Source organism: Ceratosolen solmsi, unplaced genomic scaffold (genome assembly GCF_000503995.2).
Source record: "Ceratosolen solmsi marchali unplaced genomic scaffold, CerSol_1.0 scaffold10, whole genome shotgun sequence".
In the NCBI taxonomy this organism is placed as follows: domain Eukaryota; kingdom Metazoa; phylum Arthropoda; class Insecta; order Hymenoptera; family Agaonidae; genus Ceratosolen; species Ceratosolen solmsi.
The window spans coordinates 26,945,386-27,070,470 of NW_011948412.1; the positions used below are offsets into that span (position 1 = coordinate 26,945,386).

Below are 125,085 nucleotides of genomic sequence, written 5' to 3' on the forward strand. Positions count from 1 at the left end.
AAAATTTGTTTTAATTTAAAAATGTAAAAATTTCTGAAAATAACTTATAAAAGTAATATTTTTTTAAATATTATATAAAAATGGACACTTCAACTCTTTGCATTTTTATTAAGTTTTATGTTGATTTGTATTTGTATTATAACTTGATTAATGTCTATTTAAATTAAAATCTTTTAATTGTATATTATTTTTATAATTTAAAAGAAAACTACTAACTTCCCAAGGTTTTTTTAGTGAAAGTAACATAGCACATTGTCTGCTAAATAAGTAGCTTCTAAGATCCAGTAGCGAAGCTTTGCAGTCAGCTATCAAAATTCTTATACGATAATCTATACTATTATTGAGATTAATACCTGTCCAATTATTCAAAGGATTTTGGAATGAACTCAGCCACATTGGAGTATCTATTGATGTTGATAAAAATGTCAAACCATAGCAGCTCTTACAATTTTTATTAAATTCATTAAAAATAACTATGCATCTTACCTCCTACATTTGTATTTAATACAAATTGTGTAAAAAGAGCATCGAGTTCATCATATTGCACTAAAGCTTCATCATATAAGCCTAACATTTCTAAAATGAATGCTAGCTCTTCCTAAAATATTAATTGTTTATAAATTATTATTTTTAAATTGTACTGATACCTTTTTTAAATAAAATATAATGTTTCATTTTTCTAACATTATTTTAATAAAAATATTTTATTTTATGGTAAGAAATAGTACCTGCAATAAAAAATAATAACAAAAATTCCAGCCTGTTTGATTTCTGTTTTCTCTATGTTCTCTGATTATTATTTCAAACTTCAATAATGTTCTATCATAAGCTGTTAACATTAAATGTCGAATGCGTCCTATTAAACCCCTCCATGACTCAGTTGAGCGAGATGCAGATTTAATTGGATTAATTATAGATAGGCATCTATTGAGTATAATATTAAATATAATACAGTTACATAACTGTAAATAAACAAAATTAATCTTACCTATCACCATGTTTAGATGCAAAATCATTACGAATTTTATCTAATACAGTTGTTCTTGGTAATAACTTGTTGCTCTTTTTGATATCATAAGTTTCTACTAAAACTATCATCCAATCTTGTATTCTAGCTGCTGTTAATGTCTTTAACCAAGAATCTATATCATCTCTAAGAGATGACTTATATATATCAACATCCTGTAACAAATATTAAGTATTAAGTAATCAATCAAATTATTGTTAAAAACAATTTACTTACTGTACATTCACTCCAGTATGTATGAAATATAGGTCTTTTGATAAGATGGCAATCTTTTTCTGATGGTAAAACATTTTGAAAAAATGGAACAAATGTTGCACCAAGTTTCACTAACTTAATAGGTCTGTCATATGATCTTCTCCATTCAACAGAATCAATAGGCACAGATTTCATTAAGTTATTTTTCAAAGTTTTAAATAATTCTTTATCTCCAGCATCTAAAGTAAATTAAATTAATTTGATGTTTACATTATTAAAATAATAAATATATAAAAGTATAGCTTACAATACAAATACAAACGAGAGGGGGAGAAGAGACAGAACAGAAATAAAAATAAGGACATTATGCAAAAAATACTACAGATATTTTTAGCAACGATATAATGTTCATGAATGTCAGAAAATATTTACATGTAACGATGGGCATGCAGTCCATGGAGATATTGTTAAATGTTATTTTAGTTGGTTCATCGATTGTAATTGTTGGTAGCATTGCATTGTAATTCATCTTTGTACTCGAACATGTCACGATTGTATTTTGTAATTTATTTTTTTTATCAATTACTTTTTCCTTTATGCAAAAATTTATGCAACTTTATTTTTACATTTTAGGTTATGTTTTTATAAAAATATGAGATATGGTTTATGGAAATAAAAACAACTAAATTAAATTAAATCATAAACATAGCATTTAAGTCCAATAACACTATACTAATTACTTCAAATAATAAAAATGCTAAATATAGGCGATACAGTTATATTCCCGTATACCTGTTAACACATTGAACATAAATCCATTTCACATTTATTTTATATACATGCACTTAAATACATTTCACATAGAGCACATCATTGCAATTGTTAAATTTTATCGAATTACTTTGAATTCAAAGAATATATTTAAAATTTGTCTGAAAAAAGTTATCGTTGCATATGTGCGTATCTCCACTACGCGTATATGAACATGCACATAAATTCAGATGTAATATTGTTTTAAAGTAAAAAATTCAAAATTTAATAGATAATAAAATTAATTAAAACACAATTTAAATTTTGAATTGGTAACAAATCCAGAGTAGTTTAATTTCATCAAGACTGTATATTGTATTTGACATTTAATTTCATACAATATAAATTTTAATTATATAAAAGTAGGATTGAAATATAGAAACTAAAGTATCATGTAATACCAATATGATTTTAATTTTTATTTCTTTTTAATTATAACAACCAAAAAGAGCTCATTACATCAAATTACATAAATAATTCGAAACATTTTTTTTACATACAAATTTTTATAGGATTTTTTGTTTATAGAATATTATTCGGAAGATTTCACACTGCAAATGTAGGAAACAAGCAATATAATATCTATTTACATGACTTTAATTTCTTTAAAGAGAGCTTTAATTATAATAATGGGATTTAAATGAAACGTGCATAAAAAAATAAAGATACGAATAAAAGTACTATCTTTATATAAAGTAATAAGTATATCAAATTTTTAAGTTACAGTACTCTGAAAACTAATTAGTTGCAATTCAATATAATATAATATAACTTTAATAATAATCGTATAGTAAAAAAATGAACTATTGGTTTCTACGTAATTAATTGTTTTTTTAATTCAATGGTAATTGAAGCTAAATTAATAATATAATTGTAATAATTAAAATAAAGTATAGGTAAGTAACTATCGTAAATATTATATGTCCATTGTAAATTTATAGTAAATATAAATAGTACATGTTGAATTTACAAATGATTTACTGAAAAAAAAGTAATAAATTCATTTGAAAAATTAATTTATCTGGTTGTACATCTGCATTTAAATATTTGTCATTACATATTTATGTGGTGGTGGGGTGGGGTGAACAATTTAATAAATAAATTTTATAATAAACTTAATTAAATTATAATTAAATACAATATTATATATAATTAATGAAATGTAATTAATTTATAACGTGGATTTAAAATTCTTCATTCATTAAAAATATCATTAATACTTTAAAAACTTAATAAATAAGAAATTATATTAAAATATTAATATTAAATATACTTAAAAATTAAAATTTTGGTTTATTTTATTTAAATTAATTTTAAATGATGACATTCGTCTCATTTATGAAAAAAATATTTATTGAATTGTTAAAAAATAAAAAATCATTTAATATCGTTTGGCTGAACAATTATATTTACAATTTGCTTATTCACAAAATTATATTCACAAAATTGCTATTTACAATTATTTAATTATTTACAAAAGTTACTTACACATAATCACAAAATGAAGTATATGAAATTAACATTGTATACAAAAAATATTTTTATGTAAAAGAAGACATTTTAACTTATAAGAATATGTTTAACCTTTGTATTTTTTAAAGTTTAAAAATATATTCCATTGAGTTATATTATAACCATTTTATTTGTTCCAAAGAAACCTAACGAATATAAGCAAAAATTGACACTAAACTGTATTTGTTCTTCGTATCAATAAAATACTATATAAATTTTATTTTATAACTTCGAATAAATATGCTCATTAGTAACAGTGTACAGCATATGCGGTTACCTGTAACAAAAATCAATAAAGAAAAATACTGCTTCGGGATATATCTTTTATAATTGTTAATCAATGAAGAAATTTATAATGAAACTCTACTAAAATTATTTGTTTATAGATAGTCTTTGCAATAACAGTATAAGTTTTTAAGTAATGTTCTAATTTATGAAACTGTATGCAATTATATAACAACAAAATCAGTTTTTTTTTCAAATATATGATTTATAAAATATTTTATCTTAAATCGGATTTTGAAATATTTTTACACATAATATAATTAAATTTTAATATAATTACAGTTTATTTTAAATTGAAACGGTTAGTAATAGAGGATACTATTAATAGAAAAAGAACTTTGAAAAATACAAAAAACGAAAGAATGCAAGAATATTTAGCGTATTTGTTTATGTACGCTATAGCAATGTTTTGCATCAATATTGTACCAGTTATAAAGGGAATCATTGCTATTGAAAATTTGATCTAAAAGCGTTTTTTATACCCAAGTGATTTTTCATTCTGTTAGCAAGATAACATTGTTTACCATATAAAAAATTTCTTCCGTTAATGTTATGTTAATTTAAGATAGTTAAATTTAAAAGTTAATTATCAACTTTTGAACAAGATTATTAATTAGAAATTTAATTATTACAGTCTTTATATTCTACTATAAATTATTATTCATATTTTAAATAAAGAAGGAAACAAACGAATGATTAGAATGTTTGTAAAATATGATACAAACGAAATAATAATTATTAGAATTATGCACTACATAATACTTCAGCAAAGAGAATTTATTTGTTTGGATCTAAATGTAATTCTAAAATAATATTTTATAATTAAATTAGAAGAATAATAAAGTGTTCTTAGTTATTAAAATATTTCAATAAAAAAACTTTAACCAATTGTTAATATCTACAAACTCAAGATACATATATTACTTTATTTGAAATATGATATATGGTTTATTTGTTCTTATATGCAGAGTGATTTATTGGTAAACTATAGCAAATCTAAATAGTAACAAATTTATTGTTGCCTATAATCCAATTATTTATTTTAAATAGTATATCAAATATTTTTTTATTATAACTTTTTCGCATATTCAAACGTAATTATATTAGTCGACTAAATCTTAAACATAAATTAATCCTGACCATATAAAACAATTAATTAAAAAGTAAATAAGTTTTAAATAATATTACTCCTAATTTGTTTTAAGCTGATATTGGATTTCATTTAAATAGAAGTTGGTAAAGGTAAATGTTACAGATGTTAAACATTGAAATATACTACTAAAGATTTTATATAATAGTATTTAACAAAAAATTATTTTAAAATACAAAAATAAATCTTAAACTTCTATTTACTATATAATTACTTTTAAATTTTAGAATAGTAAATAAGTAATAAATAAGCCTTATTCTATTAAAGTTGCATCAATAAGAAATATTGTGTAGATTTTTTATAGTGAATAATACAATTGGAATTTTAATACATCATATCAATAATTGTTTAATTAGTTTCCATAGATAATGGAGCAGCAGGCAATACATGAACTTGTTGAGCTTTACTAGCATTATAAACTTGTCCTGGACTAAATGGTTCAAGTCTTGGTCCAACTGCAGTGCCCAAATCATTTTTTCTTGTGTTATCTATAGAATAAAAAATTAAATTTTATGTTAAATAATTTTTAACATATTTTATTAATTAAAATAAAAAAACTAGTTTATCAATTTTAAGCAACAACTTAAGCAACTTTTAAATATGAAATTTTAAATAAGTTTCAAATTTCATCTTGCTTATAAGTCTAGGATAAATTTTATGTAACTTTATATTTAGTTAAATAACTACAAGAAATTAAAAACAACACCGATTAATGCTAATAAATATTTTGAGGAAACCTAAAATAGAATTATAAAAAATAGTATAGACATATATCATAATATTGTCTATTAGAACAGATGAAATAGATGTAATCATATATAAGTAAAAATATTTTGAAAATTAAAATTTTAAAATAATTCTTTGCAAAACAAACTACGCTCTATCATAATATATGGATAATTGGTAATGTTTGGGATTCAAGCAAGTTCCAAGACCGCTGATTGTCGGCATCGTCGGCCTTTTAGATCTTGGATTTCTGTAAACACTTTGGACGAGAATTTTCGAATACTTGTTATCTTTTGGCTTTAAATGGCCCGCAATGTTTATATGGTCTTCGGGTAATAGCATCGCCCGGAATTGTCTAAAGTTATTACGCTTTATTTTTTCTTTCGTCGAATTCTCGAAACTTCTAGATTTTTCTTTCTGCGCCTCGTGTAATATTCCAGTGCAGCGACGACGATGCCTTGTTGCCAGCTAAGTAAGTCGCTGCGTGAATATATAAGGCAAGTACGCGGCGTGCCTCGTTCGCTTACTGAAGCTCTCTCTTACTCAACTGCGCTGCGCTTGCTGCAAACTTCTTGCCGTGAACCGATTTAACCCTCTACCAGTAGAAGCCATGGCACGGGTCTCTGTCTGCCCTCAGCAGGACCGCCATGGAACGTTCGGTATTTTCAGCAGAACCACCACGGAACGATCAAGCCTTTGGTTTTCGTGCGCGTATTCAAAAGGTTTATACGCTCATTGTAATTCTACCTTGCGTTCACTCTTCTGTTATTATTACTCAGTGTGCCTTAGTATATACTGCGACTACTACACGTGGCCACATGTTCGACAGCCAACCTAAAAACCACATGTGCATTATTAAAAAGAGTCATCAAGAACAGGTAGTGATTTAACAGTGAAGCCATTGAAATCGTAATGAAATAGGGGCACGCCAGCCACGCAGCAAGTCAACATACCTTGTTGGTAGTTTACAAGGTACATCTCTTTATATTATTTAAACAAACTAGTCACCAACGCGCAAATCAAGTTTCATAAAACTTCCCTCAAACAGTCGATGGGTGATAGAGTACGCTCTCTCAAACTAACACTTCGAAGATCGTGCAATCCCTAAAACAGTCGACACAAGTGACGCAATACGTCAATTACATTGTCAAGGCCAGACAACAGTTCATCGAATAATCAACTATAAATACAATTTCATCAAGTCCTTCAGAGTTCGAAGGCTTATCATTTATAATTCTTGCGTGTGATTAGTTTTTAACTACTCCCGTCCTAACTAGAGACATAATTGATTACGTACCAATTTCCATCAAGACTTTTTTACACTCTACTGAGAATGATCATTCTTTCTACCAAGCATACTTGATTTCAACCACCATCTTCTCATGCTAATGAATAAGCATGATCGACTACACGTGCTGATCCTTACGACATCAGCACGAAACCGACATTCAAGATCCACAGTAATCTCCATAGCATTAACGACATCACCATCACCCTGAAGTAATAACCTCACCACAGCAATAGAATATTTTCCCTTCTCTCACCTGAAGCAATAAAAACTGCAATATTATAATAATTGATAACAAGAATAAACAATATATTAGCACAATAATAATATACTGTACTTAATTTCAACCCTTACATTTGTTATTTCCTCATGAGTCATCATGACGAGAGACTAATCCACTGAACTATTGAATTGGCAGTTCGAGCCATAAAAAAAAACCGTTAATTAATCGAACAAAATCATAAAGTTGTTTTTTTTTAATACAAACCTTGTCTTGAGTTTTGAGTAAGCATAAGTGTACTTTTTGAACTTTCAAATGAAAGTGACATTTGGTGAATATAGCAATATGCAAAAAAAGCAAAAACTGTAAGTTTGTAAAAAAAATGTATAGTTTATTATTCTTTTTTCATGTATCCATTTTTTCTAGAAATCATGTTGCTGCACTTACTCCTAATAAACTAATCAAATGATTACTTAAAAATGTTACCAATGTAAATATTACGAAAATACATCTATCTACTTTCTATTCTATGTAATATTTTATTTTAAATGAATTTCCTATTCATAAATTAACTTGCATATTTATCTTTCTATTACTATAAAGATTCTTATATTAACACTATAAAGCAAATATGTGGAATAATGTTTTAAAATCATTATTTAAAAAATAATAAATTAAAATATTATCTCTGTAGTTTTTTACTCACAGTTTTATAATTATGCTAATTTAGACTAATAAATATTTGCTATGTCTATCAAGTGAAAAATATTACATTTACTGTTTTTTATTTAATGTTTTAATAATTGATGACTGAATTTATTTGAATCAATTTTTAAGTTGAATATAATAAAATAGAAAATTTTTTTTAATTATAAAAGTAACTGTAAATTAGAAAAATATGCTTTTATAAAAATTTGAAAACAGAAAATAAAAACCGTAATAAAAAAAAACTGATCTGTAAAATCATTTTGGAATTACTGATTGTAAATAATATTTTACATTAATACTTTTAAATATTTAATGTAAATTAAAGTAAAATTAATATAAATAATGAAATAAAGTATTTTAATGGACAATTTATAATAATTATAAAATTATAAAATTATAAAATTTATAAAATTATGAAATATAATAATTAAAATTTTGTAATTTTTAAAATTCTTTAGTTTGGTCAGTATCTGTAATATGTTTATATAAAGAAATACAATCCCTTGAATGCATAAATGTACATAGGTGTATTAGATGAATTTATCAGATATTACTTCATCCAAGAAAATAGATCGTCATCAATAGATTCAAAATCCTGGTTGATCAGTGATTTTTCATGTTTGTTAAGAAAATTGTACAATTTAAAAATTTTAATAATGCTTTATCCACTCTCTTCTTATTATAATTTTTTAACTATAATACAGGTAATTCTTTTTATGAGATATTTAATAGAATATTATATCATTATAGTTCTTACATATAGCAGTTTTTCTCATATATGTAAAGAATTGTATTATAGAAAATTTAAATGAATTTGAATATGGTTCATACGATTATTTGAAATTAAATAGAAATTTTTATTGCTATATTATTATTGTTTATATAATAAAATAATATTGTACAATATAATTATAAAAGTAGTTATTCTAAATTGTATGATAAATAGTTGAACATTATGTATCAAGATATTCATTATTAAATAAATAAATAGTGTGAAATAAATATATATTAATAAACAACTAAAAGCATTATATTTTAATATTTTATTTAAAATTAAAAAACTTAAAATATTTTTTTTCCAAAAAATTTATATTTAATTATATAATATAATATAAATTATAGTTAGTTAATAATAAATTTTTCTAGTTATATTTCTATAGTTTTCAATAAGAACTACAGTAAATTACATTAATGGGTAATCTTTATTACTTTTCTATATAACATTTTATCTTGGAAAATGCAATTAATTAATCTAACAGGCAAAGTAATTAAGAAAAATTTGAAGAATTAAGAAAGAATTCTGTCTTAATATCTACTTAATCTAAATTTTTTCTTTATCCATTTAATGATAAAATTTGAAGTATTTCTTAAATTAAATAAGGTATTAATATTTAAAGAGTAGGACATTTTTAATTTTATATATTTAAAAAAATAAAATAGACCTTAAATTTCAAAGGATTTAATTATGTTTAAAATTTATGTTCTATTATAGTAATTTCATTATAATATAAATTTATTTACTAAATATTATTATAGTTACTAAAAAGGATAATTAAACGGTGTAAAATTTATAATTTTCATATCATTCATTAATATTATTTAAAATATTTAATGCATAATAAATGATTTAAAATAGTATTTCGATTATAAGTATTGATAGGAAGTAAAATTTATATTATTAAAAGTATTTTTCAATCATATTTTCTTATAGATTTAACTTATTTATAATTTAGTTTGTACATTATTTATATAGTATTAATAAAAAATTTAAATGTATAAAAAATTATCTGGTAACCTATGTTTATGTTTTATTTTATTTTCAATTGAAGAAATTATTTGTATTTTTTAATTATATGTTTATGTTTGAAGATATGAGTCCAATATTTAAATTAATATGTTCTATGGAACTCATTTTAAAAAAGTAATTTATTAAATAAAAATATTAAATGTAATAATTGCCAAATTAACTTCATTTTGAAAAAAATTATTTAATGCATAATGAAATCATTGTATGCAAATATAAGATACTCTATATTTTTATTTAATACATGTATGAAACATGAATTTTATAAGATACGAAAGAACTTATAGAACGATCGATGATAATTCATTGAGACTTTTCTTGACCCTTCTGATATAATCACCCTCACTTTGCATTTTTAAACAGTAAAAATCGAGATATCTAATGTACGTTTGATATTATTCAATGTGCAATCATAACGAATATCTTTTATGTAATCAAAAAGTAAAATTGTGTTCAAATATTTAAAAAGTGTATTTTATGTTTTAATACATACTATTTAAGTTGAATTTTTGTTCCAAATATTCTTAAAACATAACTATTTTAATAATTATAACGATGTATGTAGAACTAAATACCGAAAAATCGTATAATAATAGTATAAAGAAATAATAAATGCTATATTTAAATTTTTAACATTTTTATTAAATTATCAGAAATGTATAAAACAAGAGTCAACATAGGTTCAATAGAATTAGATAATTTAAGAAATATTAAAGATTTCCGGTATAACTTGCAAATAACAAGGTGGTTACTTCAACTCTTGGGAATCTGGCCAATAAAGTCGTTATTTTATGAAAATATTCAATGTCTGTTGTTTATTATAATTTGTATATTTCTATTTATGTTTCTTTTGATTCCATCATGTCTGCAGGCATATTTTGAAAAGGATGCCATGGTAAAGTTGCAAAATTTTAAACCATATCACGTACTACTACGTTTAAAATATTTTTATAGTAATAGATAAAAGTATTTCAATTTTTTTTAAATATAGAAAATTATTTATTACGTATTACAAAATTTACACATTTAAAATTTTACATAATTAGTATAAACAAATTTTAATAAAAATTTAAGTTTCAATTATCAATGTAAATAAAATATATTCACATATTTTTTCTTATTAAAACATAAATACTCATATATTGTTAATATATTACATTATGTAAGTAAACTAATTGAAGGAAAATATTTAAAAATTGATTAATATTATGGCCTTTACAATTTTTTTTTAATTATGAAGGCCGAATTAGATTTCAAAAAGGTGAATAAACTTTGCCGTAATATGTTCAACGAGCAATTTCTAATTTGTCTCGAATGATGCAGAAGACTAAAATATATAAGAAAATTTTATTGTTATTTTAAAAATAATTTATATACAGTTTTAATATTTAATTATAATTATTAATCGCACATTTTAATTTTATTTATACTAATAAAAGTATTTACAGAATTCGACCGACCGTATATATATATATATATATATACAAATTCTATTCTTTTAAAAATAAGATTTTATTTCCATAAAAAAAAATCTGATATAAAATCATTTTAAAAAGTTTAGTAAATATTAAGAAATTAAACAAATTGTATTCGATGAATGAAAATCGCACAAGTTCTCAAAATTTTTCTAATTAATTATTTGTAGTGATATTAAGTAATATTTCCTATATTGTATCTATTGATGATTCTTTTTATTGAAATTGAAATATGCTTATTAAAAATTACTTTACTTTAATAATGTATTTATATAATTAATTATACTTGATATGTTTTATAAACTAAATATATAATCTATGACAATCTTTGATAAAATATAAATTCACGAATATAATTACAGCAATTTTTTCCTTTAATCAGTATTAAATTTAACACGTATTTATGAAAAGAAATATTTATTACATTTTTATTTATATAAATAATTTTGACAAAATGGTTCCATTAAGAATTTAAATTGTAAATCTATTTTGAAATTTATAACTTATAAATATATTGGTTTTGTTTTCATAATTATAAATGTCTAAAAATTAAAAATTTTGTGTTATAAGTTTAAAGTGTAACAATAGAAAAAAAACTCGTGAATTTGTTGAATAAAATATAATTGCGTAAATATTTTTATTAATTTAAAATAAAATAAGTGAACATAAACATATTTCATAAAAGCATATATTTCGTAAACATGACATTTTCTTTAATATGTGGAATATTATAAAATTGGAAGATTTAAAAATTATTCTATATTTAAACTTTTTGAGATTATTGAATACTTGTATAAGTAATTTATAAATTCGATCTTAGGAACGTGTCATGATGATCGGCCCTATAATATTTTTCACAATGAATACTCTCAATTATGGCATAATACTTGTAAAAAAACATGATATTCACGCTTGTATTATACAAATAGCAATTGATTGGCATAAAATAAAAAGAATTGAAAATAAACGTATAATGCTAAAGAATGCAAAAGTAGCTAGGTTTTTCATTACATTATGCATATATTTTACATTTGGCGGTGGGATGATCTACATAAGTGTTTTACCCATAGTAAAAAATATTATCGATTCTTCTAGTAAAAATAATCTGGCTTTTCCAAGCTATTTTTTTTTTTTCAATCCACAGGTAAGTAAATTAATTGTAATTTATTAAATGTTTTTAAATATTGCATATTACTCTATTGAAACTGTATAAATTTCTATTGTATAATTAATAATGTACTCATTAAATTATTTATCACTTTATATGCATTTATATAATTTATAAAACAATTTATAAAATTAATATCAATTTAATGGTAAAAAAGTGAGTTTAATAATGAAATCAAATATTAAATCATCGAAAAATTCCTTTTTTTAAAAATATTAGTTAAATATATAACTTAAATATAACTTAAATTTTTGTTACATGTAAGTAGTAAAAATTCTAAAATAATCGTTCGATTAAAAATGGCATATATTCATGTCTTTTACAACAAAAAAATGAAATAAAACTAAATCGCTTATAATAAAGTTAAATGTTTTACGTGTATATATTTTAGACTATATTTTGTCACGAATATTATTATTTCTTCTTTTTCTTCTTTTTTTCTTCATTTTTCTCTTTTTTCTTCATTTTTTTTCTTCGTTTTCTTTTTATTATTATTATTGTTATTATTATAAACTATATAATAAAATATAATTGCAGAAACTTGTGTTTATATCTTGATACAAAATAGAAAGCAAATTAATTATGCTTCTAATTTAAGAAATTTACTATTTATCGAAATTCAAAATATTGTTTTATTATTATTTTATATATATTAGTACTTATACAATTTTTAATTTGATCGAGTGTTAAGTATTTTAAGATTGTTTCTAACACATATCAAATTTTTATAGTAGTTTTTAAAATATTTTTTCAGGTTAGACCAATGTATGATATAGTTCTTGGATTGCAGATCTTATCAACTTTTCTAATGTTTGCAGTTGTTACGAGTATTTTTAGTATTATTATCAATTCTATCATGCATGCTAGCAGTCAGTGCACAATAATCACTGCTGCGCTTAAAAAATTCGGCACTAGTGGAGAAGAAAAACCAATTAAAATCATTGTTAAACACCATTTACGAGTCTTAAAGTATTGAATTATTCCGTATAAGTCTTGCACATATTTATTAGGTTGATATTGTTCATGTATTGCATATAAAATATATTATCTATTTATAAAATTTTTATATCTATAAATTTTTTATTATTAAATAAATATAATTATATTTTTATTTTATTTTATTTATTTATTCGTAATATAGTTTTTATAATAAAATTACATTAATTATATGGTATTTGTTATTTAACATTGATTTCTTTCTTTATCCAATTATAGAAAATAATATATTTTAGATTCATAACAAAGTTAGAAAACACATTGAATTATGCATGTTTCATCGAGTTGCTAGGATGTACTTTCAATCTTATAATGCTTGGTTATTACTTGATCATTGTAAGGTTTACATTTTTAAATAAATAAATATACATATAATTACTTTTATCTTAATGCCAAATAAATTTATTTATAAACATTTTAGCATTTTCAAAACAAGAATATATGGGGTATTATATCAATTACTTTGCTTTTAATATCGCATGGATTCAATCTGTTAATCTTTTGTTTTGCAGGTGAACATTTAACACAAAAAGTAAGATATTCTTCAAGTATCTTTTATAATAATAAGTTTATTTATATATATAATAATCTTTTGTGCTAGAATTATATAAATAAATATTAATATTTTACTATGTAAATTTAGTAAATATATTTTATTTATATTTTACATTACGATGAAAATATAAATATCTAGTATTTTGAAAAACAATTTGTTATAATTATCTAAGAGCGTTAAATGTAAACTAATAGCTTTTATCTTAAGAGTAATTAATTTCTATGCGATTTATTTTTTAGTGTGAAAATATAGGAAAAGTTGCATACAGTATTAATTGGTATGAATTATGCAATTCAGATAAACAAAATATTACTTTTATTATGGTTATATCAGGACGCTCAATTGTGCTCACTGCAGGAAAAATGACAATTCTATCCATATATACATTTTGTAATGTAAGAAAATCTTTAATTTTATGTATTTATTTGAAATGTATCTTTAATGTTACAAATGTTTTGAAATTTAGTATAAATATAATTTCTGTATTATAATTGGTAGATTACTAAAATAATGATTATGACATAAATATTGAATTGTTATAAGATCAAAACTTTTACAATTAGTGGTAATGTTTATTCATATAAATAAAACTTAAATATTTATATTTTAGGTTATGAAAGCATTTGTCACTTACTTGAATGTACTTCGAACACATATTATGAATTCTAGTTGATTTATTTCTTAATAATAATCGTTATGAAACTAAAAAACAATTTAGAAGTGTTCTTATAGTAATTTAATAAATGTATGATAATAATTATTTTTTATTAAGTTTTACAATTACTGTTTTTGGCAAGTGTACTATCCACGATGAGTACCTAAAGATTATTTTAAATAATACTTTAACACATTAATAATTTTAAAATTACTCATTACTAAAGTATGATAATAATAATTCTAAAATTCAAAATTTAATTTGATATATTTGAATAAATTATAAATATAATTATTGATTGTTCGATATATTTACTTAATTTTATATCTTCTTTTATTTGGTTTTATATAAGTAATTTGAATTTAGAATTTAAAAAATTGTGAATTATTATTTATTTAAACGATAGACATATCGGTAATAGAGACTCGTTCGTATTAATGGATTTATAATTTAAACTTTATATATATTATAAATAAACTAATATAAAATACTAAAAAAAAAAACTAGTATAAATAAAAGTAAAGTAATAAAAAAAGTGATGGATTTGTTTTATATGTGGCAGATAATAAATTTTATCAATACTATATATAGAATATATAAGTCTATAATTACCAATATATATACTAATATAGTGAATATATGAGTAAGTTATACTAAATGTATAAATAAATATGTACCTAATTTAAATTTAATCGTGCATTTCATGGCCCGTTCTTTTATCTTTATTTAAATATTCCGCGTGACTTTTATTTTCATGTACATTGTTTATATTTAAATATTCATATCAATATTCAATTTCTATAATACATTTATAAGTAATCTCTAACATAATATATTAATGACTTATGATCAGTTTTCGCATTTTTGTTTTTATTTTATGTGACGTTTTGTTCTAGTTCTTCATATACTATCGTTACAAATATATTCTATAAATTATAATCTCTATTCATTAAAGTCCAAACATTTTTATAATTCTTAACACAAACATTTTATGACTATTTTACTGAAAATTATATGCATCATATTTTTACATTGACTTTTTAAAATATCATTTCTAAATCTATATCTAAATCTGAATTTAAGTATATTATCATAACATTTTGAATTCGAACTAATTATAAAAAGGATAAACCAATATTATTACATTGAGATATAAAAATTGAATATAAATTTTAGAAGCTACACTAAAATGTCTAATGTAAAATATATAATCTACATTAAATAGTTGATTTTTCCGAATTAATATATTCTAATTTATACATTAATTAGATACTTTTTGGAATTTCAGGGTTTTAATTATATTATTCAAACTAAGAACTTATTATTTATTAATATATATCAATCTTGTTTTATATACTGAATGACTGTATAAATAAAATTTAGTAATAAACTAATCAAGCATTATTTTCTTTGATTGAAGATTATTAAACAATAGAAATAAAAACAATTTGATAAAATTTGATAATTAATTTAAAAATAACTTTAACAAATAAAAATATTGTACTGTAATGTAAATTTTGTAAATTAATAACAAAATTTTATCAAATTGTTTTTATTTTTATTGTTATTAAATTTTTAAATACAATTATATACGATATAATAAAATTAAAGTCATTAATGAAAATAATTGTACAGCATTTATTTTATTCTAGCATTAAAAGTATTACATTATCATTCACATAATCTTATTATTACCATTATTAAAACAAACAAAGAAATTCGCGATGTTAGGATTGTAGCGATTTTATAAAATTTCCTATTATTAGTATCAACGAGGATTAATATCTTTATACGCTTTACTTGAAATAAGTTATTTTCTGATACAACAGCAAATAAATTACTTATAAATAAGGTAATTAACAAACCTAAAATTTTTAAACCATTAACATTCGAGTATCGAACATTATTCAACGTACTACACATTTTAAGTTAATGTAATTTATCATCAAATATGTAAAACACAACAAAAAAATGTAAAATACAATCATCAAATATGTAAAACACAAATATAATACCAAATATATTTAATAATTTAACTTTATATTCGTAAGTACTTCATAGAATTATTAGATTCTATACAAATTAATTTGAATGATGATAATTGGTCAAACGCAATATAAAAAGTATAAAAATATAAAAATTCGTAAAAAAATTTACCTATATTATAAATTTTTATTAAACATTGACATTAATAAATTGTTTTATCAACATAGTTATCATTAGCATTGCAGCTCTTTGAATTATTTATTATCATTTATGAAACAACAATAATTATCGGAACATAAGTAAATCAATATATGTTTATATAAATTTGTATATATATCTATATTTGCATGTATTCGTTTATTATCTTATATGTGTCAACATTTTATTCGATAAAATAATATTATAAATTAAAATTTAACCTCGCACGATTTTATCTTTTTTTTACTTGGTAGGCAATTCATGCAATTGATCTCGTCGTTGCTCTTCTTTGGTTATGTTGGTTATAATGAATTATTTTTTATATCGTTTCTATTAGTTGCAATCTTTATATCTTTATGGATGTTTAAATTATTTTTTAATCCCTTGCAAATTTCTATCTTATCGTTTAAATAATTTCGTAACTGGATGTTTTTCAGTTCTCAAATGACTAAATCATCTTGATCCTAAATTTTGACTAAGTTTGATAAACAACCACAAAAATGTCTATTACAGTTATATAGAAAGACGATGCTCATTCGGATATATTCAAATATGTATTTCAAATTTTGAATTTATATGTCCACTAATTAAATATATCTGAACGACACACGTAATAAACTGACAAATATTACTTTGTATTATTTTTTTTAATTAAAAAAAATTAATTTAATTCAATTTTAAAGATTATACATTTAATTTATTGATCATTTTTATCTTTTAATACATTTGTCATAAATTAAATATATATTAAAACCTAAAGTATTTTGTTGTTAGTAAACGAATTCAATTACTTAATTTCTGATCTCGCATTATTTTATATTTAATTAAAAAAAAATTTCTATATATAAATTATAAATAATTTAAAGTTCTATGAATATATTTAGATTTTATATAATATTACTGATTCCATTTGGATACCATTTTATTAAAAGTCTAAATTAAAAAATTATGAAATTATTTTATTTACATAATTGACACAGTAATAATAACGATAATAATATTGGATTTAATTAAATATGTGTAAATATACACCTTCTAAATCAGTCGATTATAACGGACATGGGATAAATATTTTTGAACTATTAAAATTATATCAATAAAAATGGTGTATGGAAATTTCAAGTTAAGTTTAAAAATTACTTTTCGTAAAATATATTTTTTTACTAATTTAATCATTTTTTCTTAACCAAAAGTATAAGTATTGTCTTCGTTATTTATTAGGTACGTTCGGTATTTATTCAATATAACTTGATTTTATTATTAAGGAACTTTAAATAACTTTTATACAACTATTATTTAATCATTTAAAATATTCATTAATTGTTTTATTTTTCATATGTTATACGATTCATAGAATTGAATATTTTAAAAGTAATATACACTCAATTTATTAATATTTATTATAATATATTATTGCATTTAGAAAAATTTTTCACAATTACAATGACACAAATTTTATAGGAAACAGTTATTTAAAATAATATTTAATTTTTCATGTCATATTTATGTCACTTAAAGCCTATAATTATTTCTTTAATTTATAAATCAAATGTTAATATATAATATAATTAAATATTTGAAGTCGGAAAATTTTACCAAAGATGCAATAACTTTATCGAGTTAACTCTTACTTTTACTTGATGTACTAATTAATTATTTTCTTTTCTTATTATTTTTTGGTCTAAATTTGATAAGACTTATTGTATACTGATCGAAATTGAATAGCAAATTATGGCTAATTTTTTTTATTGATCTTTTCAATATAGTTATAAATTATGATTTGATACTTTTTTGTCATAATTATAAAATAATATAATGTAAATTGTAATTTTTAAGAATTGTACCTTTTAAATATAATGTTTAGTTACACCTTGCAAAAATAAATTAATTAACAACTCCAAATTGTGTTTATATAAATCAAAAAAATAAGCATGTCATTAGTTTCTTTTATTTTGAAGTGCATTTTATTTTTAATATAATTTCTTTGTACCATTTCTTTATAGTTTGTGAAATTCAGTATTAACATGAAAAATAATTTATTAATTTCTAATTTTTTATCATTATAATATTAATAAAAATATATTATTACAGAATTCTTGAATTGAAGAACACATTCTACAAAATAATTCTTAAGTTTATATTTTTAATCTGCTATCTTAAAAATATGCAATATAATAACTAACTATAAACAGTATTTCTTGGTCAATTTGTTTGTAGTAAGGAGAAAAAACAATAGAAATTTAAAGTAATTTTTAAAACAAAAATATCTCAATTCACTTTTTACTTCTAAATATATTACGTTAATAAAAATACACTATGTTATCAACTATTTTGTTATATAAAATATATATAATATTTTTCCTTCTTATATTGAAATAAGAGCATGCATATATATATTGGATTTGTAAGTGATTATAAATAAAAATAATATTTATATTTTAAGATTAATGAATTATATCTAATTAATGTTTTATTTATATAGACATCTAAACAAATTTGTAACTTTTAATATCTGAGTATTATATAAAATAATAATAAAATCATTTTTAATTAAGTATGAATAAAAAAAATTAATTCCAAACATACAACTTTTTTTAAACGCGTATAAAATAATAAAATATAAAATTTATATATTTCACAATTTATGCGAATATTTTATTCATGTGCTATTTTCGAATGTCCTTTAAGGTTTTAAAATAAATTATAAAAATTTTAATATAAAAATTACTTAATTATAAAAGCCAATAAAATAAACAATATGAATTATTAATTATGTTCTAGAGAATTTAAAAATTATTGTAAATTTATAAACTCCAGAGATGTTTTTGTATTTTATATGTAAGAGAGGTTAGTAATACCCGTTTTTCACATATGGGTGATATTAAAACATTGGAATTAAATTATTTTGCCCTCTAAAAAATAACAATAACCTTGTCATTATTTTTGTGAAAACTTCACCTCTATTGCTTTTTAATTTTATTTTATGACTATTATAAGAAATAAAATCATACTATCGTATATTCATTTGTTCGTTTCAGATAAAAGATAATTTCTAATTTCTAATCGTAGGAAATTTTTTTTGTTTTTATTAAGAGCATAGTTAATGTTTTTATTTGATATTGTTACGGATTACAGCAGTTTTAAGCGGTATACAAAGTTGGAGAGGTAAAGACATCTGTGCTTAGTTAGAAACATTTGCGCGCCGAGTCATAAACACAATTCTGTGAAATCGGGAAACTTCACTACGCAAAATATTCGAATATTACATTATAATTCCGATTAACAAGGCTGACGAACGCCCCAAGGCTAGACTCTAGTGACGTCACTCTAACAATCGGAATGGCAAGAGTGATCCGGTAGTCACTGGATCCGCAAGCTTGTACTAGGATATTTAAGGAGCTGAGCTCGCTCTCGCTCTCTTGCTAGTACCAATTACGCGATCTCCACATCGTGCTCGCTATCCAACCTGCATTCGCCATTATGAAGCCATAGCAAGCATCAAGCAACCTAAAGAACTAATGGCGATGCCACAACTATACCGGCACCCACGCCTCCATCGGCTCCAGCCCGCAAGTAAGCTACGCTCCTACGGCTTACTACTACTACAGAGATCGACTCCAGCCCGCGCGTAAGCTACGTTCTTACGTCTTACTACACTACAGAGTCGACTCCAGCCTGCAAGTAAGCTACGCTCTTACGTCTTACCAATGCTACAGACATCGGCTCCAGCCCGCACGTAAGCTACGCTCTTACGTCTTACCAATACTACAGAGATCGACTCCAGCTCGCACGTAAGCTATGCTATTACACAGGTTATTACGTCTTACTAATACTACAGAGATCGGCTTCAGCCCGCACATAAGCACGTCATCACCATCTTACGTCTTACTAAACACAGCTCCTGTCAACTACGTAAGCAGCAACACACTACGGCATGCATCAATACCGCACACTATCTATATCACGTTACACCGATACGATACGAGTGAATCTCCTACTCCGTCAAGCAGTGACGTCACACGGACATCCTCCCACCACTACAGCGCTCACCCTACGCCACAGCTAAGGCGGCCCCAACTCGCTGCCCCTACCAGCACGAGTCTCCCACTACTGCTACGAAACTCATAAGGAGAAGGAGAATCAAGCTTCAATATAAATGAATGCATGACCTAATTTATTTTAAATGATTACCACTCATTTAATAGAAAATGAACACTCAATATAAATTTGTTTCGTGTTTAGTTTAAAAGTAATCAATATTTGAATTTTATAGAAACAAATAAAAAATGGACATCTTTTATTATTTAGCGATATTTTACAATTTCAGAATTATAAGATGATTTCTATTAATATTTTCGATGTTATTAATAATATTTTTATCTTCTTCGTTGCGGGGCTTCATATGAATTCATTTTTTATTATAAAATATTTTTGTATTGTTTTCTTTTATTATTATCTTTGCTATGTATTGCAGGTCCAGTACCAAAATAATGTAAATATTTAAAAGAAGAATTCTTAGCAATTTTTTTATTGTAATTTTACAAACATACAAATTATGTTAGAGACATTACATGCTATTAAATACACTTCGTTAAAATTATTTTTTTATTTTTTATAGAGCTTATTTATATTGATAAAATATCCCATAAAGTAAAAAAATATATGCTGTACTTCAAATAATGAAGAATATCATTAGCCAATAAAGGCTATTATTTTATGATTAATTTTATTGTTTTTTTTTTAAATATAAAATTAGTATCGAATAATATATAGCAGTGGATTTTTCGAAAATATTTTCATATAAGCATATATAAAAGTAAATCTGTATATATAAATATATACATATACGTCGTGCCTACAAATTTATTAATAGAAACTACTGCTTGTACATTGTTAAATTATTTTACAGAATCTTATTAATATTATTGATAATTTAAATAATATTTTGTTGTATTCAGTATAAATTTGAACAATTCTTAAATTTAAAAATATATTTTTCTAATATAATCGTTGTGGTAATGAAGAGATAAATTCAAAATATACCTTTTTTCCTATAGCACGTACCTTAAATAGAAATAAAAATTAAATTTAATTGCTTAATACAATATCTTTTGCAATTAATAAAATTGAGTGTATAAGATAACATTCGAAATCACCGAAGACGGATATGCAAATTTATGTGTTCATTTTAATTTTTTTTTAGTCATCATTACATTATGTTGATGTTTGATTATTAAATAAACAACTATGCGAAGCTATAAGTCTAAAAAAGACTTTTGAAAATTATACTTTTAAAGGTAATTTATAAATGGAATTTGAAATTAAATCGGATGTCAATTCTCTACTATTCCCTACTGCCAATTTTTTATTTATAAATATTTGTTTGAAAGATAATCATTGTGATTAATTTTTCCCATCTATCGATATTGAGCAATTATTTTTATTTGTTTATTTTCATATCTGTAAAAATATTTTTTTTTAATTTACAAATAAAAGTTTATTAATGGATTAAGTTATTAATTAGATTAATAAATATTTAATTTATTTATAATTTTGACAATTCAACAACATGCAACCATTATTCAAATGAATTTGTTCGAAGTTTTAATTATTTTAATAAAAATTATATAATTATGTAATATAACTACAATCACGTAAAATACTGTACAATTAAATATTTTTAAAAATATCCAACTTTTTATGGATTGTAATACTTATTTAAAAGTTAAAATGTTTAAAGTAAAAATTAAAAAAAAATAATCCAAAATAAATCAGATCTTCGCAAATTCTCAAAAATAACATAAAATTGTAAAAATATTTTACAAATGATTACCATACAAAATGCTTACATGTATAAGTAGATAAGGCAGATAATAAAAAGTGTCTAATTGCAATTGGATAAGAAATTGAAAGCATGATATTTAATAATAGGATTCTGATTATATAAACTGATGATTTTTCTCAAGAAACGAGAACATTTAATACATTTGCAAGATGGACATCATTACACTTATTTATTTTAGTTATTTCATTAGTTATTTTTATATTTTTATTAATTTTATTAGTAATTTTGATTAGTTATTTTAGTTATTTTATTTATTCTAAATAAGTATTCTCTCCAAAATAATCGTTAATCCTCGTCGAAACATTGGTACCTAACTTCTTTAAATATTTCTGACATTTAACACCAGCTCTAGTAGTAGCATTTCACAATAAAATATTTTTAATCAAATTGTTATCGAAATAAAAATGATTATTTTAATACATCGAGTTTAATGATTTTCCTCACAATAACATGATATAATTAGTTTTAAAATTCCTGTTCGTACAGATAATATTTCTATAATATTCATATTTTTCAATATATCTATTCAGCAATATTTTAATCTTATATGGTTTTTGTAAATTTTATATTATCACAATGAAAGAATATTTAAAGAAATAATAATAAAATAATGGTTTTTTATTTTCTATTACTTTTTTAAATAAAAATTTATATTAATGTAGATAACTCAGTAATACAATGTACTTCGTTTTTGTTTAAATTTCTATTGTGACATTAATTAACCTAAATAACTCATATATTAGTTAAAAATTAAATAGCATATAAAGTCACAAGCGATTGCATTGTTTATAATATTACAATATGGAAAAATTTGCAATACAATAATTTTATAAAATTATTATCTTCATATTTTACCAAATTCCGAATGTTTTTATATTTTATTTCACGTATGGATATAAGAGTAATATTATTAAAATTGTTTTTTAATATTTTTATTTATACCATACTTGAAACATTTTCTTGCATTTATAATTTATAATTGGAAAATTTCTGATATATAAACTAACGCCTATTTATTAAAATATGAGCTGCTAAAGAAAAATCTGTATTTATCATGCATTAGAACTCAATAACAAAATGAATTTATTAAATAATCTTCCAAAATGATTAAAACCTTATCGATGCTCTTAAATATTCGAGGCATTCGTAGCAAGCAATTAATATTTGTTCACAATTTTGTTTAATTTCACACATAACTGTATATATATATATATATATATATATATATATATCTTTATACGCGATGATCTAATTATAGCGATAAATAAAAGCACAAGCAATGCTCTACTATATGTAAATAAAAAAGTTCTATTAAAATATGATAGTACTCTATAGGCACTATTCGTTCAGATATCAATTTAGCTTTATTATCTCTACACAATGTGCATAAGTATGCGCCTGTGCGCGCACTGCATATATACATATGTATGTATATATATTCATCATAACCTTATACAGAATAGTTTATATGATTTTGAATGTACAAATATATAGTTTGTTTTTTATGCTTATTAAATATACCACTGCAATTTTCGTAATTATAAATCATTTACTTATAATTTTACATAATTCTTACGAATGGCAAGTATATCTTTCATAATGCGAACTTCTACATTGCTTTTAATTAAGTCAAAATTTATCCTATTGAGTAAAAATGCTTCTCAACAATCATTGAAGGGAAAACTTGTCGAGACTATTCAAAATAATAATGGTATGTAGATTTTTTCCAATATTTTAAATCTAAAGATATGAACAATTATTTTTCTGAAAATAAAATATTGAAGTATTATTTAAAAAATTAATCATAAATAGATAATAAAAAAATTTGACTTTTAAAATATTTTCTTAATTTATAATTAAGTGTAAAATGTGTAATTTTCTTACTATTTTTTAAATGTATATTTTACATGGATAAAAATTAATTTTTAATATTTGGTATGAAATTTATTTATAGATGTAAAAAATACTATAGATTATACTTGATGATGATGATAGATGATAAATTTATCAAAGTTCAATTTTATCATGTATTACATAATAATAGTAATTATATAAATCACTATTAGCTTTAGATTTTATGTTTCAATTTATATTTAAAAATATTTCAAAGCTATTAAATTATATATTTTACTAAATCTAAAATATTTTAGGAATTACAACAATATCCATGGCAAGACCTCCAGTTAATAGTTTGAGTTTAGAAATGGCAGTAGAATTACGAAAAGCTATAGAAAATTCCATTGATAATAACACTAAAGGAATTATTCTTACATCATCATTAGCGAGTGTATTTTCAGGTGGTTTGGATATTTTAGAAATGTACAAACCAGATTTAAAGCGATGTACCGATTTCTGGCATTCCTTACAAGATTTATGGTTGACATTATATTCTTTAGGTATCCCAACAGCAGCAGCCATTAATGTAAAAATTTAGCTGAATATTTCTTTATTTCTCTGTATTATTCAAAATATATTTTAAATTCAAAAATAAACTATGACTTTTATAAATAAAATTAAATCAGTTTTATAATTTAAATTTTGTTTTAAATTAACTTTTGTAATAATAATGTTCATTCGTTCATTATTTATATTAAATATTTATGTTTATTACTAGTACTACTAAACATATAGATGAATAAGAAATAATTATTTAGGGTGCTAGCCCAGCTGGAGGATGCTTACTTGCATTATCATGTGAATACAGAGTAATGGTAGATGGTTTACACACCATTGGTCTTAATGAAACCAAATTGGGTATAGTTGCTCCAAAATGGTTTCAAGATCCTTTAATAGCAACAATTGGTTATCGACAAGCTGAACTAGCTCTTTTAAGGTAAGTTTAAAAATTGCAGTATAAAATTTACATAAGTTTTATGTAAATTTATATTTTCAATATAAATTTGTAAATTATAAAGAACGATTTCATAATATATGTAAAGGACAAATATACATGTGATTATTGATAAATAATGTAAAAACAAAATTTAATATTTAATTTGGTAAATATATATATAGTACATATAGTACATATAGTTCATAAATACATTTTATTATATTATTTAAATATAAAGTTTATATTTCTACAGTACTTTTTAAAAACATTTTTAGAATTTTTGACAATTGATTGATTGAATTAATAACTGGATATTAAATTAATACAGTTATATTAACAATGCAAATTTTTAATTTATGTCATCAACTAATAACATACTTTTCATATTTTTAAATTATAGAGGAACTCTTTTTAAACCACAAGAAGCTTTAAAAGTCGGACTAGTTGATGAACTAGCTTCGAATAAGACTGATGCACTTACCAAATGTATCAGCTATATTACTGATTATGCAAAAATTTCTAGTAAGTAAAATTAATTGTAAATAAAATAAAAATAAATTGTAAATAGATACAAATTTTACCAGTTGTAATTTGTTTATTATGTATATTAAAATAAAAATATTTATTTACTCACCCATTTAAACTTCTAAATTATATCACATTTGAAATATTTTGAATTAATTTTGTATAATATGTATCCAATAAAGAATTTTTTTTAAGTAGAAATAGAAATACTTCTGTATTTGTGATAATTTATAAAGTAATATTTGTATTATACTTAATATTATCTTTTGATATTGTAATTGTTATTTCATACAAAATAAAAATTATAAATATACTAATTTTTAGAATTAATCAATTATAATATAATTTTATATATTTATTTTTATATATATTAATATAAATTAATTTTTAGCTGAGGCACGAACAGCAACAAAATTAAGTTTGAGAAAAGAAACACTTACTTGGTTAGAAGGAAATCGAGAATGGGATACAACAATATTTTTGAACTACGTGCAACTACCTCAAGTTCAGACTAATCTTGATTTATACATACAATCTTTGAAAAAGAAATCTAAGTAAAAATGAAAATGAGGAATGAAATGTATTTTAATATAAAATGGATGCTTAAAATTTAATAGTTATACTTTTTTATAATACCAATTATCTTTGCATAGTGTGTTAAATAGTTTACAGTAAATATTTCATGTACGTTAGATTATATATATAAAAATACATATATAACTTGTTCGTAGAAAAAATACAAAATTTAATATTAAAAAATTGATTATACTTAGTTATTTTCTTAATTTTCTGCTTCAATATCGCTATTAACTTTATATTCATTTTCATTTTCATTTTCTTCTATATTTAACTGTTGACCAATTAACATTGATACAGACGTATTTTGACGATGATGATCAAGAAAGTAGGTTATTTCTAAAATTTGGTTTCTATGTCTTGTAATCTCATTCCTAAAATAAAGTAATTTTCAAATATTGACAATAATATATAAATCATAAAAATTAATCATAATCTTTAATTTTTTACATAAAGCTGAAAAGAAAAATATTACTTATTATTACTTATTACTTATATTACTTATTTTTTTAAAAATTCATAATTTTCTTACTTAATAGGTTAATTTTAAATGAACAACTATAAATCCGTTATACTAAATGACACTTAACAAACCAAATAATACATTGTCCGATTACATAAATGTAATATTAATATAATTCTTAAAATTTAATTTACTTTAGATGATACTATATCTATAAGATTTTATATTATTTTCTAAAGAATATTATACAATTACTATTACGAAAAAAATCTAACATAATTACATACCAATTAGGTTGTTTGAACAAAAAATATAAGATTGGATCCAGCATGGAACATTTTATTACTAGGTTAAACATATTTGTTCATTACGTAAGAAGCAAATATTACACTTTCTTTAAAGTTAAACAGATTATTGTAATAATTTTTTTACATAATTTGTAAATAGTTTTGTTCAACATATTTTAACTAGGTTTCATCTTTAAATAATAATTTTATATTAACATTAAAATTTCTATATATTTATATAAAACAAATTTAATCTGTATTTAAATATAAATTTAACAATTTTATATTGAATAATATAATCTAAATAATCAAATTATAAAGTAATTTAAATTTAGCCGAGGTTCAAATTCATTCATATTTAAAAATAAATGAAATAAAATTTATTTTTATGATTCAATTTATTTAGAATAATTTATTAGTTATATACATAAAATAAAAATTTAAATCACAATAAATGTAATGTTTATAAATTGTATGATTTTTCAAATTTGTATTAAATTTTATAAATAACACTTTAAAAGAAATTTTATAAAAAGAAATTTTAAACATTAAAATATTCGATTTATTTGTTTTATACTCACTCAATTAATTTTTTAAGAAAGTTTGATTGCCAATCTTTAAGTCGTCTTAACATTGTATCTTGACGATCGTCGATTATCTAATAGTAACGTGTATAAAACAAATATAAAATGGTTAGCAATGGTGATACAAATTTTTTTAATGTCAAAAAAATAATTAAATATTTAAGTATCCGTCTAAAACACGAATTTATTAATTACTTTTGGAAGGTAAAACTGAACTTTACAGCATAGCGTTCTGTATACATAAAAATTTTTTGAATTCAAAGACTTTCGATTTTTAAAAAACGAGAATTTATTTGTTTTTAGTTTAAATTATTTTAAATGGATGCATTTATAAAGAAAAAAACTTCATTTTGATACAGAGATTGGCTAAACAAATTTGTTATCTAATATTATATAATAAAAACATAATAGAATAAATATAGAGCTAATTTTAAATTTTATCAAATTTATGATGTAATTAATTTAAAATTCATTCATAATTATTATACATAAACATATTTATTTATTTATAAAAATAAGCGTTTAGATTTTTTGATTAATCAATACTTAAATAAGATACAAATATTTCCAATTGTTATTAATTATTTTATAAAAACACTCCTAAGTAATATATGCACGTTAATATTTTTACTAGAAAAATAAATACAAACTGAAGTTTGGATATTTCAGTTGTCAAATGAAACAATTTGCCTTTTTTTCAAATTTTCCAGTATTTTGTGTGGCTTATACATGTAACGCAATTTATTTTTATTTTTTTTAACTCTTATCAAAAACTAATATTAAACCAACAATACTTTACTTTCTCTATAATTATATAGTATAATCTAATCTAAACTATAATCTAATATTAATTCATTATATTTTTAATATTATGTATTGACTTCGTTACACTAAGTTTAACTGTAAATAGTAAAATTAATTTACAATTTATACAAAAATATTTATGCAATCAATATAAAATATTGTTTTAGTAAAATTGAAATAATGAATATTTCCTACTTATTCAAAAATAATTTCCTAAAAATAATGATTATATTAAATAAATAATTTAATATTTACCCTAAAAGAAATATAAATCTATATACCTGAATGTGTAGAAAATGTGAAGTAGTCAAACGATTACTTAGAGTGTCTTTTTCTTCTGTGAGATCTGCAATAAAAGAGGTCTTGTTTTCTTCATCAATATTACTCAAAAAATATGAAAGTAATGGTAATAGAGTTTCAAAGTATTCCGTTTCAAGACTTCGTAGTTGCGAAAAATAATCTTGTGCACATTCCAAAAACGAAGTTACCATATCACTGATATTAATTTCAAATATTTTACTCATTTCCTGTAATAATTTTACTTTGATCTTTCGTGTGTAATGTAAACTATAACTTATGCATTATTAATTTTCAAATTAAAGTTTTATAATAAATATATATCTGAATAAATAAATCTTGGTTCTATTATAAATCTATATCAGTAATTTGATTATTTAAAAAAATAGAATTTGTATAAGTATGTAATATATTTAAAAGGATTTATTAAAATGATACTAAAATTTTATATATAATAATATTAAAAATAAATATAATTGAAAAATCGAAATCGATATAATGTCTAAAATGAAGTTATTCATAAAATAAGTATAATTTTAGAAAGTAGCTAAAATATATTCATTTACTTATTGATATTTTTCAGCTATATAAAATATAATTACATCGATTTGATCGTGGATTAATGTTTCATCGTACATTAATTTTGCCCATATAGTATTGGTATAATCATGAAATTCTTGTGATAATTGTCTAGCAACTTTATCAATTTCATCGATAGCATCATCATCAAGATCAGCATCAGCTATTGCAGCTTCACGTAGGAGTTGTGTAATACGAACACTAATCTCGACTCTTTTACCTTGTACGCTGTCCATTATTCTTTGTCATGAAATTATTTAAATAAAATAAAAATTGGAATAGTGCTAAATTGCAAATATAATGAAAAAAAAATTTTTAATCCATGATTTAATACATATAGCATTGAGTATATAATTAAGTATATATTTTTTACAAGATTTTGAAAATAATTTTTGTTTGTTTTTATTTAAAATTCAATAACTATAACAAAAAATAATTTTTTAATATTTGATTTCGTTTACTTACTGACGTGCTTTGTTTATAGCATTTATAAGCTTATCATGCATGATACTATACAGAGCTTCTACTTCACTGCGTCTTCGATTTTCTTCTGTTATGCCAATATTATATAATTGATGACATATATCTGAAAAATTCTGTTTATATTGCTCAAAAAGAGATATGAACTCCTCGTTAAATTTAGCAAAATTTGTTCCATCTAAAAAAATAAAATTATTTTTGCATTAAAACAGATTTTTATTTTACTTTTAATATGTTTACATAGGATTACATAATTCACTACTGTTTCACTATTAAATAATTTAATTAGGAAAACAAATAAATATTTATTAAATTAAGTACCTAAATTTTAGCTACTTTTAAAATTAATTTCTTAAAGAAATTTAAATTGAACATTGGGTACATATGGATATCAACATGTGTGTGTGTGTGTGTGTGTGTGTATGTGCGTGCGCGCGCGCGAATAAGCATGCATGCATATATATATATATATATATGTATGTATATATACACAAATAAACCTTCATCCTCCTTAAACATCAGCTCAAAAAGACAATTGTCATCAAGGTATTCTACATAAGAAGCTGATAACTCGACTACTTTATTCTCTGCACTTTTAATAGTTTTTAATTCGTTTTCCTTTTTTGTCTCAGTTTCCATTAGGCTTTCTATTGCTCGCCTATATTAATAAATAAAATTTACAATTAATAATTTTGTACATAAAATTGTTATAATGAATACACAAAAAATATTTCATTTATTAGAAAATAAATAACTACATATAAAATAACTTACATAATTATATTGCATAGTCATATATAATATAAATATTTTGATAAAAAATTCAAATGATTTAATATAAGAAAATTCGATTTGAAAGTATAATTTATCCTATTATAATTAAATAGATTTAACTAGATATAAATTTATAAATTAAATAATACTAAATTGTTTGAATGTTTCTTTTAAACTAGAAATAAATTAGATAACTTTTTTATTGTAAAGTATACATCTATGATCGTATTATTGTTAAAAAATAATAATTGTATTATAATTATTAAAACAAAAATTTACCTTGAATTTTTTAATTTCAAATAAAAATTAATAGATAATATTATAATGATCGTTCTGAATGAAATCAAATTTTTCTATAGAAATTTATATCTTTTAAATTTATACTTATTTAATAAAATAAAATTATATCAACAAATTTATTTACATTATGTTATATAATTATAATGGTTACAATTTATAAAATATATGTTATGTAAGAATGTATAAAAGTTCTGACAAGAAATATTTATGTAATTACATTATGAATATTATAAATTGAATTTACTGATGTATTTTGTTTGCGTTAGCCCGCTCCTCCTTTGTTATCATTTTGTAGCCAAAATATATGAGCTGTGGAATAAATCCTATCAAATAAGATGTATAGCCATTTTGTTGAGTACAGGGATTTCCTTCCATTTGCAAGCTTCGTAAATTCTTGAGATACCGTAAAAATAAAATCTAAATAATAAAATATTAAAAAATACATATTCAAGTGAATACAATTTTAATGGAATAAATAATAATTATTGTACTGTTCATTGAATATAAATAAAATTATTTATTTACTTTAAAATTTATAAAAAAACTTTATTTAAATAAAATTACAATTAATTAATATATATCTATTACTGCTGACTTTACTTATTTATTATTAAATTAAAATATTTCTAAAAAGAAATTTAATATAAATCTAGATTTCATTCATTACTTAATATAAATATATACTTACATCCATACATATATATATATTTTAAACCGTATATACATATTTAAATTTATCTCAATATAGATATAGAAATTCATGAATATATGCCAAAATTTTCTTACATGATCAAAATCTTTAATGTTATTTTTGCCAATACTAAAAATGGTAAGATTTTGCATATGCTCGATTCCTTCAATAACTTCAATTTTATTATCATAAAGAGTCAAAATATGAATATTTGTAAGTGATTCCAAATTTTCTATTATTTTGATGCGATTGAAAGAAAGATCAAGTTCACATAAATTTTTTAAGTTCTCTAAATTTTCGATTTTCTCAATGACGTTATTGTTAAGTTTCAATTTCACCAAGTTCGTCAATGGCCATAAGCAATCTATTTGTAAAATATCTAAAAAATTTGTGCAATTTTTATAATTTTTAATTTTTATAGAAAAATATGAATTTGAAAAATATACAAAATACAATTTTTAATATTTTAATTATATTTTATAAAATATAATTATCATTACATCACTTTAAATTGTACTACTAATCATATTTTACTGATTGTTTTCAAACAAATTATTTATGAATTAATTATTTACTAAAATATATATTTTTAATTTATTTATTTTTGTTCTATTAAACTATTCTAATATTCGATTATATTTTTTTTTATTGACAATATTTTACTGTAAATTTATTTTTTAACATGTAGATTTACTTTAAAAATATACTTGGGTTTCGTTTCTTAAATGTATTTCCGTTATAAGTCTTTAAATATTCATATTAATTTAAATTTCAATGAATAAATAATGAAATTGAAATAAATAATTTTTATTTTTAATTAAAAAATTAATTAATAAAATAATAAAGTTTTTAATATAATAAAATGCTTATGAAAAAAACTACATTTTATCTTTATACTATCAAAATATTAATCTATTTGTTTTTAATGTATTTTTATATAGCTATTTTTAATATAAACAAAATATAATGTACAATATGAAAAAATAATTAAAATAGTACATAAGCAACACAATAGAATTCTTTGTGTCAAATTCCTTTAAAACTTTAAAAGCATAATATAGCATCTCATTTTTTTCAACGACAATGCTTATTCTGGAATCAATAAACAGCAAAAATCCAGTCCTATAAACTTATTTAGAACAAAATAAATAGCGAACGATCACTTAACTTACTCAAATATTCTAGACGTATTTCTTCTATTTTATTGAGAACATCAATGGTTCGACGACGACGCCTTCGCGATTGTTGTTCATTTGCTAAAGTCAGTATTAAATCCTTGGTTATAATCGTATATTTCTTTGACTCGTGTGATTGCAGCATATCGCTAATACTTTATTTCACTACACTTATAAATGCCAATCAGCTTGTAACGATGGCCTGAAGCCATCGCAATTACGTGTATCTGATATTTGGCTGTTGCCATGCTACATAATGAGTGTCACTAACTGAATTTTTTTGTTTTTGTTTTATTATTGATTGAACACTTGCTAATATTATACATACGAAGTATAGATGTACTGCATTTTAAATGTTATTTATAATTTAGAAGTTTTTCCATGAATGCCCGAGACTTATTAATAGTAATATGTATTATCTGATATTTATGTTTTATATTGAAGATTGACGAATACAAATTTTGTTCATCAAAAAAAATATTTTATTCGTTTAAAGTATAAATTTATTATTTAAATAAAATAAAGAATAATAATAATAGCATTAATTTAATTTGAAACATATTTTAATGACGTACCAAAACAAAATTTAAAATTTTTTCTATACATAGATATATATACAAAATACTATATATACAAAACTATGTTTAGATTAATATATGTAATTATCGATGGAATAATAGCATTTGCAATCATGTAGTGCAATATACACTTGCATATATATGTTTCCTTATTTTTATGATGTAGTTGCCTAAATCTAAATGCAAAACATTACTTTAGATTTATCAGTAGGTGATGTTTGCCTTTACTTTTGAATATTTCATGAATAATATACTGTTTGAATAAATCTAAATCTCTGTTACTCATTTTATAATCTTTATTTTGTATGAATAGACTTTTCATATACGTCATGTAACCAACCGTGTTATAACTTACAACTAATTTTATAAAATTACACGATATATATTAATAATAATAATATATAATTTTGAATAATGGATAAATAATATATAAATTTAAATTAATTTTTTTTATTAGTGAAAATCGTGTTATACATTTATTTGAATTATTAGTAAGATACCGATTATAAAGTTTATTGGATTATTTATATGTATGCATTCAGTCTTATTTTTTAAACAGCATTTTATCAAAAATTTGAAATTTATGACAAATTGAAAGTATTGCTGAACTTTATAATCTATTTCTTCATATAAATTCTTTATATAAATTTATTTCTACATTTTATGTAGTAAATTATATAAAAAAATTTAATTTTCTTAAAATTTTTCATTATTAAAATGAATCTCAGTATCCGATGTTTCGATATTTTCCATGCTAACTATATCTTAAAATGTTTAGTCAGCTATTTTATAATTCAAATAATTATATGGTAATGATTTCTACTTTCATTGGAAGTTAAATGTTCATTACGATATTGTAGCATTTATCGAGTAGTATGACGTAACATCCCACGTATTTGCACTATATGAAATTCTGAGTAGTGTGCACAGTTACAGTACATAAAATAATACGTTGAAGGATAAGGATGCATATAGGCTACAATTCATAGAAATCAGCTGCGTTGCAGTACGAATCCATGCACGACAAATCACGCATCTATATGTTTTACAATTTTAGGCATGTATATACTTGCTCATCTATGTAGAACTCGTCTTTAGCCTATATTTTATAATATTGTACGCAACTAAGTATACTCGTGATACAGCAAAAAACGTATTGCAACGAGATGATCAAATAAGGAAGAGAAAGCACGAATTAAAAATAAAGAATAAAAATAGACGATACAAAAATCGATTTTATCCTAATAAATGTACGATTACGTTAGCAGTTTGTTTTTTACTTATATGATTTATTAAGTGTATACTAAATAAAGGGAGGCACAATTTTTTCTTTTTTTTACAGTCACAATTCTAAGTTGTCATAATTCTAACACTAAATTTTTATGAAAAAGATAGAAAGAGAATTTGTGGTCTTAATCATTACAACTTTATTATCGCTCATCTTATACAATTTTTTGTAAAAACAAAATAAGGTTTTCATGTGATAGGTTGCTAATTACATTGTTTAGGAAGAATTGAATTATTGAACTACATAGAAATATTTTTGCAAGTATTTGTATTCAGTTATCAATATTAAAAAGTTTATTGGATATAAGTTATAAGTCATTTGTGTCCTTAGACTGAGTACCCTGTTGTGTCTATATATTACAGATAGTCTTAGTTCAGTACAATAATCAACTAAGGAAGCATGTCATTTTTTGGAGTTAACGTAACTAATCCATTTACCTCTGTGCTTGGACAAAAAATAGGTAAATTTAAACGTGAATTTTAATTGATTGAAAATAATAATATATTTTTATTATATCATTTTCACGTTGTAGAACAAGCCACAGATGCAAATTTGCCTAGTGAAAATTGGGCACTTAATATGGAAATTTGTGATATGATTAATGAAACAGAGGATGGTCCTAGAGATGCTGTTAAAGCTATTAAACGTAGATTAAGTCAGGCAGCTGGTAAAAACTATATCATCGTTATGTATACTCTTATTGTAAGTGTATTATATAAAATATGAAATTGAATTTTTGAAATATCTGAATTTATATTACTTATTTTCTGAAATATATTGTCTATAAAATTAATTCTACAATTTTCATTAAATATTAAATTGATAAAAATTATTCTTTAGATAATCTCTATTCTATTAATTTCTATATATTTTATGATTAGGTTCTGGAAACCTGTGTAAAAAACTGTGGTAAGCGTTTCCATGTATTAGCATGCTCCAAAGAATTTGCATTGGAATTAGTAAAATTAATTGGACCAAAGAATGATCCTCCAACAATTGTACAAGAAAAAGTACTGAATCTAATACAGACTTGGGCAGATACATTTCGAAACCAGCCACATACACAAGGTATTGTACATGTTTATCAAGAACTCAAAACAAAAGGAATTGAATTTCCATGTACTGATTTGGATACAATGGCTCCTATTATAACTCCTGAAAGGGTAAATAAATTTTGTTGTATTATTAATTAAAAAAATTTAATAAAAAATCAATATGAGACATTCACTACATGATATATATAAATATATTTATTTATGTCACAAACTAATTCAAACTAAAAAATTTTTTTTTTCTTATAAAAAAAATAATATTTCATTTTTATATATATAATAAAACAATATTTGAATAGTAACATAGATAAAATAAAGAACGTACATGTAGAGATATTTTGAATAATTAAAAGATTTTTTGCTTGATGAAATTACGAATAGCTACTAAATTACATTTTAATAAATGTGGTAAGTGTAAATATGGTAAATCAGTGGTATACGTTTAAAATATTGATTGGAATATATCTTATTTATGACTACCAAAAATCTATAAAAATTTAACATATGAATACATTTATATAATTGAAAATATATTTTATATAAATTTATTTCTTTCGTAATTATAATACCAAAATTTTTAAGTATTTAAAACAAAAACCTTTTAAATTATATAATTATTTAATATTGTTAAAGAATGAATAACATTAATAGTTTTAAAAAATGTATTCTAATTAATTTTTTTTAATTAATTGGTTCCCAAGAAATAATTTTTTAATTTTTTTTAACTTTTGAGTTTCATTTACAATCAATTAATCATTAACAAAGCTTCATCTGATATTTTTTAATAAGGATTTTTAACTAAACTTATTAATAACATAGTAATGAGATGTAAATTAATTATTGTATGTATATTAATTTTCTAATATATATACAAATTTTTTTTTAACTGCATATGTACAAATATATTTAAATTTTATACAAAATTTAATTCAATGAAATGAAAAATGTTTTTTTCAGACATATTAAAACTATAATTATCTTTATTATATTTTAATATAAATCATTTATAAAAATTATGTTTTCAGTTAATATTTAAAATATGCTTTAGTGCTATTTTAGAATACCACTTATATGTATAATTGTTGATTTTGATTGTATTCTAGTAAATATTAGAGCCATAATTTAAAATTTTAAAACAGTTCGTTTTTTCAATATTTAAATTAATGTATATGTATATAGTTTGTTTTATGAATTTTTTTTAAATCAGTTTCTTTTTCTATATTTATTTATTATTTTTTGAAATGAAATAATTCATTTGAATTTTTTTAAGTCAAACGTATTGAATTATTTAAAAATCATTATTCTTTAATGTTTACTGCTTAATATGTATAAAATCTTGTACTATTTAAAACATTTTCTTTAATTTATATTTTTTCAAGTCAATCATAATATTTTTTAATTTTATATTAATATGACCTTGCAGTATATTAAATTTAAATATAAAGTTCGTGTAATTTACATTATATATAAAAATATAAATATAATTATTATTCATAATAATATTTGTTTTAAATAATTTATATTGTTTCTATAAAAGAAATTAGTTTCTACAAAAAAAGCTTTCATTTTTAAATGTATTTCTTAACAGCACTGTTTACCATTGTTCCTAAGCATTTTTCTTAATCATGGCGAAATAAAAGACTTGAATAATCAGTAGATTAAAAAAATTAATTATTTTAAGTAATAACATCATAAATGAATTTTAATATAAAATTATTACTATATATATTTTATACATCCAATTATTTTTATGGATACTTTGAAATAAACAAAATTTATATTTGGAAATTGTATATTTGAAATAAACTTTTTAAATACATTAAATTACTATTAAATTACTAATAAAATTTATACACATTAAATTATTCATATATAGAAAATTATAGTAAATAATTTTTATTAAGTAGATATAAATATATATAAGTATATGTAAGCATATATAAGTATATATAAGTAAACTAGTAATTTTTTATAATATAATTATATTTAGAATATTTAGAAAATATATTATTATCAGTAAAGAATCTGATATTAACCAACTAGTTCCTAAAATTAATGGTAAAGTATTTAAATTGTAAAATGTTTTATGTTAAAGCATAATTAAAAAATATTTAAATTAATCTAAGTATATATTAAGCATTAAGGAAATTTGATTAGTTTTTATTAGCATGTACATTTTATATAAATATTAATAGTTTCAAAGGCCTGACAATCTAAAGGTAATAATTACATTTTAGTCTTATGCTTGAAACACTTTTGATTTTTATTACTATTTTAAAGGAATGATTTAAGAAATGTACTTTGAAAAATAGTATTCATACCGACATTGCGTTCTGTCAATGATAACACACGCGCGCGCGCATATATATATATATAATTTTTATAAATAATATATTGAGTATTATGTTTTTGTATTATAACTAATTTAACAAAAGTTTATTTGAATTTATTTTACATACCGATTACTATTTTATTAATAGTATTAATATATCGATTAAAAAAGTATTTGATGGCGAAAGATTTATATCTTAAGAATTTATATTTTAAGAATAACTTAAAAATTCAATATTAAAGTTATTTAGAAATATGCCATTTTATTATTTCTTAACTGAGACGATCCAAAAATAAATATTGTTGCATGTTGATATGTTTTTCTAAATTAAGAAAACCAAGCAATTGCTTATTGATTAAAGATCATTGATATTAAAATCAATACAAATCAGTAAAATTTTAAGCTTTTAAAAAATATGTTAAAAGTATATTTTTTAAATTTTATATGAATATATTTGAATAGAACATATTTATAATAAACGTTTAATAATAAACACAATAAACAGTAGATTAGTAAAATTAATGGATTTAATTTAGTTCTCCTCTAAATCAAGGTAATCACTTATCTGTATGATAATTAATGAAGTTGTTGATTCTGTCTAAAAAACAGAGCGTTCCGGAACTTGAAGGGTCAATCATCAGCGGTGCGGCAGCGGCGGAGCCAACCTCGACCTCTTCGTTGATAAATAACGTCGTGATTGGTCAGCCGATGCAAACTTGTCATTGTCCGAGTGGTACCCAGGCTGTCCGACTCAGCGAACAGCACCTGCTCAAATTGCGTGGTGAGCTCGACGTTGTTCACGGCAACATGCGCGTTCTTTCAGAGATGCTCGCTACGCACTCGGTTGGGCTTCAGGAGAAAACGTCCGAGCACGTTCTCGTTGAAGATATGGAGCTCCTTGGAGTAAGCTCGAAGATCTCTTTTCTATCCAGTACAAGTTTTTTCCATTTTTCAAAAGAGAATACCACATGTTCGGAACTGATATAATTTAAAAATATAAAAATAATTATTTACTTACGCAACGCAGCAATCAAACACATATCTTTCCTATTTAGTTGCAATATAATATAATATTTTATATTAAAACAGTATTTCGTTAGGTTGATTATAAACATTACAGAAGGTATTCGTTTTTTTTTATTTTAAAAGCGTATCACATCAAGGTTGCATAATTATTATTAATTTTGGATGTTACATTCTGAATTTAATGTTAAAGACTGCCATTCTCTATGATTCAGAGAAAATAAAAATTTTTGTAATAAGTTATTTTTTGTATTATTAAAATATAGGCATTATGCATACTTTTAGTTTTAATCAAATTGAAAGTTTTGTATTATAAAAAAAAACTTCAAACATTTCACTCTTGCAGGAACTTCATGATACATGTAAGGCTATGCAGGAGCGTGTTATAGAATTAATTGGGAAGCTTGCCCATGACGAATTGACAGCGGAACTATTGCAGATCAATGACGAAATGAATAATTTATTTCTGCGCTATGTACGTTTTACCAAGAACCAAAAGGTGCCAACAAGTGCGATGGTTGCAGAGGCCATCGGTACAGGTCCCACCACTTCCAGAAAGAAACTCGATAGTGGAGATGCTCTCATTGATCTGTCGGATGACGAAATTGGTGCTACAGCACTGCCCATCGTTTCTCTCATTAAGCGTGTTGATGATTTGGGTATGTTCTTATACAGATTTTTACTTGTACTTCTTTTATATCTCTCTATCATTTCTACCAAGTATGTATCTATCTATATTTTATATTCATATCTTATTCAATTTATATTAAAATATCCATTGATATTTAGCGTTTTCAATAACAAAGATTCAAAAATAAAAGTGAAAATGTATTTTTATCGTCTTTTATTGTTAGATATTCATATAATTCAATTTTTATTTTAATATATAATTATTTTTATCTGTGAACAACTTACATTCCCAATTATAATTTATAAAATTTTAAATGAATGTATGTTGCTAATTATGAAAAACAATATATGAGACTAAAATATATCTGATTTTACATTTCATCTATATACTTGCCTTAGTTACAATAACCAACTTATTTTAAAACATTTATTATTTCTTATTATTATGTTCCTAAATTTAAAAATTATTTTAAATATGAAAATGCGATATGTGTAAATGTTGCTAGACCATTATTTTTTATAAATTATATATACAGAACTATATATTATATTTTTTAATCAAATTATTGATACCAGATCTAGCAGGTGAAAGTAATGATATAAAATTGCGGCGAAAGGAAGGCGAAGGTGACGAGTTCGAAGTCTTCGCACAATCACGAACCACTAGTTTCGATGCTATTAAAAATAGGTTATACTTTATTTTTAAATATTAATGTAAACTATGCATTATATAAAATGTTTATTTAATAAGTAACAACTATTCATTTTCAAATCACAGACAGGAGTTGCAAAGAAGTGATAATGAAACAGAACCTAGTTCATCTCGTACAAAAAATTTGGTAAGTCTAAACCAATTTTCTATTATAAAGGTATAAATATTTAAAATTATATAATTTGATAATTCTATGGGTTTGCAATAAAAAAAAAGCCAATAAATTGTTTCCATCCTAAGCTATTACATAATATATGTAATATATCTATTGTTTAGATATTATATCATCTGTTTAAAAGATTATCTATTATTATTATGTTTACAGTGAGATTATAAATTTATAAAATTCATTTATATAAATATTTGATAATAACTGTTATAATGCTTATTTATTATAAAAAAAATTAAGAAATATTGCACTATATTTGTATTCGCATAAATAGATGTTTTTCATTGTATACTATGTTAATAATAAACTATAAAACAATGAAATACATTAAGTAATTTTACAATTATTAAAAATCATGAAATACATGCCAAAATAAAATAAATTAATTAATATTATATATAGTATATTTTAAAAGCAACATTTATAGTATAATTAGTTGTAAAAAGGGTAATCATAGTTTTCTAATTTTATTTTGGTGTTCAGATGGATAAGACCGTAACATCATCCGAATTTGAGCGTTTTCTAGCGGAGCGTACAGCTGCTGCAGCCATTGATGTCGCTCCTAGCACCAGTAATAGCACCGCTACGGGTTCAACAATCCAGCGACAAATCGGCAGTGACTCTGAAGATAAATCATTGTTCGCACTATAAGCAGTTATTTTACGGAACTATTTCTGTCTCAGATTGTCTTTCCTTTGTTTTAAAAAAAATTTTAAACTATACGTAAATAATGACATTTTAAAAATTAAATCATTACTACAGCATTGCGGCATGTGCAATTGGATAATTTAGCTTCAATCGGAGCTGAACCTAAAGTAATAATAAATGGGAAAATGAACATGAAGAAAATATAATGTTATGATTTCATACAATGTTAAATTTGTTAAACGTATTAAACATTGAGTAGTACAGCTTAATTATTTGCATATATCAGGATTTTATTCACGTAGTTAAGTAACTATTGTCTTAACCTTGTAAAATTTTCTTTATTTAATCAATGTAAATTAAGTAAATGTTTATAATAATACTCTTTTCAAAAGTGATTTTTACTTTATTTATTTAATATTTGCAGTAATTTATGTATGTCAAAAAACTTCAATATTTTTTTCAAATGATTTTGAAAATATATTAATAAGTAAAAGATACTTGTATTCTAATGAATACATAAATAATTGGAATTATATTAATTTATGGCTTTAATCAGCATTTCTAATTATTTGAATGATTAATTATAGAAATCATAAAAACTTGCATTAATTTAAAACAATTTCATGTAATTAAATGTATAGTAAATATAAAAAAATATAAGCTTCATTTCATTATACGAATAAGATGTTATAATCTTATAACATATGAATTATAATAACGAATTTTTTATTAAATTAGTACTTGTTAAAAGAAAATTTGTTTTCATATAAATTACTTTATTTAATTTTACGATTCATTTCTATAATATTTTCAACTATAATTATTATTCATTTAATAACTACTATTACTACTACTACTATTATTTTTTTACCATAATTGTTGTTGTATTGTTATTGTTATTATTACTATTATTATAATCAATTGTTAATTTAATTATTAATTTATTGTAAGTATAATATAAATATAACCATTCTATTGGACAAGGGGGCAAGATTGATTCTCATTGAAAATACATAATTTTGCATGAATTTTGTTAATTTCATATAAAAAAAGTTGAATATTGACAAATTGGTGACTATATTTTAATCTGTTATAAAAAAACTATATAAGTAATTATATATAATCATATGTAATGATTTTATAAATTTCATTTCTAGTTTTGCATTTTTGTAAATAACATGAAGCAATTTGTACCAGTTTATGATAATCACACAATAAAAATATTTTAATTGTTTTAAAATTTTAAATTAATACAATATAGTTAATTTTATACAAAAGTTTAAATACTTGAACAAATTCTTTTAATTTTTTATATAATTTTCGATTTATATTTGTAAAAAACTGAGAATTAAGTATGTAATAAAATATTAACCAATATTCATAGTTTTAATTTATGCTGAGGTATAATAAAATTTTTATGAATAAATTTCTTTACCGAAACCGCTAATTGATATATAAATATCAAATTGTATTGTATACATAAATTCATTTTCTGAATTAATTATTATATATATACATACACACGTACACACACATTGAATAATATAAAAAATGAATATGCATTATTCATTTGAATAATATTAGTATAGTTATAGTTGCTTAAAATTTTCAATATCCAGTTCATCATTTTATCTACTATTTTCGATTATTTGTCGTTATTGTTCATTATTATTATTATCATTATTATTACGACTATTAAATAAATCAATAATTTTATTAATTACACACTAATTGTAATAAATATCTATATTGTAATAAATAATCGAAATTCAAGTAAATATTATTTATTGAAAAACGAATTTTTTTAATGACTAATTGTACCTACATTATAAAAATCAATCTGTAAAATTATATGCCATTACCTCTTTTGAAAAGTATTTCGTTCAATCAGTTGTACAGGCTTCATATCTATCTTTTCCACATTATTTATTACTATCTCTTTTAATTATATTTGTTATAATAAAAATGATTATTTATAAAAATATTATATTATAATTTTATATATAATTTTATTATATTATTATATTTTTACTATTTTAATAATTATAGATTTTGTTACTAGCTTAAGATTTTCTAACTTATGCAATAATGTAAAAGAACTTATATATGAATAATTGGAAAATGTAAACATTCATATCAAATCTTTTTTTAATTTAGACAAATTTTATTTCTTTATGGAATATTTTCTAAAAATAATTTTGTATAAAATTATGGTTGCTTAATGTTAATAATTTGTTTAAAAAGTATACAATATTTTTACTGGAAAAACAGTCATTTTGGAAGTTAAATAAATATAAATGACTAAAAAAGTCAATATAAATAAATTATAACGTTTGTAACTAATATGAAGTACTTATTACTTGAACTTTAATTTTAATGTGATTAATTTTAAGTACGAAAAAAAATGTTCTAATATAGATAACTTAATTTTATTATTTCTTTTAAAACAAAATAAAATTTTTATGTTGTATTTTCAATATAGAAAAACACATATATTTGTTACATTTAAATTTATAATTATAAATATAAAAAGTTGAAAATTTGTAATCTATAATAACGAAATAATTTTTTCTTTTTTTTAAAGCAAAAATTTTCATTTAACCATTTCAAATGATACGGGATGAATTTTTTCAGATTCACTTACTTATTTTACCATATATATAATAATTCTTTTCCTAATTTTAATTTTTTTGTAATTTTATTATATATTTGTTCTTATATAAAATGTTAAATTAAAATATATGATTATGGATAATTTTATTCATAGAATAATAAAGAAATATGTTAATGTAACAATAGAATGAAAAATAAAATTAAACAATTTGAGTATTCATTTATCTATTTATCTTAGACCTAATACAAGTTTTTAAAGATTTGTTTATTTTTTAATAAATATATCAAACTCATTTGCTTTTTAATAAAAGGAATGGTTCAAAATATTAGCAAATATTTGCATCAATAAATATCTGAATTATTTTTATCCTACTAACTATATATAAGTAGAGTTAATTAGTTGTAAATTATTATGAAAAATTAATATGATTAATAGTTAAAAATAGGTATAAATATACAAATAATTCGTATATACCATATTTATGAAATATTATGAAAATTGAACAATCTTATATTATTAAGTATATTTATCACTTATTTTGACCTATATACCAATTTTAAAATAAATGTAGAATTAAAGATTAAAATTTATTCATACAAAAATTATAATTTGTAACGTTTTATTTATATTATATTTAAAATATACACTTTTTATACAGATTTTTTTTATAGTAATTAATAATGATGATTTTTTGAATAAGATAAATACATTACTCTTAATAAGAAACATTTATTGTTTATTATTATTTTCCATAGATAAATGTATTAATTAATATATATAAATATATAAATAATTTTATAAATTGATTAATATTTAAAAAAGTCAAAACTTAATCGTGTTAAAGAAAATCAAATTTATCATTAAACTTTTGAATATTATTTGACTAGCTATGAGGATTGAAAATTTATAAATGTACAAAATTTATTACATCAGCCAAATGTATAAAATTGACTACTACAAATTATACTGATCATACATACACGCATAAATTTCATGTTTAAAAATCTTTATTTTTTTTTAATACTTTTGTTATAACATGTATTAGTTTTAATAGTTTACACACATTAGTACCACAATTTAAAATTCATTAGTAATTATAATCATTATTATAAACTTTGGCTTAATATATATTTTCAACATGCTTCAATCTAATGCAAATTCTATTCAGTATTTTATAAAAACATTTATATACAATAAATTCGGTTAATGTAAAAAATGTATATTATAATTCTTATATTAATTTGTAAATGCATGCTTTTTATTTACTATTACATTAGTATTAATATTATTTATTATAATATTATTTATTAGAAATAGCTAATAATTTTGAACTGCTGATGGATTATTAAATTAGATTATTTTAAGTAAATTTAATTATTTTTACAACTTATTTTAATTGTTTCTATTTATCTATAGTAATACAAGAAAATAATTTAAGGCTTTTACATACTACATATTTTTTAACAAAATGCTTTAAATAAAAATTTTCAAATTAGAGTAATAATGAATAATTATATTTTTTCTATTAGAATGAAAATATTTACACATATTGATTATTTATGATTTCTTTAACTAAAATCATCTGCAATTTCAAATCTTTTAAATAATTAGTTGTTTGCAACATTATATACATGTGTATACTATATTTTTAGATCTATATATTTGTTAACTCCTAAGAATAGTTTATTTATTACATGAAGCACGCTTTACAGAAGAAGTAAGTATGTACTGAAAAAATGTGGTTTTAAATAAAAAATAGTAAATATTCATTTATAATAAAAACAATTATTTTAAAAACGCTTTTATTTAGACTGCATGTAACCACAGTTCAATTATATGAATAGATTGAATCCTATTATAGTTCAAGAAATTAATTACTTAAATTAAGTAATTTTCTTACCACTTGGTCAGTTAAAAATCTAAATGGAATGATACTCTCGTATTAAAATAAGGTAATACGCAAATAAATATATACACCATATATATATATATATATATATATATATATATATATAGTGTATATGTGTATTCATTGCTCATTGTATTAATTCACCATCTTATGTAACTCTTATATTCCTCATGAATACTAACTCTTTTTATAGTTTCATACCCTAAAATAATTGAAAAACTGAAACACGCTGACTGCACTAATCGAGCTGACAAACCCTTGGTAAACATGAGTAGCCCTTCTTCAAGCCATAGCAGTCTGAATGCATTACACATACTGTCCAATCTTTGCACTTGTAATCTAGCCCGAACCACATCCAATGGATTTGTTATTATTGTTGTTGTAAAACCACCCATGGTTGCAGCAATCGATTGAATTAGTAAATGGGATACCCAGTTAGGAAGTGTCTTTATCAATTCATCTATAAAGAATCAAATATAGTATTTCATTTAATTTATTTAATTAATATTTACATTGTTTATTTTCTTCAGTTATATTTTTATTAAATAGAACTAATTTTAATTAAATAAAGTAAATGAGGTATTGAAATTGTATCTATTTTATGTTCAATGAATTTTTTATCATGAATCAGTTAGTAATTAGATCGATAAAATTATAACATTAAATTAGAATTAATCTATCAAAAATTATTGAATATTAAAAGTATTTTAATGTTATTTATATCTTTATGAATTTATGATCTTATTTTAATATATTTTTTGAATATTATTTGTATATCTAATTTAATAAATTAAAGTGAAGAAAAGAACTAAATAACTAGAAGAGTAAATAATTTCCAATACTATTAGTATATTATATTTTATAAATTTTCATTTTTATTTAAATAAAATAATCTGTAGACCTTGATAAGTGGTATATAGTCCCCACCATAATGCACTGTTTGGAACATAAGCACAAAGAGACGCAACATATCCACGGTAAAAACCTTTAAGTCCGTCTTGTTGGTATATAAGTCGTATAATTTCTGTAGAAAGTTGTGCTCGAGACCTACCAACTTCTAGTGTTAGTCCTAATGGATTCATACCAGTCTATATAAAGAAAATAAATGTTATTGTATAATATAAACAATAAATGAATTCTTATAAATATTTAATAAATTACCTTATCAAAAGCCAATTTTCCATGCTTAAAACTAGCTCCAAGTACCATTAAATGTTGACTTAATATATCAAATGGAACTACAATAGTTTGGCTAATAACACTGGCTGCTCCTCCTCCAATGAGAGCTTTTATTCTAGAATCAAGTTGTGCTGTCATAATATCTTGATTTAAAATGTGTCTTACACCTTCATAAGTTGAGACATAAAATACTCCTGAAACTATCTGAATTGAACTGATCCAAAAGCCTCGGTACAGACCAGAAATGCCCTCCAGTTTGTAAATTTTTCGATAAGCATCTATCATACCTAAAAGAGTTAATTGAAATTAATTATAGTTAGGTCATGTAAATTTGTTCATATTCTACCTGTATACATATGACTTCTTCGCTGTATTTGAAGACGCGTTTTGATAAGTGTAAGGGGATAAAGGCAGCATCGTACTGAGAAAGAAGAAAGCATACTTAAAGGGTAAAATTTTGTTTTGTCCATCATATCCCATTCTATAGTACGAATAAAAGGTGTTTCCACTGTAGTCATGATTAAATTGTTGATAAGATAATAAAGTTTTAGTTTGGATATCAAAATTAATTTTTTTTATGATTGAATTATAATAATATTGTACATTCATATGCATCTCACTAGAATGTTTTAGGCATTACTAGTTTAAGATAATCTGAAAATTTTAATCAACCATTACTTGATTGTTACAAATATATAGATGGCTATATTACTTGATTTTAATAATGTTATTAAGATAATAAAGCTATTAATATTGGATAAATATGTGTATTGAACAATTTAATTGTTTTACAAATTAAATAAATATTTTAACAACTACGCATAGTCTCATTAATTCATAAGAAAATATTTTTAGTAAAAGATAATGCTTTTATATGTAACTAACTTAACAATGTTAATTTATTTGTAAAAATTTATATGAAAATGCAGCATACATATTAAATATAATAAAATTTAAGGTTATCTCGTATATAGTGATATAACTTACTTTAGAATATGTGGACATTTACAATTGCTGAGTAAGTTAGAAACATTCTTTAGGAGAAAATAATATTACTTTATGCAAAACATTCATACATTATTTGCCTTAATTTTTAAAACAGATCTATATAAATGTATTTGGAATATAATATATCTATATATATATATATATATATATATATCTGAAATGTCTTCCAATATACTAAATTAATTCAGAACTAAATGCATATATAATATTTGGTGTTAATAGCACTGTTAAAAGGCAAATAACGTATTTAGAATTAAGGTATTTTTATAATATCGAAACAGCAATATGGTTCGTGCGGTAAAGCAGAAGACATATTTACCATTAGTTTTGATATTGAAATTTTTAAATAAAGGATAATTTTTTATAAATTTTAATTAATTATTTTATTAAAAAAGTATTTCATAATTTATTCGGTATTACAATTATTGATTTTCAATATAAGTCTTTGGTGATACTTCAAAATTTATAAAACGTCACATCATTTTAACCAAAATACTATCAATGATGTAATGAATCTTATCTTAAAAATATTTACTTTGTAGTAAAATTTCTTTAAATATAGAAATCTGGAGCAAAACTTATTTTAAATTATATAAACTTATAAATTCTTAAATATACATTTCAAATGGAATTTGATTAAATTTTGACTTTAAATTAAAAAAAGATTGATCCATGTATTTAACATTAATGAAACAAAATTGTTTTATACTTAAATATTTTTGGATAAGTGATATATAATTACATCTGCAACCTATTTCAAATTTAAATATATACGAAAATTTTTAAATAAATAATGTACGATTTTGAAACTATAACATTGTTTTGTAGTTTAATATATATCCGTTTTTTAAGTGAAAAATAAAAATGGAATTCAATTGCTTTCTTCTGCTATAGTCACGTGTGTTCTTATACATTGCATGTGCGCACGCGTTTTCTTCGCAGCCTGCTCACGTAATCTTTATTCTGTTTGCTGTTGCTGTTAAACGCATATGTACCCATGTGGCGCACAAATTTTTACATACAATAGTATTTACTTAAACTTCCTTTCTTTTTATTCTGTCGTATCGTTTTTTTTCAAGGTACCGCTGTCTTATTTTTGCTTTTTATTTGTCAAACACACTCCGCACTCTCATATTCACTTATTTTGTTACCAGATCTTACTTTTACTTTCACACTCGATTTCACTTTTACAGTCACTATTACTATCTCAATCACCCACTATCATTATCATTATCACTATCACTATTATTATTACTATTACCATTCCTATTACCATAACAATTACAATCATTATCTCTATCTTTATCACTTTTAAAAAATCTTAGTTTTTATATTTATTTACTGGCTTATTGTATTCAGCCTTTACTTGCATAGAAGACTTAAATTAAAATACGGACTACAAGAAACCTTATCAATAGATTCTGGCGAAGTATATCTTGATAATTAGAGAAAAAGTTTTGACCATACACAATATACATATGTGTTATCATTCGTGGATATAATAAAACTGTCTTTTAGGGAGTAGTAAAGTAAAGTGAACAAATAATAGCTCTTATTATAATTGAGTACTCTAACAACAGGTGTGTTGTATCAGTTAACAATAGGATCGACAGGGATACAGAAATAAAAACATGTATACAGTGTCAAAGGGGCCCAGCAAAATTGTTGCCAAGACACGTCGGGGTAAGACAATATTATTAAGCAGTGATTATGATATAGAAATATAATTAATAAAGACCACAAATGTTATATCATTATTTTAAAATATAATTATGATATTATCTCTCTATTAAAAATTTGTATAAATAATTTACTTTTCATTTATTTACTTTTCTTGTAGACTTTTTAAATTATAAATTCAAGAATTGTATTTTTTATAAATTGTATGATTTTATTAGATTTCTTAACTGTTTCATATTTCATGTTTTATATATTATGAAATTTATGCATTGAAGTCGAAAATGCATTGAATGTTTATAAATATATGTAATTCAATATGAACAAATGAGTTAATTGAATATTCTTAAATTTTCAGGAATTAATCAAAAATTAGAAAGATTAGACAATTTTCGGGACTTATCCCGAAAAAGTGATCCCGAAGAAGATGGTTCTGAAGAAGATAAAATTATTCGGTCTGTATATGTTATTATGTTGTTATTATTATATTATATTATGTTATTATGTATGTTATTATTTCATTAAAATATTACAATGAAATGTATATTAAAAAATTAATATTATTTCTAAGTTACTAAAAAAGTAATTGTTCATTTCAATTTTTCTACCTTTCAAAAGGAATATTCCCAAACCAGTTTTTTATACAAGCAGTAAGTTGAAACCAAGTTTACAAAGGCATCGCACAAGACAAGAAGTTATTACACCACAACATGAAGAATTAATTAAGTTTGTTTATGAATGTAAGTAAAATTTTTATTTAAAATTTTTCAAATATTTAGAACCTATTTTATATTTACAGCATGGAATCAAATAAATGCCAGACAGAGATGTTTATCCTCGGATGATTCAGATCCTTATGAGTCTTCTTCTAACGGTATTCCTATTTACTATTTATATGTTATTGTACTTCTTTTTATATTATAATTCAATGAATAACAATAATAAATTAATCATTTTAAAATTAGAATTTGATTGATATGATAATATATCTATAAAACATAATTTTATTATTTTCGTGTATGGTGTTTTCCTATTATTTTAGTTAAAATTCATTTTCTTCTTTGCATGACTAAATAAACCAATTGTACGCAAGCTTATATGCTTGTCATTTGGTTGAAATAAATGTTGTAATTATAAAATTTTTTTTAATTTAATCGTTTATTTTAAATTAAAGTTTATTTTAAATTAAAGAGTAAAAGGTTTGTTTGGAAAATATGAAATTATATAAAATGAATCATCAAATGTTTTTAAAAATTTAATAAAAATATAATTATTATAAATTGTAACTAAATAAAATGTATATTTGTAGATAATGTTTCAAAATATTTTATAAATTTCTAATATTTAAAATTTTAAATCAATATACTTATTGCAGTTCTTATCAATTTTTAGAAACTATAGTTTACTACAATGATGGAGAGCCAAATAATGTTTTACAAGGTATGAACTGAATATATTGAATAATTTAGTTTTCAAAATTCAATAAAATTTAAATATGACATAATCTATGTATCTTAAATGTATTAGTGTATATATTTTATAAATTAATTTTAATGTAAAGTAAACTCTATACGATATATATAATTAATTTTTCTTTTATTCCTTTTATATTTTTAAGCTTATTCATAAATAGAAATACAAGTTTATATTATGAAAAATGATATATTATTTAATCAATAAATTAGAAATTTTATGTTAGTGAATTATTGTTATATTAATATACCCAAATTAATAATTAATAAATTACCTTAATAGACATTAATAACAAATTTTATCACTTTATTTTGAATTTATTACTCTTTTTTTTAATGAATTACTTTCTTTTAACTTTAATATTTTTATTATTTTTTAGATTTCAAGCCATTCGATCTAGAATCTTGGTGGGGTAAAAGATTATTTAATAACATTACTAAATCTTTGTGAGTACTAAGGACTTATTAAAACTTTGGAATATGATATCTTCATGTTGAAAAGATTGTATCCGATGGATATATGATGTGCATTTTACTTTGTGCTTTCACACCTTTATTACAATAGAAAATATGTAAATTATAAAGAAAAGAATTACAAAAAAATAAATAAAAGCAACTTTTGCACTCAACAGTTTACATATTGCACATGTTACAAGAAGCAACTGAGTAAACGATAGTATAAAATATAAAAATGAAGAAAAAATAAAATAAAGAATGTGATTTGTGTGTATCCTATAGAACATTGGATACAAATATTAATAATGAACACTTGGACTTTTAATACTAAAGAGGGGAAAATTTTGAAAAAAGTGTATAATTATACATGTAATTGGTTAACAAATAAAATGCCACTCAGAAGTATGCACGTGTTCAAATGCATCATGTGTAAACTCATATTTTATTTGATGCATTTCAAACAAGAAATAATTTGTATTTAAGTTGATTCTGGAGTTCTGTATTACCAATGCCCTTGCAAGTTTTATATTTTAATTTAAATATTTGTATTTTAATAACAATGCATTATTTTTACTATTCATCAATAAAAACAGTTTGAACTTGCTAAAATTAATGGTTACATTAAATATTTTAAATATAGCTAAATAATGAAAATGTTTCTATAGAACAAATATTTCTTAAATAAAACAAAAAAAATGTTTCTATTGCAAAAGTTAATTACTACTACAGGTAGAATAGTAAATAAGCTTGCAGAAGTCTCTTAATGCAAATTTATTAGACTGATACATTTAAGATTCTTCTATTTGCATAAAATGCACTCAACTTTACATATACACTAGTAAAAACTTTATCTGTGAATGCTAATTTTTAGATTTTTACTTAGATCTTTAGATAACAACAAAATTACAAATATGAATACAAATATGAAACTAGTGCCACTGTTAATTCATTTTGTCCTCTGATACAATCATTGATTTTTGTCCCTCTGTACTTTCATGCACTTATATAATCCCTATATATTCCTGGACAAAGTTTAAAACAATGGAGTGTAGTCAAAGAGTAGTGCAATGTGTAAATACATTTAGCATAATGAAGCTAAATGTTTCTAGATGTTTAAAGAATATACATATCTTTACATAATTTTAACTGTTTATTTTCTTTCTTATCGCTATTGTTATGATTTAAATATTTAAGTTATTTATTTGTAATATTTTTATGGAAATTAATTTTTTTCAAAAATATTGTTTTTCAATATTTATATTAAATAAAATTATTTCAATTTATACAAAAAATTTGTTTGAAATTTTACATAATATTCAAAATATGTAATATTTTGAAATAATCTACTAATATATAATATATGTTTTGAATAATGTTTGGCAATAATCATTGTTAAATAGAATTCAATATGATAATCTTAATACTAGTTTTGAATAATTAAATATATTAAAAAAAATTACTTTTTTAAATAAATAAAAATTATAATTTTATTACGCATAAAAGTAGTTGATTTTGTAATCCAATATTTATATATTAAAAGTTTTTCTAAAATAAATTTGCATAGAAACTCAATACCCTTTGAATAGTTTTTAATCTAATCTGTTATTTATAATATTTATTAAAATATATTTTTTTCAAACATTAAAGACTTTTTAAATATTTCTTTTGAATATTTTCTTATTAATGCTTTTTCTAGTATATGAAATAAATCTTAATTTAATATTATACATTTTTATTGTTGAAAAATCATTTGTTTAATACTGCTTTCTATAATCAAAATATCTATTTAAATAGTTTTGGGTCACTTATTATACTTTAATTGCTTATTTAATTTAAATTATTATTTGTCAAAAATCAGCAAATTGTGCATGCATAAAAATAAAGAATAAGCTAATAACATTGATAATTAAAAAAAATTTTTTTTACGTAATATTAATAAAAACCATTTATAGTTTCATTAATAGTAACATTAATAGATTTATGTTTCAATGGTAAATTATTTTATCATTGTAAATTTTACATGTTTATTAAATGTTTTCATTCAGATTCTTTAAATACTTTATACTTAAACTATTTGAATATTTTATTTTATTTATATATTTTTTCTTTATATTTACTATTCGTATTATTTGAATTGGTATAATAATTGAACAACTATTATGTACATTTAGTTTGAAGTAATTAGTAAATATTTATAAATATAATAATTAATTTCCTTATCTATATGAAATACAATGTTTATGAAAATAATGTTTTAATTTATTAAATATATCTCGAGTTTACTGTGTTATCCTGTAACAAGAGTATTAACTGCCACCTACATAAGCTATTTTTTACTAAGATTAGATTTGTAAGTTATACACTTTGTAGCAACAGTATTGCGTGGTTGTATATTAATAATATACATAAATGTGTCACTTTATTATTCTTAGAAAATTATGATTACATGGGAATTGGTTTTCAGGTTTAATGAATTGTTAGAGAAAATTGTAATAAAAGTTTTCAATTTTAATAATTAATGTATTTTATTATTTCTAACATTAAATATTCAAAATTCAATATACAATGAAAAAGCCTTCGGGTAATTAATTTTTTTTATGTTTTTAATCAAATATTTAATTGTCTTAAGATTATCACCATAAAATTTGATAAATTATAAACATTAATTTTTAAATTCAATTTTTTCTCAGCTATTAATGAAAAACTTTGCCAAGGTAAGGACGTATTTGAGAGAATGAATTATTTATACCAAGTATGTTATTGTTTATTGATCAACGTAATAAATAGAATTTCAATAGAATATATGTTGCAAATCGAATATATATTTGTTTCAGGCAAGTTTATTTGTATCGTCACAAAATATCTCTTTGGCATCATATTACAGTTCTATTTTATCAGGATGTGCCAAAAAAGCTGTACTTAGAATGTAAGAGTCTATAAAATTTATTTAAAATATTGACAGTCTATGTTAAATATTATAAACAATTAGTTCATTCTTAATTTGTTTTATTTCATGTACGTAGTTAATATAACCTAAACATTTATATTTACTATAAATTATGAATTATTTTTTACAATGTAATTTTAATACTGAATAAAATTTTAAAAGCTAGACATTATAAAACAGATAATAATTTTAAAAAATAATATTTTTAAATGATATTTATTTATTTTATATAAAGTATTTTCTTTAAAAATATATATTACACTATGTATTATAATAAAATTTTTAAAAGATTAAGATTTTTTAATGAAAATAGGAAAATTTTAAAACAGATGTCTTATATAGGTAAAATTATAATAAGAAATTTTTTCTAGAGAACACAATGTCAAACGTTCTATATGCAAAGTATGTGAAAGTCCGTTAATACCTGGAAAGACGGCTAAAGTGCGTTTAATGGCAAAAAAACAGAAAATTATTAAAACTATATGCTATGTATGTAAAACCATAAAGAGGATACCAATAAAAAAGAAACATACCCTGTGGTTTGATCAACCTGAATCATTAATAGAAATATTTGATTACAACTTAAAGACAGAAACAAATAATTTTAAGACATGTAATAGTAGGGATAGTATTGAAATTAAATGCTATGTAACAGAATTTAATAAAAACAATAATAGTATCTGAATTATTTACTTAAAATATAAATATAATAATGAAACTGATTTTTATAAACTCATTGCTTTTTCAAAAAATGGTATTTTATATGATTAAACTGACAAATATCTGAATTATGTTTGCAATAAAAATGTACAAGTGTAATCAGAATTAATAAAAAAGAGTGTATGAAATTTGGAGCACACAAATACAAGTATTTTTCATTGTTTAATTAACATACTTTTTAAAATGTAACAAAATTCATAAAATATATTTCACATTTATTAAATTAATTTATTTATGAATTTTATAAAACAAAAATATATACTCTTCTGTACCAAAAAATATTTTGTAAAATGTGACTATAGATAAATTAAATTCTAACAAGTATAAAATTATAATATCGTTTGTTTTGTTTAATATAGATGCACAGCTATTAATTAACATCGTTTAAATATTTTATCTACAAAATGTTAAATGAGATGTGTTTAAATATTCTATTAAATTTTATAAATAAAATGTAAATAAATTTTTAGAGTTACAACTGGCAAAATTAAAACAAAATCGTGAAACTTTTTCAGTTCAATTTCAGAAAATTAATTTGGTTAGATCATTTAAATGTTTTATGTCCTACATCATCACTCGTTTTATAAATGATTATCAATAATAACTTATACTTTATATAATTTTATATTTTGATAATATTGTGTATGTATGAATTCAGTTTTTATTGTGAATATATCTGATAGATATGTAAAAATCATTACTAAATAAAAGAACAGAACTTATTATGAATAATATATAAAAGACAGGAAATTCTACAAATATTTAATATTTTTCAATAAAATATCAAATATTATTTATTTGCACCCTACATCAAAATTGTTTCTATTTATAATTATGAAGTCGATGGAAGAACTTGAATTATATAGGGGTTTATTAAGAAATGCAGAAAATAAAATAAAGTTTTTCTAACTGTACCAATTTGATGTTTCTAAAAATTATAATTAGCTTATTTTCTATTTCGTAAATCTAATATTTCTAAAGAAAGGTATTGTTTTCGATAAAAAATGTTTTAATGACATATGCATACGTAATTTCAGTTACTATTTCAGTTACAGAATGGAACTTGTATATATATTTGTTCATTTATATATATGCACATATAGTTATTAAAAAAAACTTTATTAGAATGGTCTCACTGTCAAGGTAAAAGACATGACAATAATTATAACATTGCATAATTCGTAGGAACTATAAGGTATTGATTATAAAACCTATTAAAAGCTCTCAGATTCTATTTTATTTTTACTTTTAACAATTAAAGTTTAGTCTTTTACTGAAATCAATTATTTTAATATTTTATTACTCAAATATAAAAAATTAAATAAAATAAGCTACTTATAATTTTGGAAAAAATTGATTATTTACACATTATTGTCTATTAAAGAGTTCATGGTTTACTGGTAGATAACAACAAAAGCTACAGAAATTCACTAAGTATTTTCTTTATTATTCATCAATTTATAATATAAAGGTTTAGAATTTAATGAATACATAGGTAATTATTAATCTTTCAGTATATCAACTGAAATTATTAATAAAATTATAAATTATAAATACATACATTATTTCATAATATCATTTATTATAAAAATATAATAAAAAATTGGTCAAATAGGCTTACATCAAAGAATATGCAAAAATATATAAAAATATTTTAAAACATAAGAAAATATGTAAAAAGGTATAAGCATACGTAAAAATATATAACAATATGTAAAAATTTGTAGGAATCTGTAAAACTATCTAAGAATGTTACAATGTATAAGAATATGTCATAATATGTAAGCATATCTTAAGTATATGATGACAATTATAAATTTTTTAAACAAAAGGCAGTTTATATATATATTTTGTTATTTTTAATCTATAAATAAAGATATATATTTATTTCAGTGATAACGTATTTTTTTTAAATAATATTTCTTCACAGTAAAGTTTCCTAACATTAATATATCAACATTATATAAAATATTATATATTAGATTATATTAATAATTGTAAAAAGAAATGTGATTTTTAATACTATTTTTATTTATATTAAATTTAAATCTTTTTATCTCATAAATTTACATAATTTTTATTTAAATACAATGAAATAAGTCACCAATAAAATGATCTAAAATACAGTTTATAAAATATCAAAAGTATAAAAAGCATATATAATGTAAACATATTGACAAATGTAGTAAATTTCTGATAAACAACTGGAAAAATCTATTAAAAACTTATAAAATGTTATTTTTAGGAGTAAAAAATTGAAAATATTAAAAACAGAATTGAATAATTAATTTGCGTATTTTTAGTATAACATAATATAAAAGAAAATTAAATTATTCATAAAATGCAATTTCGAATGTGTTAATAATTTTATTATTACAAATGAAACAATATTCACATACTACGAAAAATCTGGTACTACGGTTCAATTGTATTCCTTACTTATATATCATATGTTTTTATTGTTATATTTTTTGTCTTTCAGCCATATTTTAATGAAATTCATATATAATATAAATTTTAACCTAGAAAATTTATTTAAAATATACAAGCCTTCATATTTTAGAGACGATTACTCGAAGAACAGATAAATATGAAATTGACGTTTTTAAGTTCTGTAAAAAAATTATTATTTTTCTTGTTATTCGCTTATTATTAATTTCATAAACTGAAAACTCACTTTCATTAATATAAATTATAATAATATGTAAATATATAATGTTCTATACGTGTATGAAATCATGTACATAAAATAATATTCTAACTCAAAATAAAATAATTAAATTCGTATGTCAAATTTTATTTATAAAATTCTTTTATAACTTTAGTTTTAAAATTTTACATTACTATTACATATACAACTTAGTTATAAAAACAAACATAATTTCAAAATACTATATAATGGAATATTTTATTCTAAAACAAATATTTTGTAAAAAATAGAAGTATTTTAGAATTATTAAGGAAGATGTTGAATATAATTAAACTGAATATTTTTTCACTAAAAATTCTCATTTTTGTATACAATGAGTTGTACTATCCATTTTTATAATGTATCTATAATTAAGTAATTATAATTAAATGTACAATTAAAAATGTACTTTAAAGGATCCCATTACATTATAACTACATGGTCTAAATTATTAGTGATAAAATTAGAATGTTTATATATTTAATGAAAATATAATTTTATAAAGTTAAAATTAAATTAACTAAATTATATTAATGAAATGAATCAACTTATATAATTAATAAATATTTCGAAAACTTATATACATATCATTATTTCAATTAAATTAATATGTAAATTAATTAATTCTTGCATCGCGAACTCTGCAATATATCATATAATCATATAAATATATTTGAAATAAAATTTTGTATATATAACACTTAGTATAACACAGCATTATTTACGTACCAATATTTCTATAGATTTAATTTTCTTTATACTAATAAAAATAAATGTAAAAATACTTGTACCACTTACCCGAAGACAACTGCTTATAGATATCTTAAAGAACTTTCCTCCAGTCAATAATAAGGGATTTTGGGAATATTCTATTATAAATGCTATTACTTTAATTTCGGTAGGTTTAACATTATACCAAACACCATTGTACAAAGCATTTGCTATTGAATTGCCCTAATGAAATCAATTAATTTATAAAATGACCATCAATTATCATACTTTTAATATTGGAACTGTATTCAATTAATGCTTAGACATTGAAAATAATTTTTATTTCTGAATTTAAATCAATTTTAAACAGATTAAAATAATATTATATTTATTATTAAAAATAATTGCATATAATGACTCATGAAATTTATTGTAAAATATATAAATTTTGTTATGATGTCCTAATTCAAAAATTTCATTTTTATTCTTTAAGAATACATTTTTATTATAGTGCTGTATCATAGAAACAAATAAATGTGTCTATTAAAATGTTTAATTGCATTACTAGTCTTGATATCGCAATAAGAAAATTTAAACAATGAATTAATTTTTTTAGTTTTTAATTTTTAATAATTGATTTAATTAATTAGGATATTTAAAAATTTCAGGATAATAAATATTCGCAAGAATAAATTTTATTATACTCAAAATACGTAAATTCAGTATAGTAATTCAATATAGTAATTCAATATTGTAATTAAAATTGATATTTCAATTTATTACAATTTTAGAATTTTAAAAAATTATTTAAATATGTTTTTAAAACGTATTTCAGAAAACACAAAAGAGGTTTAATTTAAAATTGTTATTTATAGATTGCATGAATAGCATAATTATTGCGAGTAAAAAAAATGCTAATATTTAAATTTAATTTGTATTATAATTGTGTATTTAAACCAAATAATTAAAATATTAAAAATCATATCAAATTAATTTATAAGTTATCAAATGACATAAGAATTGTTACTATTATGTAATTTTATGCTTGTATGTATGACAGGGTGCTCATATGTAAATACATTAATTGTAATTTTAATAAATTTAAAAAATTGCCTTTCTTTTGTATTGCTTAGTACGTACTGTTTCATAATCTTTAAAATATTGTTAATTACATTATTAGATAATTGATAAAGCATGGATGGAAGATTCATAAGCATGAAAATGTTATTACTTTATACAATGAAATGTCTAATAATTCTATTTGTAGTATAAAAAAATAATTAATTGTATATGCATTTTTAATACAAGAAGAAATACAAATTTTAATTTTTATCTTAAAAGTTTTTCTTACGAATTAATAATATTGAACTTACGAATAGAAAATCAGAATTTTATATAATACCCTTTTTTCAATTCATCAAATGTTTTATGAATATTGTTTCTTTTTCGGTCAAAAAACGTTTATATATAATACATTCATGATAATATAGTCTTATTGGATAACTCAATTTCTATTTCTGTAATATTACTATGTTATGGGAATTAACAAGTTTAAATTACTGATGAAGTTTTATACGAGCACTCAAATTAAGAATAAATTGGATGCCCAAAACTGATTTATTTTAGTGGTATATCTCCTTTGAAGAAATGAGCTTTACTTTTACTATTTTCATTTTGAGATGAGGTAAAGATCTAAAGACTAGAATTGCATTTCATTAATTACAGATTTGCCGCGATCTATACTTTGACTTCAAATATGAACTTCAAAAATTATCCTATAATTGTAATATTGAACTATAATATCCTTAATAATATAGATTATCAACTTAATTGAGATCCATTTCTAACAGTATTCTGCACTTTCGACAAATCTAAATAGCAGTACTATTTTCTAAAAATTCTACAATTATTACTTAAACGAACATTAATGGATATAGAGTTACTAGTGATAAGAATACTAACATAATATATAAAATAGTAATGAAATGAATGGAAATGTTTGGATTAGAATATTTCAGTTTGTGTAAATAATCAACTTTCTATGCTTCACAAATTTACAATATTTTATTATGTTCGAATATCAATTGTATTAATATTTTAAAGATTTTTCTATTCTAAATTTAATCAATCCTCATTTAAATATCAATTATTTTTTATTCTTTGTTAGTCTAATGTTATACGTAAAAAATACTATATTATATATAATAATATAACATTAAATATAATTAATTTTTAATATATTTCTAAAATAAAAAATTATAAAATTAAAAATTATAAATTATAGCTGTAATTAAAAAATTATAAAATTAGAAATAATTATAAAAAAATTCTTGTATATATTCTTAGAAATGAATGAATGTTGATTAGATGGAATTACAATTAAAAATAAAAAAATTATTTTATGGATAGCTAAACATTAGTGTATTAATATTAATTGTATATTTTATACGATTATGTAAAAAAATTAATATATTTTAAATATACTTCAGATTCAAGAAAATCTCCGATAAGGCAAAATGTTACAGTTTGTGATAGTATAATCATAGTAAAAGTAATTAATTTCATTAATATTATTTTTTTAACTAATTCTTCATTCTGAAAATAAAAATATTAAAATTTCAGTTTTGTAATTAAACACTTATTACGCATAAAAATTGACATACTGTTAAAATAGTGAAAGCTGAAATGGCGATAATAATATTATTGATTCCAATTTGTAGCAGAGATACGTAAGTGTAGCAATTATCAATTTTTTTAACTAATGTTGAAATTTTCACATGTTCGACTATAACCATTTTTAAATTGTGGTAATTACCGCTATTATTCTTATTATTTAAGTACACGTAACTTTTGAAATATTCATTAACATAGGATTTTAACAGGCGCACGTGTATAATAGCATGTGAAATCTAATACAAATATAAAAATCAATGCAAATGCAACGTATTACGATACATATAAAAATTAGAATTTCTTACATAAACTATTAGAAGAGTTTTACTTAGCGAATCAGTAGCGATTAAAGCAACTGACTGTATTAAATGCATTGTGTAAATAATTTCGAAATATGGTGATTGTTGGTAGTCAAATGGATAGTAGGATGTAAGGAAACTTTCTCTGTTGTGTACGTTTAAATAAAAATATCTCGATAAACTTTGTATATGATAGAAAATTGAACAAACAATGTACATATAAAGATCCATTTTACAAAATAGGTCACAATAGTAAGCAATGGTTTTGCATTTGTTTGGTATTACTATTTTGTTCCATTCATCAACTATTTCTTGTAGTAATTCTGTAATAATTCTAGTATAAAGAATAATAACATAAATTGTCAATATATAAATGTAGTAATTAAAAATATAAATGAAAAATATGCATGTAACATAAACTGTTTTAAAAATTAGTAAATTTATTTAGATGCATTTATATATATTTATGTGTGAATATATATACAAACATAAATTATGTATATTATGTTATATACATATACATGTTATATACGCATACATGTGTGTGTGTGCCTATAATAATGCTGTAAGTATTTATGTATGCATATATATTTTTTAAATACTTAAGTCACTTCAAAGAAAAAACAATCAATTTTATATTATTTATTCAGCTATTAAGCTACATTTTAATATATAATTTTTTTAAATATAATTTACATTACATTTAAATAATTTAAATTAATCTAGGGGCCCATAATTTAAAAAGTAATAAGTAAAAAGTAAATAAATTCATAAATAAAAAGTAATAATGATTTTATTATGTGAATTCAAATATAAAATTATTATTACAATAAAAATATTTTAAATTGTATATTAAAAATAATTCTGTATTCTTGAATCAATGTCATTGAATTTAATGTATTCGTAAGATGTATTCGTTAATTCCATTTAATTAATATTTAAAGTATTAAAACCTTTTGTTGATCCACATTACACTATATTTCAAGAGTATGAGTAAACATAAAAGAATAGTACTTAAATTGTCAATTGCGATTACTATATTATCCATTCTTACAAAATACCATAATTGAAAAGGTAAGGTTAGTACTGTAAAAGATAACATTATTATTGGACCGATAAAACTACATCTCCATGGCCGTAATCCAGTAATAATTAAACAAATATTTATTGTTTTATTTATTGAAAGCATCATCATTATATTGTTGTATAATATATCAGTTGTTTAAAAAAAAATAAAATAATTTCTATGACTATAATTAATATAAAACTTAATTTTACTTGAAAATATTACATTTTTTTTAGTCGAAAGCTTACAAGGTATTTAAAAAATTCGAATATAAAAATTGCTTTCGTACTTTATTTTCTTTATGTATTATACGACTATTCAGGGTATGAACTTTTGTTATGATCAAGTTCCCCAGGTGATTTTAATAATTTAGTAGTGATTAAAAAGTAAAAGAATAAGCTGATATTTATAAGGTGAATTAGTATTGTCCTTTCACAATTATTACAATATTTATGTTAGAAATTACGTTTAAAAGTTAATGATATGGGCACCATTTCAGAATTTGATATCGAAACTTTCACTACGTGAATATTAGTTATTTAATAAATATTTGAGTAGCTATATAGAGAACAGGAAAATCGACGTTTTAGTATTTAGACGTAAAACGATTATTATCTAGGAAATAGTATCCATGAATCTAACACGTTGAAAGAAGGAAACAGTTCTTTATTGAAAAAAAAACTTTATCATTAAATTGTAAGTTGTATCGATTATCATGTTTTAATATCATTCATTATAAAAATTAATTTTGAAAAATATAGTTTTATTATTTTAGTATTTAATTTAATATTATTTTGTAATAAATATAAATTATCTTAAAATCAATTTTTAAAGTTTTTATGAAATTTTAAATATACGAATATACACTTTTTGTACATAATTCAAAATATTAATATAGATAACATAAAGTAATTACTTATTTTAAATATATTATTTTATAGATAATGATTAACAACAAAGTTATTGATATATTTATTATTAATTCAGAATCGTTATTTTATTAATATAAATTAATAATTACGAATCACTTGTCAATCAAACAAACATCGATTTATACGTAGTTTAAATAGAAGACTCCCGATAATGAATAGAACAATGAAAATAAAATTTTTTGTAATAATACCAGTCAAATTTATTAATAATTTTCATTACAATTTTCATTATCTTTTATGTAAATTTATTAATAATAATTTGCATAAAATGTATATGTATTTAATAATGGCCAATTAATTCGTAATCCAAAAACAGTGCTTCTATATTTAAGTAACTTACCATATTCTAACATCTACAATACACTTTTAGTCAATGTATATATCGATTTTTACAATTCAAAAATAAAAATTATAGATAATAATTATAGATTATATAACCGTATAAAATTATAAATTTGATTAAATTTTTAAATATCAATTTATATGGATAATTATACATAATAAATTCATATATTTAATTGGAACAAACAAATTTGTAAATGAACGTATTAAATTGAAAAAATTTTTCTTTAAATTTAAAGACAAAGTTTAAATTTTCGAAGCCATTAAGACCCGTGCTATTTAAAAATAAAATTGAAATTTACAGTCTATGTATAAAATAAATCAGTAGTATTATATAATAATAAATATTTTCTTCTAATGTTTAAATTACTATGGGCTCATAATATAATATATAATTCTTGATATAGTGGATAAGCCTATTTATTCAAAGTTTATTGATCAACAAATTCTGACTACTATTTTATTTAGATTACATTTAGATTATATATACCAAAAATTGAATGTTTAAAGCGAGTTATTAGTTAAATTATTTAAAAACCCAAATTTAAATAAATAAAGTTGTCTTTCATTTTTTAATAAAAATATGTTTAATTAAAAATACATATAATATATAAATTACAAGTTTAATTGTATATATGATTAATTATTTAATGAAGTATAACTTGTTATAATTGTGTAGCATTCAATAAATTAGAAGTAAAGATTAACGTAAAGAAATTCTATAATAATTTACAGATTTTCAAATGAAAATTGAAATTATTTATATAATTTCTCATCCTTTCATAGAAATTCATAAATTTTATTTACTTGATTATAATTTATCAGAAAATTCTTAATTGTTTTATTATTTAAAAGTAACAAACTTAGTTTTGTCTTTAAAAAGTTATAAATAAAAAGAATTAAAAAAAAAGAATTTTAAAAAAAATGAATCATGTGAAATTAAAAATGAAGTTATTTTATTTCGCAATATATACTTTAGGAAAAATTAAGCTATAATATCCATTATTTAATTTTTATTTAATTATAAAATCAAAGAAGCCAAGAAAAAATTCAAATAACTATCTATTAGACGTTATTTCAGATAGTCTCTTATAGTAAAGATCTTTTTATAAATGTTGATAATAAAAATAAATGTCTCAAAACTATAGTACATTTTAAGGTTTCAATCCAATCATAAAATAAATATTTTTTTTTCCAAAAAAAATTTGTGTTTCAATATTTTTCATAGTATTGTACAGCTTCTTCTATTCGATTTACTTGTATTTTTACGAAAAATGAATATGAACATAAATTAATTGAAACTTCTACAACATATGTAAGCGTAATTATTCTATTTAAAGTCGCTGGTTGTAATGAAACAATCTGATGCTGCAAAGATTATTCTTAATATAAATTAAATAAAGATAAATCGATTACTTAAAATAATAGTATTAAGTTTGAGTATAAGTAGCTGTAATATACTGGAGCATGAATAATTTGTATAAACATGTTACACCGAAAGCTGTACATATATCATGAGTTTTTAATGAATTACTATTCATGTGTGTTAAGTGTTTAAGCAAAGATGGCTAATATTGAAAGTCTAGGAAGAGTAAAATTTTTTATAAATATCTATAAAAGTGTATTAGTGTTTATAATTAACGTATCAAACTTGACTACTGATATAGTCTTACATAAATATAATGATAATTTAAATCCTTCATAGTATATTAAAGTGTATTAAAAATATTTAAAACTTATTATGATACTATCAAGAGGATAATTTTGTATTTCTTTGATAATTTTAAATATTAATTAATATAACCGTGATTATACATATGAACAACATTGTTTGCAAAATAATACAATAAAATATGATAATTCAGAGTTATCTGTCAAAAATATTTTGGAAAAACTAAAAATTGTAACTATAAAATTAAGAGTACCAATGATTGACATGATTCTCCATTAAATATATTAATATAAGAACATTTGCATAAACTATTATATTTATATGCAATTCAAAATTACAAAACCGAATAAATTAGAAGTTTTCGAAATTACGTAAAAAATATATTTAATTAAGTTTGATAAATCAAATAAAACTTCAAATATAATTTTAATATAATATAATATATAAGTTGAACAATACAAAATTTTAATATATTGCAATATTCAACATCATTTAAAAATTTTCTTTTTTCCTTTTATTTTTTTGTAATTATTATTTTTTGAAATTATTTTAATTTCTTTCTCCATAAAAATATCTCATATATTTATTATGAAAATTTTTTAATTATGAATTATAATATATTAGCACAACTAAAAGGGAGGTTTATAAAATATAAGTAGTAATCTTGTAACGTAAGTAGTTAATCTTTAACCAATATTAAATAAATATTAATTAAAATTTGTTATTTATTTATTTCTATATATGTGTAGTCATAAATAATATTTTATTTTATTTTTATTACAAAAATTTTTATAATTATGATGCAAATAATTAATAATATTTGTGTGCATTAAATTCCTTAAATTATTGATTGATTAATTAATTAATTTATTTATTAGTATTTTTTTATAAAATAATTAAATTATTGATATAATTACTTAAAATATGCCAGTAGTATTTTTTATTTTATAAATTCATTTAAAAACAAATACTATATGAAAATTATATATATCTTTATTAAATAGATTTTAGTATGACCCAAGCGAAAAAATTACCAGATACATTATTATACAAAAGTGTTGATAAGTAAATGCGTAACTTAATTTATAATTATTTCGAGAATATAAGATATACAATAATTTTGTTATGAATATTGAAAATTAATAAAATAATGGTTAGTATTAAATTATTTAAATAAAATGTTGTATTATCTTATTAAATATGATTAATTAAAATTATTATTAATTAAAATAGCTTTAATGAGTACATAGACAAATAAAATTATATATTTTATTACAAAAATAATTGTTTTATCTTTTTAGGTAACATTTTATCATTATTAATAGTTTTTATTACAATCCACTTTTACATGGAAACGTTATTACGTTTTAGATATTTTGTGTATGCATTATAAACTTACATATTTCAACCTTTACATAAAAATTATATTTTAGCGAATGCAATTTCATATTTTTATTTTTATCATTCAGATTTTAATATACTGTAAATATTTATTATTATTTTATTATTGTTGGTACTAGTAAAAAATAATGGCATTAATGACATCGATACATTATTACTTTTTTATCATATTTTTGTATAGGGAATCAATATAAAATTATAAATGTTAAAGCATTAACAGGAAATAATATACTGCCAGTAAGATATTATGAATATCCGTATGTTGTTTGTATTGCAGGAATGACAGAGGAACTTTTGGTAAATAATACTTGGTGCACTGGAACAATCATTTCATACTTCCATGCCTTAAACGTCTCAGTATTGTCTTTGAAACATAGAGAATGAATCCTACCGAGTAATTTGCTTTTCGAATAATTTATATCGAGGTTGGTCATATTCTTCAGCTTGGTGGTTAGACTATGAGAAATGGTGTAATTCTAAGGATATTAGAATTCAATATTTAATTAATGTGTTCGAAATTAGTGATGTAATTCTTGGCTCGAACTGCCAATGCTTCAATAGCTTAGTTTACCGCCCGCCCTAGCAGACGCTCGGGAAGGAGTGAGATGTAGGGGCTATACAAGAGTCGTGAGAGTTGGTTAATTATATTTATTATACAATTTTTTACACAATTTACATATGGGTATCCTGGAATCTTCTTGAGTCTAGGGTGAAGATACGATTTCTTGAACGGTTTCTTGTATTGGATGTTTCATTACACAAAATGCTCTTGAGATCGTTAAGTTGATGTGGTGTTATGCCGATTCTTGCCACCAGCGGGCAATAATTGAGTAGGTCTCACGGACAATGTAGTCACAATCATATCCTGAATCATATCCTTGATCTGATCCTGGGTTGAGTAACTTACCACAAGGCACGCGGCAAGGCTTGATGTGCATGGTCGTCCGGCCCTCACGTGAATGAAGTGATAGCATCAACTCCCGTCGATGGTTGAATACTAAGGTTGATGTATCTTCTTCCCGCAAGTGCGTCTCCGCAAAAACTTGGTCACTAGTTTACCAATTCGTACTGGTGGTGCGTAAAGTTCCTTGCAGATCTGGCTTCTTTACGCGGATAGCCCCTTTATATAGTTATAAACAAAAATTTAAATAAGTTATATTAAATTATAGTTTAATGGAAAACTAGCAAGGTTTTTAAGCTATAATCCTGGTATACTTTAAATTTGATATTAAAACACTTCTAACATTAAATACTTCTGTATTTTGAAAATGATTTAAAATGTTTAAATATTTTAGTTGTTAATACTACAATTATTTTTATATTGATTGAAAAAGAATTTGTTTTATATATTATTAATATTAATAATAAATACACTGATTTTAATAATTTGTTCGACATTAATGAGTATAGATAGTTTAGTTTCGAGACTCTAGAATATGTATAATTCATAAACTAAAGAGACTGTTGGCTTATGGTCAGTGCATTTATAAAAGTATACAATATCGTGCCGATATAAATATCAAGGTACACCAAAACATAACAAGATTTGTTCTTAATTATCTTTCTCGATACAAGATGACGTTAAATTAAATCATTTATATTTAATCCATATTTAATTACTGTAACAAATATATCTAATATTACATTTCAAATAACACCATACAATGTGTTTAAACATTTATATGAATAATCAATTATATTAAAATTATAGAATTCAAATTTAAAAATAACATTGAATTTAAAAATATTTTAAAATATTTATAAAATGTTTAATATATTTTCAAATCTAGTATTAAAAGTTAACTTTAAATTTGAATGAAGACTCTAATAGTCAACTATTAATACTAGAATTTTAATTGATAATTAACTTCTTAATTATTAAGACATGATAATATTTCATGTTGTCTGATAATTATAATAAGAATAAGGAAATAAAATTTTATTTTCAAGTTATTTTCATCTATAATTATAAAATGATGTACGTTTTTATTTATTTAAGACATAATGAAAATGACTTTTCTATTGAAATTTACAAAATATATAATTAATTAGTTTTTTTGCTTATATATAGAGTAGAAATATTTTTAAATTAATGTTCATGGACACACAATATTAATATAATTTTTCTGTTCTTAAAAAGTATTAATTTCATGATTATAATATACAGCTACAAATTTAGTTACAAATTTTTCATAAATTTTAACGGTTTATAATAACCTAAGTATTCTATGAAAATTTTATTGCAAATATACTGGTTTATATGGATTATTATAGTTTTGATATATCTTCGAAGCTATTAGATTAATAAACAATAAAAGTTTTAAATATTATATAATTCTATAGCAGTTAAAGATTTGAAAAATAATATTATTACTTACATTAAAAATGTTTGGAATGAAATTATTGTTTGAATTCTATTATTTAACATATTTTAAAATTGTTTTAATTGTAAATGTGAGTTTTATTTTAATTATACATTTTAATCACATTTTAAAAACAATAGAGAAAAAAATAATAATATTGATGCATATAATAGTAATGTGAAAATAAAGGTTGTTAATATATTTTGATAACATTTTATAAAAGATGTTTCAACTATTTATTAACATATTTTAAATTTCCAAAAAAATGAATAAATTTTATTTTAAGGTGACAGTGGAGGTCCACTCTTATATAATGATAATCTCATTGCTATTAACGAGACAAGTCTAAATCTGCCACGTTTTCATGAAAATTTCATAAAATATTCATGTATTTATTCATTATTGATATTTTATTGATTCGGTATTAAACATGTAATGTTTTGTCTATGAAAAATGATTGTTACATTTATATTCAAAAGTTATATATAATTCTATTAGAAATTATTTGAAAATGATTTGAACTACTAAAATAATTAGTACTATATTTTTATTAATCTTAAAAAGATATAATTACATTTATTTTAATTAAATTATAGAAAATAAAAGCTTACAATTTTTATATATAAATATAAATATATTAAAATTTTTTATTAGAATCATTATCTTATATTTTAAAGACATAATAATCAATGCAATTTTTATATGAATTATATATAATTAAACGTTTTTCTAGTTTAAAGAAATGTATAAAGAACAATTTAGATAGTGAACAAAATATTCATGTAATATATGTAATCTAATTATTACGTTAAAACTGCGGAAAATGTCATTATCGACTTTATATAAAAAGTAAATTTTAAAAACTCCTATGCGTCAATAAAAAATAAAATGATATCAGAATGATTATAAATGTGATATATGCTATATCTTCGGTAATTATATGAATAAATTATGAAAGTTAATCTAACATTAATAAATATTAAAAATCTAATAATCACATAATATCTATTAAAATACTAATACTAATTTTGAAAATACTAATCTCAATTTGGAATTTAAAAATTATTGTTCTTTGTAGTTTTTGAGAGAGCTAAAATTCTTGGTTATAATAATAATACATTAAAAATAAATTTGTATAATGTCAATCATTTTCAAAGCTATCAAGCAGATATCTATTTATTGTATCAATAGGAAATTGAAATTAAATGGGGGAAGTCTATTGAAAAAAGAATAAACAATTAAATTATTTTTTTTATTTTGTTTTTTTTTGTAATTAGGATTTTTATCTCCACATAATATTTTCATTTATTCAATAATTAATTTAAACAATATTAAATATGTAAATGAGAATTTAGAATAAATCGAGTTAAACGTTTAAACAAAATTCACATTCAGAGTCTTCAACGAATGGGAACTTATAAATAATAAAAGAGCCTTTATCATATGTAAACAAGAACTCAACATTTAATTTTAAAAAGTATAAAATACCTAAATAGAAGATATATATTAACGAAATAATTTTTCTACAAATTTACAATTAATTATAATTTGACAATAAGTGGGAATCGTGAATCCGAATAAAAAATAAAAAAAAGTATTTAGACTTTGTTATATCATAAAATGTATTCTGATAAAAAACTATAGTATTAATTAATTCATAGTATATACGATTCACTTATACACAGATATGAAATATATTTTAAGTAAATACTTTGAATGATACTAAATTTATGAATGAAGATATATCAAATAATATTAATACGATTAATATTGCAATTTACAATTTTAATAATATTTTATTAAATATTATATGAAACATTGAGTTGTTAATTATCACTGTTAAACTATGTTATTATAAACAAATAATAACAATTTTAAACTCAAATTCTGAAAAATTATAAGTGAATCTTAATTAATCAATATATTTTGCATCATTTTAGAGAAGAATTAACAGTTTTCTAGATCATCTCAAAAAAGCCAAATAGTGAAAATGATTAATAGAGAATACGTAACTATCCTTATTTTATGCGATAAAATTAATAATTTTAAATATTAAAAATTTCCATATAATTAGTAGGTCGGGGTCATAACAATGTAGGATATTCTTGTTAATTGTGGAATCAGTGAGAGTAAAAAGTTTAACTAAAAGTGAATGTGATTCTTTAGTTTCTTAAGTTCAAATATTAAATAGTCTTCTTTCATCCAATATTTTTATGACTAAATATTTTTATGACCAAAGTTATTTTATATGTACATTTCAATAATATTCATTCAATATAATTTTATTATGTTTTTTTATTCTTTGAAATAAAGTTAAAAACTCGTTCCTTAATACCTTACTAATATTTTTTATATACTTTCCACTATTTAATTATCCAGATAAAGTAAATCTTCATCTGGATATATATTATTATCGAAACTTTATTATTATGTTAATGAACAGTAGTAATTATAATAAATACCTGAATAGATTTAATGATGAATATTTTTACATATCCAGACGTAAAATGTCATAATAATATGAATAAATGATTTTAGGATTAAAAATACCTTGAATAATAATTTATTTTTTATTTTTTATATATCTGAAAATTCTATATAGAAGTACGTATTTTACTTACTTAATATTATATACTTTTTGAATTTAAAATCACAACTAAATTTTTAATCTAACGTAACTTAAATTTTTATTATAAACAATTACTATGGATACGATATGATGTTATAAATATTCCGAATGAGATTATCTTATATATTTTCGACTAACGATCAACAAAAAAGGATTGATAGTCAAATTAAAGAAAATAATTGTAACTGATTAATTTTTTTCACTCTAAAAAGGGAAATTTCTGTAAATAACTTCTCTTTGATTGATAAGTATAACTCGTTTTCTTCTCTAAGTAATGTTAACTAAAGTGATATTATTTTTCAACAGACAAAAAAAAATTGACCAAAAGACATGGATCGAAATTCTGCATATGTGCATATGAGTGTGTATGTAACAAACTGATGTTAATATTTTTTTATACTGATATACTGTATGGAAGATAATAAAAATATTCTATCGTATATAGAATGGAGGAGGTAAAATAAAAAATATTTGATGTAACAATAATTTATAGTTAAAAACAAAAATGTTAATACATGTTTATAAGTAATTTAAATTATTCTATGGAATTATTAAACATAGTAAACATTTTGAAAAATTTTAATTGAATATACATTTAGTTTTACACAATTTCCAGAACAAAATATAATAATTAATCCTAAATTTTATAATTCTAATTAAAATATATTTATGTAATTACTTTTTCTTTATAATTGATGATATAAATATAATATTTAATATATTGATTTATGTTCTGAAAATCTATCTTATTTCAATATTTTATTACAAAATTATAGCGCATAAATTTATAAAGATAAAGATCGTTTTTGAATATATTCTGTAGAATAAATATAACATATCTTTATTCGTTTTTTTTTATTTCATTAAATTGGCACTGTATCTATTTTACTTATATTTGTCAGACTTAAAAAAATACGTTTTACCAATTAAATTTAAGATTTTATAAACTCAAATAAATTTTATAGAACTATTAAATTATTGCAAACAATTGTATCAACTAAAAGTTTACTCTTCCAAAAGATTTGAAACTATCCCATTCAAACCAGTTTTACTAATTACATAAAGATAAACAAATTCTCATGTTTATAATTTTTTTAATCAAACCATCCCTTTTGTATTCAATTTGATTTTATACTCGTAATTATCAATAATCTATTATTAGCATTCTAAATATTGTAGATAACGACATCTATTTTAAAGAAATATCACACTGAAATATCTGTAAAGATATATTTCCTAATTAATCTTTAATACAAACAAATATAAATTCATAACTGAGTTTATGATTTTAATTTTATGAAGAATAGCACTACCTATTAGTTTAATGTTGTCGCTTCAATATTTATATAATTTACGTGAGGGTCTCTGCAATATTATAGGTAGGGCAAAGCGAAAGCAAGTGTTCTTTCTGTTACTGACAATCAATTGAGCGGCACACAAATTAATGATGAAAGAAGAAAAAAGTAATATGTTTAGTGTAGAATAGTATTTATATGCTGTGTAAAACTTTTTGCACAACGATAACACCAGCACCTCATATAAAGATCCCACGCATGAGTAAGCCAAACAGAAATAAAAAATTACTTGGTAAATAATTATTAGAACATGTCATTATAATAATAATCAATAGAAGTCTAGTATGTATTAATAAATAGAAAAAGCTATTAAAATTTAAATAAGTCTATAATAAATATTTTCATTTAGTATTGCCTGTACAGTTTTTATTGCTTGTCAAGAATGGTATATACTTATTGCACATAAGTAGTACTGTTTACTGCCAGTCACTGAAGTTAATTTTTAATTAATTAAAATAGACACATTCTTAGTTTATAGTATTGTACGAAATATGCAAAAAAAAAATTAATTATCTAATTAAATATTCTATACATCAACAGAAATTAAATTATTTATCAATTGACATATTTTCTAAGCGCCATAAACATACAAAAACTAATATATGTAAATCTTTCATTTATAACAAGTTAATATTTATAAATTTTATATTTATAATTTAAATGTAAAACAATTAATACTTACTTTTTAATATGTATATATTAACTGAGTTATTAATACAAAATATTTCTAACAAAAACTACTATAGTTAAATGTAATTAATGATATTTGAGTATCAAAATTGTATATGTTGATAAGCAGTTAAATTTTTCATAAAAATATCGTTAACAAAATGTCAAAAACCAATGTGATCAGATAAAAAAATATATTGCTTTTGATAAATTAGCATTTATATATTATGTATATTTTTATTACGATTATCCAAATATTATTTTTGTATTTAGATTTTCAGAATTAAGTACCTTAATCTACATTACTTATTTTATACATTTTACGATAATGTGTTTTATATTTAATCATTTATATATTTATTTTTATTTATTTGTTTTTTATATTATCTTCCGTTTGTATAAATATTTATGTATTTTTGGCAGTAATCAATGGCAAATTCGGATTGATGTGAACTTATGATATGATTCTTTATATAACTCTCTATTACTGGTTAAATATTTCATACTCACAATACGAATTCAGCTTTACATCTTCTTATCATTTCGGTGCTCGTATACAATTTCTAATTTAAACTAAAATTAACTTTGTTAAATTCATTGAATAATTAAATCATTTTATATTATCAAAGTATAAAACTTTTTATCATCTAGATTTAAAATGTTGCCTATTTGTTTATTACATTATCAAAAATTTATTACGTTTATTAATTGTATTATTATAAGTCTATTATATTTATTTATTCGATTATTATATATTTATAATGTTTATTTACATTATTATAAATATTAAATTAAATAATTTTATCTTTAAATCTATTTTTTATTAACTATTGCTATTAATCTATATTAATTTAAATTTTATGTTTAATTTTTTAATAACCCCGTGTTATATAAGTATATTAGTGTTTTTTCAGGTATTCGTTAAAATTTTTATTTAGAAACATAGTATAAATATATTAGTGTTTTAAAAAATATTTTTATAATTCTGTATGATACAAACATAAAATATCTATATTTATATATAAAAAAATTATTAAATTTAAATGTAATGATAGAAAAATCATAAGATATTATTTCATAAATATTATTGGTCGATATTTATATAATTATACTTTAATAAATTTAGCGATTAGTCTTTTAGAATATTTAAAATTAAAATTTATATTTGCCTTACTTGATATTGTAACTCAAATTTATATTATATTGAATATATACGTGGTATACAGACGGTAAACAAATTCTTTCAAATTTATAATTTTATTAATTAATTACTGAAAATAGTCAGGAAACAATAATTCAATACATAAAAAATGTTCAATATACATTTTTTAATTATATGTACAAAACATAATATAATAATTACGATTATATATTGTTGATCTTCGTAAAATAAAATCTTATACAGTCCAATGTAGGTAGATATAAGAATTATAAGTTTATAAATCTGTAGATATATGGAGATGTATGAGAATTATTTTATTAGCACATCAATAAATTTAATAAAATATTTTATTAAAAAATTAATTTGAATTTCAATTTGAATAAATTTATACTATTAATATTAAAAGCTTAAACAATTTGAAGGTATAATTTTATATTGAAAAGAATTAAAATATATTGTTAGTTTATATTCAACTTAGGTTTTTTTAATAAATAAAATTATATTAATACGAAACTGCAGTATAAAATATTATAATAATTAGAATATTGGATGAAATGTCTGTTAAAACGTACTTTTAATTTAGTACCTATAATGAGTATTTAAAACATTCTATATTAAATTTATTATCAAGGCTTATCTTAGTTACATACGAATAAGGAGGTAAGCAAAATGTAAAACAAACAAATTTGAGAAATTTTTTTTTATATAATAATTTTATAATGATATACAAGATTCCTGTATATAGAAATATTGCATAAATAGCAGATATTTCATATTCAAAGTATAAAATATAAAAGTTATAGAGCTTGTAAACATTTCTAATATAAAATCATTCGTAAAATTTAATTGATAACAAAAAATAATTTATGAATGTATTTGTAAAATTTTAATAAACTTAAACATTTACCAATCGTTGACATTTAAAATAAGATATTAAAGTTAAAAGTTAAGTTTTTTGCTTAACAAACATTAAATATAAGTAAATTAAAAAAAAAGTACAACTTGCACCAATTATATTATATTAAATTATTTCCAATAATTATAATCTATTTCATCGCAATCTCTTATTATTTAATCACATAAAAAATTCATTATATTATATAAAAATATAATTATTTTTGTTCATCATTAGTAATTAAACAAACCTAATGAAAAATAATTATTGAATAATTTTAAATAATTTATGTAAAATAAAGATATTTGTAATATATAAATAACGTACAAATTATAACTTTAATGGCTCAAAATAATTATAAATTAATTCAAAATTAATCAGAATTTTTTAGATATATTTTATACCTTATATTGTAAACCTTAGTAAATTATCAAAACCTATTTTATTTATAAATTATTCTAATTCGGTAAAGTTTAAAAGATTCTATATATCAGCTGCTGATAAAATAGAATTCTATATTATAAGATATATATTAATTGTTACATGAATAAAAAGTAATTACAATCTTTGAAATTAATCGAACTTATTTAGTAAATTAAAATTTTGTATAATTATTTATAATTTTGTCAATATACTTTAAATAACGAATGCATTATTATATTAATGTAAATATGACATTACAAATATGGAGTTAATCTTAATGAACTGCATATTGGGAACTGACATAAAAATTAAATATATTAGTCACTATTGTCAGCGTTAGTTTACTACATTAAGTATATATTAAATTAATGAAAATTGTACAAAGGTGATAAAAACGATATAAAAGTTGTATTAAAAAAGTTTATTATTATATATAAAATATACAGTAAATTATATAAAATATTAATAAAATTAATGTTTTTTTTTGTTTTAATATAAACCATACTAAAATGTAAAAAAAATTCAGCATAATTCATCAATTATACAAGTAAATAAAGTAAATTAGAATTTAATCAATTATGAACGGAATACTTATTCTTTCTTCGAATATTTATCTCTTAGTTCTCTGAATTTTCTTCATTTTATATTGTTTGATTGTAGTAATAGATCTTGTTAATTGCATTTTGCTTTATTACTAAAACTTAAATATTTTTAGATTATATCATTTTCTAAATTATTAAAAATCTATTCATATATCTTTAAATAATACTTATTCTAGAGTCTAATCTTTATAAAATATTATTGCATAATTTTTAATTATAAATATAATGTTATGTTTGATAAATTGTTTTAATGCTTATATTGTAATATCTTAAATGTTAATTGAAGTGATAAAATGTTCTATGGTCGTTTGAATTTCTAGAGTATTTAATTTATTAATGGTTATTATTAAATAAAAAGCTAGTTTTACTAGCATTATGTGGGTGAAAATCTTCATTTAGAATATCTAATAGACTTATTGTGAATATTTTCGTGATATTTATTTAATATATTATATTTCATATTTTATACATTATTATATTGACATAATTCTATAGTGAAGCTTTTTATTATTATTTTCCACTCTATTATATTTCTAATAAATATATAATTAATAATTATTATTAATTATTATCATTAATTAATTAGTAGTAATTAATATTAATAATATTAATAATTATTCTTATTAATTATTAATATCACATCAATAATTGTTATATCAAAATCTGTAAAATTATATATACATTCGATTAAAATCGAACTGTATACATATTAATTCATTTTAATACAATGAATCATAAGTATACATATATATTTCTAATTAATTATATGGAATGAATCTTTGAATAACGTTAATTCACAATCGATTACGATATATTATTTGAAAATCTCAATTAAATAAATCACAAGCTTATATACCCTTGTAGAAATTTCTTTTTTAATAAAATATTCCAAAAATTCATTTAATTATCAGTAAATTTATATTATCAAAAATTAAAAATAATTATTTTAATTAATTTTATTTATAGATATAATATAGCAGCCAACTATTTCCAAAGAATCATGACTAAAATTGATTGGGCAAATATGAGTCATGATTTTTAAATACAATAAATCAGCTAATAAAATCTCTGAAAAAGAAAGAAAATTATGAAGTTAAAAATTAGAAAAAATAAACTCTAAAACTTCAATACTAAATACATAAAATTTTAACATGACCACATCTTCAAGAATTTACATTCGGGTGTAAAATTAAAGCATTGTTAATCAATGATTTCGAAGAAGACGTTTAGAAAAAGAGTACAAACAAGGTAATTGGTGCCTCTTCGTCTACATCCGTAAACATGTGCCGTGCCTTACCTCTCCTTATCAAATGGCATTGCTTCGTATTTTGCGCATGCGCCAATTTTACAATGCTCATATAAATACACTAGCGAAAGATTGCTGAGTCAGTCAACTGTGTACGTTCATTTTAATTTAGTAAATCGTTAATGCAAATTATTTGTACATTTTTAATTGGAAGAAAAAAGCTGTAAAAATTATTCTTGTTCGTGCTACATTTCGCTAGCAAATGCAGTCGTGTATTAAAGTAGATTGGAACAAATTTTAAAAGGAATTCCATCAATAGAACCACGTGCAGGATAAATAGCAGTACGAAAGAGAACATCAAAATGCCGGCTGACGTGGCAATGCATACTAATTTTCTACACTTTGATCAAAGTAATAGCAAAGAGTCGAATGTTGACTCTTGTTGGAATACAGAAAACATAAGCGGTTATATGACACTTATGAGCTCAAGTGGCGATCATCGCCAGTCAATTCAAGTAAAAGTCTACCGTACAAGCGTTGAACATTTCGCCGTGATCTACCCACAGAAGAAAGTATGTCGTCCTTTAGGAGTTTTGAATCTCATGAATACGACAATTGAGCGCTTTGGTAAAGAAGGTTTCCTTGTGAGGCAAAAGGACTATGACTCCCCTGTAGCATTGACTTTCCTTGTCGAAAATCTGAAAGACATTGACTATTGGATCTTAGCATTTACAGCAAGATCTAGCCCTCTTGTCCATCAGAATAATTTACCCATTGTTGAAGAGGAAGAAATTTAATTCAACAAAAGAGGATTATGGTGAAAAACCATTCATAAATACTAATTTTCTTCATCATTCCAGACAAATTGTGACGAATATTAGTTATTAATATTAATATTCATTTTTTCTGGTAATTTATAACAAATTCTTCACAAATAAAGTAAATCCAAAAAATATAAATTGAGTTTGTAGATTTATCAGCTTATACTACTACCAACAGTTCCTGACCAAGCTATTTGCTGTAATTGTTCATTCAATAGTGATATTTCAATACTAGTATTGGAGAACTTCAATTGTAGTGAAATATAGATAAAGTATCAGTTACTTATACATTATGTTCATTCCACAAGAATCAACATTTGAAAATAATATTTCAAACTATGACAAATGGCAGCAGTCAATTGGATCTTTAATGTATTAAACACATTGGATGTGTATAATAAAACCATTATACTATTCCATTTAACTTAACAAGTAAAAATATTACACATAGTTTATAATGTTCAGAGAAATTTATACGAACCATCAGAAAAGTTTTAATTTGTTAAGACATGTGGTTATGTAATTAATTGAAATCAGTGATGTTATAAGTGTGGTGATTATAATTGTTACAAAAAATTGAAAACTAAAAAAAATTAAGGATGATTTTAATTTCTTATTCAATGATAGATTTGGATTCATCATGTACACTGTCTATACATAAAGGTGATGATATCAATTGCAATTATCACAAATTGTAAAAGTATCTGAAGCAGTATTGCAGGAAAGACAATAAAACAAGGCAGAGATGAAGAAAAAAAAATATTTATGATAGGAAAAGAGTTAAAATGATTCCCATCATTTATGGAGAACCTTACCTGGAATTTTAATTCTTTTAAATTTAAAATGAATGAATGATTAAGATATGAAAGTATTTGGTAAATTACTATTAACTTAACTTAATTACTATTAATTAAGAAAATAAATGCGATTTGATTACTTTAAATAAATTGCATAATTTTATGTAATTATATCATTTACTAGTACTAGAAAGTAAATACCTATTAATATTTTTTAAAAGTTATTTTCATTTTAATAAACATAAAGTATTAAAGTCAAATAAATTAGGAGATATTTTGAGATAGAAAAATGCATGAAAAAAATATATGAAAGAAAATTTTATTTGAAAATCATTGTCTCAAAAGTACTTAATCAAATTATTTTTTCTTCTCAATTAATAGAAGGCAATAATATTTATGAGTAGAGAAACAAATATGTGTATATGTGCATTATTTAACAATACCATTAAAGGTAACATAGTAACAAGTAAATTGTAATGTATGGATGGAATCTGGTCTACTAATTATATTCTATTATACTTTTGATGCATCTCTTCATCTATTGAAGAAGTGCCTGAAAACACTTATTACCAGTGTTAATATTACCTTTTGGATGATCTAAGTATGAACTATATAATAGAGTAGCATGGACACGATTTAATATATTAAGGTATATTTCTCTTTTTAATCTTTCTAGATTTATATTGAATGTTAAATAATATTTCAGTATGATTTATTTTCATACTTTCAAAATCATATTATATGAAATCCATATCTTATTAAAAATGTTAATTTAATTATTCATAAATGTTTAATGAAGGGGACTCTTGCCCAGTAAGAAACTAATTTCTTGGCTATATATCTATATGTGTGTGTGTGTGTGTGTGCGCGCGCGCGTGTGTGTGTATATAATAAATATTAGTACTATATACAGTACTAACAGTTATACCAAAAAAAACATATTCATTAGTTTACAAAAAAAATGTATAAGTCTGTACTTAATGTTTTGATAAATACTTGTTATAAAATAACCTAAAACAACATAATAGTCAATCAATCTTTCTTACAAATATGCGATAATATCCTTTTGCATAGAGTTTAAGACTCGCCTGTGATAATCTATCCTAAAACATTTGTGATATTTGTATTGTTAATATATACAATTATCAAAGAGAATAATTTTTATTTTTATTTTACTTTTTATAACAAAAATATATAAAGAACACACAATAAATAATATTTATATATTTTATGGAAGTGTTTCTCAAATATATAAAATAAAATTTTATGATTGTTCGGTTTCAATATTTGTTATTTATGTTAAGAAGCACCACCAGTAAGAATGTTACATGTATCATAGATAATTCTTAGTCTCACGATTTTTGTAATATGTAAATAAAATTTAATACAATTAATTTACATTGTTTTTCATAAAATTTTATAATTTTGAATATAATAAATATCCAAAAACAGATTCTTAATTTCAAATCGATATAATATCTATAATTTAATTATTAATAAGCCATGGTTTGTAATAATATGTGAAATGTACAAACTAAACTTTAAAAATAAATTTTATTAAGGTTTTTCAATAATATTATAATCATTCTTATTACTATTTGATTATGAATAGTAAATAAATATTAAAACTATATAAAACATTGATGGATTTAATGTTTTTATATATTTTATTTTTTGCATACATTTCTCACAAAATCTCATCATATAAACATCTACATGATCTTTTATTCTAAATACATAATTATTATCATTTATTTCGCACATATTTAAACTGTATTATAAAATAAACAATTGATTGATTAGGCATTGAAATAGAAATATTTTAATTGAAAATATTTAATCGATATAATTGTTCATAGAACTTTAATTTTAATCTTGACGTGATACAGAATATGCGAGATAATTGTTTATTTGGATACTTAAATTATTGAAAATAGTTATTAAAATAGACCATCGTCGTTGATAAATACGATATAAAATCACTTTATTGAAGATATGAAGAAAAAATTAAATCTAATAAGTTGATAAATGCCTATTAATTTATCTTTTTTCTTCAAAGTGATATATTTATTGTATATACACATTTATTGAGTTAAAAATGATTATAAACTTCTGAAAAAATGATTATGTAATTAGTGTTGAAGATTATATATTTCCAAATAGGCTCAAAATTTGTTGGATAATAAAATAAAATTTATTTATTATTAGATAATTGTTTTTAGTCCTAAGTTTATTTACAATATCGATACATATTTTTGTTACAAAATGTCGCCAAAATTTAAAGATATAATAATTATTCAATAACTACTATAATTTTTTTATAATAAATAATATGTGTAACTTTAGGTCATTTACGTGTTTTCCTTAAAAATCAAAAACGACATTGAATCTCATTAAAGTAGCCAATTATAATTCAAACACAATAACAAGCAATATGTTTGCTCTCTACTATTATTCATGATCCATAATGACACCTCGAATTCCATGAAGCTTTTTTTAAAATAGCATCCCAAACAAGCAATAATAAACGATGTTTAACCATCTTTAAAGTGTGAACCTACTTATTTTTAATTGTAGTTTTTACTGTGTTTCTCCTTTGATTCGATGCAGCCTATACAAATATATAATTAAGTATTCAGCACTATGAATTATGTATCTATAAACTTAATAAGGATATATAAATGAAAATAATGATTTTCTCAATTTTGTGCCTCATTATTGCTAGTATAAGTACGATAACGTACCGTTCACAATTTTATAGGCAAAATAAATTGGAATTGTGTTATTCATTTAATTTGTAATAAATGCTTCATGACAGATATGCGATGAAATACATTTTCTAGTATTTCTGTCATAATGATATTAATTATATTAATAGATAAAATAATATATAATTCAAGAATATCTTTCAATTTAAAAACATTAAAAGCTCTAACTGTAATTGCTGTCATCTCCAAAATATAATGATTTTCAGAAAACTTATTATTAGCGATGAGAAAAGTATACTTATTGAGAAAAGTATTTGTAGAAAAGAAGTACCTTATATTTAGTGAGTCTCAAAGAAAAAAGAAAAATTGATCGTTTTCTCGAATGTCATAACCAAAACAAAATTGAAAATCCTAAAATGTTAAATTTATGATCCAGTATAAGTCTTAAAAAAATTAAATACATGTAAGAAATCATAGTAAAATAATATTTTTTACATGTTCCTATGATATGTTAGATGCAAAATAAGTAGTTAAAAGTAATGTCAAAATCATAGTTTAGACAAAAATTATACATCAAACATTTTTAATATTAATCGTTGATCAACGTAGAAAACTTGGTTATGCAAATCTGCACATACATCTCTAGTCGTAATTGAAAGTTCTCTTGCGATTAAACGCATAGTTTCTGAATGAATGAAAAGATAACATTATTAACCAATGCGTAAATTTTTGTTTATTAATATTTAAAAACTGATGGTCATATAGTAATTTCCATTAAGCTTATACAAACGTTTTCAAGAAAAAAGCAAATGCTTTGTTTTTTAAATTGAAAACCGATAAAAATTATGATAAATGATAATGAAAAATAGTTTGAATATCTCTAACATTTTTTAAAACTAATTTATTACAATTGTAGTCGATTTTTCAGAATCTAGTAATATATTTTTATTAAACTTTAATAAATAATATTCTGCACATATTTTATACAACAAAATAATAGAGAAGTGCCTATTATTAATACAGTGTATTCATTATAAATTCCAATTATTAAACATAAAAGTACAAGCAATCAATATTCGTATTTTATTTGCTTAATAAAAATTATTTAAATTGAATCATTTAAATTAAATAAATTGTTTGAAATTTATTTCAGTTAATGAATATATTCGTTTTTATAAAATATAAATATAATAATTCAAGATTAATATATGATAAATTTTATTGTACTTAGTAACAATCACGTGGGTAGACTATTTTATATTGTACATATATATTGCAAATTAAATATTGTTTATCATTTTAAAACAGTTCAGTTTGAAATAAAAAATAAACTGTCTATTATGATTTATCTAAAACATAAAAAATATAATTTTAATAATATTTATATACTACCTTAAAATTGAAACATTATTATTTAAAAAAAGAAAGATCTTACCAACTCATTTTTTATCTGCAATCTCATATCTTACTTCTTTTTAAAGGGAGTAATAATATAATATCACTCAAAAAGTTATAGAATATCTCCTAATTGTTATTTATATTTTTATTTGATCCGAGATATTCTGTATAAGGCATTTATCGAAAATATTTTTATGTGGTAGAATAATTTGTTATTGATACATTATTATTAAGTAAATATTAAAAATAATTGTCAGAATACAATATATAATGAGAAGGAAACGAGTAAAAAAGCAAGGCAGATTAAAAATCGATTATTATAGTAGAATTTCTCTGTGGAATAAGCTCAAGGATATTTTTTATTTAATATTTCTATTTAATTATGCTATTACATAAAATGAAGATATAATCGATTTCTATGTTCTATCGGAATGAAAATACGCGTTATTTTTCTTTATTCGTTATTTTAAAATTCGTTATTTAATAATTTATTATAAATAATCTTTATAACTTTCAGTATTTGGTTTACTAAATGGTTTGTCTGAAAATAATTTAAAAATTTGAATAAAAATCAAGTATTAGCTTTTCCATAATACTTGATGCTTAGTATAAATTTGAAATTGACATAAGAGATATTCTGAATAAATTATTATCATTATGGGAATCTAAGTGAGTTTAAATACATTGTTTTTGAGTTCAATGAAAAATCTGTCCATTTTATTTTTATGCGAAAATGTAAAATGTATTTAATTATTTTTATTTTCAAATAATTTACCCAACTGGTTAATATAAAGTAAAGTTATGTACTTTAATTTATTAGATAAAATGAAAACCGATAATAGATACTCTGCGAACACGATCTGTTTAATCTAATGAATGTAGTGATACTGGTATTTATGCTTTATTTTATTTTTTTTTATTTTAACTAAACTGCAGTTTATACTTAATAGAAAAGTAATAAAAGGCCTATGTTCATTATTTTTCAGCTAATTCTTTTTCTATATACAATTGAATAGAGTTGAATAAAGCTGAATTGAATAAAGCTACTTCACTGTAGGCTTTAGTCTCTCTGGTGAACATCTAACAACTCGAAAAAATTGCGGTATTCCGAAATTCAATCTGGTATTTCAGCTTTCGTTAGCTTAATTAGATTTACATGATACTCTTGTTATTTATTTTCTTATTCTTTCTTCTTTAGTTTTTACCGAAAGCTTACTAATAATGACAATGTGCATATTTCTTTTTAGTACATTTAAGTTTGTAAATTTATTTATTCTTTAATATTTAAAATCCTCTTTAATAAAAGGTTTATCATTTAATCTTTAAGGACATAATATAAGTAATGCTTTTACATAATAGGTGACTTTTATATTACATATATAAAATTATTGCATATTAAAAAAATTGAAAATACATATATTTAATTATTATGTTATTATTTTAATATTTCATTTAACTAATTAAAATTTTCCTAAGTTAAAGATATATTTCTGATATAATAAATGTTTATAATATATATTTACATTATTATTTCAAAATGAATTAATGTACTAATTCCTATTTATTATATGAATAAGAATAATACACCAGGCATACAGTTTATTGGTATAAATTTAAATATTATTTCTTGTAAAAATTCATATAAAACTCTTAAAATTTACAATTTGAGAAAAAGAATGTCATTTCATTTTTTAACTATAATGCAATTATTAATTTTATAATATATATAATGTTATTACATACTGTTTATAAATTATAATGTATGATTATTAATAACAAATATAATGATTTTGAATAATTTAGCTTAAAAATGAAATAATAAATTATTTGTATAAATTCATTATATATTTATAAGAATAAATTTACAGTGTATAAATCTATGTTAAAAAAATATATAATATATTCTCAAGAAAAATAATTTTCATAATTAATTATTTAAAAACAAAAAAAATTTTATAAAATCGTGATGATTTAAAACTATTAATAAAATAGAATGAAGTTTCATATAATTGGTAGATTGAATTATTGATATATTATAAAAAAGTATTATGCGTTTATAAGATTAATTAATATCAATGTAAACAATTTATATACAAATTATTCAATTACAATGTAAAATGTACTTAAGGAAACATGATTTTTTATTTAAAATACAAAAACTAATTAAAAATTAAACTTGAAATTGAATATTAAATTATTTTTTCATAACATGTTTTTTATTGAAAATGTTTAAAAATCTACTGGTTCTTTAAAAATAATTTTTGATATTATACACACGTTATAGAAATAATAATTGTATATATATTTTATGTATCTTCATTTATCAGAAATAAATTATTTTTAAAGATAAAAAATAGAGAATAATAAATATAATAAATAATAATAATAATAATAACAGCATTTATAAATTATAATACTAAAAGAAAATGTTTTATAAATTTAAAAATTTTTTCAAAAAATACATACGTATTCTGAAACATAAGCAAAATAAGTTATGTAAGTAAAATCATAAGATTCTATATAAGAATATTATATTTTAAATTATAATTAAATAATGTTAAAATTATGTATACTACAAGTTATGGAATGAACTTGACCCTGCGATAGTCTTTACTGAGATTTTACACATAAATTCCATTATTGACAAATATGTCCATTAAAAAATTCCAATGTAATGACAGAAAAAAATAAAAGGAAAAAATTATATATAAACAATATAGGTAAATTCTATCGACTCATTTGCTAAATTGGCTTCATGTCTATAGCAAGTTGATGGAAAATGTAGTAAAATATATGGGATGGCTAAGAAAATTCAACAACAAACAAAAACTAGTCCTGGAGTACAAAGTCAAATATCAAATTACTTTATTGTATATTTAAGATTTAATATCAACAATAAATTAATTTATACATTTATTGCAATTAATACATCTTAGCTAAATAAAAATATAAGAGAATTACGTATGATTGAAACTACATTGTTAATATTTTAATATTTATTATATATAATATTTATTTATAACATTTGTTAATTATATTCTAAAGTGAAGCATTTAATATAGAACTAAGAAGAATGAAAACTAATTTCAAACAAAACAACTTCATATATAGCTTTATTTTCTTTAATTAATTTATAATTTAAATAACGACTAACAGTTTCTGGCATTAAATATTAAGATTTTAATTTAATCTACTAATTTCCAAACAAAAATATAAATGTAAACATAAAATAATTATTAATATTTTATACATATACTATTATACATGCTATTACAATATATTCTATTATTATTTAAATCTTTAATTACATCAGCTGTTTGGAATTCCAGCTACCAGACTAGTACTGAACGTATTCAGTTCGCGACTGCTTACGCGTTTGAATCGGTGATAGATTTTACTGAGCGTAGTTGGCTAGTGAAGGTAATGTGGACTATTACGGATTGTCGACGCCCTCTTTTGTGGTTTTATTAGAACCAACTCATTGCGGCGTGACCGGTAATGTTATCGCTGTGCCACAGTAATAATAGTTTGGCGGGGACCACCAGTCAGTATCGCCGCCCTCTTTAGCGGTCTTATAAGAATCAAGTTGGAAGGGCCTAACTGATAGCTAGCCAGCAATAATACAATAATCAATATAAACAAAGGAATATACATTGCACAGATTCCCTCAGACAAGTTCAATTTTCACTGGTATGACTGGCACTAATTTCACTTGAGTTATTCAACAAGACTGATTTCCTTCTCCATTCATTGCTTCTTAAATACGATTGCGTACATTTACCGTTGTAAATTCTTGGAGGCTTAGTGAATTCTCTGGAAGCAAGCTTTAGTACGTTCGAGGAGCTTCTTTTGTTGCTATGCGGACAAAGTACGCGGATAAATTTCCAGTGAATTTTTCGTAACGTATAATTAAAATATTGCGCCTTAATCTAAATATAATGTATCGAAATCGTATTATAACAAACAATAAATTATTATTTTTTGTTAGGTAGTTCAATCCTGAACATCAGCAAATAATCAACATGAATGTTATTAAAAGTCAACTTATATAAAATCAATGTATTATATATATTATATTTCTTCAAAATCAAAATAAAATTTCCATTATAAATATTTTCTGTCATATTAGCACATTAAAAGCATTCCTAATTATTTCTACTTATATAGTTTTAGTTCGTAATACTTAAAATAATTTTAAAAAAAAACTGATACATTTTTCTTAACCTCCGCGACTATTTTCTTCTGGGTAAATGAAAGGAAGAAATAATTCAAACACAAACTTTTTTTAAATTTTATCTTTGTTTTATTTTCGTCCATAATCATAGAATATAATATATTAGAAACTTAAACTAAGTACAATATTAATGTAATTCGAATTGCAGTTACTTAATATTATGCTTACACATCACAAGTGTAGTACTATACAAAAAATATTCTATAAACCAATAATTTTAAACCTATATTTTGTATTTATACCGAATTTCTTTTTAAGGCGGAATTTTACGATTCATTAAAGAGTCAACAAGAATCTTATTTTTAAATATCGAATGTTGTTTTTTTTTATAATTTATATTTTTAATATTTATTTTTTTGATTATTTTATAATTTTTAATTTTATTAATTTTTTTATTATTTTATAATTTTAATTTCACACACGTATATAACATTCATATATAAACGCTCATAAAATTACCTTAGTATAAAATATATTATTTGAAGAAAAAAAGCAATAAAGAGACGTTATTTATAAATATATATCTACAATTATTTACAAAAAAAAATAATTCCTAGTAATTTCTGTTGAATTTATTAATAGCAAATTAATACTGAAAATTAATATGAAAAAATATTATTTCATTTATATAGAAGTCATTGCTTTAGATAGTTAATTTAATTTATAAAGTACAAAATAGAAAAATGCAATTTAATTCCAAATTTTAATTATTTATATTTAACATTGAATTTCAGATTTTAATTTATTTTTATGCATTTATGATTTTCCATAAGCATATTTAAACTAACACTTCTTTGAAATATTTATTTCAATACAATAATAAATTATTTATTAACTGATTAAGAAAGTCTTGTGATTACTTCTTAATCATATTAAATTGTAGTTAACATGTTATATATATACAATTAATCATATCGATAGTTTATAGAATAGTAAAATGTTTAAATAACTTTTTATTATATAGTATATAGTAAAAAGTGATACTTATTCATATATAATATTTATTTTATATTTAAATTTTATGCAAATGAAAATTTTCAATTGAAAACTTTTCCAATACAATTTAAATACCAAAAATGATTAAAGTATAATATATTATTGTATAATATATTAAAGTATAATTGATTTTTAATTTTCAAAATTATCATAATTTTTATATTATTTTAGTACCATTCTTATATAGATTATATATTTATACTCTTCATTATTGGCTGATTCTAATAAAAAAAATCATAATTTTGTGATCGTTCATGAAATCATGAATGAAAAATATTTATGTATTAAATTAAGTATTAAATTAACAAAAAATTTTTAAAAAATATTGGGTATGCACATGTAATGGTCAGGTGTGTAGAAGATTTTTGAAAGATGATAATACGTAATGCTTTTAAGCATATTAAATATATTATACAACAGTGATTTACAATAGATATACAAAATATATGCAGATTATATTATGTCGAATATAATATTTTCTCTTATAAATGATATGATATATGTACTTTCTTTCAACAGAGTGAAAATAAAAACTAATGAAATAATTAGTAAATCAGAATTGACTTAACTTAGATTATAAAAAAAACTAACTATTGTACAATTATTAATAAATAAAGTATTAAATAAATATATGAAAAAAATATACTTATTACTTATTAGACATGCCGTAAATATTTATTTCGTATTTTGTTCCAAGAACCTAATTAAATCGACCATTGTAATATTCTTACCGTTAATAGAATTCGTAATTTAAAAACGCTTATGTGATTATTTAAATTGAAATAACAAGCGTTTATTGTAATATAGAAACAAACAAAACAACTATGTTAACCTTCCTTTTTATTTTTTCAGTTGCCAATTAAGTTCAATTCAATTTATCTCAACATATAACTAAACGATTTGAATTTTAGTGAAACAAAATTAAAAATGAAGTGCTAAGTAATGTACATTATTATTCACTGCATTCTGCTTTTGAAAAGAGAATGGTAAAAGGCTAAAGAGTCAACAAAATGATTAAGGGGTTAAATGATTTGACTCCATCCATACATTAAATCGTTGCCTTATTATTCGGAGATAAGATAAAAAAGTATGTATATTGTTTTGAAGTCGATAAATTTTCCGCTTCTTTTTCTTTTCTTATATTTCAGTTCGTATAATAGGTGAATAACAGAGTCTTATATTTATTGAATTGATTGCTTAATTCAATAGTATATTAATATAAAGCTATATTTACATAATTCCTTCAAGTTTTCGTTATAAAATTACTTTTAAGAATGAAATTTAATTTTTTTAAATTCGTATTAATATTAATTTATTCTAAAGTATCAAATTATTTAAATTAAATTAATTTTGAGTATTAAACATTTATTATAAAGATCTATTTTAAATAGCTACTCTTTTCAGTACATACTTTATACATCATAATATTACATTAATTTATACATCCAAGTGTTACATTTATTTTAAAAGAAATTTAACTAGCAAATGTAAAAAGAATATTTCAACATGAAATATGGAATTTATCAATAGAATTACGTAGAACAATGTAGTACTTTCAAATATAAAATGTAAATATTTTAGTTAATCTCAATTTGTCAACATAATTTACAATTAAAATATCAAATTTTTGCATCTGCTTATAAAAATTATAGAATATACTTTACGTTTCGACCTTTTTTTTAATTCAACATTTTTGAAAAGTCTAAAGTACTAAAATCGTCAAATGCCCCTTACATAAATCCGCTACAGCTTCATAATTTAAAGTACACATAAAAATAATACGTAACTAATCGACCATCATTCTTCTCGTTATAAATTGCTATTTAAGCTTCTTATGATGTTTCTTAAATTTTTTCATTGAACCCTAAAGTCTTCAAAACAATGATTACCCATAAATGTAAAACATTACTTCATTTATTTGTTTCACCGTATGAAATCTTTTATGGTTTTTCATTTTGTAAAAAATACAATTATAAACATTTTTTTTAATTTAATCAAATTAAGCGTTTTATTTTTTAAAAAATTACAAATATACATGTGTATTTTTATTCATTTTTGTTATTGAACATTATATAACTATATAATATGACAAGTGTATTGAAATTGTACAAAATGTATTCGCCGTTTCGGCTCGGTTAACCAAGATTATGGATGCTCGATGACGGCTTCTTATGTTCTGAATCCTTGATGGTAGTGATAATTGGCCTCGTGAGGCAATAGCGCAAAGAATTGGCGACACGTGCTATTTCTTCTTCTGCGAGAAGACGTCAATCCTTTATGTTTGTTCAAAATTCATGCACTGAATGGCACGAAGATTAGATTCATAATCGCCGGATTCGAGCTAACGTGAGGGTAGGTCGGCAAGGTACGCACAAACTGGCGTGAAGTCTTGGCGACGAATGCTGTATGTTATTCCGCACTGTGTTCTCCTATGAGAGGGCCTCAATGCCTTATGGATGCTCGACGATGGCTTTATACTCTGAATCTTACATGTTAGATATAATAATTGAGTAGTTGATATTACTTACGAAGACTAATACGTAGACTCAGTCGAGGGACTTTCCGCTTCCTTCTTTGATGAGGACTTCAACTAGTACTTGTCTTCGGACTCCAATAAGTGAATTTTTACGTCTCCTTTCTTGTAGGACGTATTACGTACGATCTTGAACGACGTGTAGGAATCCTTACTTCCTAATTAAGATTAATTAAGGTAAGAACCGTATTGAGAGTAATTAAATCTCGGAGTTCCCTCTCTTAAATACATTACTGATGATGGTTTTCACTTGGGATCCCTTTCCCGTTTTTGTGTTCAATCAGAGCGCGGTTTTTGGGCAGCATGAGTGAGCATGCACGCTTCTTTTCCCACTTCCGAAGAATTTAGGCTTTGGCGATGATAACAGTTTTAAGCGGAATGCAAAGTGGGAGAGGTATGAGCGCGCGAACATTTGTTTTTGTAAACATTGGCCAATAGACTCAAAGAATGCTTCTAACCGAAAAACTCGAATATACGACTATAATTCCGAGAAGTAATAACAAATGAACCCTACAAGGCTATGCCTTATTGACATCACGACAAATAGCGGCATAGCAACAGGCACCGATGATTTTATTTAATTACTTAAGGATATTTACGGAGCTGCACGTGCCGCGATTGCTTCTTACTAGTTTAATCAAGCACCCATCACGACAGGACCGCCACTCTACACTCGCGGTTTACGCCCGCATGTAAGTAATGCCGACGCTCATTCTTACCTCTTACCTCGCACCGCAGTTTACGGCCACCACATCGAGCACACGAACGTGCACCAATCTCACCACTACTTTTGAGCTCACGGACACAAGCTGTGACGTACACTACTGTACACTACAGCTCACCCCTCGCCGGCGGCCAAGACGGCACTAACTTGCTGCCCCTACCGCCACGAGTCTCCCACTACAACTACTCAACCCAAAGGAAGAAGGGGAATCACGCTCCAGGCTATCAAGTATACACGGTGCAGACTTATCGCCACCAACATTAATGAAGAAACACTCATCTATTCATTCTATCGCAAATTCATTAAACCATTCATAGATTATTAACTATTCATTATTTATTATATTTAATAAAAGGAAAGACTATAAACATTAAAGGCAGTATTGAATAATTGCATTGCCCCTTCCACTTGCCAGCAACACCTCCACCCACCATCAAAGGGAGGTTTTTAGTCTGATCCCAGACAATTAGATTAATGACAATAATTCAATTAATTACATAGATTATATTTTTAAGTACTAATTATAATAACATTTAATATTTTTATTGTTTGTTTTAAACTTAAGCTTTTCTAATATCATTTTATATTTATGTTTTCGTTTTCTATTACATGATTTATTAAAATTTTCCTTTAAAGATTTTACTTTATTTACTCCATTACTTCGTGGTCCTCATAGTGATGAAATATTTTTGGCATTTATAATAGTAGTGTAATTGAAAATAAAATATATATTAAGACAGAGTAAAAATATTAAGAAAACAATATTTTAACAACGGTAATACTATAGATAATAATAGATAATAATAAAGTGCAGAAATAAATTCTGCATATGAACTGAAACATTTTTTTATATTATTATTTAAGATATTAATATAATATTTTAAATAATAAATGATCTTATATAGCTTATATATCGAGAAGTTTTTTTTTAAGAAGAGAATGTTTTTAAAATGCTTAAAGGCAATACAATCATGAATGTAGAAAAATGAAAAGTAAAAAAAAAATGTTGCCGATAATCCAATACCCAAATTAGTAATACAATTTTGCATACTGGCTTCGATTATCTCGATCTTTACTTTTAGTCCCGTTTGACACCTAATGTACTAAATTGAACGCGCACACAGGTAACACAAGGACATAATAAAATTTTAATATATATAAAATTATTTAAAAATATTAAACGATCATATCGTAAATAATATTTTTAAGAAACAAGAATTGAACCTGAGATGGATTCAACGCAGAAACTCGAGGCTATGCTTTAGTCGACTGAGCTACGATACACTTTGAGTACGTAATATAAAAAAAATGATATCTTTAACACTTAATAAATATTCTATGATTCTATGAACATTTTTATCTCCAAAATTTTTATTGTAAGTGTTCAAATTTATAGTAGTATATAAAGTACTAACATATAAAAAGTAAATTATTATACAAACATTTGAGATATTAAATTTTAATATACAGGATGATAGCGATTTCAAATTTAAAATTTTTTTTGTCGCGATTATAATTGGAATTCAAAATATATAAATTAAACCTTTTTTCTAAACTTAAAATAAAAATATTTGCCTATGCAATTATTCTTTAAATTTAAATATACACATTGCATTTTATACTATATATGTATGCCTTAATTATACAATCATCTGATCTTTTTCTTAAAAAAAATATCTGTTGTAAATAACTATAAGTCTTTGGTTAATAAATTTTTACTTATTATATTTTCTTTATTTATAAAAATAAAAAAATTGTACCAAAATTTTTCTCAATTTTTTTTATTTAAGTAGTAGTTGAGCGATAATACGATATCTTATAAATACCCCAAAGTAATTTTATTAATAATTAATCCAAATTGGAAATGAAATTTTTAAATCAAATAGCTTGAAAAATATTATTTTGAATGAATCTAATTGAACAAAAGCGAATCAAAACAAAATTTTGTATCTCATTTGTATATTACATAATTCAGAAAAATGATTGCAAGTTCATATTGACGAGCACTACATAGCCTTACAAATTCTCATGAATCCTAAACTGCCTCTTCATCCTTCCGAGTAACTGCCCACTCAAGTACTATCCTCGTGTGAATCATGGTCTCGAGAAGTTGCGCTCGTGTTCAATGCAATAGTCAATACTGGAAATCGAGAAAGTTAAATTTTCTCTATCGCCTCGTATATATATCCTTGACAACTCTCCGATTAAAGAAACCGATGAAAAGGCTCCTAAGCGGTGCTCATATATAAAATTTGTTTGACATCACGGGAATTTTTGTATACGTAAATCTAACTTATATACATTGAAGTAATAAAACGTATATTAAAAGTAAGAGCAGGGATTCAATAAAGATCTACCAAGCTGTGTCAATCAAAATCATTTATAATTGCAGCCTAAGTCAAAACAAGGATTTTTTCTTTTTATCTTGTAATTCGTGTGTGACGATTACGTTTCATAAGAAATAATAAACAATTGAAGAAAGTTCTTTCTACTATTTGACCAACTAAATAATGATAAATTGAGCATTATTTTAATTATCTGTAATTGTATAAAATAAAAATAAATGCTTGCGAAACTAAAAGTATTTTCTTATTTTTTGTTTTCATACTATGATGAAAAAATGTTAAGCTATGAATTATAGGTCAAGTTATCTATTAAATACATGTAATTTTTCAATTTATTTATACAGTATCCCTTATTCGTTATTCAAATGAATTAATCTTATTAAACATAATTTTTTAAGCATAAAAAAGCAAAAAGCATAAAAAATGAAAGAGAAATTTGTATAACTTAAATATAAAATACAATCTATTATAGTTTGCAACTCTCACTTGTAAATAAGTCATAAATGTACAAGTATTTTATTTAATATTCTTTTAAATTACTCATACGATATTCATTTTTCCTGAGAATATTTAAAATTAAATTACACTAAAAATATTTAAAAAAGAAAGTCTGTATTTTTATAACAAATTTGGCGAAAATAAGTTTTATTGAATTTCAATCGCTTAATATAATAAATATTTTTAAATTTTATGATATATTATTATTACAAATTACATATAAAACAATTGATACAAAATCTCCATTAAAAATTATAAGTATTATTCAAAACTAAATTTAATTATCATTCAAACAAGAATCTTAAAATCATTCAAATAATAATATTAATTTATTAAATCTAAAATGTAATTGTGATAATTTATAATTATGATTTTACAAAACCAATTATATTACATTAAGAAATCGTTCATAAAGAGGCCTAAAATAGTTATAAATTCTGTTAATTTTCATTATTATTAAATGATTATTATTTTATAAATTAATATTACTTTTATTTATATAATATATATGTGGATAGTACACTAATAAAAAGATGTTAAAAATTAGCCAAATATATATTGATTACAAATTCTAAGAAAGATTGACTTTAAAATAAAATAAAATTTTTTAAATTATACAATTATTTTTAATTATAAGTAATTACCAATAATTTATTAATACAGAATTAAATAGAAATTTAATAAAATATAATTTATTTTTTGTTTAATGATTTTTAGAAATATTTAAAATTATAAAAACCAAAAATTATTTAGCTATTAATTTGTAAAACAGTAATTACTAATAGATAAAATAATAACATATTTTTGTCAGAATTTAATATGTTTAAAGAGAATTTTAAAACATTTATTGTATTTTCGAAGTGTGCTTTTAATTAAAAATATTATATAATTAGAAAAATTTAAATATAATATTCAATAATAATATAAAATATTGTAAAATTAGCTATTACTGTATTTACAATTATTGATTTCGTAATAACTACCAATTTACTAAACCTATAGACACTGAATTTATTTACAAAAAGCAATTAAAATAAATCAAAACATATGCAAATCCCATAATTTTTTAACCTGTTGAAATTATAAAAAACCACGATTTTCGAAATTTTGTTTTAAAAAGATTTTAGGAATATTTGTATTTATTATACTATTACTTCACTATTTGGTTAGAACAAAATCAATCGGTAACCTTGTTAAATTTAATTAAAACAAAATAATTAATCGTATCAAAATCTGATATTTCAAATAATAATAATTATACGTATATTATTTTAACATTTTTGTGAAAAATTAGCATTTAATAAGTTTAGTTGAAAAATTATCAAGTTAGAATGTATATTCAATATATATTATTGTATTTAATTATATTTTTATTTTGTATAATAATTTTTAATCCCAACTTTTTTTAAGATTTTTATAAAATGTTCACAAAAATAAATTTATAAGGCAATTGTATAAAAATCAAATATATAAAATAATATGACTTAATGATAATGACTTAATAAATTCCGTTTTTCATGAGAAAATTTATTAACTAAAATAAATAAAATAAATAATAAAAAATAATTAATTGTATTTTTGAAAAGTTTATGAAATATTCAATTAATGTTCAATTTTTAAACATTAAATGTTTAAATTTTACCTATATTTCGACGAACGTGAATATCAACCAATGTAACTTTTAAATTCAAAGTGATTAATAATTACGTCGAATTTAAAGCTACATATAAACAAATTATATACTTTATAGAGCTTTCACTGAAGGAATTCTATAAAATATAATCCTATGTAAAACATAATTCTTTATTTAGCATTTTTGCAAAATTTATTTTACACTAGAGTGAAACCGAACGAATGCATATTTACATATTTATCAGTATACTAGTGACTTGATATTATTAAATTATGCGGACTTGAATATCATTTGCTCGTGTTTTAATCGTTTGGTGGCCCAGTCTCTGAAATTCAGTCACTGTGAACCAATCGAAATTCAGTTTTTTTTGCATTCTTCTCCTTTCTATTAATTTTTTGTTTAAACATATGTACGTATGCAATGTGTAATATATAATCAAATATAAATATATGTACGCAAACACATAGTATAAACGTATTTCTGAGTTTTCATCTCGCTGAGGACTCAGCTGCTTATTATTGATACATTAATTTTTAAAACTACAGTCATCCTGTGGATGATTTACATAATATGAACATTTCACAAGAATCAATCGTTATTTACTTACATTTATATACATCATTTTGAAAATTTATATTAGTCTTTATTTTTAGTTTAATCAACATATACCTATTTGTTCGAGATTGCGAGAAAAGTTTCTTGCCACGACTTCCCACGGTCGTTGGACACTCGAGACGGTCAATACATCTGGAAAACTCCAGTGAATAGTTAGCTTATTTATTCTTGCTTATCTAAAAACGTGCTCATGCTTTTCCGGTGCAGTTAAACTATATTGTTGTTTACTGCCAAGACGTAAATTCTGAAATAGTATCAGATATACGTAAACTATTGAGTACAAACATTTTCTAAATTCACTGCAATCCAAAACCTCGCACGTGCGACAACAAGCAATAGGCGTACGTCCGCACTCGGCTTTTTAAGACAATGCTTACATTGTTCCTAACTACGCCGTATCTTGTCGATCGCATTGGAGAATCGACCACGCCCTAGAGGACCCTTCATCTAGCCAAGTCCCAGAGAAGGGACAGGCGACCAAGGAGAGGTGACCAATAGTAAAAGCTCCCCACTTTCCGACACTTTCCCGATTAGCATATTCGGGACTGAGCCCGGAAGGAAATTAAAATTAATTTCGTTCATAATCCATTTTCCATCTCAATTTCAACTTCTGATTGGATTCCGGAAAGAAGAAGGGGTTACAAGTGGAAGTGGGTCAGTGAACTATTTAACAAGGACAATGTAATGTACCACCACTTATTCTTCTCCTTATTCTTATTGAACGGATAACTTACGACTTACTCTCATGGTGGAGGACCAGAGACAAAGTCGTCCAGCTGAGTCTTGTAAACTGTCTTTCTACTACTGTGATTCAATATACAGGTATCGTATCAAGCTTTAGATAGCATAGGTTCTGAGATTCTTGTAATCTCAGCTGGAGACAAGAAAGAAGTTTATAGCTGCAATTATTGGAAGGGAATTTCTCATCAAGCCTGTGAGGAGGAACTCGAAGCATCACACTACAACTGCAACTAAGTCCTGACTGTTAGTGTTGATTCTTCACTTCACGACCTGCTCTGAAAACAGACAGCCGGTAGTCCGACTACAGAAGCTTCCCGCGCATGCTCATAGGGCAAGCCCAGCTGTTGTCACGCTGATGGCGCACAGTTCCGCATAACTTCTATTTTAGGCACGTGCTCACTTACACGGCCCATTATTCAGAGGCAACTGCAAGACGTGTTGAGTTAAAACACGACCAAGATTGTAGTGTTCGTTCAGAGCACTACAAACTATCATAACCTCTCAATTGATAATATTCAATAGATAACCTATTTCTTTTCACAGTAAATCATAATCTCACCAGTTGCATCCAGAGAATAAGAAATTAATCATTCTCTAGTTCTCCAATAAAGGTATATCACAACGCCACAAGATTATTAAGAAATATAAAGGTCATTTGTAATCTCATCTCAATTAATCATCCCAACTTGGAAATAAATTGAAATAAATGGAATAAACAGCAGTAACAATTATGTGCTAATTATTGAATCAGTGCATTAACCCTTTACTTGCCCAGCATTTTCCCACAAAAGATCGAGGTTTTTTGTTCTAAGTTGATTTTACACGTTTGGCCGACGAGTCGATTAGTGGAGTTAATTTTTTGAACACTATTAAATTAACAATGTTTCTTATTTAAAAGTTATATATTTTAAATAGTGATTAAATAATATCTTCCTCATAATATTGCAATATTTATTTTTTCCAATTTCTAAAGATTGAAGCAACATTGTCTAGTTAAATTTCGTATAATAAAATACAATTTACAACCATGATAAATTTTGTATTTAAGATTATTGAATATAAGAATGTTAAGGATATTTGAGTTTTCATATATGTTTATTAAAATATTCTTTTATTTGGAAATTATCTTTATGTATATTTATAGGCTGAAATATATTTTTTAACTGCTTAATTGATACAGAATCTCATATCTTCATTGTTTATAATATTTATACATTTATTTTTATTATATAATAATAATTATATAAAAAAAATAAGTAAAAAGTTCGGTTTTTGATATGGTTTAATTTTTTATCATTAAATATTACATTAAGTGAATGCAAATCGATAAAATAATAATTTTACAATGACTGTACATATTTTTATTCCTATTTAATTTTAAAACAAAAGCATCTATTCAATTTCTTTCTTGAAATAAATTATCTGTACCTGTAATTGATTCATATTATTAATTATCATAAAAAGGATTATTTAAACAATATATAGTAAATTTTCAAGTTATAATCTCGCCTTACTTTAATATTCTTTTAATTTCATCACCATAGTAAACTGATAATCATTCTAACTTAATTATAGGTAATTGCGATTAATGATTAAAATATATTTTAATAATAATAAAATTATAATAAATAATCAAATGTTGATAAAAATAATCACTCGGAGTCTACACCAAGGAGAAGGTCGCGCAACACACGCTCGTTCACTTCTTCAGTGCACCAAGCAACAATCCGTGAAGGGCTGACTGCCGTTCTAGTAAATAGTCGATTACACAAAGCATGATATCATCTGCTCCTACTCTCGAAGGTATATCATCTGCTTTATTGCAAATAACTAGCACACAGAACTCCCATACTCCCCTTATGAGTATGGTCGATTCTCCCTGCTAAGCACTGTTAACTACCACTACCACCTTCCCAATAAGCCATATTCCCCTTCACGGAATATACAAAATCCATTTCTGATCCCCATAACATCAACGACATCGCCACTATTGTAATAGAATAATTCCCTCTCTTCCACAAGAAGTGAACATAGAACTACAATACTGTAATGGTTAATAAAACAGAATAAACGATGTCTTAAAATGAAGTTACACACTGTACACATTTACAGCCCTTCCACGTGTGTCCTTTCCTAAGTATCGCTACGACGAGAGACTAATAAACTGAACTATTGAATTTGGCAGTTTGAGCCAGAAACTAAACTTTCGAACACACACTCTTCCACCAGTAAAATGGTGAACATGATCTAATCCAACCATCTTTCGAGCGGGTGACTATAATTCCGAACAAAATGAAAACATATATATTGTATTAATAAATAATTAATTTATTTAAAATTATCTAAGTGATTAAATTAGTAATTAATTCATCTGATTCATATAACTATAAATCATATATGTGGCAACGACATTACAATACTAATAGAATTGACGTTCATAAGGCTATAATTTGATATGACATCAAATAATCATATGAATTTCTACCCAAGAAATATTCGTAACTTTGAACTGGTCGTTTCTCAGAATTATTTAAATCCTTTTTTATTTTATAAGGAATTATTTCTACTACTATTTTTCAGAACAATAAATATAGTATTACCTATTATATAAGATAAATAGTTGTGTATATTTTGTTTCTTGTAAAATACTTTGTTTAAACTAAAATATTTAAATAATTTTCATTAATAAACAGTTATATACATTATTAACTTCTTAATTGTAAAAAATAAAATTTTTACTGTGCATTATCAATCGATAAAAAGATGAAAAAGAATTTATGCATTTTATAATTAGTTAAAATTCATACGAAATGTATTATCCTCCTTACAAATTATAATGGTTCTAATTGTAACAAAGAAATCGGTATATTCTCTGATTGCAGAACTATAAACCAAAAAAAAACCTGAAAAGATATTCAAAAAGAATTTTCTACTAAAAATAGTGTACGTAATTCAAAGATTCGCTCAATGTGTGTCAGAGTGGGATTCATTGTGCGCGTGGTTTGATTCGCCTCTAGGTTAAATTAACCCAGGACGATGCTTTACCCTAAATATTAGCAATTTATTGTATACTCGTTAATCTGAGCTATAAATACAATAGAAATAACTTCTTGAGCTTTCATGATGTCAAGTAACTAATCTTGCCATTAGTATTTCATGGAACTTGACACATGTGTAATTCAACGCATTAGAAAAATACAGTGTACGATTGTCATAATGAATCTACCGCAGCCTAAGTCAGGCATTACTGATGAAATATCTTTATATTATTATACCGTTGCACAACCAAGAAATTTTATATTTTCATTTTAATATACAATATTTAAATAAATCAAATATTTTATATTTGAAACGTGAATAAGATTGATATGTATGTACTATGTTATTTGAACAAATAAAGAATTAAAACCAAAATATTATTTGCTATTTATTGAAATGTAATAGAAAAAAATTTAAGTAGAATTTTTTGTGCCTATTAATCCATATTGTATTTACAATTAAATATACTGAAAATAATTTGTATTGAAATATTTCAATAACATTTCTAATACAATTTATAAAATTTGAAAATACTTAACCTTATCAAATACCCATTAGCTTTATTAATTCAGTAAGAGTAATTGTTCATTCTTTGATACTAGGAATATACTCATAAAGTTACGTATCCAAAAATAATTTAATATTATTTTTTAAAGTAAATTTAATTTGTTTTTCATATTTTAAAGAAATATTTAAATTAAATAAAAACTTGAAAAAAATAATTTATATAAAAATTAATTCAATAATGTAGTTTTCAATATTAAAAAAATGTTACAATAGTAAAAAAACAGAAATATGATTATTTCTATTTATATAATATTTTTAAAAACATAATATTTTAATAATTGATGTTTTCATTCATTGATAAAATTTTTATTAATTTAATCATTGTAATAAAAATTACTTTATAAAAATTTTAATTATTTTTCTCAAATACAAATAGCTTGATGTACATTATGAATTAAACTCTGCTTATTGGGACATTTGTATTGTCAATACATTGCTATTCACGGAACTTCTTTATTCTTCAATAATATTAATAATTTTTTATCTTATATAATTATAATTTAATAATTATTAAAATATTATATGAAATATATAAAATAGCTCATCAAGAATTAAAAAATTCTTGTAAGTAATTGTAAAAACTATTGTAAAGGTTATAATTGTAATATTTCCTAATTCATCACAGAATAAAATAACCAAAGTAAAAATTTTATAAAATGAAAATTCGAATGTTATATTATTAGTTTATATTGAGATTTAGTATAACACAAAAATAGAATTTTAATGCAATCTATTTTAAAATATAATTTATTACTAGTAATAAATTAATAAATTGGAAACCCTAAACATTAATGAATAGATAAAATATCTATGAAATTAACAATTCAGAATATGCTGTTCATTTGAGGAAAAATAAAATATTAAAATTGCAGTACATATAACAGTAAAAACAGATTTAATCTAAAAAAATACAAATATGAATACGATATTTTAAGAAATAAAGGATAGTATGATATAGATAATCAATTTACATAAGTAATAAAGGTATAAATAATCTTTATACCCAAGTGTTTGTTTCTTAACAGAAGGAATGAATGAAATTTTATCAAAACAATAATAACCGTATGCATTCTAACAGACTCTAAAATGACCCCCCCATCTCTCTCACTTTATATATATACACAATATAATGTAAATAAAATAAATTGTTATGAAATATTTCAGTTTCGTATTTTTACATGTATGATATATATATATGAACGGACATTTTCCTATACAATCGATTGTAATTAAAATTTAAATATAAATATACAGACAATGTTATTTGAACACTTATTTCCATTTCCATCATACAGTGGAATTTTATTATTAATATTATTTTATAGTTCAACTTAATACGATTTAATGCTTTAGATTTTAGTTAAACTATTGCAAACCTTATAAATACTTATTTATCTGTTAATCTTTTTTGTTATATATTTTATTCAGTAAATGTTAAATTATAAAATGTACTAACTAGTTTTCCTTTTAAATGTACTTTTCCGTTTTATTTTATTTAATGTACTGCGATTTAGAATGAAATATATGTATCTCATTAAAAATTATAATAGTTTATATCGTTTAATAATAGTTTATATCGTTTAAACGATAAAACACCTAAAGTTTACATTATTAAATTTATTTAGATTTCAATAATTAAGGATCATTCATACAATATAATTTTTATAGATTGTTCCATTTATTAATAGTAGAACACATCTCTTTATTTTATTACTACCTGTACGATATTTTTATAATAATATAATTTTTATACATAATTTTAACACAATATTGATTCCTAATATAAAATAACAAATTAGTGAAAGATATTATATTATAGAAAATGTTTTTACATTTTTTCCAATTATGAATTTAATTGAATTGCTATATCAAATTAATGCGATGTAATATAATGTAATGTTATACTTTAAAATATATTTTTATACTGTCGTTCCTTGATAAAAGATTAATTCTTATCCAGTATTTTATAAATCTGTAAAAATTAACACGATACGTTGTTTATGTACAATAATTAGCAATTAAATGACTTTAATATTGTATAACAAATATTTGAAAAATATAATTTATTAATTTAACTTACAAATACGTTTGTAATAACATGTTTCTTATAATATAAAATAAAATAAATATTATAAATATTATTTATTGTATTTTATTATTTTTCATTAACCCGTAAAATACCTATATACCTATATATGTCAAAAATGCAACAAACACACGTATTACATAAAAAGTAAAAACGTTAATTTTCAATAATCTCTTTATTGAATCTCACAAAAAAGTAAATTAAAGAAAAGTATTACCTGTATTCCATTATTTTATTTTCAATTATATATGAAATACAGCTTAATTGTGAGTTTCAAAATTCAGAAGCTCAAGTAACAATGACTCAAGACAAATAACTGCATATATAATAGATAACCAACATGTATACTTTAATACAAAAGCAAAAAAAGTAGAAAAGAAAGTGCAGTTTGAATATCGAGTAGTTTCTTACTACTTATTTTGATATAATTGGATTATTGACTTCGATAGATTTCTATTCTGAGATATTTGTATTCATTTTTGTACTTATTTTTTTGTAACTCATATAAATATATTAGTCGTATTGTTCAAATTTTTAACGGCAATAGATAATATTTATTTTGTTGTATGTACTTGTTAATATAAGAATTATTATAATGTATACACAGATAACTTATTACAATAGAAAAAATTAAATAAAATAATGCAAATATAAATAAATTATTCAAATACAAATTTCAAAATGCTTTTTATTATTAATAAATATAATTATTTATTCTGTTACAAATTAAATGAACATTTAGAAGATTTTACTATTTACCGAGGATTACGTACCTATTAAAAATTTATTTAATAAATGGTATGCTTATCAAATTAGCACTTTCATTTTGTCTTTCGACATAATTAAAATAAATATACTTTTTTAATTAATTTATCACATAAATCTTGTCACTTGTGAATATTTAAATTTTTAACGTGAAATTTGTATTACTAGTCTGATACTGGTATGTCTTCGACAAAATTAAAATACACAAAGTTCATATTATGAAATAATTTTTGAAAACACCAAAACAAATCCAAATTTAAGTAAATGTATATTTAAAAAATGTAGAATAAATTAAAGAATAGATCCAGAATTGATTACATCATGCATGTATTAAACTTTATGATTTTATCTCTATTCGAAAGTTCACATGATAACATTTCTACTACAATTCGCAAAACTTCTGAAATCAAGTTTTATCTTATACTATTAAAGATTAATTATATTTTTTTAATTAAAGAAACTCTTAAATTTTTAAATTAAAAATTTATAACATAATAAATAAATAATAAAATATATTAATAGAACAAAATAATCGAGAATATAATAAATATATTGCTCATGATTGAACTACATAATAAAAAAAAATTTATTGTTTATCATAATATGATTGCAATGCTTTATATCTATATTAAGGCGTAATATTTGAATTATTTGTTACGAAAATTCTCGGTGTAAATTTAAGCCGCGTACTGTGTTCGTATAGCAACAAAAGATTTTCGAACGTACTGAAGTGTAATTTCCGAGAAGCTTCAGAGTTTCCAAGAATTACAACGCTAAATGTCTCAATCATATACAAGGAGTAACGAACGGCGAAGAAAATCAGTCTTATTGAGTAAGTTAAGTGAAGTTAGTGCAAGTCATAACAGTTAAAAGTTCTACACGTCTGTCTACGGGAATCCGTGCAAAGTATACACATTTATTTACATTATTTATTATCTATTGCTGGCCAGCTAGTGGTGCGTCCTCCGCAACGTGACGATAGTCAGATCGCATTAAGGGCGACGACATAGACTGGCATCTCCAGCAAATTATCGATAACACATATTATTTCTTGCGGCTCAGCGTCGACACTATCGGTCAAGTCCCAGCAACTTGATTATTATCAGACCGCTGAAGAGGGCGCCGGTTTCGTCTGCTGGCCCTGCAGAGTCTGCCACGAAAGGAACAACTTCTTTCGTGCTTCCCTTGGAGCCCAGTTACGTCCTTTCGCACTCCCCTTGGAGTACAGTTTCACGCTCCCCTTGGAGCACAGTTACGTCCTTTTGCACTTCCCTTGGAGTACACATCCGCGCTCTCCTTGGAGCACAGTTGCGCTCTCCCAATGCCTTCACTGCAGAAAACATTCGCCCATTTCTCTAATGCAAGGACAGGTGGCGTAAGTACGCTCTCTCTTTGCCTTCACTGCAGAGGACGCTCGTTCACTTCTCCAGTCGACATTAGTTACAATAGTCTCATGCTGCCCTTGGAGTATGGTTGATCATACGGCATAATGCTGTCCCATATACTATATACTATACTACATGCTCCCCTTTTGAGCATGATTAATTCTCTCTGTATGTACTGCTAACTGACATTACCATCTTCTCATGCTCATTGATGAGCATGGTCAACTGCTCATGCTGATGATTACATCAGCATAGACCCTATAATCAACATTCATTACAATTTCTATGACATAACGACATTGACACCATTCCGAAGAAGCAACCTGTTTGATTTTTAACGTTTCGTTTTTATGGCTCGAACTGTCATTTCAATGGATTAATTTCTCGCCATAATGAATTAAGAAAAAAGAAGGCACAAAATGAAGTGATAAAAGTATAATGTTAATTTTCTGCTTATAAAAATTATAATATTGTAGCATTATTCGTTACTTCTATTGAGATAGAGAATTATTCTATTGTAGTAGTGTGAGTTCTTTCATGTATTTTTGATTACTGAATTTTTAATTGCAGTTCGTGATGGCGCAATTGACACTGATGTGAAGTAACTGAATAGATGTTTAAAAAATACAGCGAGTGATGACTGTAGAGAGAAGTTTGAAGATTTACTAGTGCGCTTGTTAAACGCAGCCCTTAATATTATTGCACTATTGCTTAAAACGCCGGTGTTTTGTTGCCATGACGATATTGGTCGTGACGTCAACAGGACATAGCCTGGAAGGTTCGTTGCTATTGTTTTGTTTAAATAAATGAATCACGCATTCATACCTCTCCCACTTTAATATTTCGCTTTTCAAATTTTTAATCCGTAACACAACCTCACCATTGAAATAGAATAATTATCTCTTTCTCTCTCACTAGAAGTAATCATCGAACTAAAATATTGTAACTATTAATAAACCAGAATAAACCGATGTCTTAAATCAAAATTACATAGTGTACATGTCCTCTGCCCTTCCATATGTGTTTTCTCTTCGAATCCCTACGGCGAGAGTTTAAATTGAATTAATTTTATTTAATTTAATTGAACTATTGAATTGGCAGTTCGAGCAACAAAACAAATCCTCACTTTCGAACAACAGTAGTTTTTATTATATATAAATGATAAATTGATTTTAAGAAATTAATGAATAAATGATTATAATAAAGTAATTTAGTATTAAAAATAGATGATTAAAAATATATTTAAAGGTTTACTCCTTTTTCTTATTGATATCTTGTTAAAAACTCTTAAATATTAAGGTGAACAAACATATTACAATGATAAAAACAAAAAATTTTAATTTGTACATTAGAAAATAATTATTCATCATTTACTTTATCTGATAATAATAAGATATGGAACTATTATGATATATAATATATGATATATTATATAGTTATATAATATATAACTATATAATATGAACTTATTAGGATTTAATTATTCATCACTTAATGTATATTCAGTTTATTTCAATGCTGAAGTTATTTCTCTAAAATTATTTGTGTATTATAATAATAATCTTAAAAATAATTATTAAATATATAATGAGTACTATATAAAATGATTTCTAATGATGTTCAATAACATTTGTTCATTCAAAAAACAATTGATAAGATATAAATCATTTATATTGTAATATTTTCAATGATATCCATGTTTTAATATCAAATACTGAATCAATCATTAAATGGAATAATAAGTACAATTCAAGATAAAAACCACCAATTCTTTTATGATTTTTAATCATCAAGATCATTAGAATCAGGTAATAAATCATATGATGAAAGATTGATAGATGGTTTTTTTAATCATTAATTGAGTAAATGTAACTTATGTAACATATTGAATATAATTATAACAATAATTATTATATTATAATTAAAAACATATCTCATTTTTTAGTGAAATGATAATTTAAATTGCACTCTGCAGATGTCTGAAGACGTAAAGAATTTAGAATCATTTTTTAATTAAATTATTTTTATCCAAATAATAATGTTCTTATAATTTGAATTTATAGGATTATTTTAATTTGATTAAATTATTATAATGATGATTTGTTTAAATATTTAAAAATATTGCTTTACAGTGAGAATTTACACAAAGAACATCATGACAATTTATTACAGTTTGATCAAAATAATTGCATAAGAATATGTGATTTGTAAATATTGAAAGTATAAGGTTATAAATTTTATTTTTTCATATTGATTATTTTTTATAAAAATAGCATACAACTCAAATGAGCATTTTTTTATATCACAATAAATACATAAATTGGTTACGTGTGGCATAAAGTAAGTATGATAAAGTATGTATATTTCGTAAGTACAACCAAGAAACGATTTGAAAAATAGTATAACGCATTTATAGATAAACTAATTATTAATAGAAGTAATATCAAATTCGAAATAAATAAATAAAATGCAACTAGAAATACCAGTAGTACAAATATTGCCACAACCTCGAGTTCCATCGAAAATTTTTGTTGGGCTGTTATATGGTGTAAGTCTTTAAGCATAATTAATTATTATCAAAGGTTAATTATATAACAGTTACTTATAATAAGAGTCAGCTTTAAAAATTTGTCTAATTACATAGTATTATTTAATAATCGAACAATGATAAAATAAATCATTATTATTTTTAAATTTGCTTAAATTTTTAACCAAACGTTAATTATTATTAATTATTCTTTTTAGTTAATCTAATTTTCTCTAAACAATCAACATATTATTTATGAATATGAATATTATTAATTCGTATTTAATGCAATTTTTAGTTATAAATACAATTTATTAAATTTAAGTAATTATCAATAAAAAAAATATATATTTATTTATAAATATTACAATAATAAACAATATTTGATTTTATAACGTAATATAATTAAAATTTTTTACATATGCTTGATAAAATAATAATTGAATAAAGGATATTCTAAAATATTGTGAAATAATAAGTGATTTATCATATTTCAATACTTAAAAAAAATATGATTAATCTATACTCATTTAGCAATATTTATGTAAGTATAACATACAGCGTCACCTTTACATTATAATAAATGAATCTCTGTCGATACGAGATCAGGCAAAATTATCTATTTGAATATATTTCTAATATTTTTTATGAAAATATTATGAAAAAGAATATTTGATTTTATATTAAATAATATTATTTATATTTAATTGTATCATTTAATTTATTTAATTTATTGTATAAAATTGAATTCCATATGAAAATTAAATGGTATTTGTTACAATATTAAATGAAAACAAAGTTCATCAATATGAAGCTCAATATAATGTTTAATTACTGCATGATAGTAAAGCAAAAATCTAAAAAATTATTTCAAAATAAAAATAGTTCAAAAGTTATTTAATATTTTATCAAATTTTTGTGAAAATAAAAAGCATTATGATATAATATTTTTAGTTAATTGTTACAAGAAATATTATATTACATTTTGACTAGAATATTCTTATGAAACTAATAATTCATCAACTCTGATTAGTAACTAATCAATCATCAAAATACCAGGATACTCAAACATATCAATGTCAATTTGTAAGATTTGCATATAGTCACGTTCTTTATTGTGTTTTTAGATTAGCCGCTTTATTACAATAAGTTCTAAAGCTCCTGTGTCTATCATGAATCGTTTAATGTGAAATGTAGGTTCTTTTAATCATCTTAATTGCAGCATTAATCAAATTGACAAAGTGGCAACCAACGGCCAAGCCAATAATCAAATCCACAACAATCCATCCCGAATATGATTTCGTCGTTTTGAGTAACATGAATTCTGTTGGGTCTTCAAAGTATAATGTTTCCAAGTACGCTACTATTATTTATGCTTTTGTATATAAGTGAATATATGATAAATATAATAGGAAATGAGAAGTGCGGATCGTACTTTAGAGAAAATAATTATCAATTTCTCGAGCTATTTATATTGTTTTGTTTGTCGGTTTCAAGCATCTTTATAATATTATTATATTATAAATAATAGTCGATTATTATAATAAATATTTAATTAATTAAAACAACAAGATTATTTTAGACTGAATTAAAATTCAGTTTTTCTTACTTTTCAGTTCAATCTTTCTTTGAAAAATTGTTAAACAACTTAATATATAATATGTCGATAGAAGAAAAATCGAAAATAATATTTCGATATTGTAAACCACGTTTAATTGAAAAGTACATGTTCAAGTTATTATAATATTGAAATTGATATTTATTGGTAATTCTGAATAAATAATATATTTTTACAAGAAATTTTACCGTGAATTCGTAACGTATTTAATTATCAGACAAAAATGAAAGTCTTTTTTAAGAAAGAAAAAACTTTTTTCAATAATTGTGGATTAAAAAAATCCTTCTTAATAATTTGTAGTCCTTTATCTATTTTAAGGATCAAGAGAAAAAAAATGTGGAGAATACTTCTTAACTGCTCACACAATTCCGTCGTTAATCTCGAAAATGTAGTTGATTATGACTGCTTTCGAGAGGCGACCAACAAGTACATACATCTTATTCAAACCATGCCGGAATTGTTCGATAATTATAACCAATCAGTGTGTCAATAAATACGGCATTATAATTATTCAATTCAATGAAATACGATATTCTGTCTTTGGTCCAATAAGCACACATTAAATTCTTCCTGCTTCTAAACCACAATCACAGACAATAATTTATCGGCTTGCACCTATGAAAGAAATTGTTACTTAAAATAGCTTTTGCATGAAAATAATATCTATTTTTTACTATCTAGCATTTACAATGGTAGAAAGACATTAAAAAAAAGTTGACTGAAAAATTCATAAAAAATGGTTTTATATTAATAGCATCATTAATTTCACGCTAAAAAATATATAAAAGAAACTTTTGAAGTAAAGATAGATGTTATGCGCTACGTAAACTATAAAATATCAAATATATCTCGTTTATTCAGAATCCTATCTTAATTTAGGCTTCTACCATTCAAAAATAGCTTTTCAATGTTTTATTTAATGGTTTTATAATTTTATATTGACCACCCTCAAATGAATGAATTCTTAAGAATTACTCGTTAAAATATTTACAATTTACCGTTAAATATCTTGAAATTTGTTACATATTCTTTTTTGTTTTGAAACTAGTTTTTGTTCCATTAGCATAGATTAACATATATTCATTATTCAATTTTTAGTGGCAAAATCGTTTCTTTAAAAGTTTGATATTGGTCTAAAAATATAATTCTCAATTATAAAAAAAACTTTTGTCCAACATTATATCACTTGTATTTCTTTAAAGTTTGAAAAAGTTCTTTATGTTATATATAGTAATTAAGAATATATATATATACATAATTTATATATATAATATATACAAAGTTTTATATAAATAAAACTTATATGATTTTCAAAAGGAGAAATATTTGGTCAATTTAATTATAAAGTATAATATTTAATTGTATATTTAATTAATATTTAATTATAAATATAAATACTAAAATATGGAACTAAATAAATCATTAATATTTTAAACCGATCAATAAGCATAAATGAATAAATTATAATTTTCTAATAAAAGATATTCTGAAATTTTTAGATATCACAAAAACTTTAATACGTAATTTCTGATTATCGTTAGTTCCAATGATTTTATTTAGTGTTAAAAAAATTTAGTATTCAAATATATAATGTAATATACAATGAAATGTACAATGAAATGTAATAGCTGAATGATTTATTTAATTTAATAACGCAATAGCTGAGTGGTTTAAAGATAAAAATTGTTGAAGTGAAATTTACACTCTAAAAAAAAATTTCTTCAGAAGAGAAATAAAAACTTTGTTAAAGATAAATATTTTAAGATATTTTGTATTTCGAAACCTATCTCAAACATAATACTAAAAATGAATCTTCTTTACATATCGTATCAATTTATACCTCATTCAATCACAGTAATCTATCGTATTTCATCTCTTTCTATTAATATAAAAATGTTAAAAATAGAATTAAACAAAAATATACGTGAATTTTAATAGTCCATGGAGTTATCACATTAAAAATACTTGTCAAAAGGATTGTCCTAAATGATTGTCAGACCTTCTTTAAGGAATCTCACCTGGATAAACGGCAGCAATGAAGAAATCATTTACCGAGACGAGATCGGCGAGTATGCGGTAATGAATGTAAAAGACGGCAGCACCTATCCAGGCATCGATCCTCGCATGTCCAGAACATATTTTCTGCTCTACCTTTCCCGGCTAAAGATCCCAATACCCTATCAACATATTTCCACTCTATACAATTGTCGACATGACAAACACTCGAGTGATAATCAATGTATCTTTAGAGTTCTTCTACTCAGGTATTTAATTTCGAAGTTAATTTAGAAGACAGTACTATGCAGGTCTTCGAAACAATTTTTTTTACTAATATTAAAATAAGAGTCTTAATGCAATTTTATGCAGTAGACGCTTGGAATTTATTATATAAATTCATTATTTTATCCTATTAAATATTATACATTTTTACAACATAAAATTGTTATGCTAAAATTTTTACTATATTAACATTAAAATTTCTTGTTAATTTATTTTAAATTTCTCATTTACTATGACATAAATAATATCTATAAACTAACTTAACATAAATATTATAATTGCCCTCGCTCCCTCACTACCTCTATTTATGAGTATTATTTGTTTATATAATTTATAACGAATTTTCGTTTAATTTAAGCAAAAAAATATTATAATCAAATATAATTTTCTAAAACAATAAATGTTTATATTTTAAATAAATAACAATTTACAATATTGTTAAGAAAGTATTATTTTTAAATACGTAAAAAAATATATTAAAATTAATATTAAGATATTATAATTATGAAATAATAATAACAAAATATGTATAACATATAAAACTATATATATAGTTGTTTTAATACATAAGTATCTATAAATTTATTATTAACTAGAACTAGTTAATAACTAGTAATTAGAAGTATTGTAGGTTAATTTTATGTAAAGTTATAGTATAAGTAAGACCTTGCTTTGAAAATTTATATTCATATTTTGCAATTTTATTACATTGGTAATCAAAATATCATATCCATATTATTTATTGTAAAAATCTATTTATAATGTATGTAAAATATAGTAATTTTTATAGTTATTTAAGTTGCAAATTTCAATAATATTTTAAATGAAATATATGACTATTCCCTTACAAGTAGATTCATCAGTAACGAGCAGACCATTACATGGCACTATATTGTATATTCACAATAAAATATTAAAAAATACAAAAAAATTGTAATTCGTGAAAATATCTGATGCTGATATATTTTTCCCTAGAGAAACTTGAACGGAACTGGGGGAATTCTCCGATAGGTCACTATAAGATTCAACGAATTCCAGAATTCGACGTATGCATAAGATTGAATAACAGATGTACAAGACAAAAAGAATTCGTAGGATTGCCGAAAAATCAAAATAATGTTAAGCGAAAATTAAGTTAACAAAATAAAAATTAATGAAAATTGAAATATAATTCTTGTTTTCAAAAATATAGAACTACACTATAGAAAATGAAGACAACTTCTTTCGCAAAAACTTCAATGAATCATATACAAATATTCAAACATAGCATATCTTTAAAAAAAAAGCAATTATATTTTTACATTAAATTAAAAGAATAGAATATATTAAGAAATGATACTATAACACAACTAAATTTTATAATAACGTATATTTCTATAATTTATATTTTTCTTTATATGTTCTAAAACATTAGATAAGTACTACATTAACTATCAATCTAAATTATTACGTATCAATTTATACGTATCAATATATGTATTTACAAAAATTATTGAATAATAAATACATATCTTACTATTATTATTTTCAAAATTCTACAAAATCACATACATTTCTTTTATATATTGTAATATCTTTAGTTTAATTTTGTAATGTACAAAGTAGCTTTTCCTTTATATTATTGATAAATAATAAATCTATTCTTACATTACACAATAATAATTTAAAAATAACATAAATATCTGAAAATATTTAAACTCTTTTATTACAAAAGTAATTCATTTTCTATTTTGTAATATACTTTGTAAAACGGAGAATAAACTGTATAATAAATTATTTTATACTAACAAAGATTAAGATTACTAGCACAGTTATTATAAAATGAAACTATACTATACTTTCATTTTATAATAAAATCATAAAGTTGTATTGTATGTTAAAATATTTCTTAGATTTTGAATCTTGAATCTTAGATTTTCTATATTATATCCCACTAGTCTCTATAGCTTAATATTTTAATACTTACAAACATATTTTATATAATTTTGCAGAATACGTGAAAATTATTGATAAAAATAGTATTCTGAATCGCAGTTTTTTGAATATGGCATTGTCAAGAGCGATAACTATCATCAGTGATATTCGCAGCTTCAATGGAAGCTTTCAGTGGATACCATATGCGAGTACACGATGTAATCCCCTACTTAAAAACGATCTTTATGTCATACACATAGTTGGCTTGCGGATAATCAGTTACGACGAGGTACTCGTGTACTTCATTGCCGCTCCCCTCCACTCTGGATCAGAAAGGTATTGTTTTATTAGCGAATGATTTAATATCACTCATAACTTAACATGATCCAACGTTGTATTTCGCATTTAAAATATTATTTGTAAATAAAATATGTTTATCTCACATATTTCTATTTATGGTACTAACCGCGATTTAAAAAATTTGAAGTTTAAATTTTAAATGTTTTTAGAAAAAAATTCTATTATGTAACATCCATATTCAGATTATTATTCACTATGCATCCTCTTTACTTATTTAAATGTATTTGAATTTTTCAAAAACTTTAATAAAAAATAAACGTATTAGAATAAATTATTAATTAAATTAAAATTATTTTTTATTTATAATAATTATTAATATTTCTATATTTTTTATAATGCATTCTTTTTTGATGGAAGAAAAAATTTAAATCAATAGAATTAATATCCACATTTTCCATTTTCAAACTCAATCATTTATTTAAATCATTTCGTTTCATTTAAACATTTTATAATGGCGAAATTTTCATATAAAAATAAATGATACCATTTTTTGACCAATATATTGTTCACAAATTTTGATTATTATTTATGTAAGTTATATATTCTATATTACTCTATTATAAGATTTAATTAATTTAAAAAAAATAAAATTTTGTATTATAAAAATTATTTTAAATAGCCTAAAGAGCAAATAGTACTGATATTTATACGAGATTCAGACAATTCAGACAAAAATCTATTTTACATTATGTGTAATAATGTAAATATAAACTAATAAATATTAGTTATAAATATTAAGTGTATATTTTTATTTCTGTTCATTTTTTGAATTATACAATTAATGATTCATAAATTACTTGATAAATATAAAACTATATTTTATATCTAATTGTTAATTAAAATTTTTCTTATATTGTAATAAAATAAAATTCTAAATTACATACTTTTTTAGATTTTAAACATAACCAAAATAAATGCCTTATTAAATTCTAATTATACATAGGTATTAACTGTATACTAAAAAATGTTAAGTATATACAATAAGTTAAAAAACATATATATTAATAATTTTTATGAAATATAATTTTAATGAATAAGGCATAGTAGATTATTTTTAATGTCTCTGTTAGGAAATTTATAAAAATTTAAATGTATAGATAATATTCTATTAATGTAATCAAACTATTCCTAACATAGGATGCTATTTAATTTTTAATGACTATTATATGATTTATAAAAATGATTTTACTGTTTTCTCTAAATATTATATTTTAATATTCGAATTTTAGTTAATATCATAAAATAATATGTCAATTAACTTTTATGAAATTTGTATAAAAAAAATTTTTTTATATTTCTCATATTTACGTAAAGACTTATTACATTAGGTGTATGGAATATAAATTGATACACATATATATATACATATGGACATAAAAAATAATAGAATATAAAATGTTCGTTTTCCAGATTTTTATATCAACTTAAAGTTACCTACCCACCATTAGAGTATCAAAATCATGAGTTGCCACAGTGTATGACATGCCCGGAAAACTTTAAAAGAAGTCCAACATTAATCACAGAACATGCTTTTGAGACGAACACACGGGGACATCGAACTCAATGCACTTTTTCAAATATTCTGATGTCCCGTAATTGCCAATATTACATTCTTAAGTGCAAGTAAGTAATGCATGCATTGCAAGAATATTATTTAAAGTTAGATTTTTTATGAATGTGAAATGCGTGAAAAATAATTTTTATTATACGGAAATTATTATATTTCGATAAATTTACTTATTTTTAATATATAAATTTTCTTTGTATAGGCAAATATGTAATATACTCACTTATAAAGCTTTTACTCGAAAGGCTTTTACTATATTCTCAATTGATGAGTCAATTAAAACATGACTACAAGCAATAATTTTTAATATCGTTTAGATATTATTACTCCCGATTACACTGAAATTACTTTTATCTGATAATTACACCAAATTTTCTTACATAACATAAATCAATGGAAAATTTAGCTTTCAAAGACATAGTACATCAATTTGTCTTAATATTTAGTAATAATTTTTATAGTACCACAATTCTCAATGTGAGTTAAACCTCTATCTATTGTATCTACTTACACGAATACCGTGATTCGACAATTAGACGATTTCGAGAGATTCCGTACTCACCACGAGACAATCCAGCATCCATACATGCACAAATTCATGGTAGAATTAGAAGATGGCGTCTGGGCCTCGGCACGCATTCACGCACCGTCAACTTGGACACATAACACTAAAAATTGTAATTCTAGATTACGATTATTATTAAGAATTGCCAATCATCAGAATAACCAATTGGTTACCGATGAGTACGAACTCTCTTTAGCCACACACCTAGCCAGCCTGGGCAACTATGCAGTACTTTATGTAAGCTAAATTTCATACATCTTATGTATCTCTTCTTTATAAAATTTAAATAGAAACTTACATCTGAAATATGCGCATAATCATGCCACCTACTTCAACTACTTAACTTTACTTTAAAATATTGTTAAATTAAATATTTATTGCTCTGTCATGGAATAATTAATACTTCCATATTATTAAATATGATCACTCTATTGAAAACATTTTTTACTCATATTTAATTAAACATATTATTTAATATAATTCCAAAATCTTAAAAAATATACGACGTAATTCATATTGATGTAAGAATATATAAATATGTGGATAATGATTGAAATTTTCGTAAAGTTTAACAATTTTTTAAAATCAATAAAAATTGTAATCAATTTTCTAATCATTTTTGTAATATATAACAGCGCAATCATCATATTTACAAATTATTTCATGATAAATTAGAGAAATGAAAGATTTCTGTTAAACTAGTGAAATATTTTTTGTCATTAAAGTTCACCAATAACACATCTAAAATATTTAAATAATTAGCTTTGAAAATGTAAATAAAAATATAATTTTTTAAAACAATACATTTACATTTTACTTTATGCAGACAGACGTGAGAGGAAGCGAATTGCATACATTGGACTATGTCAAGATTGAATTGTATCAACGCGAAAAAATGCAATTAAAAGACTATGACCGTTGTAAAGCACGTTACCAAATACTTTCATCGCCTCGATCTATATGCAGGAAACGGTGTCTTTGGCGGTCACATGGTCCTTAACCTTATAGCTGGTCCCAAGATGAAGAAGTTCCTTAATAAGGAAGACCATAACTTATTTCAGTGTTGCGCTGCCATAAGACCTTTTACTCATTGGCAAAATTATATACATCCATTTACCATGAAGGTCCGCTTCTTTTTCTTATAATTTCTTAATTTTTTATTTATCAGTAAAATACTTTAATTTTTATGACAGTTATTAATATAATGTAAAAATAATATTTTGTCTTGTTTAATAGTGTTAAAATATACGTATAATTTTATATACCCACAAGATTAATGTATGGTTGTAAAATGAAAAAAAAATGAAAAAAAAGGAATTCAATTGCTACAATATCCTACGTTTAAATGTAACAACAAATATAATATTAAAACAAAATTATTAACTTGAACAAGCTAAAAAATATTTTTACATTGTTGTAATAAAATTGTATAACAAAAAATTTACAGTATGATAAAAATTTTTTGATATATACATAATAATAGTTATTCTAATATAAATTATCGTTATGTTAAATAATAAATAAACTATAAAAAATCATGATTTTACCTAACATAAATATGATATATACAATAGTAATATTCGAATAAAAAACTTTATGGTCTTTTTTCCTCTTTCGGCAACAAAAAGTATTCAAAGTATTCAAAAGCATTCAAAAGTAATAGAAAAATCAATGAGTATAAAATATTTATAGGACATATGTAAGATGAAAATAAAAATCATTACTGTAGATGTAATAGACATTATCAAATTAAATACTTAAATAATACGAGAAAATCGTTAATTGATTTTCGATCTGATCTACAGCCAACGGAAGGAATTATTGGTGTATTACGACGGAAAAATTACAAGGTCCAATATCTCTTACCTTTGGCACGTCATCTACGAGGCACTAGTTTTACGCTCTTACGTAAAAGTCCCGAACAAGAAAAATATCAAGAGTACTTCAATGATCTTGTTGAGATGTTGTCACGCGAGGGTGTTAGTTTTAACTACCATATATACGGGAAAAACTGCAGTTCAAGGTTCAAACTGTATGAAGATTTACGCAAATTCTTCAAAAAATGCTTTAATTCACCCAGTAATTGCCATCTTTAATCCACCCAGTAATCCATCTGCCAAAATATTCAATAAATTTAAACTCATTTTTTTAGACTTTAAAAATTAAGTCCTATGTATTTCATAATTCTTTCAGAACGCAAATAAACTGATCTTTCTCGAAAAATCTATTAATTATCTATAAAAAATAATGCTAGAAAAAAATTCGTAAAAGGAAATGAAAATATTTTAAAGATATAATTTAATCTAGTTAATTAGATTTAAATATGATCGCCTCATATCAATTTATGCGCATCGATAATGTTCTGTCGATTATTATTATTGTTTTTGTTAATATTGTTATTAATATTACTATTATATATTTATTAACAGAATTAAATAAAAGTACTATACAAAATAATATATATACAAGTCTGCTCAGGATTGAAATACCCAGCAATGAAAATTTATTGCTTTATTTAATATGATTCCATTACATTTATATTCATTATTAATGCGTAATATTTGAAGTATTCAAAAACAAATATATAAAACGTAATGGAATACCATCACAGAAAACATTTGAAACATCTCCATCGAAGAAATCCAAGACGCACGAAAACGAGCCGACGAGCTTCACAAGGCATTTAATAAGGCGCCGATACTGCCTGGTAGCTACAACCATACTATAATTACTGTTACGTGTCGCTAGTACACTACAGCGCCGACAGATAGAGCTTAGCTCCCATAATTACTGCTATGTTTCGCTAGTACATTGCAGCGCGTACAACACGAAAAGACCACTCTCACCTTGCACACCCGGACGACGTTATACAGTTATTGCCAGCTGCTAAATTCACTCAGTCATTCAGTCACCCACTCATTCATTTGAAGGCACCAAGAAAAGGGGAAGGCCCCTCAACTGAGCCCGAAGAAAGCCTATTTAGTAACCTCGCAAGTAACAAAGCACATCAGCATCGTCTACAACTCTCCCTCCTCCAGGTCACACGGTATCTCCAACAGCCAGTACGGGCCTATGGAGTTGTTAGTCTGCGCGACGCGAGAAGCCTGCGTCGCCCCTTCAATTCCATACCGTGGTGAGCCTAACCTGTAAATACAAGCCGCTTGTGTCTAAGAGCATGACGCAGTCACGGCTTCCCCACGTGACACTACTCGAAGAAGTGGCAAGAGCTTTACAACCTCCCCGCTCTCCCTGTTCTCAGGGTAACCTAACATCAAGGGCACCACGTCACGAGGATCAAGAACCTTACAATCTTCCACCTCTAAACGAAATGCTCACTACCGCCACATTCCAATCACCAAAGAGTAACAAGGATCATCTATAAGTTCATCGACAATAATAATCCTTATAATTGGAAAATAGAAGAACTCAGAAGCTAAAACCGCGTACAAGCCGCGCTCGACAAGCTGCGTTGGGAGCTATGGGAGTCAGTTCAAACACCACCAAGTTTCACATAAGGCGCTCCATTGGAGAAAGGACATTTAAAGAAATCACCACGCTGCTTGCCCTAATTGACGCGATCCTCTGCACAAAGCCATTAGAATCAATGCGCGATGACTTCAAAGACCATTCAGCACTTACCGGACAATCGTAATAGGGAGCCCACTTACTACTATCCCAGAACCATCTCTAAAGGATTTGTTGATTTCAGGAATAACCCGCTGGAAGCTTATAAGCAAGTGTACAACAACTCTTGTTACAGTGGTCGAATCACTACTTGCAACAACAACTGTTAAGTTCAAAACGGGACTACCCACTGAATGATATCTATGTTGGCTCATTGATGCTCATCACAAATGAACGATTATTTCTCTGCAATTGACCACTCACCAGTCATTTAAATCCGTACAGGCGGAGACGGCCTAACCAGAATCGTCACACTAAAGACTGCTTCCACCACGATGGTCAGAGCAATTCACAAACTGGCAGTCCTACCTATCCAACAGAATGACGGGAATCATCAATTACAGTGCTGATGGTGGGCGGAATGTTCAGGATTGAACTACCCAACATAAAAAATTTATTGTTCATTATAATATGATTCCATTACATTATATTTATGTTTAAAATGAGTCATATTTGAATTATTCGATACGAAAATTCTCGATGAAATTTAAGCCTCGTGCTATATCTGCATAGAAACAAAGGAAGATTCTCGAAACTACTAAAGCTTGTTTTCCGAGAATTTGACATAATTTTCAAGAATTACAAACTCTAAATGTACGAAATCATATATAAGGAGCAACATACGATGAAGCAAATTAGTCTTGTTGAGTAAGTCAAAGTGAAATAGTTTAAGTCATAACAGTTAAAGTTCTACACGTCTGTCTACGAGAATCCGTGCAAGGTATACACATTTATTTACATTATTTATTATCTATTGCTGGCCAGCTATCGGTGCGTCCTCCGTAACGTGACTATAGTTAGACCGCATTGGGGGCGACAACAGACTAGCATCACCAGCAAACTACTTATCATCATTTATTGTTATTACGACATATGGCAGATATTATCGGTCAGGCCTCTGCAACTTAATTCTTATAAGACCTCTGAAGAGGGCGCCGATACTCTTTGATATTCCCCACTAATTAATTTCTTGCGATCCTCTCCCCAATAATCGCCGATAAAAGAGCGCCCATGGATTCGCGATTCTAGCGATTCCCTCCACGCGAGTTATCACCGAAAACAGCGCCCATGGATTCGCGACTCTTGCGATTCTTTCCCCCATAAAGAACAATAACGCGTGCCCAGTACAACCAGCACAATTTTTGCCTCGCACTACCGGACGACGTTCTACAGTTTAAGGACAACTGTTAAATCACGACGAGTTCAACAATTCTCATAATGATCGGTAACAACAACAACCAATGTAACATAACCTTAAATAAATGTGATTAAAACCAATTGTGTTTTATACTGAATTAATGCATTAACCTCTCACAAATCCCCCCCCCCCCATCACCGTTAAACCGATGGCACAGTCTGATCCATCCACCTTGGTCTGCAACAAATTTCTGGTGGCTGGAATTCTAAACAAAGTCTAAATTTTAAAAACATAAAATCTATAAAGCCAAAAATTAATTTATCTATTTAATTAACGTAAATTACTTTAAAATTTTTTATTATTTCTAAAAGTAATATTATTTTATTGTAAAATTATTTAAGTAACAAATGCCCGTACAAAATATTGCAATCGATACATTATTCATATTTCCAATTTATTATAATATAAGTGTTAGTATGGAATTAATGGTTAAATAATTTCATTCAGAAAAAGTAAAACATGATAAAAATTTTTTAATCGATTATTTAATACTATAATATGAACTAATTAGTATGTATTACGGAAATATATGCTTAGATATTCAATAAATATATTTATTAAAGGAGTTAATTGATATTGTAAAAAACAAAACTTAATTTTATAAGTGTTCTTTAAAAAGTTTAGTTTAATTAGCTGTATCGTTTCAAAACATTGCATAAGTAACTAACAATATTTCATAAAGATCAATAGTTTCAATAATAAAGTGTCGAATAATAAAGTTAAGTGAATAAATAATAAATTGAAAAAATTGTATAAATTCATTTTGATCTATAAGCGTTAATATAGTTAAATGAAATGTATTTAAGAACTACTTTATAATAATTATAATCGAATTTTCTTTTTTATTTAACAATATTCAAATAAATTAAAAAATTAATTATTTGACTTGTTTTTACTGTTAAATATATCAATGTCGATAATGTCATATTAAACAATTCTGCGGGAAGGAACATCAACATTTGTTTTTTAATTTATTATCAGATTATTCTGATCCTCGCGTAGCTTCATCGAGTTTAGTTTAAATTCATATATGAGCGACATTATCCATGCATGAATAGATTTGTTTTTATTTTTGGAATTATTATCATCGGGTGTTTATTAGATACCAAAATAAAAGTAAAAATGAAATCCATTCGGTATATGAAATAATTGTATGTACAAAAAATAGGTGAGTCACACAATACACACCTAAAATTGCATACATCCCTGGTGGGGATCGAACCCACGACCTTTGGATTAGAAGTCCAACGCGCTATCCTCTGCGCCACAGGGACTCAATAAAATGTATTATATTAGCAAGTCATATTGTTAGTCTAATTTATTTCTTTAATATTATTTAATAATAGATGGCCATACTTGCATACACATTGCTTCGCATGCATACCTCTACTATTTGCAATCTATAATAATATCGTAAGTGTTTCACTTATTTCCATTTAAGCTTTCAAGTATTTTTTTAATATATCTTGATTGATGAGGAAAATATTACGTGCATATAATATATAACTATATACTAAAAATAGAATGGATTTAGTTTTTAAAATATTATTCTTTTTAAATATAAATTATGATTTGTAAGTATTAATTACTCGAGAAAAATTAGCATGTGCTTTCATTGTCAACTATTTTACTCACGGCATTTAATAATAATTTATTTGTTAGTTATAAAATTGTAGATATATATAAAAGAGTTTTTCAAGTTATAAATGATTTTATATCATCTATCAAACGTAAATGACAGATTTGAAATACATCTACAAAATAAATAGTTAATACATAATTAAATTATACGGAAATAAATATTATGTTATTATACTTCCATTCATGTCATAATTTTACAATGATTATTTTCACTATACATTATTGTTAAAAATCTAAACTTATTTTAATCTTGCTAAAAATCTGTGTATATAATTTTCATTTTAAATTAACACAATATGTTAGTATTGTCTTCTTCAATAGACAATGGTATAGACAATGACTAGTGTGTTTTTCTTAATTGGTAATTGTTTTACCTAACAATTATAGTATTATATTTTGCGCTTGTAAGTCAATAAAATCAAATGTTTAAATTATGAAAAATCAAACGACAATCTTAAACTTTCTCGGCAAATTTAATGTTTATAGTTTTGCATCAGTTTATTCTTTTCTCATTTAGTATGTAATTATAATCAATCGTGTGAATCTATCAATTAAATTAGTCTTCATATAATTGATATTATATTGAATACCATATATTTTTAATAAAATATTTTATTTAAATTAGTTTGTTGATAAAAATCACATTACATTATCCATTTTATATAATTCGAGATTCGAAAGAATAAATTAGACTGTACGTATTATTTATTTTCATATCTTAATCTGTCTTATTGACAAAAATATATACTTTTTAGCATAATGTAATTTATAAATAAATAAATAATATGTAATACATATTAATTAATTTCCAAACTTTAAATTTCTTACATAAATCTATTAAGCATTATTTGTAATTTATTTATCAACAATATAAAAATATTAAGTAATACTAATAATGCAAGAAGTTATTGAAATTATGGATTTATGGACATTAACCTGGAGTAAATGAGGGCAATTGAATAAAAATATTAACTTTTACGATTTAGTTTATTTAATTAATTTAATAAAATAAAACAATCGATATAACGAAAATTATGCTATAGTAAATAATTTTTAATAAATAAACTTATTTATATGATGTTTTTTGAGCATTTATATTCAATCCTTATTCTATCACTTATAAATCATAATATACAAATAAAATGTATAGAGCATCAAACATGCTTTCGAGTTGTCTGACTTTAAAAGAAGAATTCCTATGCTGCCAATTGAATCTTCGCATTCGAACAGACCTTCACATACTGGAATCCCACTCTTGATTCCACCGATCTTACTTGCACATCTAGTTAGTATCTCTCTCTCTCTCTCTCTCCTTTCTCTTCTTCACTCTC

At 22.7% G+C, this 125,085-nt stretch overlaps 10 protein-coding genes and 1 non-coding gene across 11 annotated transcripts in view; 6 read left to right on the forward strand and 5 right to left on the reverse strand.

Annotated features, from left to right (window-relative positions):
• The window catches only part of SIDL (SIDL trafficking protein particle complex subunit 10), a 9,580-nt gene extending 7,742 nt beyond the window's left edge, over window positions 1-1,838 (reverse strand). Inside the window, exons 1-6 of the mRNA XM_011501547.1 lie at window positions 1,655-1,838; window positions 1,244-1,461; window positions 989-1,182; window positions 729-924; window positions 487-598; window positions 217-404 (exon numbers count right to left, since the gene is read on the reverse strand). Coding sequence (XP_011499849.1) covers window positions 217-404; window positions 487-598; window positions 729-924; window positions 989-1,182; window positions 1,244-1,461; window positions 1,655-1,751 — 1,005 coding nt within the window. The 5' untranslated portion in view covers window positions 1,752-1,838. The remainder of the gene's footprint in view (window positions 1-216; window positions 405-486; window positions 599-728; window positions 925-988; window positions 1,183-1,243; window positions 1,462-1,654) is intronic.
• Window positions 1,839-10,380: 8,542 nt separating this feature from the next.
• Window positions 10,381-14,593, forward strand: LOC105366628 (uncharacterized). Its single transcript, XM_011505131.1, has 7 exons — window positions 10,381-10,650; window positions 12,021-12,344; window positions 13,123-13,337; window positions 13,601-13,700; window positions 13,786-13,896; window positions 14,160-14,315; window positions 14,531-14,593. The coding sequence occupies exons 1-7, from the start codon at window positions 10,381-10,383 to the stop codon at window positions 14,591-14,593; spliced, it is 1,239 nt and encodes a 412-aa protein (XP_011503433.1).
• A 9,317-nt stretch (window positions 14,594-23,910) lies between these two features.
• LOC105363783 (enoyl-CoA delta isomerase 1, mitochondrial) lies at window positions 23,911-26,547 on the forward strand. The gene is made up of 5 exons (XM_011501560.1): window positions 23,911-24,311; window positions 24,754-25,026; window positions 25,259-25,437; window positions 25,838-25,959; window positions 26,354-26,547. Exons 1-5 carry the CDS (start codon window positions 24,183-24,185, stop codon window positions 26,518-26,520), a joined length of 870 nt encoding a protein of 289 aa, XP_011499862.1. The 5' UTR covers window positions 23,911-24,182; the 3' UTR covers window positions 26,521-26,547.
• A 196-nt stretch (window positions 26,548-26,743) lies between these two features.
• LOC105366636 (leucine-rich repeat-containing protein 48) lies at window positions 26,744-33,242 on the reverse strand. Its single transcript, XM_011505144.1, has 9 exons — window positions 32,970-33,242; window positions 31,893-32,176; window positions 31,351-31,523; window positions 30,533-30,690; window positions 30,018-30,210; window positions 29,576-29,792; window positions 28,958-29,203; window positions 27,870-27,946; window positions 26,744-26,912 (listed from the first exon to the last, which is right to left on the reverse strand). Exons 1-9 carry the CDS (start codon window positions 33,115-33,117, stop codon window positions 26,744-26,746), a joined length of 1,665 nt encoding a protein of 554 aa, XP_011503446.1. The 5' UTR covers window positions 33,118-33,242.
• A 1,935-nt stretch (window positions 33,243-35,177) lies between these two features.
• On the forward strand, window positions 35,178-41,719 carry LOC105363790 (TOM1-like protein 2). Its single transcript, XM_011501572.1, has 8 exons — window positions 35,178-35,298; window positions 35,371-35,540; window positions 35,720-36,001; window positions 38,832-39,125; window positions 39,592-39,904; window positions 40,452-40,563; window positions 40,654-40,714; window positions 41,240-41,719. Exons 1-8 carry the CDS (start codon window positions 35,238-35,240, stop codon window positions 41,405-41,407), a joined length of 1,461 nt encoding a protein of 486 aa, XP_011499874.1. The 5' UTR covers window positions 35,178-35,237; the 3' UTR covers window positions 41,408-41,719.
• Window positions 41,720-46,006: 4,287 nt separating this feature from the next.
• On the reverse strand, window positions 46,007-48,173 carry LOC105363795 (solute carrier family 25 member 44). The gene is made up of 5 exons (XM_011501584.1): window positions 48,094-48,173; window positions 47,453-47,760; window positions 47,089-47,393; window positions 46,829-47,015; window positions 46,007-46,387 (listed from the first exon to the last, which is right to left on the reverse strand). Exons 2-5 carry the CDS (start codon window positions 47,622-47,624, stop codon window positions 46,068-46,070), a joined length of 984 nt encoding a protein of 327 aa, XP_011499886.1. The 5' UTR covers window positions 47,625-47,760; window positions 48,094-48,173; the 3' UTR covers window positions 46,007-46,067.
• A 1,383-nt stretch (window positions 48,174-49,556) lies between these two features.
• LOC105363802 (protein FAM195A) lies at window positions 49,557-52,859 on the forward strand. Its single transcript, XM_011501597.1, has 6 exons — window positions 49,557-49,797; window positions 50,150-50,246; window positions 50,410-50,531; window positions 50,591-50,665; window positions 51,184-51,231; window positions 51,644-52,859. The coding sequence occupies exons 1-6, from the start codon at window positions 49,746-49,748 to the stop codon at window positions 51,712-51,714; spliced, it is 465 nt and encodes a 154-aa protein (XP_011499899.1). The 5' UTR covers window positions 49,557-49,745; the 3' UTR covers window positions 51,715-52,859.
• Window positions 52,860-54,269: 1,410 nt separating this feature from the next.
• Window positions 54,270-55,877, forward strand: Rpp21 (ribonuclease P protein subunit Rpp21). The gene is made up of 5 exons (XM_011505155.1): window positions 54,270-54,300; window positions 54,410-54,471; window positions 54,554-54,645; window positions 55,038-55,314; window positions 55,857-55,877. Exons 1-5 carry the CDS (start codon window positions 54,285-54,287, stop codon window positions 55,875-55,877), a joined length of 468 nt encoding a protein of 155 aa, XP_011503457.1. The 5' UTR covers window positions 54,270-54,284.
• Window positions 55,878-58,695: 2,818 nt separating this feature from the next.
• Window positions 58,696-78,586, reverse strand: LOC105366651 (uncharacterized). Its single transcript, XM_011505169.1, has 7 exons — window positions 78,567-78,586; window positions 61,976-62,092; window positions 61,765-61,903; window positions 61,450-61,611; window positions 61,271-61,354; window positions 58,874-59,029; window positions 58,696-58,716 (listed from the first exon to the last, which is right to left on the reverse strand). Exons 1-7 carry the CDS (start codon window positions 78,584-78,586, stop codon window positions 58,696-58,698), a joined length of 699 nt encoding a protein of 232 aa, XP_011503471.1.
• A 33,945-nt stretch (window positions 78,587-112,531) lies between these two features.
• On the forward strand, window positions 112,532-119,327 carry LOC105366659 (uncharacterized). Its single transcript, XM_011505180.1, has 6 exons — window positions 112,532-112,809; window positions 114,860-115,075; window positions 116,510-116,722; window positions 117,354-117,468; window positions 118,140-118,355; window positions 119,037-119,327. Exons 1-6 carry the CDS (start codon window positions 112,532-112,534, stop codon window positions 119,325-119,327), a joined length of 1,329 nt encoding a protein of 442 aa, XP_011503482.1.
• Window positions 119,328-123,314: 3,987 nt separating this feature from the next.
• On the reverse strand, window positions 123,315-123,387 carry TRNAR-UCU (transfer RNA arginine (anticodon UCU)). The gene has a single exon. It is a non-coding gene; the product is annotated as a tRNA-Arg (tRNA).
• Window positions 123,388-125,085: the final 1,698 nt, after the last annotated feature.

Excerpts from the sequence above, each read along its gene's own strand:
- LOC105363783 (XM_011501560.1), top strand. The coding sequence starts at position 24,183 with ATGGCAAGTATATCTTTCATAATGCGAACTTCTACATTGCTTTTAATT. Across the intron at positions 25,027-25,258 it reads CAACAGCAGCAGCCATTAAT|GGTGCTAGCCCAGCTGGAGG; the intron begins GTAAAAATTTAG and ends ATAATTATTTAG. Across the intron at positions 25,960-26,353 it reads TGATTATGCAAAAATTTCTA|CTGAGGCACGAACAGCAACA; the intron begins GTAAGTAAAATT and ends ATTAATTTTTAG.
- LOC105366659 (XM_011505180.1), top strand. The coding sequence starts at position 112,532 with ATGATTGTCAGACCTTCTTTAAGGAATCTCACCTGGATAAACGGCAGC. Across the intron at positions 117,469-118,139 it reads GCAACTATGCAGTACTTTAT|ACTATGACCGTTGTAAAGCA; the intron begins GTAAGCTAAATT and ends TGCAATTAAAAG. Across the intron at positions 118,356-119,036 it reads TACATCCATTTACCATGAAG|CCAACGGAAGGAATTATTGG; the intron begins GTCCGCTTCTTT and ends TCTGATCTACAG.
- LOC105363790 (XM_011501572.1), top strand. The coding sequence starts at position 35,238 with ATGTCATTTTTTGGAGTTAACGTAACTAATCCATTTACCTCTGTGCTT. Across the intron at positions 35,299-35,370 it reads TGTGCTTGGACAAAAAATAG|AACAAGCCACAGATGCAAAT; the intron begins GTAAATTTAAAC and ends TTCACGTTGTAG. Across the intron at positions 35,541-35,719 it reads TCGTTATGTATACTCTTATT|GTTCTGGAAACCTGTGTAAA; the intron begins GTAAGTGTATTA and ends TTTTATGATTAG.
- LOC105366651 (XM_011505169.1), bottom strand. The coding sequence starts at position 78,586 with ATGCCATTTGATAAGGAGAG. Across the intron at positions 61,355-61,449 it reads CAGCTTTCACTATTTTAACA|TTAATGAAATTAATTACTTT; the intron begins GTATGTCAATTT and ends AAAAAAATAATA. Across the intron at positions 58,717-58,873 it reads CTATAAGCAGTTGTCTTCGG|AGTTCGCGATGCAAGAATTA; the intron begins GTAAGTGGTACA and ends GATATATTGCAG.
- LOC105366628 (XM_011505131.1), top strand. The coding sequence starts at position 10,381 with ATGTATAAAACAAGAGTCAACATAGGTTCAATAGAATTAGATAATTTA. Across the intron at positions 13,338-13,600 it reads CACCATTTACGAGTCTTAAA|ATTCATAACAAAGTTAGAAA; the intron begins GTATTGAATTAT and ends AATATATTTTAG. Across the intron at positions 13,897-14,159 it reads GTGAACATTTAACACAAAAA|TGTGAAAATATAGGAAAAGT; the intron begins GTAAGATATTCT and ends TTTATTTTTTAG.
- LOC105363802 (XM_011501597.1), top strand. The coding sequence starts at position 49,746 with ATGTATACAGTGTCAAAGGGGCCCAGCAAAATTGTTGCCAAGACACGT. Across the intron at positions 50,247-50,409 it reads GAAGAAGATAAAATTATTCG|GAATATTCCCAAACCAGTTT; the intron begins GTCTGTATATGT and ends ACCTTTCAAAAG. Across the intron at positions 50,532-50,590 it reads AATTAAGTTTGTTTATGAAT|CATGGAATCAAATAAATGCC; the intron begins GTAAGTAAAATT and ends TTATATTTACAG.
- Rpp21 (XM_011505155.1), top strand. Across the intron at positions 54,472-54,553 it reads GAATGAATTATTTATACCAA|GCAAGTTTATTTGTATCGTC; the intron begins GTATGTTATTGT and ends TATTTGTTTCAG. Across the intron at positions 54,646-55,037 it reads AAAAAAGCTGTACTTAGAAT|AGAACACAATGTCAAACGTT; the intron begins GTAAGAGTCTAT and ends AATTTTTTCTAG.
- LOC105366636 (XM_011505144.1), bottom strand. The coding sequence starts at position 33,117 with ATGCTGCAATCACACGAGTCAAAGAAATATACGATTATAACCAAGGAT. Across the intron at positions 32,177-32,969 it reads AATACGTCTAGAATATTTGA|ATATTTTACAAATAGATTGC; the intron begins GTAAGTTAAGTG and ends CAAATTTTTTAG. Across the intron at positions 31,524-31,892 it reads ACATTAAAGATTTTGATCAT|ATTTTATTTTTACGGTATCT; the intron begins GTAAGAAAATTT and ends TTTATTATTTAG.
- LOC105363795 (XM_011501584.1), bottom strand. The coding sequence starts at position 47,624 with ATGACTACAGTGGAAACACCTTTTATTCGTACTATAGAATGGGATATG. Across the intron at positions 47,016-47,088 it reads GAAAATTGGCTTTTGATAAG|ACTGGTATGAATCCATTAGG; the intron begins GTAATTTATTAA and ends TTCTTTATATAG. Across the intron at positions 46,388-46,828 it reads ACTATATACCACTTATCAAG|ATGAATTGATAAAGACACTT; the intron begins GTCTACAGATTA and ends GATTCTTTATAG.